General features: G+C 38.3%; 16 protein-coding genes and 1 non-coding gene across 24 annotated transcripts in view; 7 read left to right on the forward strand and 10 right to left on the reverse strand.

Moving 5' to 3' along the window:
* Nucleotides 1-8,029: 8,029 nt before the first annotated feature.
* LOC125197294 (glycerophosphodiester phosphodiesterase GDPDL4-like) lies at nucleotides 8,030-12,712 on the reverse strand. The gene is made up of 9 exons (XM_048096023.2): nucleotides 12,337-12,712; nucleotides 11,516-11,809; nucleotides 10,985-11,100; nucleotides 10,396-10,897; nucleotides 10,224-10,262; nucleotides 9,823-10,107; nucleotides 9,430-9,569; nucleotides 8,727-9,210; nucleotides 8,030-8,451 (listed from the first exon to the last, which is right to left on the reverse strand). The coding sequence occupies exons 1-9, from the start codon at nucleotides 12,431-12,433 to the stop codon at nucleotides 8,153-8,155; spliced, it is 2,256 nt and encodes a 751-aa protein (XP_047951980.2). The 5' UTR covers nucleotides 12,434-12,712; the 3' UTR covers nucleotides 8,030-8,152.
* A 9,036-nt stretch (nucleotides 12,713-21,748) lies between these two features.
* LOC125197253 (uncharacterized) lies at nucleotides 21,749-25,943 on the reverse strand. Its single transcript, XM_048095976.2, has 6 exons — nucleotides 25,347-25,943; nucleotides 23,726-23,837; nucleotides 23,481-23,652; nucleotides 23,203-23,384; nucleotides 22,564-22,704; nucleotides 21,749-22,049 (listed from the first exon to the last, which is right to left on the reverse strand). Exons 1-5 carry the CDS (start codon nucleotides 25,766-25,768, stop codon nucleotides 22,567-22,569), a joined length of 1,026 nt encoding a protein of 341 aa, XP_047951933.1. The 5' UTR covers nucleotides 25,769-25,943; the 3' UTR covers nucleotides 21,749-22,049; nucleotides 22,564-22,566.
* A 2,430-nt stretch (nucleotides 25,944-28,373) lies between these two features.
* On the forward strand, nucleotides 28,374-29,889 carry LOC125191670 (rho GDP-dissociation inhibitor 1-like). The gene is made up of 6 exons (XM_048089068.2): nucleotides 28,374-28,467; nucleotides 28,546-28,727; nucleotides 28,873-28,939; nucleotides 29,046-29,264; nucleotides 29,357-29,481; nucleotides 29,556-29,889. Exons 2-6 carry the CDS (start codon nucleotides 28,566-28,568, stop codon nucleotides 29,631-29,633), a joined length of 651 nt encoding a protein of 216 aa, XP_047945025.1. The 5' UTR covers nucleotides 28,374-28,467; nucleotides 28,546-28,565; the 3' UTR covers nucleotides 29,634-29,889.
* Nucleotides 29,890-30,826: 937 nt separating this feature from the next.
* On the forward strand, nucleotides 30,827-31,991 carry LOC125196716 (long-chain-alcohol O-fatty-acyltransferase-like). Its single transcript, XM_048095329.2, has one exon. The coding sequence runs from the start codon at nucleotides 30,887-30,889 to the stop codon at nucleotides 31,907-31,909; it is 1,023 nt and encodes a 340-aa protein (XP_047951286.2). The 5' UTR covers nucleotides 30,827-30,886; the 3' UTR covers nucleotides 31,910-31,991.
* A 7,104-nt stretch (nucleotides 31,992-39,095) lies between these two features.
* Nucleotides 39,096-43,435, reverse strand: LOC125193491 (protein NLP6-like). The gene is made up of 6 exons (XM_048091286.2): nucleotides 42,682-43,435; nucleotides 42,090-42,149; nucleotides 40,806-42,002; nucleotides 40,668-40,733; nucleotides 39,742-40,570; nucleotides 39,096-39,656 (listed from the first exon to the last, which is right to left on the reverse strand). Exons 1-6 carry the CDS (start codon nucleotides 43,345-43,347, stop codon nucleotides 39,241-39,243), a joined length of 3,234 nt encoding a protein of 1,077 aa, XP_047947243.2. The 5' UTR covers nucleotides 43,348-43,435; the 3' UTR covers nucleotides 39,096-39,240.
* Nucleotides 43,436-64,719: 21,284 nt separating this feature from the next.
* LOC125194105 (cell division protein FtsZ homolog 1, chloroplastic-like) lies at nucleotides 64,720-67,618 on the forward strand. The gene is made up of 6 exons (XM_048092146.2): nucleotides 64,720-65,108; nucleotides 65,365-65,464; nucleotides 65,591-65,820; nucleotides 66,306-66,473; nucleotides 66,840-67,073; nucleotides 67,185-67,618. The coding sequence occupies exons 1-6, from the start codon at nucleotides 64,833-64,835 to the stop codon at nucleotides 67,446-67,448; spliced, it is 1,272 nt and encodes a 423-aa protein (XP_047948103.1). The 5' UTR covers nucleotides 64,720-64,832; the 3' UTR covers nucleotides 67,449-67,618.
* Nucleotides 67,619-68,336: 718 nt separating this feature from the next.
* LOC125194106 (serine/threonine-protein phosphatase PP-X isozyme 2-like) lies at nucleotides 68,337-73,234 on the reverse strand. Its single transcript, XM_048092147.2, has 8 exons — nucleotides 72,936-73,234; nucleotides 70,279-70,431; nucleotides 70,055-70,117; nucleotides 69,895-69,980; nucleotides 69,690-69,765; nucleotides 69,336-69,604; nucleotides 69,179-69,257; nucleotides 68,337-68,759 (listed from the first exon to the last, which is right to left on the reverse strand). The coding sequence occupies exons 1-8, from the start codon at nucleotides 73,074-73,076 to the stop codon at nucleotides 68,709-68,711; spliced, it is 918 nt and encodes a 305-aa protein (XP_047948104.2). The 5' UTR covers nucleotides 73,077-73,234; the 3' UTR covers nucleotides 68,337-68,708.
* A 1,254-nt stretch (nucleotides 73,235-74,488) lies between these two features.
* LOC125191867 (syntaxin-51-like) lies at nucleotides 74,489-77,376 on the forward strand. The gene is made up of 6 exons (XM_048089294.2): nucleotides 74,489-74,810; nucleotides 75,335-75,555; nucleotides 76,047-76,252; nucleotides 76,329-76,429; nucleotides 76,510-76,554; nucleotides 77,090-77,376. Exons 2-6 carry the CDS (start codon nucleotides 75,338-75,340, stop codon nucleotides 77,219-77,221), a joined length of 702 nt encoding a protein of 233 aa, XP_047945251.1. The 5' UTR covers nucleotides 74,489-74,810; nucleotides 75,335-75,337; the 3' UTR covers nucleotides 77,222-77,376.
* A 439-nt stretch (nucleotides 77,377-77,815) lies between these two features.
* LOC125193210 (protein HOMOLOG OF MAMMALIAN LYST-INTERACTING PROTEIN 5-like) lies at nucleotides 77,816-81,408 on the reverse strand. The gene is made up of 6 exons (XM_048090970.2): nucleotides 81,238-81,408; nucleotides 81,056-81,156; nucleotides 80,528-80,637; nucleotides 79,144-79,219; nucleotides 78,889-79,011; nucleotides 77,816-78,621 (listed from the first exon to the last, which is right to left on the reverse strand). Exons 1-6 carry the CDS (start codon nucleotides 81,329-81,331, stop codon nucleotides 77,992-77,994), a joined length of 1,134 nt encoding a protein of 377 aa, XP_047946927.1. The 5' UTR covers nucleotides 81,332-81,408; the 3' UTR covers nucleotides 77,816-77,991.
* Nucleotides 81,409-84,852: 3,444 nt separating this feature from the next.
* On the reverse strand, nucleotides 84,853-88,008 carry LOC125197519 (uncharacterized). The gene is made up of 2 exons (XM_048096273.2): nucleotides 87,304-88,008; nucleotides 84,853-85,312 (listed from the first exon to the last, which is right to left on the reverse strand). The coding sequence occupies exon 1, from the start codon at nucleotides 87,964-87,966 to the stop codon at nucleotides 87,307-87,309; it is 660 nt and encodes a 219-aa protein (XP_047952230.2). The 5' UTR covers nucleotides 87,967-88,008; the 3' UTR covers nucleotides 84,853-85,312; nucleotides 87,304-87,306.
* LOC125195166 (uncharacterized) lies at nucleotides 85,057-86,551 on the forward strand. Its single transcript, XM_048093355.2, has 3 exons — nucleotides 85,057-85,117; nucleotides 85,177-85,931; nucleotides 86,012-86,551. The coding sequence occupies exons 1-3, from the start codon at nucleotides 85,057-85,059 to the stop codon at nucleotides 86,549-86,551; spliced, it is 1,356 nt and encodes a 451-aa protein (XP_047949312.2).
* Nucleotides 88,009-90,985: 2,977 nt separating the features above from the next.
* LOC125192139 (grpE protein homolog 2, mitochondrial-like) lies at nucleotides 90,986-94,356 on the reverse strand. Of its 2 annotated transcripts, none has more exons than XM_089069906.1 (7): nucleotides 94,138-94,356; nucleotides 92,939-93,143; nucleotides 92,666-92,853; nucleotides 92,403-92,570; nucleotides 91,788-91,916; nucleotides 91,452-91,571; nucleotides 90,986-91,330 (listed from the first exon to the last, which is right to left on the reverse strand). In XM_089069906.1, exons 1-6 carry the CDS (start codon nucleotides 94,291-94,293, stop codon nucleotides 91,488-91,490), a joined length of 930 nt encoding a protein of 309 aa, XP_088926032.1. In that variant the 5' UTR covers nucleotides 94,294-94,356; the 3' UTR covers nucleotides 90,986-91,330; nucleotides 91,452-91,487. The 2 variants fall into 2 exon arrangements, with proteins under 2 accessions (XP_088926032.1, XP_047945571.2); XM_048089614.2 differs by having other exon boundaries at nucleotides 94,165-94,355.
* A 4,210-nt stretch (nucleotides 94,357-98,566) lies between these two features.
* On the forward strand, nucleotides 98,567-98,637 carry TRNAG-GCC (transfer RNA glycine (anticodon GCC)). The gene has a single exon. It is a non-coding gene; the product is annotated as a tRNA-Gly (tRNA).
* Nucleotides 98,638-102,795: 4,158 nt separating this feature from the next.
* On the reverse strand, nucleotides 102,796-105,886 carry LOC125196404 (EH domain-containing protein 1-like). Of its 6 annotated transcripts, XM_048094900.2 has the most exons (16): nucleotides 105,568-105,881; nucleotides 105,415-105,494; nucleotides 105,283-105,351; nucleotides 105,119-105,179; nucleotides 105,001-105,056; nucleotides 104,876-104,924; nucleotides 104,749-104,801; nucleotides 104,565-104,678; nucleotides 104,381-104,483; nucleotides 104,247-104,296; nucleotides 104,057-104,185; nucleotides 103,731-103,982; nucleotides 103,578-103,657; nucleotides 103,367-103,493; nucleotides 103,158-103,301; nucleotides 102,796-103,092 (listed from the first exon to the last, which is right to left on the reverse strand). In XM_048094900.2, the coding sequence occupies exons 1-16, from the start codon at nucleotides 105,650-105,652 to the stop codon at nucleotides 102,907-102,909; spliced, it is 1,638 nt and encodes a 545-aa protein (XP_047950857.2). In that variant the 5' UTR covers nucleotides 105,653-105,881; the 3' UTR covers nucleotides 102,796-102,906. The 6 variants fall into 6 exon arrangements, with proteins under 6 accessions (XP_047950857.2, XP_047950855.2, XP_047950856.2 ...); XM_048094898.2 differs by having other exon boundaries at nucleotides 104,247-104,483; nucleotides 105,568-105,885; XM_048094899.2 differs by lacking the exon at nucleotides 105,119-105,179 and having other exon boundaries at nucleotides 104,247-104,483; nucleotides 104,749-104,787; nucleotides 105,568-105,886.
* A 1,318-nt stretch (nucleotides 105,887-107,204) lies between these two features.
* LOC125193042 (uncharacterized) lies at nucleotides 107,205-109,219 on the reverse strand. 2 transcript variants are annotated; one of them, XM_048090747.2, is made up of 4 exons: nucleotides 108,800-109,219; nucleotides 108,240-108,689; nucleotides 107,866-108,157; nucleotides 107,205-107,781 (listed from the first exon to the last, which is right to left on the reverse strand). In XM_048090747.2, the coding sequence occupies exons 1-4, from the start codon at nucleotides 109,217-109,219 to the stop codon at nucleotides 107,645-107,647; spliced, it is 1,299 nt and encodes a 432-aa protein (XP_047946704.1). In that variant the 3' UTR covers nucleotides 107,205-107,644. The 2 variants fall into 2 exon arrangements, with proteins under 2 accessions (XP_047946704.1, XP_047946703.1); XM_048090746.2 differs by having other exon boundaries at nucleotides 108,240-108,716.
* A 3,583-nt stretch (nucleotides 109,220-112,802) lies between these two features.
* Nucleotides 112,803-114,102, reverse strand: LOC125195867 (ethylene-responsive transcription factor 3-like). Its single transcript, XM_048094132.2, has one exon. It carries the CDS (start codon nucleotides 113,811-113,813, stop codon nucleotides 113,127-113,129), a length of 687 nt encoding a protein of 228 aa, XP_047950089.1. The 5' UTR covers nucleotides 113,814-114,102; the 3' UTR covers nucleotides 112,803-113,126.
* Nucleotides 114,103-140,404: 26,302 nt separating this feature from the next.
* LOC125196119 (small ubiquitin-related modifier 1-like) overlaps nucleotides 140,405-140,686 on the forward strand; it is a 924-nt gene continuing 642 nt past the window's right edge. Inside the window, exon 1 of the mRNA XM_048094499.2 lies at nucleotides 140,405-140,570. Within this exon, the coding sequence (XP_047950456.1) occupies nucleotides 140,499-140,570 (72 nt within the window). The 5' untranslated portion in view covers nucleotides 140,405-140,498. The remainder of the gene's footprint in view (nucleotides 140,571-140,686) is intronic.

Below are 140,686 nucleotides of genomic sequence, written 5' to 3' on the forward strand. Positions count from 1 at the left end.
TGCTTAGGCCAGCCATAGGCCAGCCATTCTCTCCCCTGCCACGTCAGCAACACTAAAAAAACCACATGCCACATCAGATTTAGGCCAGCCATAGGCCAGCCGCAGTAAAAACAATTCAAAATATACTACATTTACGGAATTAAAATTACGATTAAAATACAGAATTAAATTTACGACACATATACGGGAAAATTCATTAATTGCATTTAAAAAAGTTACATAGATAAAAAAAAATTACATGCATAATAAAGAAAAAAAAACTATCGCCGTGCAATCCTCCGTGCCCACAACTCTTCAATTATATCCTTTTGGAGTTGAATATGAGCATCCACTTGGCGCATGTTGGCAAATTCCTTGAGGCGGCCGGCTTCATCGAGAGGTACCCCCTGTCGTACACTAGGGGTGGCCGTTCCGTGGCTTGGACCGGCTTCATCGTCACTGACCCAACTAGTCGGTTGTATGCCTTCGTCTTCGACGATCATGTTGTGCAGGATAATGCAGGCGTACATTATCTCGGAAACGCATCCGACATCCCACAAACGCGTTGGGCCCTTAATTGCCGCCCATCGAGACTGGAGCACACCAAATGCGCGCTCCACGTCCTTGCGCGCCGACTCCTGTCGTTGCGCAAAGTAGGCCTTCTTTTCATCACTTGTTTGTCGGATCGTCTTCACAAAGACCGGCCACCGAGGGTATATCCCATCCGCCAAGTAGTAGCCCATATCATGCCGGTTGCCGTTGGCCACAAAAGAGACGGCTGGACCGACGCCCTGGCACTTCTCGTTAAAGAGGGGAGACGAGTTCAGGACGTTGAGGTCGTTGTTCGACCCGGCTACCCCAAAATACGCATGCCAGATCCACAGCCGGTAATCAGCTACGGCCTCGAGGATTATCGTGGGGTTCTTTGACTTGTAGCTGGTCGTGTAGGCCCCCTTCCAGGCAGTCGGACAGTTCTTCCACTCCCAATGCATACAGTCTATGCTGCCTAACATCCCGGGGAACCCATGCTTCTCCCCGTGCATCTGCATCAAATTCTGACAATCTTCGGGAGTAGGGCTTCGAAGGTACTGCTCACCGAAAATGCTGATCACGCCCCCACAGAACTCCTTCAGACATTTCAGGGCTGACGACTCACCGATGTGGAGGTACTCATCCCACATGTCTGTCGCGCCTCCGTAGGCCAACTGCCTGATTGCCGCCGTGCACTTTTGGATAGGGGTGTGGCCGGGTCTGCCAGCCGCATCGTGCCTGAAGCGGAAACACAGATATTGACGCTCCAATGCCCCAACGATGCGCATAAACAACTCCCTGCGCATTCTAAAACGCCGCCGGAACATGTTGGCGGGAAACCGCGGGTACTCTGCAAAGTAGTCCCCGTACAGCCGCTGATGTGCAGCTACGTGATCCCGATCAATCACTGCTCGGTGGTGGACAACTCGTGGAGAGCGAGGTATCGCCTGCTGTTCCACCATACGCATGTACCGCTCCATCCCGCGGTTCATGTAGGCCTCCATAGCCTCGTTCATCCTCCGTTCGTACTCCTCAGGATCCCCACCACTACCACTACCGCTACCACCCGCGTTACTCATCGCTCGATGATGCTCTTGTACAGAAAGTTAGAGAGAGAGAAAACTCGTTAAAACAAGTGGTGCAAATGAAAATGAAACGAAAATCGCGTTTATATATGATATTTAAAAAAAAAAAAAATCAAAAAGGCCGATCGGGCCGCCACAATGGCGGCTAGCGGACCGGCCAGCGCTTCGGCCAGCGACGAGCGATCGGCCAGCCCACGCCGATCCGCTCGCCGATTTCGTGTTTGCCGATTGCAATGGTTCGGCTAGCCGATCGGCTAGCGCGACGAATCGGCTAGCCGGTCGCTAGCAGACCATTGCGGATGCTCTAACGTAAATGATGGAATAAAAAAAGGAGTAATTAGATGTTTTGTCTTTTGATAAAAAAGGAAATGACTCAACTTTATTGGGACGGACTAAAAAGAAATACGACTCAACTTTTTTGGGACGGAGGGAGTATATAACTTTATGTATATAGATAACAAATTGAGATAACTCTCCATAAATGGAAATGCTCATATTTTTATGGAATAAACGAAAAAGGAGGAATACTAATTATAAAAATAAAAATTATAAATTTAATTGACAAAAATCATATTTCTTCTATCTTTCACTATTGTTTACGTTCTTTATTATTTTCATATTATTAAAGTTTAATATATACTCCGTATATAGTACTACCTCCGTCCCTCAAAATTTGCTATACACTTTGACCCGACACGAGTTTTAAGAAATGTAATGGAAAGTGAGTTGCAAAAGTTAGTGGGATGTGTGTCCTACTTTTAAAGTATTAGTTTTATAATAAAATGTGAGTAAGAATGAGTTAGTGGAATATGAGGTTCACTACCAAAAATGGTAAAAGCGAAGTGTATCAAATTTTCAGGGACGGACCGAAATAATAAACTGCATCAAATTTTCAGGGACGGAGGTAGTATATTTTATTTTTAACTATCTTATTTCGTTTTAAGTCATTTAAATAACTAAATTTGTAACTAATATATTCATATACATTAATAGGAGGCAAAAAAGAAGCTTCATCTATGGAATACGAGGGAAGCTTATCTAACTACTAACTCTTAAATGATTTAGTTCATGTTTATCTTTCGACTTTCAATAATATCATTGGCAAGATCATCAAGATCAGTATCCAATAAATAATCATAATAAAGTCACTTCGCATGCCAAAGCATAACATTAATAAGATATCGAAATTCAAATATAAGTTGAAATTAAATAACATGTGCATGCAATTGATAGCACACGTATGGTTTTAGCAAATCTTCATAATAAGTTAATAACAATCCCAATAATAATAATAGTTGATTGCTAAAGCATTCATGATTTTGACCCAATTTTGATAGAAGATTAAATAATCTCAACTGGTTTAGTTCTTTGGATTTAGGTTAGGGTAAATTTTTTAAAAGATCTTATTACAGAAATTAAAAATTAGTCTATTTATTTGAAAGTGTCCCCTTGAATAAGTACTATTAAGTTGAAAGGGTCTTAAATAAGATTAGAGACATTTGAAAGGGTCTTAAATAAAATTAAATACTACTGTAATTACCTAATCTAAATATTGAAATACATTAACCGGACATTGCCAATTGCACGATAGTAGGTAATTTCGTACAAACTACACTTAAAATAATTGTACTGCTGTAGTAAAATATTTATTAATGCTACTTAGATAGGTCAGCGGCTTGAGCTGATAGTGAGCCGCCAAAGCCGGCTCATATAGACGACATCTAGCTGGCAACCACAACATGGGTCAGCTCTCTCCAGGCAGTTTCCTACGTGGCGAGATATCATTGGACGCCGTATGTGACGCTGCAGCCCAACGCGCAAAAAGCCGATCAACGTTGGCCGCGGGTCCCGCAAAAGTAGGCGATGGACCCGACCCGGTTATTGCAGTTTGGATATTTCGGGTCTATTTTAATATCAAATGACGGTGTGACTTAATTCATTATTTAGTGCTTGTTTTTTTCCAAATGGGAGTGATCGACCACTTCTATTTGGCAAGATTTTATGACTAAGTCACACGACAAATCGCATTCATCTGTTAAACTAAGCATATGATGTAGGTATGATATTTGCAATTTATAATTTTTTTCATTTAGTTAATTATATCGATAATTAACATATTTGTTATATTTTGAAGTCTAACCAACTAGTATTTTGGTTATCGTGTATTGATGTTTGTTTATTTTCATGCACCAATAATCTCATTCACTTCACAAATATTTTTTTAATAAAAATTGGAGACTTAAATGCCATTTTTTAAGTCCCGGTAGAAATGGGAAACATACTCTTTTCGTCCCATAAAACATGTAACTTATGAAATTTAAGTAGTACACAATTAGTAAAATAAGAAAATATAGTGAAAATAGTGCTAGGGAAGAGTGATGTCCGTATTATTAATATTTCCAAAATTAGAGAGAGACAAACTAAAAGAAAAGATTCATACTTGTTTTCTTTAGAGGGACGGAGAGTAATATCAAACGCGTACGAAGAAAGAAAAATGAAAATAAATTGGAATAAAGAAATTCAAAAGAATAATTGTGCCTGATGTGATGTAGAGGCGCTCACATTATTATTAGGTAGCTTGACATAAATTTATTAAAATATATACATGTGAATGTATGTTGTATCCAGCACATTTAATCACTTTGACATTAGACTAATTAGAAATGATTTCAGCAATTAACAGTGGCGTCAATATTTTTCATTAGAAGATTATCAGCAGGCACCAATAATACTCCATTTATTTATAGATAGATAATACTACCATTTCACCGCAAAATGTTAATGAAAATAATAATAAATATTATTATTTTCTTTTTAGTTTATCTCATAATGAATATTTTTTTTTTGAAAAACTTATTTTTTTAAACGACACAAAATAATATCTCCTAAAATTTAGTACTAATATTAATTACTCCCTGTGTCATCAAAGGAAGCACTTATGTTATGTAGCAACTCGTCTCCCCTAGTAAAATAAATGGCATTACTTCCGGTTCAAAAGTATAAATCGAAAAACGGCATTGTTAAGTCCAAAAATATGATATACGGCATTGGTTCCCAATGAAGAGTATAAAGACAAAAACGGCAATGTGCCATGATTAGCGTGCGATTTTGAACACTTTACATATGCATGTTTGACATGTGTTCAGACTGCATACGAACTCTGACATGATACCCAATTGGTCAACCTTTTGCATGTTGTCAATAACCAAATCGGAACTCATGATAGTATATGATTAATGAGAGTGACCACAATCATGTCGCTGCGGCGGGGGAGAGAGCGCCGGGAATGCGGCCAGGACGGGACGGTGGCGGTGGTTTTCGGGGCGCCGCCGTAGTGGCCGCCGTCCAATTTTATTATTTTTATTTTCTTAATTATTTTTGTCTTATTAATTTTATTCAAATCCAATAAAAATATACCAATAATTGAAAAATAATGTGATTTGTGCCTGTGACAGGGTTTTTATTGGGCCGAACAAGTTTTTGTGGCTGTGTTGACTAGACGGATAAGTTTTTGTGGCTGTGGCATGACTGTTCTGCCTCTATTGTGGACACTCTAAGAGTAGTACTCTATCTGTCTCATAATAGATATCACATTTTTTTTAGTTTATACCACAAAAACTATCACAATTCAATATTTAGAAAAAGTTCTCTCTTATATTAATATGTCTAGAGCCTTTGTCCTAGCGGCAAGGAGCTTAGACATCAATATATGAGGTGCTGAGTTCGAGCCCTCTTGACAACAGTTGTACTTTCCTCCTAATAAAATCACGTGTTATTTCCTCAGTGTATCATCTACTTATGAAAGGTGCTAATATTTTCTATACAAAAATTACACTAGTTGTAGTAGTCCATATTACTATTTCTTAGTACATGAAAATCAACATTAATTATTTTTGTTTTTTGAATTTTGTTCATCCACGAACACCGCAACATTATCCACTTCAGTGTTGCCGTTTTGAAGTTGGAACATAGACTCAATCGAGTCGTAGTAGTTCAACATCAGACTCTCCGTTCACCCAAATAATCGTAGTTTAGCATCAGGTTCTCTGTTCACCCAAATGGCGCATCAGTGTGTTGCATGTCTATTGGACAATCCGGATATGTTGGATGTTGTTGATCCTTGAGTACCCGGTGCCAGATAATCTGGTGTCTCTAGCTCCAGCTTGAGTTGGATGGTGGTTGTTGGTCAGACATATTTGCACAATTATTAATGAAAATGTGGACAGAAAATTAGATAGAGAATGAAAATGTTGAGAGTTTGGTGCAATGTTTTTTTTATGAATGAGATATTTATAGATGATTTGAGGATGAATTGGATGATAAAAAAATTTAATGAAAGAAAAACAATGATAATGGTAACATTTGAGGTATGCCGGACCGCTAGATCGGAAGAAAAACAGGTCACGCCACGCGGCTCAGGTGTGCCAGACCGCTAGATCGGGCGTGGCCTTTGCAGCAGGCCGCCCTCTGGGATGAACCACATGCAACAATGACCCGTCCCACCTAGATGAGCTAGCCCTCCTGATCGGGCATTGTTGTGGATGCTTTTAGACCGTGTTTATCAGCAACTATTTGCCCAACCCAACCAACCACTTTTTTAATATTTAATTAATTTCTATCGCCTTTACAACATCTTCCACATCATCAATATTCATCCAACCCAACTATACCTTTTTAGATGGTTTATCAATGACTCCTCAACCAAACTATTATATATTTATTTTTATACAAAATACATTTTTTTATAATAATATTAAATATTTTATTATAGCATGATAAATTTATTAAAAAAATTATATCAAATAAGAAGGATTATTATATAAGGAGAAAAGAGAGACTTTTCTTGTGTGCAAATCTATAGTAATTGTGATCTCTATTAATAGAGGATGAAAAATTATGATTTTGCTATAATTTTAATAATTTTTGTAAATGACCCAATTTCATTGGTTAATAAAAGGAAAAGTGATGAAGACCAAGAGGTTATAGTCTTAGAGCATCTTCAAGAGAGAGGTAAATGGAGAGGTAAAGTCTTATAATTATCATATTTCTCTTTTTTTATATGAAAAATCATTCTCTAAGGAAAAAGTATTTGAGAAGATATTATACTTTTTTCTCATTTTAAAGAGGTATCTTTACTTCTCCATTAATGGAAAGCTAAAATCTTACAACTATTATATTTGTCTTTTTTTTATGAAAAAACATTTTTCAAGTGGAAGATATTAAGAAAAGGGAGTATTCTTTTTTTTTTTGAAGTTTGTTATTTTTGAAAGGATAATAGATGATATATTTTTCTATATACCTTATATCATTAGAGAGGCTCCTGGCATTTTAAATATAATTTTTTAAAATTTAGTAGTAGAAAAAATATCCCACTTATGATGATAGGATAAAATATTTATTTATAAATGTACTATCACGTAGACTTGATGTGAAGCGCACTAACACTTGCACTGTGTTCGAATATTGCACGGCACCAAGGTAGAGGTATTTGAGAATTTTTGTTTGGGAAGATGTATTTAATTATTTAATATAGTTAAGCATATTGATCAACTCCTCCAACTTTGTCATATTTTGTTTTGTTTAAAGTCAACGAAGATGGCTAGGTCAATGAATTAATTTCTTCTGCGTTATACGACCTTGTTCGTGTTTATTTTAAGTTACGTAACTTGTAGTCGATTCATAACATAATTTTATTATGTGGGTGGATGGGCCACTAGCTTAGCCCAGTTACATATTTTATTGACTTGCAATTATATTGCCAAATCAATCAACCCAAGACCAATCGTCACATAAGAACGTTGTCATACTACCTACGCCGCTGACCGATGCCCCACGTCGAGCTCGATGAAGCGATGATCGCCGCCTTACATCGAGGCCACAATCAGTGCTTTTCTCTCCTTCTTCCCATTTCCCGATTTTCGCCTCTCCTCTTTCGACCTGGCACTCCATTATCCATTGACAAGGTCGAATGACACTTCTTAATGAGTGAGCGATATGAAGACGATGACAAGTCGGGGGTGGGGCAAGGGTAGACCCCACAAGAATCAATTGTTACACCTTGGCATGCATCTACATCGATGTATCGGAAGACCCCATCCTCAGCAACAACAAAATGTTAAGGATGCTTTGGAATCGAGTTACTGAGAAGTACAACACGAGCAGGCTACGACATGCTACGGAAACACTGGTCCCGGGTATAGAAGGACGTGACCCACTTTTCTAACATCATGGTCAACACCCAAAAGGTGTGGCCTAAAGGCCATAGTATTTATAATGTCATGCATTTCTTATTAAAAATAAAAATTATTATTATTATTATTATTATTAATATTGTAAATGCATGAGGAGAGGTATATAGATTGTAAGAATTGTTGGTAGCCACAGGCAGGGGGAATGATCAAATTGAAACATCAAACAAGCATATCCCTCCATAATAACCACAAGAAAATAATCCCTCCATCTCAAAATATTAAAATCTAAACTCGTATTGTCAGAAGTGTTACATAAATAATATAAACATTAAGAAATGGTTGGAAAAATATTTATAACTATCTACATTAGCACAACACAGAAGCTGCAAGAAGAAGAGAAATGGCACAGAGCATGGTGCTTACCGCAAGCGTAGGCTGTCCCCCTTTTGGTGGAACCGGACCTGGCGCAGTCGAACCATTGCCAGCACTTGTGATCGGGAGCCTAGTAGGAGGTAGAGGAGGTTCGGCCACACTGTCAGCTGTCAGTACGGGGTTTGGAGCCTCTGCCGGAGGCAAACCTTGCTTTGCCATGATCGCAATAAGACTGCCGGGCATCACCGGAGACATGTACAATGGCATGTTTTTATACGCCAAACACCGATTTCCTGTAGACCAACATTTGAGTGGGAAAATTTACTCAAAATAACCCAAACTATTGGCCTACTTTCTAAAATTTTACTCCCTTGTCCAATTATTCATGACCTATTTCTTTGGGCACCAACTATTTTGGAAGAGTTGAAACTATGGTGTAATACTACTTCCTTCATCCCAAGTTACTTGAGTCAGTTTCTATTAGAGTGATTTTAAATAATGTTTCCTAGTTGAGAGAGTAAGCACAATAGAGACCTCCACATTTATAAGCATGTAGAAGATGACTCACTTTTGTATTTTGCAGCGGTGGCGGGGAAGTCCGTTATGACACCGTTGATTCCGTAATAAGAGACATGCGAGTTAATCTCCACATATGGATCGGAGAAGAAGTCCCATGGTTGAGACACGAACTCATTCCGGAAAAACTGCACGTAGACGGAGAAGTTGTAGGCTTGAAGCTTTGGAACGACAATTGTGTCATGAGTGACAAAGGCATCATCAGTGGGAAAGACAGATTTCTTGGAGACGACCACAGAGCTCGCAAACTTCTTTATCTCTAGAATGGTTGAGTTCAAGATATCACGCACATCCTCATCAACCAGGTAAACGAGTTCGTATTTACTGCGATTCTTAAACTTAGACAGCACGGCACTGTCACTGGATCTTATCATCACCTTCTTGCCTGTCTGATTATTAAAACCTGCCTTGCTTAGAGTATCCAAAACCACATCGGTCACACCTAAACCTTGTTTCTCAGCAAGATATGCAGCGTTCTGCAAGGCAAGAACAAGAAACATAAACCACCTTATGGAAACACATTACATACATGATGGCGGACTAGTTCATTACTTGCTAGTTGCAATTCACCACAATGCTTGGTTCAAAGTTAACAAAACAAGGAAAGATTTTATTTGAACCGCCCACTCTTTTTGCGTATATGAATATATGTCATGTATTTCACATAGTGTGACATGAATCATATGACAACACACCTCAATGCTGATTATGACGCCACTGACAGAGGATGTATTTGCAAATGCCAGAAAATCAGACAACTGCATTAATTTCCCATCATTTTTGGCTTTTGGATTTCGAAACATTGAGAACCTTGAATATGGATTGGAGATAGCAGCTGCAATGATTCAAAAATAACACGTTAAAGCGAATTTCCTACATCTTAAACAATCAAATAATCAATATGCAACGGAAACGCTGTTACTCAAGGAAGGAGATGATATGAAGGAAATAAAAGGCTTAATCAACTGTTAGGACTTAGGACGGAGATGTTGTGGTTAAGTGTTAGCTCCACCTTGCGAAAATGTTATGTTATATGAATTCTGTAAGCATTAACTTGAAAACTTAATGACAATGAGGAAGTGACTTACGTCGCAAGCTCTGAATTTCACTCCATGTCAGATTATAGGCGAAAATTCCCTTTTCTATGCTAAACTCTGGATTATCTGTTGCCCTGCCAATGAAATCAGATTGAGCTACAGTTGTTCTATCCCTAAGGTTGATGGATCCCAAGCAAAAAGGTATTCCATCATTTGTGATTTGAACGGGGCAATCGAGTATATCCACACCATCTGATACAGCTTTCTGATATGCCCTATCAGTACAACCAGGAAAGTCTCCACTCGCTCCCTCGTTTGAGATAACCATAACATTTGCTGCATTATGAGATAAAAATAGATTATTACACTCAAACTTTGAAACATCATAGTCGAAACAGGTGAAACTAAAAAGAAAATTTTCCAGCTATGTTTGCACATAAATTGTTGCTTACCTTTCACCTTGTCATTTTGGCTCATGTGGGCATAGCAATCTGCAAGCAAATAGAAGAGTCGTCAGCATGAATATATTTAGCCAGATGCCAGGTATGACATATTGAAATGGGCAAAATAGAATATAAAAGCTTAATGTACATTTTTGTAGGAGTAACTAAAGAGCCTACTTACCTACACTTGCTGATGCAGTAATCGGAAAGTCAGAGAGCACGCCGTCAACAGAAAATTTGGAATTGTCAATGAATGAGAGATACTCGGACACAGGATCGTAGCTGTAGTTATAAGGTAAAATAGCATCATTTGCAAAATTAGACGCAAAAACTTGTAGACCCACAGCATGAGCATCAAGAACAATTGTAGTGGAATCCTGTAAATACAAGCTGTTGTCTACTGGCAATATGTAGGATTTCGGAATAACAATTCCTGCAGCAAAGGTTTTAATAAATGTAAGATTTGTCAAAAGTGCGCCGTATGTTTGGTTCGTTGTAGGCTCCACTTCATCAGGACCCAGTAACTGGAACACAAGCTTAGTCGGCCCTCTTCTGAATCTCGATGCAACACTCTTCAAGAAGCCCACCTCTGGTGATGAAATATAACTAACAATGGTCCTTTTAGATACAGAAATAATGAAGCTGCGCATACTCTGATTATGCTGGCTAAAGAATGCATCATGCTGCAAAATGATAAGAACGACAAAATGGCTCATCAGGAATAACCAAATAATTATAACTTCGGAAATTCAACAAGAATGCATTCTTACCGGTACACTTAACCACAATCCAGGTGGTCGTATCTGTGTAACCATGTCTTCAATAGTAAGAATTTGATTTGGAGAACTATCAAAATTGGGAGCCCGGGAATATATCCGTTGTTTCACTGATTCAAGTAGAAAACGAGTCAGCAGCCACAGTTTTGAAGGCATAACCAAACTTTAGAATGATCGCACAATGGCACTGGGATATCATATTTTACCAATAAGTAATAAGTAATGCATATAAAGGGAATATGATGAGAATCAACCAACATCTTTGAAGTCAAAGATTAAGTGGACGCTTTGGTTGCCCCAAAACTTAGTCTCCAACTAAAATGTGTGGTTAAAATATTAAAGTTTCAACACTTTTTCGGGTTTATCCATAAAAAACTTCCTTTTTTTCTAAATGACATTGGCAAGTAAAGTATTCAGATGGCAACTAGAAGGGCAAGATGCAGCTCTAGATGCAAAATCCACATCAAGATCGAAAGAGATGGAAAATGTACAGCATTCGTTCAGATAAGAGATGATCTAACTCACTATTGACGCGTTCAAGATCCTTAAGGTTGAAATCAACAGAGAACCATCCTTGAGTGGAGAGACCGTTGAGAACATAGGTGTTACGTCTCTTTGGATACACAAGATCAATGTCGGAAGCATTTTCGAGCCTGACATCTGGAAAACAAATCCCAATTCCATCCTTTGTGAGCTGAACATCACACCACAGAACCAAATCTTGCAACCCAGTCTGCACTGCCACAAAATATGCATTCAAACTAGAATCCGGAAATATTCCGGAAAATCCACCTCTTGCTACAACCAAAGGCGCCTTTCCTGCAGTAGCAACTCATTTAACATTTCTGAATGAACATGTCGATATAATAATAGTACTAAAAACTCAACAACATTGTGGAAAACCAGAAATCAACTTAAAAATATAACTTCATAAAAAATCATAAGAATTAGCAAAAAGTTAAGATCCCTACAACTTCAGTTTCAAAATGCTCTTTTTCCGAAAGGGGGCAAAAAAGTCGGAAGCCCACATTTCCTATATTTTAACAATTCTCCTACGCCCAAAAGGGAAGCATAAAAGTGTGTATTGTAGACATTTCTAATCGACAAAAATAGCATTTCACAGTAATTAAATGACAAAACTCCATTTTCAGAAAACAGAAACATAGATAAGCCATATCAACATCTCCCAAAAAAAGCATTTTCAGAAGAATCAACTGACAGCAAACCAATACTAGGACATTTCTATTTGTATACAACATTTTAAAATAGTAAAAATCAGAAACTTTTTAGTTCAATTAAAAAAAGAGAGAGACAAGAAGCAAAAGTGAAAAAGAAAAGTTTTTTACCGCTAAGCGTCTGCCATTTAGTGGGGAGGTCGGCAGATCCAACTGAGCAGAAGAGGAGGAAACACAAATAGCAAAGCATCCACATTGTCGGCGGCATCTGTAGCTCAAATGAGCTGCCTTCTCTTTTTCAGGAGCTCCCTTTGAAAAAGTAGTATAACAATTTAGAGAGCAAATAATCTGTTTCACTTTGTACTGTCTTCGAGACTGAAGTGTAGAGTAGAGAGATACTCGTAGCAGTTTCTTGAAATTTGCTTATTTTAGCTTGCACGCTCTGCAGCCTTGTCTTTTTGCTTAGATTCGAGCTGTATTCTATTTACTTCATTCATTTCTGTGATTAGTTAATATAATCATATTGATAACCGGAAATTGAGATTTAACTAAATCATCTAAGTTTCAAAATTTCTATATAAAAAAAAAGAGAAATTGCGAAGGAGCATCTTTTAATCCTGCGCGTTACAGCATTTTCTCCATTATGATTCTAATAAAGAAAAAGTGGCAATCTCTACCTACCATTTGTAGTGGAGGATTTGCACAAATATTACCCCCATCCGTCAGGTCATTAAGATTCAATTTTAAGTAGGAGTATTATTTTAGAATATATGTATATCTTGTCTGATTTGGTTTTATATCAACAGCTACAGATTACACATTTTATTAACTGATTTTCATTATACAATTATTAAATTAGTAAAAATACATAATTCACTAATTATTTTGCCCACCTTTCTTCATCTTATTTAAAAATTCATGTTAGTTTTAAGATTTTAAGAGTGAACTATATAAATGGTATCTGATCTTTCACTTTCGCACATAAATGATACATGATCTTTATATTATATCGTTTTTGGTACCCAATGACAAAAATAACCCTAGGTACTAAATATGTAATTTTTTCATAGAGAATATTTTTGGAAATTTCAATTAAACAGTACCAAATATGATTATTTTTTCTTCCTTTCTTATTTCTCTTTTTCTTCTTCTTCTTTCTTTTTTCATCATTTTCTTCTTTCTTTTTAATATTTTATCTTCCTATCTTTTTTCATTTTTCTCCTTAGTTTATGTTTCTTCTTCCTTCCTTTTTCTTTTTTCTTCTTTTTAAAGTAATTAAATCAATTGAATATTTTTTATTAAATTATTTTATACTCATTTTAAGGTTGAAATACCTAATTAAAAATATTCAACTTTTTATATCATTATGAATACAATTCACATGAATACAATTCACAATGTTAAATTTTTATCAAGGCTATATTGATTAGTTACTAATTTAATGTAAAATAATAATAATAAAAATAACAATAATAATAATAATTGTTATTATTGCATAATATCAGGTGATTCATAATTTATATAATTATACTACAATTGTTTATTAATTACTATAAGTTTTTAGTATTATAACAATAATAAGTAAATATAATTATAACTATAATTATATTTAAATATATTTAGATGATATTAAAAATAAATTAATTATTAATTTATAACATCAAAATAAGAATATTAATATTGATTAATAATAATAGTATAAAGAATTAGGAGAATGAGAGAAGATTTTATAATATCACTTTTGGTACTAATTTTATGTATGCCCAGAATACCCTTTATGACATAAATGGGAAAATATATTTGTTTAAAGGGCATTTTGTGATTTTTAGGTACCAAAAACGATATAAAATAAAGATCAGATACCATTTACGTGCGAAAGTGAAAGATCAGGTACCATTTATGTAGTTCACTCTAGTTTTAAATGGGATACTCCTTAATTAAGAGCGTTTCCGGTGGCATCCCTCCCACTAGGACTTCCCACTATGACTTCCCACAAAACTCTCTGCCACGTCATCACTAGCCCTTCCCATTCCACTGCCACATCACTGGGACTTCCCACTAGGACTTCCCGCAATTATTCAATTTACGGACTTAAAATTTACGGAATTAAAATGTCGACACGGAATACGGGAAAATTTGAAAACTTCATTAAAAAAAATACATAATTAAAAAAAATTACATAATTTAAAGAAAATTACATAATTTTTAAAAAAAATTACATAATTTTTTTAAAAAAATTACATTATTTAAAAATAAAATTACATAATACCCTCGGCTCTCACTCCTCCCCGTCCTCGTCCCCGTCGCCCGTGCCGCTGCCGCCTCCGACGTGCCCGCCCCCAATCTCGACACCATAATCATCAATGGGTGGCATTCCTAAATCGCGCCGACATTGATCGACCACATCCTTGCACAACCTTTTGAACACAGGATCGTGGGTGTTAAACCACTTACTCGTGCTCTGCATCAGGGTCTTCGTTAGCTGCGCGCGGGCGAGACAGTCGTTCCCTGGGTCTTCTGGAGCCTCCGATTCGACCTCGCAGGACTCGCTGCCGCTGCCGCTTCCCCTCACCATCCGCTGCGCAGCCTTTTGCTCCATCGGGCGACGATGACGGCGAGAGTCTGTTCGTGGTAGCGGGGCCACTTCCTCGGCTTCGGGGAGCTCGTGCGAACCAGCACTGCTGCTGTACTCACCGGAAGAGTTGATCTTCGTCCGTTTCCAGCCCGAGTCAACACCCACAACAAACTTTTGCGATTCTGATAAGGCTAATTTCATGCATCGGTAATGTACGAAAAAGGTTATAAATTGCTGGGTCCAACACGTTTCCTAAGCCAGGTGTGTGAAGAAAATCGCTAGATCAAGGAAGTACTGAAGGAGATGGTCTAGCGAAAGAAGAAGCGAAGTGAGCAGGATTTACAAGGGGAATTGGCGTGACAAAGGAGTCAAAAGCTGAGGGCATTAAAGTCTTATCTATACCTCGTTGGGCCCCACTCAAACGCCTATAAATAGAAGAGCATGCAACGCAGGGGTTATCACGGATCACTTTTTTTCACTCTTCTTAGTTCACACACTTTACACACACTTGGGAATGGATCTGGGGTAGTCGGGAACAGAAGGTTACTTTCTTAGAAATTTCGTGGTTGGCAACACCGTCCGAGTGAGGGCGAAGATACAATTACTTTTAATTTCAGTTGTTTTGCTTGTTTTCACCGTCGAACTTCACTTTTGGGAGTCGACCTTGATGTTGATGATGCTTATTTGTCTTTCCGTTTGTTGATCTGTGTTTATCAGTTAAATTTCAAGTTAATTTGCATAGATCTCTCTGCTGTTAGTTTATTTCTTCAAATGTTATGTCGATCTCTGTTTATTTTGATGTTGTGGTGTTTGATATGGAATTTGGTGACAGATCTGTGGTTATTTGAGTATTCGGAGTTCCTTGTTTAAATCTGACGAGATGAGGTGTTTCTGTTGGTTGGAGTTCGCGTCGGACACTTGGATCCGGAGTGGATTTAGCGTCTGAGGTTGGATTCGACGTGTGGAAGGATAGTTGTTAGATGGATTTTATTTTCTCCTTGTTTTCTGTTTGCTTCGTCTAGAGTATGCAGATCCGTTAGGTTCTTTGTTGTTTATGCATTAATTTGATTTAAAGGTCAGTTGCTCTGTTTTAAATTTCGCTCATGTTGAATTTCTCGAGAAGTTTTACGCAATTTGGTTGTAGAAGACGATGTCGCTGTTAGTCAGTACGAGAGTTAGTTATTCTGCCAACTTTTCATTCGTACCTCGCTTTTTCAGACATGGTCCCCACAGTAGGTTTATTTCCTAGGTCTAGTAGTGCAGTGGTTTTCTTAGATCAAGTGTCGAACAGTTAATTTCCTTTACTACGCTCTTTCATGATTTTTTCCTAGGTCTAGCTGTTAGCTTAAGGATTTTAAAGGTTCCCAAGTCAAGTTAATTTTGATTTTTCCTCAATCCAAGAAAATGCGTGGCAGCAGCCAACACCAAAAACACACCCAAATCCTTGAACATGAGTATTACGCATCCTTCTCTGTGGGATCGATCCCTACTTCCCTATACTAGGTTTAGTAAAGTGGTTGAGGGTTTTTGAAAAAGGTACTTTGTGTGTCCGACGACCGGAATTCCTCGCGTTCAACGAGTTCCTAGACCACGTGATCTAGTGGATTTGCTGGATCTAGGGAACCTGTTATTCCCTATTTGAATACATACACGCACACACAACAAGAGGGCTTTTCAGATTCCCTGACCACGAGAAAGACCTCCCATTGGTCAAACTCTTTGAACTTCAATTCTTTGTCGGGGTACTGGGCCAAGGCTCGTCACTTCACATCATCCTCAGACATGCCGCTGGTTGCCATGCGCATGTTGTTTTGGTAGAGGGCGGCAAAACGACTGAGCTTAGGCCTCAACCGAAGCCACTATTTCCGGCATTGCTCGGAAGTGCGAGGCTTCGCCCCAGACGGTTTGCATATGCGGTAGGCCTCACTAATTCGAAGCCACAATCGGTCAACATACTGGTTCGGCCCGACTGATAAGGTTCGTTTCATGCATTGGTTTAGGGTTAAAATTCTGTGTATTTGGGGGCGCTAATGTGCGTTTATGAGTTCAGGTGCGTAGTAAATCTGCTGGACCTAGGAATTGCTGTTACTTGACCTGACAGATGCAAAAGAGATGGAATTGAAGTAAAAATCAGAAGTCATCGTTCGGACTTGGGAGAGTCAAAAGTTGGCGACAGGAGCAGAATGGAGCGAGAGCAGATTATTTTAAAGAGTCTTACTCAAGGGCAAGAGCGTCAAATCACCAGAGGGATACCCTAGGGATCAGAGCCTCACATATATAAGGAGCTCAACCTTGAAGAACAAGACAACACTTCTACACTTTCTTAGCTCTAGATTTCGTTCCATGCTTTAGTTCCACACTTCAAATTTCTCATTTCGTCTGCTGCGCACTTGGACATGGAGGATTCTGGCCACCGTGGTTCTCATCATCGTTGTTATTTTGCTGTGTAACACCGCCTTGTGAAGACGAAGAAATAATCTTTACTTGCTTTCGTTAGAACTTGTTGGTTTTAAGTTCGCAACTCTAGTTTCTGACTTTGATCTACTGGATTCAGACATATTTCTAGTTACTATGAAAGTTTATGTTTGCTTTTGTTGGATGTTGCTGAGTTGACCCCTATTTCTTGCTTTTGCTTTCGCTCTTTGTTTATTGTTGGATGTTTGGAGCTGAGATCTGTTGGTTTGTTGATGGAGGTTGGGGATTTGCGTATGGAGATGTCTGGATTTGTTGAAACGTGGTGTATTTGAGTTGGAGTTTCGCATATTTGGTGTTTGCTGTTTACGTTGTGCATGATTATGGCTATTTACTTTCTGTTTCTGCATCCTTTAGGTCCAGTAGTGTAGATCTGTTAGTTTAGGCTTTAATTTCTCGTTTTAAGTTTAGATCTGAAGCTTGCTCTGTTTTCATGGTGTTTAATGCTCTGTTTTACCTGATATTCTCGTTTTATTCCCAAAGAAGATGAAGTTGTTGGTAGTTAGAACCAAATCTCTGCTTTATGTCAGCACTTTTCAGCATGTACTTTACTTTTCTGTATTGTCCCCTAGACCCTGTCAGTACGATCTGCTTGTCTTTTTACTTTTCTGCATGCTTTTCCAGACCCTGATAGTTTAAGGAAATTTGTCTTTACTTTTCGCTTTATGCTTGTCTGTACAAATTAGGAAAGTCTGTCTAGTTAAGTTTACTCCAGCTGTTTTAGAACTTTAAAATATCTTAGTTTCTCTAAGTTATGTATGTTCCGTACGTTCCCAGTTCTTAGACCCAGTAGGTAGAGTACAGTTTTTCTTATCTCTCAGACCCAGTAGTTTTAAGTTCTCGACCCACAAAATTGCGTGGCAGCAGCCAACCCCTTTTCCCAAAACATCCACAAATGCAGTTTCGTAACACCTTCGTCCCTGTGCTAAGTTGTAGTATAGTGGGTTGAGGTTTTTTGAGGGAATAGAGTGTGCCCAATTAGAGGTGTCAAGTGGGTCGGGCCGGCCCAGCCCGGCCCGAGCCCGGCGATGCCCAGCGACTTTTCAGCCCAGCCCGGCCCAGACCCATGTTTGTGCCGGGCCGGGCCTGGGTTTTGTTTATAAATAATGGGCCCAGCCCAGGCCCGGGCCCAGTTGGTAAGTGGGCTGGGCTGGGCCGGGCTGGGCCAAGTTCAAAATTTTTATTGTGCTAGATAAATATTAATTTTTCTATATTGGAATAGTATATAGTGTATAATGATTTATAAATATATATTTCCACAAAATAAGGAATCAAGATTTTGCTACAATTTAATATATTCCCAAAAAATTTGTGTATTAATGTTATAGATTACACACGTAAATGTTACATTATCCCACAAAATTAGAATCATGACACACTATAATTATGGAACTATTTTTAATTGAGATATATGAAGTAAAAACTAATACTATCTATAATTATGCAAATCAATTAACCATTGAATTATGCAAATCAAATGTATTTATGGAAATCAAACTTGTTATAAGTTTTAGTTTAGGTTGAGTAATTAATTAATTGATTATTTTTTGCATAATATCATTAATAAAAAATTTATGAAAACATAAAAATATAAAATAATCATGCATCTAACAATATATTAATAGAAATGAATATGCATGAAATAATATCCAATCTTCATTGTTTATACTCATATAGTCATATGCATATATACTAATACTACTACCGTAAAACATACACATTAATGCATATTACAATTTGCATATAAATAGTAAAATAGATAAGTAGTCATCACTATTCACTATAATTAGGGAGCTATATATGATAGAGATAAATTATTAACAACTAATCTCTATAATTATGCATATCAAAATAATTATACCACAATCAATTTTAGGATCCTCTATTTTTTTAAAAAAATAGTCAATACTACTCTATAAATATGAAAATCAAATTTATTAGTATAAGTTTTGATTTAAGTTGAGTAATAATTGATTAATTGAATATTTTTGCATAATGTTATTAATAAATAGTAGATATGGACATGTTATTAGTATATTATTATGTTATCCACAATTAAAACAATTGAAAGAACAAACAAATATAGGAGTAGTAGTATAAAACCAAGCAAATAATTAGATTCTGCCGGGCCTGGGCCGGGCCTGGGCTGGGCCTGGGCCGGCCCTGGGCTCGGGCCGGTCCTGGGCCTGGGCCGGTCCTGGGTTTGTAAAAAGGCCCAATTGGAGCACAATTCATCTACTCGGCCCAGCCCAAGCCCGCTTCATTTCATTGGCGGGCCGGGCTGGGCTGGGTCGGCCCGGCCCATTTGACATCTCTACGCCCAACGACCCATTTCTGATAGTTTCATGATCTTCTAGCCTCTGAAGTCTAGTCAAATCCTCTGGACCTGTTAGATCGAGTGACACATCACACCGCACGCACTGCACTTCTAGTCCTGTCACCGACATAGGGATCCTCTACTACACCGACCCAGACCTTCGCAAGCGCGGCATTTTCCTACATGGTCCAGATCGTCCTCCTCTCCTCCGCCTCATCCTCACCCTCCTCCTCTGCCTCTGCCCCCGTGTTCGAGGAAGAGCTCGGGACTTTGCCCTTGCCCCTACCCCCGCCCCTACCTCCGCCCCTGGTCTTGCCCTTGCCTTTGCTCCTGCTCCTTGCAGTAGGCTCCGCCTCATCGGGAGTCTCACGGATCGGCGATAGCCCCAACTCCGCTCCCAGCTCCTCAAAAGAGAAAGTCTCGATGCCGGCGTACTGAGTCTCCGGAACAGTACTAGGGGAATCATCGGCCAACAAATCTATATATGGGCAGCGGGGATGGGCGGTGGGTAGGTCGATGCAGCACAGGAGCCCGAGGACGCCTAGGGAATCTGCTGCCCCGGTCATCATACCACCCATCTGACTCATCAAATGGAACATATTGTAGAACATCTGGGGAGTCATCCCGCCATCTGGGGATTCATCCCCATAAATTGGGGATTCACCGCAAAGTTTCCCTCTGTTCTGGTGGGAATCGGGGGTGTGTTTCCGCCGCTCGTGATGGGGGAATTCCTATTGTACTTCATTGTAGTAGAAATGAAATTTGTAGATTTAGAGAGAGAAACTTGTAACACAAGTGGTGTGAATGAAATGAAGTTCAACGAGCCCTATTTATAAAGTTTTTTTTTTTTTTAAAAATAAAAAAATATAAAAGTCGGACGTCCGAGCGCCACAATGGCGGACGCCCGCCCGCCCGTGGGGAGGACGGCGAGCCCATGCGACGGGCAAATGGGACGGGCGCGGGCACCCTTTCAGAGCCACTACGGCGGACGTCCGGTCGGACGTCGGCGACGTCCTACCGGGACGTCCGCCATTGGAGACACTCTAAGAGAGAGAAGAGAGTATATGTATACTACGTGCATTGCATTTGGCACCCGTTCCCGTAATGGAGAAAAATAGAAATGAGCAAAATAACCAAAAACTGAATATTTAATTCGAATCAAATCAAAATTTGAAATGACTATTGGAAGCAAACAAATACTTGTAGTATCGACACCTTGCAACTTCCCTTAAAATAAGTAGTAGCAGTAGTAGTGGTAGTATGTGGTACTCCCTCCACCCTAAGATAAGTGACCTACTTCTTTTGGGCACGGGATTTAAGGAATGGTATTTAAATAAGTTAAAGTGGAGTGAGTAAAGTATGAGAGGGGGAAAAGTAAAGGAGAGAAGAGAGAATAAAGTAGGTGGAAAATAAAGTAAGAGAGATGACTTTTTGCTAAAAATGGAAATAGGTCACTTATAGTGGGACACCCCAAAAAGGAATACAAGTCACTTATCTTGGGACGGAGGGAGTAATATCTAAGGCTGCGTTTGGTATATGAAATTGAAGGTGTGGACTTGGAATTGAAATCTTCAATTCCAAATCTAGTGTTTGACATCATAAAAATTTTTAGATTTGGAATTGAATTACAATTTCAAATCCTCCAATTTTACAATTTGAATTCAATATCAAAGGTAGTAGAATTCCAAATATTTATTAAATTACACACACAATGCTCACATTCACACACACACACACACATTTTTACACAACACTGCACACACACACACACATAGCACAAACACAACATACATAGTTCACAACACACACACACGCACATAGCACACACCACACACACATGCACACAATACACAACACACACATTCACACACACACAGGCACACGCACCCACAAACACAGCACACGCACACCCACACACGCTGCACACGCACACACAGCACACATTCAAATTTTTAAATCAATTCCATATCAATTATTTCATTTTACCAAACAAAGGATTTGTAATTGAATTCCAATTCAATTCCATAAAATTTCTAATCCAATTTCCAATTCCGTGTACAAAGGGACCCTAAATGCATTTTGTAAATTGTCATTTCGTTACGCGTTTCTTAAAAGCATGTTCTGAATCCCGTGAATTTAAGAGAATTATCATAACTAGGTACATTCCTTTCTGAGAAGCACATGTATCACCGTAGATTTGGAAGTTAGTAAAAGGAGGATGACGAAGAATGAAACCTATACACCTCTCTTTACGCTTAAAAGGTTCAGTGCTTGACCTACCATATCCATATCACAACATATGTTTATAAAATGTGCAAAGAAATGGAACTCCACCATATATGGTGACCAGATGAGTTGAAATTGTATTGTTTCATTATTTACCAACGTCGCTCCACAATCATAAGCCTAACCGAATCGAAAGACACAACCCATACAACCTTCTTTACAGGAAGAACTGCATTCGGAGTAGTAGCGCCAGAATACAGTAGTATGTTAGGATTAACATCATCTATCTGCAATCTACAAGAAGAAATAATGGGATCATCAGGCATCAACTTTAAAAGCTTGCAACATTCATAATAATTTTAGTAGTGCAACTACAACTTTGTTAATATGGGGGAGGGGGGAATAGCACAAAATATCTGGAAAACGAAAGTAGATGTGGCTGAAACCGGGAAGCAAAAAGAAACCATGGCAGTATTAAAAGCTCAAAGATAAAGTATTAACTCAGAATCCTTTTTTTTTTTGTAGTCAACTAGTTTAGATATGATGAATAAAGCTGGACTGGAAATGTGGTCTTACAATCTAAGTGCACAAGAAAAAGGAAATGAACAAATGAGATTTCAGAAGGGGGAAAAGGAAAGACATGCAGAAAATCCGTGCAAAACGTGAAATTTCATGTGACATTAAGGACACAGTAAAAGAGGCATTTGATTACAACTCCAAACAGAACGCAGAAAGTTCTGTTATGATATCTTTAATGAGATAAATATATCATTTTTATGGTAACAAAAGTAAGACTTGGTAGACATACCAGTCAGATCTCTTTGTCATGATTTCTTGAACAGTGCCGTTGTGCCAACATCTCTGGTACCTCCAATGCAGAGATGCTTTCACAGCCCAGAAGCTCATGTAATTTTTCATCACACAAGATTGCCGTTGAGTTCAAGGGATCCTAGAGTAGCAAAACAGAGGAAAGATACTTCAGATGGTAAAAAGAAGAACATTTTATGTGAACGGAATAACAAAAAGGAAAAATAAATGGGAAGAAGAGCTATAACAGACGCAGCAGGAGCAACTACGGATGCAAGGGACTTCAACTCAATAAAGTAAGATTCTCCAGTTAACTATCTGATTAAAAAAATCAGAGAAAAAAGAGAAAACCACCAGAGTACCAGAAGATTACTTCTTGATCCAGCTGACATATCACATTGGATTTATCCATCTAAAACTCATTTCAAACAGCATTCACTCTGAAAATTTGAAGTAAGGAAAATACCAAGACACTGATAAACATGAACAGAGTTAACGTTTAAGCTCCCTCCGAACATGCAAGCAAGAGCCAAAATCTACTCATGTTATATAATAGGCTCAGTTTCTTTACTTTCTTATGAGGGGTAAATGGCTCTTTGTAATCGAGGAGAGAAATATAACCATTAAGTCAGTGACATACCTCAAGCTGGTGAGCCTTTATATAGTCCCAGATTTGCCTCAAGACTTCAGCTTGTGACATTTCCCTCTCCTCGGTTCCAAAGAACCTGGCAAGTGCTTCAGATATTATCACAATTGGAACTGGATCATCAGTTCCTGATCCCACATCAGCCTTCTGTTTTTTAGCATCTTTGGCTATCTGTTCTGCGAGAATGAGATGCATTGTACAAATTTAATATAGCTGGAACATAAACTATCAGAAAGAACACGTGACGCATATTCACACTCAGATATCTATACCTGTAGGCTCGATCGCAGTTATATGTTTAGCTAGCAGTTTATTCATCTTGAACATGTCAGTAGAGTCAGTTTCAAATACCAAGCGGAGCTCATCATTGCAAATTATCTTCCTTTTATTGTTCGGGTCTTGAAGATTGTGCTTCCTGATGTAAACCCACAACTGTTTCACGATCTGCAAAGAATTCTTGTTTCAGGAGTAGTATATTTTTGGAAGATATTAGCAACAAGAACACAGGTTCCTATACCTCAGTTCTCGGCAAGGATGGCTGGCCTACAATGGCTTGAAGCAGGGGAGAAACATTGCAAAGTTTGTTCAGACCACCTGGGCCACCTCTTCTTTTTTTCCCTGTCGACGCACTGCATCAAAGTGGAAGAATATAGAGATCGTTAAGCCAAATGATGAGAGTTGTTAGCGGAACATTAGAATTTACCCTATAAGTTACAACCTCTACTCCAAGCTTAAGGATATGATTGAAAATACTAGCGGTATTCAATCAGATGATGAACATCTACTATATAATCATCCCCAAGTTTTTTAATTGATGATAGCATCGACAGATTCCTTTCATGGAAAATATTATATTTGCGGATATTTTTGTTCCTGTGCGTCGAAGCCCATGTTTTAGCATCAAATAGTCAAACACTACTCCCTCCGTCCGTCCACTAATATAAGGTCATGTTTGACTGGGCATGGGTTTTTAAAAATGTAGTGGAAAATGAATAGTAAGGGTTAGTAGAATGTAGGTCCTACTTTTATATATTGGTTTTATAATGAAATGCGAGTGAAATAAAGTTAGTGGGATATGAGGTCCATTACAAGTAGTAGAAAAGCAAATGGGACATTTATTGGTTGACGGACGAAAATGGCAAAATGGGACGTTTGTTGGTGGATGGAGGTAGTATAATAATTGTGATTTAGTAGCATTTACCCAGCATCAACAAAATAACGGCGAAATTCTTCTTTGCGCGACATATGGAAATTAGCTTCCCAAATTGGGAAGCTATTTATAAAAGTCTGGATATTGGGAAGCTATTTATAAAAGTCAGGATTTTTAAGAAACGAGTAAACCCTAACGCGTCTCATTAATTGGAGACACATAAGGGTTATGGTCTCTTAGGTGGATTTGCAGGCAAACTGTTTCCTTTCATTGCAGCAACGATCGATTTGCAGGCGAATTGTTTCCTCTTAGCGATGGATTTGCAGCAACACGTTGAGATTTTGACGGCCAAAATAGCTGCGAAATGCCGGAGGGAGCGTCGTCCTCAAGAGCCGGGTGAAGGATAATGATGATTGTGCAGAGAAATGCCGGTGCAAAGGACGAGGGTGCCGAACTGGCCATGCCGCCTATCTTCCACTCGTAGGTGGATGCATAACTCTTACTCATCTCCAATTAAGAATTTAAAAAATAAGCTTCTCAATTTGGGAAGCATATTTCCATGTTAACCCAAAAGAAGAATTTCGCCCAAAATATCAGACAGGAAAATGTATAGCCGCAACACAAACAGAGATTCAGAAAAAATGACCATGCCTTCAGTTCAGTCCAGTTCAGTAAACAGTGAACCCACTAAATGCTTGAGGTTGTCAGATTACAAAGAAAAATTGATTTTATGAGCTAAATTGATGCTGATTCTACATGCAAGAGAATATCCACACACAAAAAAAAAAATACTACTACTATAATTATAGATTCTAAAGCGTTCAGAAAAAGAGAGACGAAGCACACATACTCAAAGATAGAGACGAAATAAAAGGAGGAAAAAGATGATCTCTTTGGTTGGTGAGGAAATGAAGAAAACTTTTCCGAAAGGCAGCCCAAATTTCCACACCAACCAAACAACCATCTTGGCAGAATTTTGGAAACGCACCTCTCTTTAGCAGGGACATCTGCAGCGGCGGTGGTAGGGGCGTTTATCGCCGCCGAGGACGGAGATGGCAGCGGCAGAGGGGGGTGGAAGGCGTAACCCTGAGAGGGTTGATAAACGGCGAAATTCGGCGTTGAATGCGCGGCGGGAGCGGGAGCAGGAGGGAAATTAGGGTTTTGATGCTGGTGGTGATAGCGGGGCATGAAATTGAGAGGGTGAGACTGGAGCAGGTGGTGAATCTGAGTGCGAATGAAGTCGATTTTGTGAAACAAATTGACACCGAGTTGGGATTCAAGCTGCTCGACGACGCCGCTTAAGGTGTTGAAGGAGTTGGTGTCGCGGATGAGAGAGTCCAGCGCCTGTGCGATTTGATTATCCGTGACCGCCATTTCCGCCGGCGGCGCTGCTGCCCCTTTTTCAGTCATAAAATTGCCAATTTTGCTCGTCGCTGCTGCAGTAGCACAAGTCACTCTCTCTAGATATACTTGTGTGACCTCTCTCTCTCTTTTTCCCACTTCACGCAGGAAACACTTCTCCTTCCTCACCACTCTCTGCGACACAATTTATGTGATGCCTCCGATTCACTAATATTCTCTTTTGTAATAAAATTTGTTTCATTTGTGGAGAGACACGACTAACAAATTGGTAAAGTAAACCAAAGGAAAAGAGAAAAATAAGTAGAGCTAAGAATTTTTTTTTTATCTCATTTATAAACAGACATAAATTTTAGCTAGAAATTGGCAAAGTAAAAAATGAAAAAAAGAAGAAAGAAAAGGAGAAAACATAGATAATACTAGTATTATACAAATAAACTTTTTATTTTTAGAATTGAGATTATTTTCTATGCACATCCCGAAATGATAAAATGTTACTATTTAGGGCATGAAAATTAAGAATGGTGTATTAAGTAGTGGATGGTGAATAAAATAAGAGAAAATACAGACATACATGAAGAGATGTGAAGAGAATGAAATAAGAAATAGTGTCACTTTTTGCCAATAAAAATGACTCAATTATCTTAAAACTTTGCAAAATATTAGAACAACGACTCCATTAAAAAGGAATAGAGATAGTAGTACTATTTTTTCCGACCCAACCTCATGGATTATTCACACCTTCAAATAATAATATTTTAATTATTTTTTTCATAATCTTATTTGACCAATTTTATAATAAAAATTAAAATAAGTGTTATCAGTTATCAAAATTATTAATAATAAATATATTTATTCAATGAAAGTTTGTTACTCCTTATGCTCCATTTTAATATACCTCAAAATCTAGACATGGATTTTAATGCTACTATATTGATTGTGAATTTATTTAAAAGTAAAAATGAGTAAGATCCATATTTCTATGTTTTTAATAAAAAATTTAAATACTTTCAAAAGGACCTTAATAAAAAGATAATATATTTGAACTAACGTATTTCAATATATTATAAAAACTTTTACAGTTTAAACATTTTCAAAGGGATCTAAGTAAGATAAGATAATGAGTATATGAAATAAAATATAAGATGGAGTATTTTATTTAGGTCCCTTAAAAATTATTTTAAGGTCCCTTAAAAATTATTTTAAGTTGTGAAATTTTTAAAAGTTTATATTTTTAAAGGGCGAAGAAAGTACAATTATGCGATTTATTTCACTGACTTTCGGGGTTGCTTCAGGTACTAGCTCTTCATACAATGTGAGAAAAATTTGTTAATGCTTCTTTAGTATTTTATTATTGTAAAAATTCTCTTTAAATGAACTTTACCTCATTCGTAATATTGGTTGATTTGCAGAAATCTTTCAAATAACAGCTTGAGAGGAACTATTCCTGAATTTTAAGGGTTATCGTCGAACCTCCAAATATTGTGAGTTTCAAAAGGAAATTATGAAACAAATATAGTAGGACCGTTTATCATCATCTGCAAATTAAATGGCCTATTTGTTTTTCATGAATCTCGAAAATAATCATTTTAATGGTACCATTCCATCCTCAATTCCTCATTAACTAGGATAGCCACATTAACATTTTCGTATAAATGGATCTTAATATCGCTGACCTAATTTATTGTTAGGTTTTATTTTATTTTGTTTGTGAAAACTGAAAGCAAAAATTGTGTATAATAATTAAAAAAAAAATAAAATCAAATGTGTGTTTTATTAACAGAAAATTGAATAAATTAAAAAATATTGGAAATAAGAAGATACATTCAATCAAGCCCTTATATTCTTTAGCAACACTTAATATTATGTTGCAGTGCATATGCATTCTGCAGTTATATATTCTACAGTTGTAATGTTTACTTGAAGTTAATTATGGGCAATAAACTAGTGCATCATGGGTATAAACTAGTTACTTGAAAATGATTAAGCATTAGCAATATATAAGAATCTGATATGAGACACATCTTTAGTTTGAAATGAAATCTTGTATCTATTGACTTAACTGTAGTCAAAATGTTAGTACTCCATGAGGTTAAACATGTTGATAGTTTAAAATATTCTAAAGCACTAATGAAGAAGTGAGTGAGGAAACAAACCAAGCCTATATAGCAAATGAAAACAAGTTTTGACAATTAAACTTGGATATTTATGTAATTAAGTAAACTAAAGATTAAATGATTTAGAAGTAGGGAAACTTGAATGTGCCTCATGAACTTAAACTCGAAAAATATGATGAATACCAGTACTATAATTTAGAAAAAGCAAGGAAACTATCATATGCTAAAGGAAACATTAATTAACATATGCCTCAAATAGGTGAAAGTAAAAAATCAATAAACAATTAAAGTGATTTAGAAATTACTATATGTTCTTATTTTTAGAGCTTCAAAAACTAAGATATCATTAATTTTCACATTATAAAGGTGTAAACCTATAATAGTTTTGCACCACGATAACTAATATTCTAATAAAGGGAAGTAAACGATCGCATCTATTGTCCACCCAATTCGCAATATTTGATGAACCGAACTTGCTTAATTTTGGTGTATGAACATAAATCGGATCACCACCAGTTTACAACACCCTTTACCTATTCTCTTTACACTCATAATCATCAATTTAATTTCCATCTCCTTTCCTTTTTTTCTAGAATTTTGATGCCATACTCAGTTTATTAGGACTAGATTCTTGTACGGACGATCGTACTCTTTGTTTATTAGTTTGGTTTTCAAGGTTATTATTTTTACAGTTTGATTTATTTGGTGTAGGATTGTGGAGGTGGGAAAAAATGGGATCTGATTCAGATAGAGATCCCGACATAGAATCCGATTCGGAAGGGAAGGTGAGCCGGCATCACAGTCAATCTTCATGCCCTACCGAAGATGATGAAGACTTGAGCTTACATTTAGGCCCAAAAGTTAGCCTCAAGGAACATCTCGAGAAAGACAAGGTTGGTCATCTAATATTACATTCATTGATCTTATATTTTCAGTAGATTGCAATTTTTCATAAAAAAATAACATTGTTCGAAATTGAAAATGGTTCTCAGTTCTCATTCATACCATTTCGTACATATTGCATCGACTAATGAATAGGATGATGAGAGCTTAAGGAGGTGGAAGGAGCAATTGATTGGAAGTGTTGATGCTAATGTTGTTGAAGGTAATATTATCGAAATAAACACATAGGAGTTATTTACGTTTATTGAGGCAACTTAATTTTATGTTAGCATGACACGCAATTTACAATTATGATGATCTTTAAATAGAGAATCAAGAACCCGACGTAAAAATCTTGAGTCTGGCGATAGTGTCGCCGGGAAGGCCAGATATTTTACTTCCAATCCTGGAAGGCGAAAACCCTAAAGGGTTGTGGTTTACTCTAAAGGAAGGAAGTAATTACCATCTCAAATTCAATATCAAAGTCAGCAACGACATCGTTTGCGGCCTCAAGTATACCAACACTGTTTGGAAGACTGGAATCAAAGGTACATGTATTAATGATCACAACATATACTATTATTCCACAATCTAATTTGTTTCATCTAAGTTAATTTATATAATTAATAACGTGATACAGTTGATAGCTCCAAAGAAATGCTTGGAACGTTTAGCCCTCAAGCAGACCCTTATACACAAGAAATGCCCGAAGAGACTACTCCTGCTGGCATTTTTGCTAGAGGACAATACACTGCAAGATCTAAGGTATTCAATCCATTTTGCTAACGTAGAAAATTTATACTATGTGATATAATGTATTCTTGTTTTGGATTTTTCAGTTTGTTGATGATGACAATAAGTGCTACTTGGACATCAACTACACTTTTGACATCCAGAAAGATTGGTCCAAACATTGACCAACCCAACATATTATTACTCATCAAATTTGTCTTCAAACTATTTATTTATCTTAATTTGTTTACCTTTTACTATTAAGAATTGCACACAAGTGTGTATGTGTGTGAAAGTGTTCCTGGTTAGTTATACATACATGGTTGAACATTTACAAAAGACATGCTATATGCTTATATGATCTGAAGAATTTTTGTAGTTCGATATATCTAGTTTGAACTTAGAGTTGGAGTTATCTAAGTATCTTTGAACTTTGTTTTATATACGCTGTTTTTTTTTGTTTTGTTTTAAATACTAGAATGGACTGGCCGGTTCGACCGATCGATTGTGAATCACTACATTGTTCAGTCCGATTTAGGTATAAAAACCGTTATTATAGCGGGTCATTTCTAATAGGGAAAATCGACCAGTTCGACAACGAAGTGCCAACAATTGAATCATTTTACTCTCACGGGAACGAAGTGCAATCCGGCAGCGAAAGAGAAATGCCGCTGCACACAATAGAGTATGGTGGCAACTGGCATGCGAGCAAACCGGTTCAATCCGTCAGGGATTTGTTATCGAACCGGTCGATATTCCCGATTTGAAATGGCCAGCTATAGCAATTGTTTTAATACTTGAATCAAACTGGACAATTTACTAATCACGATCGATCAGTCCTATCTAGTTTTTAAAATAATAAAAAAATACTAGCACATACAAAACAATAAAAATCAAATCACGAGGATCAAATTGTCGGCCACATAGTGCGTTTTCTCTATTCTTAACTGATCCTAATATGCCCATCATTGACTTGAATAATCCACGAGGTCCGTTAATTTGTAGTATATAATTAGGAAAAATAATCTGGAATTATATTCACTAGATTATAAAGCGTTATTAAGAAACATATGCATAAATATGATTCGTTGCTACCTCTACGAAAATACCTGAAAACCTGATTGAATTAGCCCCGACCCCTGTACAACTAATTAATTCCAAAAGAATAAATTGTCATGCATTTGACTTTTTAATTAGTACTCCCTCCGTCCGCGAATAGGAGTCCCGGTTGAGTTGGGTGCGGATTTTAAGAAAAGTTTGAGTGTAATAATTAAAGTGTGTGAGAGTGGAATGTGAAACCCAATTATATTATTATTTGTTTTATTCTTTGGAATAATGAAATCTAATAAGTCCCATTTTAATTAGTTATCAATAAATCCAATAAGACGAGATCCCCTTATAATTTTTCAAAGAAACCACCACCATCCCATCGTTGACCATGGACCCCGAGATCCAAAACTTGATCGCCGTATGGCTCACCGCCGCCGCATCCCTAATCTACTGCCACCAAATCGCCGGCCGCCTCCCATCCGGCGCGGCCAGGCTCCTCTCCCTCCTCCCTATAATGTACCTCTTCACCACCCTCCCCCTCCGCCTCTCCTCCTTCCACCTCGCCGGCCCCACCATCTTCTACCTCGTTTGGCTCGGCAACTCCAAGCTCCTCCTCTTCGCCTTCGACCAACCCCCTCTCTCCGCCACGCCGCCGCTATCTCTCCCCAACTTCCTCTCCACCGCCCTCCTCCCCATCAAACACACCTCACCATCTCCCTCCATCGCCAAATCCGCATCCAAAAACAAAACCCCCAAATTCGCAATTTTCGCCATCAAATGCGGCCTTCTCGCATTGATCATCAGCCTATACAGTTACAGAGAGTTCATGAACCCGTACCTGATCTACGCGCTCTACTGCTGCCACGTGTACCTCGGCGTGGAGCTGATCCTGGCGTCCACCGCCGCGCCGGTGGCCGCGCTGGGGCTGCAGCTGGAGCCGCAGTTCGACGAGCCGTACCTCGCCACGTCGCTGCGGGACTTCTGGGGGCGGCGGTGGAACCTCGTCGCCGGAGGAATGCTGCGCGCCACCGTGTACGTCCCCGTGCGGCGCGCGCTCGGGGGCGGGAGGCGGGCGGCGGCGGCGGCGGTGGTGGCGACGTTCGCGGCGTCGGGGCTGATGCACGAGCTCATATATTACTACCTGTCACGTGATGAGCCCACGTGGGAGGTCACGTGGTTCTTTGTGTTGCACGGGCTTCTTGTGGCGGTGGAGGTGGGGCTGAAGTGGGCGCTCGGGGGGCGGTGGAGGCTGCCGACGGCGGTGGCCAGGCCGCTGACGGTGGGGATTGTGGCGGTGACGGGTGCGTGGCTGTTTTTCCCTCAGGTGATAAGGAGTGGATTGGATCTCAAGGCCATTGATGAATACTACGTTGTTCTGCGTTTTCTTCGTAAATCTTTCAATTCAATATGATCCATTAATGCCATGTAAGATTTCAGCAGTTGTATTTTCACACTGTACTTTCAGTTTTCATACAAATAATTTTATTTTTTTTCATTTTTAATTTGTTCTTCAAAATTAGCTTTATTTTTTGTTTATTAAATTTAACTTTTATCTTTTCATTTTATAAAATTTATATTAAAACTTCTATCATCAATTACTACTAAAACTAGTTTTTGGGGAGAAAATATTAATGCTAAACATACAAATGCGATTTTCTTTTTCCATAATTTTCTTATGAATGTGTTAGCATCGACTGCATTTAGCACGCTTGTTAATGATGCCTTTTTTTTTAATCTAAGACTTAACTATATAAATGGTATCTGATCTTTCACTTTCGCACGTAAATGATACCTAATCTTTATTTTATATCGTTTTTGGTACCTATAAATCACATTTTTGATGTCATAAAGGATATTTTGGGCATAAATAAAATTAGTACCAAAAGTGATATTATAATATCTTCTCTCATTCTCCTCACTCTTTATACTATTATTTTTAATCAATATTAATATTATTATTTTGATGTTATAGATTAATACTTAATTTATTTTTTATATCATTCAAATATACCTAATTCTAATTATAGATATAATTATAGGTTTGTGTTAAAATGACAACACCTCTTAAAGTAACACCATACCACCATTCCTAGCCAATCATTTGTACACATGGACGAATAATCAGCTGCCATGTGACAATCATAAAAAATGGGCAAGGATAAATTTTCGCGGGCTGCAATATCCAATATGCTAAACTGCAATTTTTCCCGCCTAATATCCAACACGCTGGACTGCAATCTATAGATTGCAGTCTAGTGTATTGGATATTGCAGTGTAGCGTTTATAATATTGCAGTGTAGCGTGGTGTCACAGTATCACTTTAAGAAGTGTTGCCATTTTAACGCACCCCATTAATTATATTTATTATAATACTAAAAACTGATAGTAGTTAATAAATAAGTGTAGTATAATTATACTCCCTTCGTCCACAAAAAATAGAGCAATTTGTGTATGACACAGGTTTTAATGTAGAATTGGTAAAGTAAGAGAGATGAGAAAAAAGTAAGAGAGAAGGAGAAAATGTAAGTGAAAAGTAGTGTTAGTGGAATGATGTGTAAGGTTATTATTTGTTGAAAACTTTCCATAAATGAATGTGCTCTATTTTTTATGGACGGCCAAAAATGGTAATTGTGCTCTATTTTTTGTGGACGGAGGGAGTATAAATTATGAATCACCAGAATATTATGTAATTGTAATAATAATAATAATAATAATAATAATAATAATAATAATAATAATAATAATAATAATAATTATTATTATTATTATTATTATTATTATTATTATTTTACATTAAATTAGTAACTTATTAATATAACCTTAATAAAAATTTAACATTGTGAATTATATTCATAATTATATAAAAAGTTGCATATTTTTAGTTAGGTGTTTCAACCTTAAAATGAGTATAAAAAATTTAATAAAAAATATTCAATTGATTTAATTACTTTAAATAATTAAATTAATTAGGCATTTTGTTCTTGATTTATATTATGAATGTATGCATAAAACACTAAAAAGAAAAAGAAGAGAAGAAAAAAGAAGGAAGAAGAAACATAAACTAAGGAGAAAAGGAAAAAAGAAAGGAAGATAAAATGCTTAAAAAAAGAGAAAAAGAAACTAAAGAAGAAAAAAATAAGAAAGGAAAAAAAATAATCACATATTTGGTACTCCTAATTGAAATTTCCAAAAATATCATTTGTAAAAAAATTCACATATGTGGTATTCATGGTTATTTTTTTCATGGGGTATCAAAAACGATATAAAATAAAGATCAGATACTATTTATGTGCGAAAGTGAAAGCTCAGGTACCATTTATGTAGTTCTAACTCTTTAATCAAAGAGACGACACCTTTTCAATTACTACAAGTTACAACATTAACATGTCAGAACTATGTTCTGTTTGGCATGAATATTGACGTATGAATAAAAAATACTCCTTATCAGAGTACTCACAGTGGACAGTGGTGGCCTATCTCCGAAGCCCATCTCAAAGCTTATCTCCATTTCTTTCTACCTCGTCAGCAAACTCATCCCAGAGCCTATCTCAGAGTCCATCTCAATTCCACATCATCAATATTTTTAATATTTCACTTTTAATTATTTGTGTAATTAAAAGACAACATAAATATATACGGTAAAAAAAATTCATTTAAAAACATAATAAAACATCCTACATTAAAGAAATAAAAAAAAAAGATAAAGATAGAAAACATAATAAAAAACAACGGAAGCATACCCCAACAGTTGCAGATATATTTCCCAGTACTTGAACCCTCTCGTATTGCCATCGTAGAACTCGTGAAATTTAGCACACTCATACACCAGGCGTTTCCAGTGCTTGCGTAGATCGTCAAGCTGGTGTGTCAGGGCTCATACGGGCTTTACTTGTTCGTATCTTCACGATACGCCCCCAGAATCTGCCCTCACACTTGTTGGCTAAAATCAGGTCCTTAGATATCTGTGTCCAACAATGAGCAACAACAATCGACTCCTCTATGGAGTAGGTACTCATCGCCCGCCCAACTTCAGACGCCTCCCCGACTGTCTCCTTCTTCTTCCCCTTAATGTCGCGCACCTTGTTGCTGAAGTTCATATCACCGTGGAGAGAGTAATAAAATTAAAATTGGGATTGGAAGAATTTACGTAGTTCACCAACGTTGTGTTGGCTACGTCCACGGACAAGAACGAAGAACAAATTGTATTATGACTGCGGTTTTCAGATTATGGCTACAGATTGGATCTGTCAGGTCACAGAATTACGTGCCCTACTCCTATATAAATAGGCACACATAAAATCCTATCCTAATTCGGTAACATAATCCTATTCCAATTAGGAAACACAATCCTATACAGATTCAAGACATATTAACACATCTTGTTGCTGAAGTTCATATCACTGTGGAGAGAGTAATAAAATTGAAATTGGGATTGGAAAGGAATGAATGTGAATTGATGGAGAATGGGGTATATACCCCCTCCGTGACATTCAAGATGACCACCTTTCCTTTTTTGTTTGTCCCAATCAAGATGACCACTTTCCAATTTTGGAAATAACCCTCTCTCCCATTTCTCCTCATTAAAATATTCAACTACATTTTTCCTTTCTACTTTATTCCACCTAACAACACTTTCTAAAATCACGTACCACTCAAGAATTTGGTCATCTTTTGAATGGGACGGAGGGAGTATAATGAATTAAAAATTGAATTAAATTTTAAAAAAATAAAAAAGGGGATATCGGCTCCATCATCTGCCCGAGCCTCCGCAATGGAGGCCCATCGCAGGCCGATGCGGAGCCGATTTTGCCATCAGCTGAGGCTTGCGATCGGCGCAGAGGTGGTGGGGGGTGGAGATGGCCTCCCTCCCCACAATAGTGACCTGTGAGAGACGATAGGCCCTTGCGATCAGCCCCCATTATGGATGCTCTTACATCTCATTTTAAGAGGAGAATTACGTATTCAGTAGGAGTACATAATTGTATTTCTTGCATCTCATTTTAAGAGCAGAATTATTACATGATTGTATTTAGTTTTATTTTATTAATTGAACAAAGCAAGAATAAAGTATTACTTCTATTTTTAAAAATATATCAATTAGAGTGGAGCATTCAAAAATAGAAATTGTATCACTTAAAATGGGACATGGGAGTAAAATTATTCCCTCCGTCCTACAAAAGTATTAATTTAGAAACACATATTTTTGTGAAACGAATTAAAAAGAAAATAATGCATACTTTTTAGAAAGAGGAATATATGAGTACAACTAATACTTTCTTTGTTCAAAAAAATAGTCTCACCTTTATATTTTCATTATATTCAATCCACTAAAATTAGTCTTAAACTAAAAGTTATTCAAAATTTAATACTCATTTATCTTTATTCTTTATCATTTTATCTCTCTTATTTTACAAAATTCGCGTAAACATGCATTGTCCGTCAATGTGAAATTTAATTTATAGAGGATGATGTATTATTATTTTATAAGAAAAATGTAAGTAGTTACTTATAAAAAAAATAAAAATAAGAAAATCAGTTTAAATTTTTTTATCGCGCCGGTCAGCTTCCGAAAAATTAGTTTAGATTAGTGGATGGAAGAATGTTGAGATATGAATTGAAGTCCGGTCCCCGTGATCATAATAAAATTAGTTTAGATTAGTAGGATGTGATTGTGTAGTTGTTATCGAATTCGTGGATTAGGCGCCGTTCACAACATCAAAAAGGTCCTACATTAACACGATCACCGAAGACCCTCAGACGCCATACATTTTTTTGTCACAACTCAACCCTTATGACTTATACACTTACTATAAATAAATTCAAAATTTAAAATAAACAATCCACATGTCAAGCAAATAAAACACACATTATATAATTTCGAATACCAACATTTATCAAGTACATATTTCAAAACATTTTAAACCGTAGTGGGACCCTCTCACCACTCTATATACTACACATTTATCTACATGCAAAAATGATGAGGAGGAGAAGGTTGCCAAAATGCGTCAGCCGCCGAACCTGATAATACGTGCAGTTCCTACGACCCACGTCAATCAAAAACTTCAGTGATATCTTATTCCTGAAAAATATTAGTGGTTTATATGAGCCACAACTCAGTGTATATAAATCTTCCCTTTAATTCCATATCCCAAAATATCACTCATATTCTCTACCAATATATATATAGCAATAACCAATGAATAATAAAACAAATTCATATGCATATGCAGATGCCACTTTGTTCAGCTTATTATCTGTGACAAATCAAGCCTGGTATCTGCCCGGGATTCCATTGTATATGACCCGAAGGTCCCATTGCCTTTGTACATATATATATGACCCGAAGGTCCATTGCCATTGTATAATATGACCCGGAGGTCCCATTGCCATTGTGTACATATATATGACCCGAAGGTCCATTGCCATTGTATATATATGACCCGTAGGTCCATTGCCATTGATATCAGACCCAGGGAATGACTGTCACAGATCCTTTTTTAATCCAATGATTCAAATAATTCCAAAACCATGTGGAAAACATATCAATTGCATCAATTACATATTTCTATCATATTCTACCATTGATATCAAATAACACATAATCATATCAGGATCACATCATATAGTCCAATTATTCACTTTATATAAATACCTAGCAAAGAAGCACATAAGACATGTAAAATTAAAAGTGTGATTTATACACACCTGATTAAGATAGATAATCCGGTTGAGCACTTGTTCCTGTTTCTCGATCTATAGCACTTGGTCCTATATAATACATGCACGTTTAAATTATTACAACTATTTATGTGTTATCTACTTTAATTAAAATTGTAAATAGTTTCCTATATTAATACACATAATTGTAGTTAAATATTTTCGTATGATCTTAAGAGATAATTTAATTATGTTGTTTCCTCATATACGTATAGATCTAATTATATTGTACTTAAATCTAATTATACATATTATATTACATACGTTTGTATATATATAATTAGTTAACTTACTTTCTCAAATCTATGCATATGTATATATATCTATGTGTTGCAAAAACCTATATATATTAACATATCTTAAATTTATTTATGAAAAATTTCTCATATCTCATTAATTTATATAAAAAATTATTTACATGCTACAAAATTTCTAATTGCTCCTATGCATACATATCCTATGAATATATTAGCATACCAATAAATATATTAGCATCCAAAACCAATTTAATAGGGTGTATATATTTAGGATTCAAGTAACCTCCAAAGTACTATTTTTAAATAACAAATCATGTACCTGAGCTAAGTAAAAATTAAAACTAAGTATTACCTTCAACAGACTATTTTTCTTACAAAGGAGTTCACCCCTTTGTTTTATATATATCTTTCTTTTTTTTTTCCCAACACTATAGCCGATTTAATGGATGAATGATTTAATATCCAAACTTTCTTTTAAATACACTAATCATCAAATGAAGTAAGTATGTGACACGTTTCATCTACATGTCACTACTAAAAATTTCCTTTTATTTTCCTTTTTCACATTTGCCATGTCATTAGTTTTTAATTTTATTTTTATGCATTATCTCTTTTTATACTTTTTCTAATATGACACCCTCACACAACATATATTTAAATATATTATAAATGCATGATATCATGAATGCATATATACCCGTAGGTTTTATTAGTCAAATATGTCCTATATATATATTAGGTTGCATTATACTATGTAATAATAAAAATATATATACCATATGCTATTAATTTAACTATTAAGAATGATATAACAATTAGTCCTAGAATGACAATGAAATTATGTAATTGTGCAAAATGATGCAGATGCAGGTTTCGGGTTAGGGATATCACATTTTTACTCATTTACTCTAACAGAACTCCACACCAATATCTCCAACACTACCTGATGTACATTCCCCCATAACACTTGTCATCTACAAATATGATACTGAATTGGAATTCAAACTTTGCCTTGAGCTTGATTAAGAGCATCTCCAATAAGCAAAGGTAAATGAAAGAGGTATATTATCCATTTACCTTCTCAAAAAGTGAAATATACCCTTTTAAAAAGTAACACATTCCAAAGGGAAAAAGGTATATAGAAAGGTAAATGATTTTTTAAAAATAAAATAATAATATAAAATGATATAAAGTGTAATACCTTTTCAAATACCTTCCCCCTTGAAGAATAGTTTTTCATGAGAAAGGCAAATATGGGGAGGTAAAGATACCTCTTCAAAATGAGAAATGTATAATACCTTCTCAAATACCTCTCCCCTTGGAGAATGATTTTTCATTGAAAAAGGTAAATATGGTAGTTATATAACTTTACCTCTCCATACACCTCTCCCCTTGGAGATGCTCTAAGTGACTGGTGGGATTTTGCTGAAATCACTGAAAACCAAATGAATTTAACTTCTCGATGCGTAGTTGGCGTGAAAAACTTCACTAATATCCCAACAAATCAAAGACAGAAAATGTCAAAGGTAAAAGTAAGTCTAATGGGATTTGAACCATAGACCTCATAGAGGTCATGTATGTAAGTGTCAAAGGTAAAAGTAAGTTAGTATTATAAAATTGCTAATAATAAGAACATCAACTTCGATTGGGATGACATTTGACAGTATCACTGAATCTAACCCATGAAAAAGAATTTCATAAAATAAGTTATAGGTAAACTAAGTCATAAAACTGAAGAAATCCTTGTCTTTATTGCACATGCATGTCATCGAACCAAAAGTCGGATGAGTGTCTCGCCTCTAATTGTTCGACTATTTGGACAGACTTGCAAATCAACATCTCTGGTTAATAAGATCTCATCACCATCTTCATCCTTGTATTTCAATTTGAAACTATCCATCCCCAAATTTAGTCTCATCGCCACTTCTGCACTAAGCTCTACCAATCCTAATGACATAGACCACTCAAATTTTATTAAATCTTTCTTATACTTCACCTTTACAATCACTTTGTCTGCGTTTGTTTCCGTCACATCATCCAATGGATGAAGGTTGCCGATTGCTGGGGGCACACTATGTTCTGAATTTCCAGCACTTTCTTCTTCGAAAAGGTGCTCTTTTCTATTTGGCCACCTTCGAATGCCAAGTTCCCTGCACGCACGCTTTATTGTTGATCTTCCAACTGTAAAAACAAGTTAATTACATCTATGTCAATAAATAATATACATTTACGTTTTGAGAAGATTGAACAATGAGTTTTTACTCACCACCGAGCTCTTCTGCAACATCTTTTAGCTTCTTCCCAAAATATGGTTGGAGAATCTCAACACTAAGATTAAGGGAGTTTTTTCGCTTCTCTTTGTCTCTTTTATTAGAACTTGAAGCAACAACGGAGCATTCTTCTGCGTGTTGTTCTTCTACGGTGTGATGGTACTCCTTTTGTTGTTCTTCTTTAGTATGATTGTACTGCACACTTTTAAATATGACTGGATATAGACATGCAGACTCTAATTCAGAGGAATCAAGTTTATTTGCATAAGAAAATTCAATAACTTCAACCACAAATGTCTCTTTTATTTCCTTCCCACAAGCCATCTTAAATGATCTTAAATAACGCTCCATCATTGGCAATAAAAGGGTCAAGAAGGACCCAATATATTTATACGTTGCAAAACCTGGGCAGAGGAAAAACTCCATAACATAAAGAAGGTTACCAGTATGTGAACTTTGCAAACAAATTGCAAAACAAACATCACGTCGATCACTCATGTCATAGTGTGACAGGGGCTGGTCGACTATGCTGAATTCACTTAAATTTGGACAAAAACATGATTTGTTTTCAGATGCCAATACCATCCCAATAATCCCTTTTCTGGCTTGGACATGAATCCAGTGAACTGAATCTGTAGGCATAAATTTCAAGTTATACTTAGTAGACAATGCCAGCTCCATGCAACTCATATTATTAATAGTAGAACTAAGACAATCTCCAGGAGGGACCCAAACATTTGCCATATGAAATTGGGGATGGATCTTATTGATTATGCTAAGGGTAGTTTGGATTTCTGTCAATGCTTTCTCCCTGCCACTGAAAATCTGATCCAAATAGAACATATTAAGTTAGAACATATTGAATTCGTTTAAAGACATGTTAGTGATAGAATTACAAAGATAAAATTATTTCAAAGCATACATTGGCAGATTTATTTGCTAAAAAACTTGGGTGGAAGTCCATGTGAGTGGAGCACAATTTTGTTTCCTGCGGGAACGGACATTGTTTTTACAACAAATTTATAAGTCAGAATATTGCAAGAGATCGAAGAGATGATACCTCAAGTAGTTTTCCTATGATTCGAAGGTCGGAATGGTAAAATCCTAGGAACTCTAGCACACCTACAACCTTGTGATTGCCTACGCCTTCATTGTCAAATATGGGAAAAGCCATGTATCCGCGATTACAACATAACATTGCAAAGTTTCTCATTGGAAATTCTTCTCCAGTGTAGTTGAAGAGGTCAGGGCTGATTTCAGGGTGTCCGAACCTAAAGACACGTCCGGGCGGCCCCAGTTCATTCTGTCTGGCTTGGTTGTCAACAAAATAGGGATACATCGTACATTGTTTCCTAAATAAAGCTATACCCTTTTCAAGATAACCAACAACATAAGGTTGATCTGAAGCTTCTAGATAGCACCTATTCTTCACCATTTTTGGCGCCCAAAATTGGACTATCCATTTATCGTGTTTCCAAGATTTGACTGCTATTTTCTTCATTAAATCTTCCATTTTCTCCTTGATCAATAACGAGTTACCTTTAACGTGATTTTTACACATGCTTTGCTTTGCCGGGAAGAGAAAAACCCATCCTTTGTCCATACCCGCAGAGGAAGGTTTGAGGCAACACAAGTCGACCGTCTTCAAGTACGTTGTCATGTTCAACACCGAAAAGTTTTGCTTGTAAGACTTCATCAAACTGAAACTATCAATCGACTCGCATTCAATTGCATCACGCCTTAGATATTCCTCTACAAGTTGTTTCCCACATAAAAGTGTTACACTCTTGAGATTGGTCTCCAAAATCCTTAAGAGCAAGTGTAGAGAATGATCACCGCAAGCATCTTGTTTATACTTTGGCCGAAGAAAAAATTGAACGACGTACAAGTCATCGGTATTGCTTTGATGAGAGACTGTAATGCAATGCGACATCCTAGCCTTTTGGGCATAATGGGCTAACGGATTCTCAGATATAGTGAAATCACATAAATTTGAATGACAATTGTGAAGATCTATCTGAAGCTTGTGAAATTGACAAGCTTGAAGATAGTCATGCATATAATCATCAATATCACCCCAGGAATTGAACATCTTACTTTGAGAGTCTATGAAAGACTTCATCTCCATGCAGCGTTTGTTGGTGGAGATGTTAACGCATAGCTTGTTACAAGGGACCCAAACTTGTGCCAAATATAATCGAGGGATTGTCGCCATTGCCAATTCAAGTACCTCTTTCATTTCACCTTCAGGTTGTTGCTGTTTATATTAAGGGGGGACGAAATGAGAAACTACAGTAATTGAATTAGTTCATTTCAAATATGAGTAGGAACTCCAATTTTTTACCATTTCTTTTGTTGGGCCGCTAATAGCAATTGGATTGTGATTGGACCTCAACCCTGCAATCTGTAATGATATATAACATCAATATTAATACACAATTGACAAAATAATGTAATCAAGGAGTAACATAATTTGATTTGCATGATTCGTGGTGATTGATGAATAAATACTAGGTGAAACTTTAATCAATGCAATTAGACTTCGTTCGGTTTGCAACAACATCATATGATAATGAGTCATTGCAACCGAACGACACTTAGAGTGATTAATATGATACGTAAAATTCTAAAAAAGTCATTCCAAAATTATGCAGGATTACGGAAAAGGATCCTATTTTTTTTTAAAAAAAACTAGTCATATTGAAGACGACAAATCAATTCGAACACAAAAGTGAAGATTTTTTTTTTATCAAAAACACCCATATTGGGGGGGGGGAGGGGGGGGGGGGGGGTTTCCGTGGATAAAAACAAAATATAACATTCCTCGATCCTAGCCCAAAAGTGACTAGAATCGAAAGCAAGAACATGAGGATAAAACAAACTGAAGTTCCCACAAGTCGGGATACTCCACACAAAAGTGAAGAATTTAAAAGAACCTGTAATGCTTGATCCAGCGGAGATAGAAAATCATCCCTCTCGGAATGAGAATGATGACTTTGAAAGAGCTCCAACACACCGTAGTATTCATAAGTATGGGAATCAAATATTGGCAGTGCCATGTAAGATCTTAACCCCCAGTAAGGAGCTTCATCCCGCAGCATAAATTCATGGGACGAGTAGAGCCTCAGATCAGGCGTGGATTCGGGTAGCTTGTTCAGGTACACCCGTCCAATGCTTCCCAACAGCTGCTCGTCATCTCCTCCTCCGTCGACGTCGACGGCAAAGGCATACGCGTGAGTGCGAAATTGCTTCCTGTAACAACATAAGCCCTCATTGAGGTCACTTACAAAAAAAGGGTGGCGTGAGGCAGTTAGGTAGTGACGGCTTCCCTCCACCATCACGGCTCCCCAAAATTGCATCAAAGAATGGTGGAGAAGCAAATTGGATGATGCAATGTGTTCGAGTAGAGCTATGATTTTGTGCTGGTCTAGTTCTTCATACAGAACCCATCCGCTTTCAAATTTCTCATGTACCAAAGCTTCTTCAGTGCCCAAATCCTGCTTGAAATCTGTTATTGAAGAATACGGGCGATTCCATCCTTCCCCATCTCCTCCTAATAAGAGTAAAATTGCACGTTTACTTTCCTCATACTTTGGATCCATCACAATTCACACACAACTATTGAGAATTTGAGAGAGACGGTGTTTTAGCCAAGGAAGGCGACTTTGGTGATTATTAGTCTTTTTGCAATATCAATAGTGCAGACTTAATAATTAGAGAATAGTTTGTTAAAATAATACACTACTACTAACTACTCCTAGTAAGGTATTTCAACTTGTTGAGTTGTTGTCTTATTTTTCCACTAATTCTTTTTAAAAATCCCATGCGTTATGCCAACCTATCACGCACTAATGACAATCAGTGTATGTACTATATTAAATCATCACCAGCCAATATTTATAAACAAATTCACTAATTGATTACATGAACACAAGTACATTTTCACTTTATATTTATAAACAAATTCATCAATTGAATTATTAACGCTGATTCCAATTATAGACGTAGAAGAGCCAATTCATGTTGGATTGAATTGATATGTTAGTTTATGTAAATTTTTATTGTTGACCGAATTTTGATGCATATTTGCGTCGATTTGGCTTCCGCTTTAAGTGTTCGATTTAATTGCCTAGATAATTAATGGTTTGGTTGAATGATGAATCATGTGTTCGATCACTTCGCCGTCTCCTTCAGTTGATGTGGGCTTCTTCATTTTTTAACGTGAAAGGGTTTTATTGATGGGCCACACTATCTGGGCTGAAATGATGTGATTTAGTTAATTAAAGGGGTAACTGCTTTTAAAGTCACCAACTTTCCATGAATTTCGGTTTTTCCTACGAACTTTAAAAAGTTCGTGTAATGTCACGAACTTTATTGTCGGTTGTCATTTTCCCATGTCAGGTTTTTCGGTCTGATTCAAATAGTTCGTTTCCTATTAAAACAATGTCCAAATTCTTTTATCTTACTATCGTTATCTTTGTCTTTGAAATAGCTTCGCGTGGGTACCTTGTACGCCTCAATCGGAACTCGGATGAAGAAGTTGTGGCCATTATGATAGTACAAGGTCGCACAAAGGTCGCAACCTTCATCAAATGGCCATAACTTCTTCATCCGAGTTCCGATTGAGGCGTACAAGGTACCCACGTGAAGCTATTTCAAAGAAGAAGATAACGATAGTAAGATAAAAGAATTTGGACATTGTCTTAATAGGAAACGAACAGTTTGAATCAGACTGGAAAACCTGACATGGGAAAATGGTAACCGACAATAAAGTTCGTGACATTACATTAACTTTTTAAAGTTCGTAGGAAAAACCAGAATTCATGGAAAGTTGATGACTTTAAAAGCAGTTACCCTTAATTAAATGAGCCAGTTTATTTCGGCTATTCAAGGACACCAAATTTTGGGCTTATTTTTGCTACAGTTCATTAGCTACCCAAAACTGAAACTATTTAATACAGTAACTTTTATTAGTGTGAACTAAGTATTTAGTCCTAGGATTATACGTTTCACACATAAATAATTTCTTAATTTTAAAAATATACTCATGGACCCCTAAATTTCATCTTAATCACGTTGGTGGTCCTTTTTCACAATTCATCGCGATTTTTGGGCGAAAATACTCCCAGAGCAATTTTGTAGCTGGAGAGCAATTTTGTCCATTCATAAAAATGAGATACACGAGTATGATATTTTTTCTATCTCTCTATTATTAGGTTTGATATATTCTTATAATTAGAATACTTAAAATAATATTTTTTCTTCATTTTTTCAATCACTTTATATCAAATACTCTTGTCTCTCTTTCTCTTTATAATAATTTTTTATTCTAAAAGTTAGAGCATCCACAATGGCAATAGGCCAGCCATAGGCCAGCCACTCTCTCTCTCTCTGCCACGTCAGCAACAATAAAAATCCACCTGCCACATTAGATTTAGGCCAACCATAGACCAGCCGCAATACAAATAATTCAAAAAATACTACATTTACGGAATTAAAATTACGATTAAATTACGGAATTAAATTTACGAGACAAATATGGGAAAATTCATTAATTGCATTAAAAAAAAGGTACATAGATAAAAAAAATTACATTAATAAAGAGCATCCACTTGGCGCATGTCGGTATATTCCTTGAGGCGGCCGACTTCATCGAGAGGTACCCCACGTCGTACGCTAGGGGTGGCCGTTCCGTGGCTTGGACCGGCTTCATCGTCATTGGCCCAACTAGTCAGTTGTACGCCTTCGTCTTCGACGATCATGTTGTGCATGATAATGCAGACGTACATTATTTGGGAAACGCATTTGGCATCCCACAAACGCGTTGGACCCTTAATTGCCGCCCATCGAGACTGGAGCTGTAACATCCCACTTTTTCGAACCCTAATTTTCGGGTTATAAAATTTTTGCATTAAATGCCTTTAATGCTATGGTATGTGGAATAATTGATGAGTGAATTAATGACATGGTTTCTTTGTGACCTAATTGCGTTTGGAGTTGAGATTTATTTGAATAGTCAAATATATGACGTGGCGTTGAAAAAGTCAAAGATGTAGAAAATATGACGTGGCCGTTGAAAGGTCAATGTGTTGAGAAAATGAAGTGGAAGTGGAAATGGTTGATTTTTGCGAAATGATTGTGAATATTTGATGTGGGGTGAAATATATTGTGGTGAATTATTATCCCAAGGGATGAGTGAGATTAAATAGGATTTTCATAAATATCCTACACTTTTATTTGGAAATTTCGACCCCTACAATTATTGGAGAGGGAATCCTATTTTTCTTGGATTTAATTATTTGCTTGGGATAATTATCCGAATTAAATCAAAGTCCAATTATTCTTTGATTCCACCATGGAATTTTTGAACCCCACCTTAATTCCTAGGGATTTTCGAAAATCCCCTTATTTAGGGAAGGAGGAATTATTTATTATATTATTTTATCCCTTATTTATTCTCTTCCATGAATAAATATAAATAATCTAGCATATCTTACCAGATCTAAGAAGATCTTGCCATATCCTATTTAAATTAGGATTTGAATTTTAAATCCTAGGCAAAAACCGCCACTTCCTATATTATTTGGGAGGAATTATTATTTTTAATGCTCCGTGATATTTTATTCTACTCCATAAAATATTCAAATAAAATCATAGGCTAATTAAATAGCCTATAATTCGAAAATCCCCTTATTTCTCCCAAATTACACGCCAACTTCCCCTATCAAATCCCTCCATATCTTCTCTAAATCTTTAATTTATTTAATTAAAGATATTATATCCTGCACTCTATAAATAAGAGAAATCCTAACCCTAAGAATCAAAAAAATCGCCCCCTCTCACTCTCAAAATCACGTTCCCCACTCCTCCACTCTCTCTTAATTTTTCTTCTACTTTTCTCCAAGATTTCTTCATCAATTGAGAAGAATTCAAGTTGAAATTCAAGAAATTGTTGAAGAATCAAGGCTATTACTTTGTTTCTACCGTTCGTTCTATTGAAAAAGGTATTTTCTATATTAATCTTTCTTCATCTACCGATTAATCGGTGTTCTTGAGTCCACATGCATTTAGATTGAGTGAAGGGGAGATCAATTGATGAATTTGGGATGAATAGGTGTGTGTGTGTGTGAAACCGTGTGTGTGTGAAACCGTGTGTGTGTGACCGTGTGTGTGTATGTGCATGCCTCGGTATATGTGTTGTGTGTGTGCGTGTGTTGTGTGAAAAACACTCATGCGTGACACGATTTGATGATAAATCAGGAGTTGTTGTGCGAATAAAAGTGATATGATAATCGTATATTGACTTTGAACGGTGATATTAAAACGAATTAATGGGAAAAAGGGAAACGTGGAAACATGCATGATTTTGAATCAATGTTCGAAACTGATTTGTGATACACCTAATTTAAAGGTGATAATTCACGCTCTCAGCGTGATAACAAGGAGAAGAGAATACTTGCGAGCTAAGCCGACGAGGTGGGCTTTTCTTTTAAAATAAGGACATCATCCTAAATCTTCATTGATGAGATTGAGATCTGTGTTATCATGCCTTGATTTGTTTTGTCGTGCCTATCCCTTGTGGCTATGCCACTATTGATTTAATCGAATTCGGATCCTCGTAGAGCCGCAAACTCTACTTGGGTTAGTGTACACCAATGTTAGACCGAGTGCTGGCGTACGGGTCGGCCGGTCTAGTGACCTAGATTGCGACCGCATTCCTTGTCATGTAGAATGAAGATATGGTAAACGTCGATGTGAAAATGGTTGCGCGACCGTGATATTTGATAAAGAATATATTTTGGTGCCTCGGGCCTTTCTAAAGATAAAACCCCGATGAACGCTTGAAAATGGCATGATAATTACTATTGTTGATAAAACTGCTTTCGGCATAAGTCCACTGAGTATGTTTATAGTACTCAGCCCTGCATGTGTTTTCCCTATGTGTAGGTTGAGCAGTGACGAGCGGTTGGCGGTGTTGAGCAGAATAATTGTATAAAATTATTGTTATGGTACTTCGAGTGTAGTTGTGTCTTCATACATAGCTTCACCTTCTTTTGGTTGCTTCCGCTGAAAACATGAAACTTACTATTGTTCGTTTGAGATTGAACTACTTCTTTTTGTTAGATTGTTGAGACATGATATTTTTGGATTATCTTAAGGGCCTTGTTGTTTTGAATATTAATTGTGATATCCCTTTTCTTCTTGAACCTCATTGCTAAGTTGTTATACTTATAAATCAGTTTGTTCATTTATTAATTTGGGAAAATTCCTTTAAACGAAACCCTAGCCTATGACCTTTGATGCATTTAAGTCCGCCTAGTTAACGATCGCACCATTTATTATACCCTAGATGGGCGGGTTGTTACAGGAGCACACCAAATGCGCGCTCCACGTCCTTGCGCGCCGACTCCTGTCGTTCCGCAAAGTAGGCTGATAAGGCTAATTCCGTGCATCGGTTATGTGGTAGAAAAACACTTTATTTTGCTGGGTCTATTGCAATTTTTAAGCCAGGTGTGAAAGAGACGCTAGATCCAGGGAAAGCTGGAGACAATGGACTAGCAGAGGAAATTGAAGGAAAGTGAGCAGAACTGAAGGGAAAAAAGAATGGCTAGAAGAAGGAAGTCAATAGCTGAGGGCAACAAAGACTATTTATACCTCACTGGGCCCACTTCAACGCCTATAAATAAAGGAGCATGCATCACATGCCATATACGATTTTTGCTCTTAGCTCACACACTCACACACACTTGAAAAATGAGAATTCTGGGGTAGTTTAGGGTTTCTAAGGTTTTCATCTTCAGAGAAAGTCGGTCGTAACACCGTCCTTGCGAAGGGCGAAGATACAATCTATTTACATTCTGGTTTTGCACCTTATTTCGTTCGAACTTCAACGTTTAGAAGTCGATTTGGTTGTTGCTATTACCGATTATCTGAGCATTTGGTTTATGTTATGTCGGCGTTTATCTTGTGTTGATTTACGTTGATTCTGTGTTTGTTCGAAGTTTTATTTCGACAGTTACATGTTAATCTCTGTTTTGGACAATTATGTGCTTGATCTGGGGAATACGGCTGTGGATCTGAATTGTTGTTGCTGATTGGTGGTTGTTGGTTGAATTTGAAGCTATGGATTTACTTTTGGTCGGAGTTTGTGTCGGATGCTTGGATCCGGAGTGGATTTAGCATCCGAGGTTGGATCTGAACAGGGGAATCAAGTTGTGCATGGATTTCGGACTCTTTTGCTCTCTTTGCAGTTTACTCCGTCTAGTAGCCGTAGATCTGTTTAGTTTTTAATTGTTCTTCATTAAATTGCTTAAATCCAGTCTGCTTTGTTTTCCGATTACGTTTCATCTCTGTTTCTACTGAGTTTTTATGCAATTTGATTTGAAGAAGATGATGTCGCTGTTAGTTAGTACTTTATTTAGTTGTTTTCCAGCTTTTCGTCCGTACTCTACTTTTTCAGCAAATGGTCCCCACCGTCAGTTTATTTCCCAAGTCTAGGTAGTTTAGAATAGTTTCTTAGATCTAGTGATTGTCTTGTTTTCCAGTTTACATGCATGATTTCTGTTCTGCCTAGATCTAGCTGTTAGCATAGAAGATTTCACTAAAGTTAGTTTAAATTCCTCAACCCAAAAATGTGTGGCAGCAGCCAACCCAAAAATAGTCCCAAATCCTTGAGCATGTCTAATTTCGCATCCATCTCTGTGGGATCGATCCCTACTTCCCTGTGCTAATTTTAGTATACGTGGTTGAGGGTTTTTGAAGAGGTATTATGTGTGTCCGACGACCGAGATCTTCCAACGATCCGTGAGTTCCTAGACCTTGTGATCTAGTGGATTCACTGGACCCAGGAGACTTGTTATTCCTTACTGTGCACACAGTCTAAACAATTCTGCATTTCGTAAAAGCTGAGCTTCATAGGCCTTCTTGTCATCCGCCGCGTGCCTGATCGTCTTCACAAAGACGGGCCACCTAGGGTATATCTCATCCGCCAAGTAGTAGCCCATATCATGCCTATCCCTTGTGGCTATGCCACTATTGATTTAATCGAATTCGGATCCTCGTAGAGCCGCAAACTCTACTTGGGTTAGTGTACACCAATGTTAGACCGAGTGCTGGCGTACGGGTCGGCCGGTCTAGTAACCTGGATTGCGGCCGCATTCCTTGTCATGTAGAATGAGGATATGGTAAACGTCGATGTGAAAATGGTTGCCCGACCGTGATATTTGATAAAGAATATATTTTGGTGCCTTGGGCCTTTCTAAAGATAAAACCCCGATGGACGCTTGAAAATGGCATGATAATTACGATTGTTGATAAAACTGCTTTCGGCATAAGTCCACTGAGTATGTTTATAGTACTCAGCCTTGCATGTGTTTTCCCTATGTGCAGGTTGAGCAGTGACGAGCGGTTGGCGGTGTTGAGCAGAATAATTGAATAAAATGATTGTTATGGTACTTCGAGTGTAGTTGTGTCTTCATACATAGCTTCACCTTCTCTTGGTTGCTTCCGCTGAAAACATGAAACTTACTATTGTTCGTTTGAGATTGCACTAGACGGTGAACCCGCCCATGCTATAGTCTCAAACCCGCGTCGGAGGTCTGTTGATATCAAGACAAATGTGCTCGGAGTTTTGCCCACATTCTCTGGACGAAGGAATGAATGTCCTTACAAATTCCTAAACGAGTTTAGTAAGCTGTGTAGCATTCAAAAGCGACCCAACGAGGCGACTGAGGAAGACTACCGTTTGCGTGCAGTTCCGTTTGCCCTCAAGGGGGAGGCTAATACTTGGCTGCTGAGGCTCCCACCAGACTCGATTAACACATGGAAGGACTTCAAGCTGGAGTTCTTGGATTATTTTTTCCGGTCCAACAAGACGAATGCCTTGAAGAAGGAGATCCAGGAGTGCAAGCAAGAATATGATGAGTCTCTGAGCTCTTATTGGTCCCAGTTTAAGGGATTGTTGGATGCTTGTCCGAACCATAGGATGATTGAAGCGGAGACTTACTATCTGTTTTACGAAGGTGCAAACCCTGAGTCAAAGGACTTGATGAATTCCTCAAGCGGGGGAAATTTTACCAAAAATAAAGCAAGTGAAGCTAGAGAAACTTTGGGAGATTGATTGAGGCGAAGAAGGCCTATGATAACCCACGGAGCATATTGAGGAGGGGGTCAGCCAATGCAGTAACGGAACAAGATGACAAGAAGGTGGAAGACATGATAGATAAATTGGAGAAAGCACTGCTGAATGCAATTGAGAAGTACAACCCTCATGCTCCAGCGGAAAATGAGAAACCCCCTGGTCTGGAGGAAAGGCAACTTCAGCCTTATTATGGTCAACCGTGTGAAGGGGAATGCCAAGCCCAGGCAAATTCAATGGGAAGCTGGAATCTGGATGGAAGTTGGAACCAAGGAAGACAAAGGGATGCCCCATGGAGGACTCACCCCAATTTTAGATGGACTGATAATGATCAAAGTCAGCCACCCCCACTGCAGCTCACGAATTATGCACACCCTCCAGAGAGGCAGTCCAACTGGTCAGGAAAAAATCAAGAGGGGCAATTGCAACTGGGGTACATAAATCAGGACCATACTAATTGGGGAAATAGGAATCAGAACAATCCAGGGAGCTCCTATGTACCACCTCACCAGAGGAATAACCCAGGGAACTATCAGAATTCCCAACCAAATCACCAAGGGAATCAAGGGTCTAGCAATCAGTACAATACCCACCAAGGAAATCAAGGGAACTATCGACAACCCCAAGGACAACACCAAGGTCAAGGATCAAATTTTAACCAATTCAACTCCAAGCCACAAAGGAGTCTGGATGACATGGTCCACGACCTAGTGAATTCACAGCAGTTCATGCAGAATAACATGCATTCCAATAACGACGTGGTGCACAAATTGCAAGACGCTCAGTCGGAACATAAAGCCTCCATGGACATGATGACAAAACAGCTGTCCCAGATCGCAGTTTCTTTGAATGAGATGCGGGGAAATGAAGGAAAACTTCCTGCCACGGTCAAGCCACCAGACCGAGCAAACATTAGTCACATCACCTTGAGGTTTGGGCGGGCTTTGAAGGACCAACGCTGGAGATTGATGAAGAGGTACTCACACAGGCGAGTAAGGGGAAGGAAAGTCAAGTATTTCAAGGAGATAGCCCTAGACCCAGAGAAATTCCTGTTCATGATGACCTCCAGAAAGAAGATTTAGGGGGATCTATACCTCGATCAACTGATCCATTTTTCCTAGATCCAGAGCCTGAGTTAGTAAGTAAGGAAGGAAGTAGGGAAGCTGGTGAAACCCAAGCAGGGAGTTCCACAAATGCAGTGAAGCGAGCAAAACCATTTCCATACCGAGGGGAAGCAAAGAAAAAGAAGGATGATATAGAGGATCTCATGGAGATATTTAGCAAGCTGGAAATCAACCTGCCCTTCTTGCAAGCCCTGAAGATGCCTGCCTTCAGCAAGTTTATCAAGGAATTCATAGCTGGGAAGACTAAACCCGACGGGAAGATTGTGATCGGGGAGAACGTGTCTGCTGTGATACAAAAGAGAAGGATGCCCTCGAAATGCACAGACCCAGGTATGTTCACATTACCCATTTCTCTAGGGGACATCAAAGTCGAGCATGCTATGTGTGATCTAGGGGCGTCTATAAATGTTTTACCGCTTTCGATCTACAAGAAGCTGACAGGGGTTAGGATGGTCGGCACCAAGGTGGTAATCTAGTTAGCAGATAGAACTTGCATTTGTCCTGAAGGTGTGTTGGAAAATGTCATAGTTAAGGTACATGATTTTCTGTATCCTGCTGATTTCTATGTTATCAAAATGAATGATAATGAGTCTGCTGAGTCGAGTGGTGTGTTATTAGGAAGACCATTTTTGCGCACGGCTAAGACCATTATCGATGTTTTTGATGGAACAATTTGCTTGGATTATAATGGAGAAAAATATACATTTAGCATAGATGAGGGAATGAAACGGCCATTGGATGTTGAGAATTTATATGCTATAGATGTTATTAACCCCTTGGTCCATGAATATCTTGAGACGGAATTGATACAGGAACAGATTGACAACTCGGAGTTGAGCCATTTAATCGACAGAGAAGTTGTGGGGTGGTGTGCAGCAATGAACACAACGGAGTTGACAGATGAGGAACTCACAGAGGCCATCATGGAGTTTTGCAGAAATCCCGAGTCAGCTAGATCTAGGGGATCAACTCACGTGGCTAGTCTGGAGAATTCTCCTGGGTCTGGGAATGAAACATCATCAGATATTGCGGGAAAAAATCCCTTGCCCCAGGAGACGAATGACGCGAAGAAGGAACTAAAGACACTTCCATCAGGCCTCAAATATGCTTATTTAGAGAAGAATGAGGCATTCCCAGTAATAGTCAACAGTAACTTGACTGAGGAGCAAGAGAAGGAGCTGTTGGAAGTGATCAGGCGGAACAAGAAAGCAATAGGGTGGACCCTCTCTGATTTAGTAGGAATCAGTCCTGATCTCTGCATGCACCACATCCGTTTAGAAGAAGGTGTGAAGGCTCACCGAGACGCACAACGGAAAATGAACCCAAACATGCGAGAGGAAGTTCTGAAAGATGTGTTGAAATTGCTCTCTCTAGGGATCATTTACTCTATTCCGGACAGTGAGTGAATCAGTCCTGTCCATATGGTGCCTAAAAAGTCTGGAATACAGGTTGTCAAGAATGATAAGAACGAATTGGTGCCCACTAGGCTGGTGATGGGGTGGAGGATGTGCATCAACTACAGGAAGCTGAATGAGGCCACAAAGAAGGATCACTTCCCCCTACCTTTCATTGATCAGATGTTAGAAAGATTGGCTGACAAACAGTATTTTTGTTTCCTTGATGGATACAGTGGCTATTTCTAGATCTACGTTAACCTAGAGGACCAAGGGAAAACCACCTTCACGTGCCCCTTTGGTACATATACATACAGAAGAATGTCGTTTGGATTGTGTAATGCACCAGGAACGTTCCAACGGTGTATGATGAGCATTTTTTCGGATCTGCTGGAAGTATGCATTGAGATCTTCATGGATGATTTTACCGTATATGGGAATTCGTTCGACACCTGTTTGGCCAGCCTTGACCTAGTATTGAAAAGATGCCAGGAGAAGCACTTAGTTTTGAATTTCGAAAAATGCCACTTCATGGTGACTGAAGGTATTGTCCTGGGTCACGTGGTTTCGGAAAGAGGAATACAGGTAGACAAGGCGAAGGTAGATGTGATATCAAAGTTACCATACCCCACGAACCAAAAAGAGGTTAGAGGCTTCCTGGGTCACGCGGGTTTTTATAGGAGGTTTATCAAGGATTTCGCGAAAATCGCACAACCGCTCACTCATTTGTTGCACAACGATGTGGAATTCGTCTTTGACGAAGGATGCAAGAAGGCTTTTCAGTTGCTAAAAGACAGACTTGTGTCAGCACCAACAAACAGGGCGCCAGACTGGAATCACCCTTTTGAGATAATGTGCGACGCGAGTGATTTCGTTGTGGGAGCTGTCCTAGGGCAGAAGATTGACGGAAAGAGTTATGTGATCTTCTATGCATCCAAGACTCTAAATCAAGCTCAGAAGAACTATGATACCACGGAGAAGGAAATGTTGGCAGTCGTTTACTCGTTCGAAAAATTTCGACCATATCTTCTTGGGTCGAGGGTTATAGTCTTCACAGATCACACAGCAATAAAGTACTTACTGGCTAAGAAAGAGTCTAAGCCGAGGTTAATCCGTTGGGTATTACTTTTGCAGGAGTTTGATTGGGAGGTGAGAGACAAAAGAGGAACAACACTTGAGCAAAAATTTATCAAGGGAAAACGGAAGAGGCCATACCCGATGCTTTTCCTGAAGAGCATTTGTATTATCTAGGGGATTCTCCTGGACGGATCAGTTGGGAAACCGTTTTGGCATTAACCGGTCTAGGAGAATCCGACAAGGGAAAGCGAACGCTGAACGCGGAACCATGGTTTGCTGACTTAGCAAACTACTTGGTCACGGGAGAGGTGCCAAGTTCAGACGAAGTTTCCCGGGCCCAGAGGATGAAAATTAAAAGCGAGGCCAAATATTACTTTTGGGACGACCCTTACTTATGGAAGATGTGTTCGAATCAAGTGATTAGACGCTGCATTCCCGAATGGGAACAAAGAGATGTGCTAATTCATTGCCACACTTTGGCATGTGGAGGTCACTTTGGACCGAGGAAGACAACAAGGAGAGTATTAGACAGCGGTTTTTACTGGCCGACACTCAATAAAGATGCCTTTGAGTTTTGTCAGTGTTGCGAGAGATGCCAACAGACAGGGGGAATTTCAAAGAGGGACGAGATGCCTCAGGTCCCGGTGATTGTTTGCGAAATTTTCGACGTATGGGGAATGGACTTCATGGGACCATTTCCATAATCCTGTGGGAACACTTATATATTGGTTGCAGTAGACTATGTGTCTAAATGGATAGAAGCTAAAGCCACCACGACATGTGAATCAAAGGAGGTGGCAAAATTTCTGAAGGTCAATATCTTCAACAGATACGGAGTTCCTCGAGCTATTGTCTCAGATCAAGGAACACATTTCTGTAATCGCACCATCGAGGCTCTGATGAAGAAATATGGTGTTCACCATAGGGTATCTACCCCATACCACCCTCAGTCTAACGGCCAAGCGGAAATTTCTAATCACAAGATCAAAGCAATATTGGAAAAAACAGTTAATCCGTCAAGGAAAGACTGGAGTAAGAGGCTCGGCGATGCATTATGGGCCTACAGAACTGCTTTTAAGACGCCTATCGGAATGTCGCCTTATAGGCTTGTATTTGGCAAAATGTGCCACTTGCCCGTGGGTATCAAGCATAAGGCGTACTGGGCAGTAAAGGAGATGAATATGAAGCCTTCGGCTTGTGAGGAAGAAAGAAAACTACAGTTACAAGAACTGGAGGAACTGAGGCTGGAGTCTTATGAGTCTGCCATATGGTATAAGGAAAGGACAAAATTATGGCATGACAAGAATCTCCGGGTCAAGGAACTCCATGTGGGACAGAAAGTGCTCCTTTTCCAATCCCGGCTCAAGCTGATGCCAGGAAAGTTGAAGTCTAAGTGGATCGGTCCATATACCATTGTCGGCCTCCGCGCAAATGGAGCAGTAGAGATCCAGGGAAGTACCTTTAACTCTGTTCCTTTTCTTGTTAATGGTCATAGAGTGAAAGTCTATGGGGATAATTTTGAGTTGTGTGTAGTGGAGGAAGTGCCACTGCGCGCACTTTCTATTATCACCTAGTCAAACAAGGAGGTATTCTCGATGAATTCCTGGGTCAGGTAAATTGATTGACATTTTTGAATATATACATGAACCAGAGAATCTCGGGAATACTCAAAAGAAGTTTGTAAATAGTTTAAGTGTTTTTTTTTTCAAACAAAGGAAAATCCAAAAAAATGTATATACGATTTTAATCTTCCGAAATATTTTCGAAGCACCAGACTCCAAAGGAAAACCGATGTTTCATTTTCTAACCTCGACCTAGGAGTCTGGCGTCTTCAAATTTTTTTTAAGTATAGGGTCATGATCAGGGAAGTCAGCTAGGGAAGGAGAGCCTGGAGGAAGAAGTCAAGGAGGGATGGAGATCATTTGAATTTCAAAATTTGGCCGATATTTATGGGAGGTGTACGGTTGCTTACATCACGCCTGCAACCGCACCATCTTTTCATCAGAAAAGGCAAACCGACACTTCTCTCTCCAATAATCCCAATCGACGAAAACTGCATTTCCTCTTCCTTCTCTCTACTTTCATTCTCTCTCTAGAAACACAAACCCTAACAAATTTCGACCGAGTAATGGATTTCCTCTTCCTTCTCTCTACTTTCATTCTTTGTTTTCAGATTTACAGTAATGGATCCAACTCAGGCCACTGGAAGTTCGCAGCCGATGGCGTATGACGCAGTTCTGTTGGCAGAATTGACGCAAAAATTAGGTATCGTCGAGAAAGCGAAGGAAGTCTACGCTCTGTTCTCCGCCAGCCTGATGACATCCACGGCGGCCATACCACCACTGACGATTCCAGTGGATTCGGCGGCACAACCCGCAGTTCCCCAAGAAGAAGGGCCTCAAGACTCAACCAGGGTGCCGGACTCTGGATCGCAACGAGCAGAAACTGCTTCACGGGAGGCGGATAAAGAAGAGGCAGCACATGAACTGCTGGCGGATGGTGGGCAGAAGATTGGTGAAGCAAAGGAGGAGACTGAACGACAAGGTAACGGAAACCCTAATTCTGAGGGTAAGAAAGATGCTGAGGGGGAAACCCCTGTTCGAGAGGAAAGTACTGTGGGGGAAACCCTGTTGTGGAGAGAATTGCTGAGGGGGAAAACCCCTGTTCACGAAAAAGTTGCTGAGGGGGAAACCCTTGTTTTGGTGGAAGTTGTTGAGGGGGAAACCCCTGTTCGAGAATTGATGGCTGAGGGGGAAACCCCTATGGAGGCTGGGGATGAAACCCCAAAGGATTTCAGGGGTGCGACCCCTGAACCCATGGAAGAGGGGGTGACCCCGAGTGATGTTAGGGGGGAAACCCCTGTGTATATTGAGGGGGCGACCCCGATGATGGATGATGCGGGGAAAACCCCGGGAGAACTTATGGAAGGGACAGATCTATACACTACTGGAGTACCGGAGCCCGCTGAGGTAGGGCTAAATCTGATTGTGGACCTGGTGGATGACTAGGAGGAAAGTGAACCCCAAGTGGTCAAGAGGGCAGAAAGGAGACTAGCTAGGAGGAGTCTGCTCGACGAGGTTGATGACTTGGTTTATGCTGAGAAGGAGGAGTTCCCTGCCCGAGGGACAGATGCTGAAGAGGCAGAGGAACGTCACCTGGTCAAGGAAAGGGCGAGAAAAGGAAAAGCAGCTGCGACCGGATCAACACGGTCAAGGAAAGCTCCCTCCGTCAAGGAGGTTGAGGAGACCCTTTCCCCAGTGACTGAAGCTCCCTCTACCGAGGAACAAGACAAGCCTACTCATGAGTACGACTCTGAACTTGGAGAATCTGAAGAGGAGTTTGTCCCAGGACGTCCGGAGATATGGCTGACTAAGGAACTGCTGGAGTCGATGAGGCAGTTCGACGATCAGAAACGGGCCACAGTGTACAAGGAGCGATGCAGTGCTGGGAAGATGGCCAAGTCAGACAAGCAGTACAGTCCTAAGGAGCTTCGGATGATTGCATGCGATGAAGACTTCCGCGCATGTATCTATTCAATCGGGTTCGAGTGATTGCTAACGCACATCTAGGACAAAGTTCTGGTGGACCTAGCACGGGAGTTTTTCTCAACATTCCGATTAAAGAACACCTCTGACCTCGACGCGGACTCCATAACATTCAGGCTTTTCAATGAAGAACATGAGATGAGCATCCGGGAATGGTCTTTGAAGATGGGGTTGTTTACCCAGGCTGAGGATGATGAAGGAATGTGGAACGAGAGGATGATCGGCATGCCGAAGAATACGTCAGGTTTCAAAGTACAAGCAACATGGGAACTAATCACTCACTCCAAGGCAGGGGCATTCAAGTCAAGCTACTCCAAGGCTTCTCACATCGAGGATAGAATCCTCCGTTTTGCTCAGACGTTTATCAGCTACAACTTAAAGGGAACTGCAAATTCAGCTCTGACGACTACCGACATTTATTTCACTTGGTGCATGGCAAAAGGCGTTAAGGTACATCTGGGTTATTAGCTGGCTCAAGCATGTCATCAAATGACCAGCAACCCTGCTCGACATATGTATACTTGCCATCTCCTAGGCGCCTACCTCCAGCGGAACGTTGAAATGAAGATAGCCAAAGCCGCACCCTTGGTCGTGATGTGCGAACCCCCGGAGACTTTCAGTGTTGAGTAATTTTTCAACAAGGGGTTACTTCAAGCTCACGGCAAACAAACTTTCTTCTACACGGTAGGTGACAAGGTGAAGGCGGAGGCTGAGGAGGCTGCGGAGGCAATGCCGAGTGAAGAGGTCGAGGAGCTGAGAAAGGATGTCCAGGATGTGAGAAAAGAAATGCAGGTGATGAGGAAAGAAATAGTGAAAGAACTTGGGGGGATAAGGAAAGAATTGAACGGGAGCCGAGAAGAGGTGAAGACCCTGCGGGGCAATATTGCAGACTTGGCGGTGAAGTCCGCCAAGCAAAACGAGCGGATGACGGAGGTTGTGGAGCTTATAATGAAGATGTTGAAATGGTTGGAGAAGACACTCCCCTTGACCCAGTCGAAGGTAACTCCTGGGTCCAGCAGCGAGGTCAAGCAACCAGGCAGAACAGTCCCTCTGTCCAGCGACCATCGCACCCGCTCAAGCAAATGGTCACCCCGCCCGTGTCTAAGCCAGTGTCAATCCCAACGAAATCAAAGTCCCTGACGATTAGGAAACCAGTGTCTGATCAACCAGAGACGGAGGAAGAGGAACCAGCGAGAAAGAAAGTGAAGATGACCCGACCCGGGATCCCACCCCAATCTGGCTCTCGAGGGAGCCAGACCCAGAAGTGAATCACCCCATGACCAAGTAACTTTTAATTTCTGCTTTCAGTTATTTTGTTTGTCTTTGTTGTTGTCTTTATTTTTGTTTATTATTTGCTATATGTGTTGTCTTCTCCCACTTAGCCCAATGCTTGGTCTAAGTGTGAGAAGTTTATGTTTTCTGTTTTGTTGTGTCTTCTCCCACTTAGCCCGATGCTCGAGGGAGCCAAACTAGTGTTGTTGTTTTTTTTTTGTATAAATTGTTTATTGTGTGTTGAACTGACTACCCTTCCCCCCCTTCACGACGATGGCTTGGGGACAAGCTTGAGTGAAGTGGGAGGGGGAGGGGAGTCAATGCGTGTAATTGTCAGCATGTTTTGAGTCATTAGGTCTAGGTTTTGCTTGTGTCGCATGAGCCAGTGAATACAATACGACATGATCTCCTTAGAGAGAGCAATTGAAGATAGGATGTATTTCAACTTAGAAGCCTTTTTCCTTTAATAAGCCAAGTCAATTTGGACGAAGTGAGAACGATAGAGGATGCCTTAGCTTACTTAGTTGTGAAGCCCCACTATAAGAGTGAGTTATAAGCCTTAAATAACTTTGAGCTAACACATGTAAAGGGGCCGCCACTGAATGCTTAGGGAGAAGAGTCATGAAGGAGAAAAATAGGGGAATTGGGTTATGAAGGTATAAGCTGGACGAAGTCCTATTTAATGGAGCTATAAGCTGGACGAAGTCCAGAGGAGAGAAGAGGAAAATGGAGGAACAAGCTGGACAAAGTCCAGAGAGTAAAAAAATGTTTAAAAAATAATAATAATAATAATAATAATAATAATAATAATAATAATAATAATAATAATAATAATAATAATAATAATATATAAAAGGAGGTATAAGCTGGACGAAGTCCAGAAGGAATAGATCTAAGGGCAGGAAGCAACAATAACCTGACCCAGGAAAAAGGGAAAAACTCTCATAACCCGACGCTTCAGTGGTTTGGCAGTAACTTAAGAGAGGTCCTAACATCCCTGGTGAGGAATGAGTGATCGAGTGAATCCAACAGTTGGGAAAGTAAAGGGCTATCTTGACGAACTGACAGATTGATTAGGTAGAGGAAGGGAAAGGGCCTATTTGGAGGAGTGCAGGCTGTTGGATTGACCTCAATCTTGTGGGGACGGTTGCCTAAAAGTTGAAACTAGTTCATGCATATGTGTCTATGTGTTTTCTTTTCAAGTGTTTGTTATATGTGCATTAGTTGTGTCTAGGTCTAGGAGTCTGTTAGAGTCTAAAGAGTCGGTCAGGGGATAACCATGCTTTGGAATTTGCCTTATTCTTTTCTTGTTTTTATACTTGAGGGCAAGTATGGTTTAAGTGTGAGCAGTTTGATAAGGCTAATTCTGTGCATCGGTTATGTGGTAGAAAAACACTTTATTTTGCTGGGTCTAACGCAATTTTTAAGCCAGGTGTGTGAAGGAGACGTTAGATCCAGGGAAAGCTGGAGACAATGGACTAGCAGAGGAAATTGAAGGAAAGTGAGCAGAACTGAAGGGAAAAAAGAATGGCTAGAAGAAGGAAGTCAATAGCTGAGGGTAACAAAGACTATTTATACCTCGCTGGGTCCACTTCAACGCCTATAAATAAAGGAGCATGCATCACACGCCATATACGATTTTTGCTCTTAGCTCACACACTCACACACACTTGAAAAATGGGAATTCTGGGGTAGTTTAGGGTTTCTAAGGGTTTCATCTTCAGAGAAAGTCGGTCGTAACACCGTCCTTGCGAAGGGCGAAGATACAATCTATTTACATTCTGGTTTTGCACCTTATTTCGTTCGAACTTCAACGTTTAGAAGTCGATTTGGTTGTTGCTATTACCGATTATCTGAGCATTTGGTTTATGTTATGTCGGCGTTTATCTTGTGTTGATTTACGTTGATTCTGTGTTTGTTCGAAGTTTTATTTCGACAGTTACATGTTAATCTCTGTTTTGGACAATTCTGTGCTTGATCTGGGGAATACGGCTGTGGATCTGAATTGTTGTTGCTGATTGGTGGTTGTTGGTTGAATTTGAAGCTATGGATTTACTTTTGGTCGGAGTTTGTGTCGGATGCTTGGATCCGGAGTGGATTTAGCATCCGAGGTTGGATCTGAACAGGGGAATCAAGTTGTGCATGGATTTCAGACTCTTTTGCTCTCTTTGCAGTTTACTCCGTCTAGTAGCCGTAGATCTGTTTAGTTTTTAATTGTTCTTCATTAAATTGCTTAAATCCAGTCTGCTTTGTTTTCCGATTACGTTTCATCTCTGTTTCTACTGAGTTTTTATGCAATTTGATTTGAAGAAGATGATGTCGCTGTTAGTTAGTACTTTATTTAGTTGTTTTCCAGCTTTTCGTCCGTACTCTACTTTTTCAGCAAATGGTCCCCACCGTCAGTTTATTTCCCAGGTCTAGGTAGTTTAGAATAGTTTCTTAGATCTAGTGATTGTCTTGTTTTCCAGTTTACATGCATGATTTCTGTTCTGCCTAGATCTAGCTGTTAGCATAGAAGATTTCACTAAAGTTAGTCTAAATTCCTCAACCCAAAAATGTGTGGCAGCAGCCAACCCAAAAATAGTCCCGAATCCTTGAGCATGTCTAATTTCGCATCTATCTCTGTGGGATCGATCCCTACTTCCCTGTGCTAATTTTAGTATACGTGGTTGAGGGTTTTTGAAGAGGTATTATGTGTGTCCGACGACCGAGATCTTCCAACGATCCGTGAGTTCCTAGACCTTGTGATCTAGTGGATTCACTGGACCCAGGAGACTTGTTATTCCTTACTGTGCACACAGTCTAAATAACTCTGCATTTCGTAAAAGCCGAGCTTCATAGGCCTTCTTGTCATTCGCCGCGTGCCTGATCGTCTTCACAAAGACGGGCCACCTAGGGTATATCCCATCCGCCAAGTAGTAGCCCATATCATGCCTATCCCTTGTGGCTATGCCACTATTGATTTAATCGAATTCGGATCCTCGTAGAGCCGCAAACTCTACTTGGGCTAGTGTACACCAATGTTAGACCGAGTGCTGGCGTACGGGTCGGCCGATCTAGTGACCTGGATTGCGGCCGCATTCCTTGTCATGTAGAATGAGGATATGGTAAACGTCGATGTGAAAAATGGTTGCGCGACCGTGATATTTGATAAAGAATATATTTTGGTGCCTTGGGCCTTTCTAAAGATAAAACCCCGATGGACGCTTGAAAATGGCATGATAATTACTATTGTTGATAAAACTGCTTTCGGCATAAGTCCACTGAGTATGTTTATAGTACTCAGCCTTGCATGTGTTTTCCCTATGTGCAGGTTGAGCAGTGACGAGCGGTTGGCGGTGTTGAGCAGAATAATTGAATAAAATGATTGTTATGGTACTTCGAGTGTAGTTGTGTCTTCATACATAGCTTCACCTTCTCTTGGTTGCTTCCGCTGAAAACATAAAACTTACTATTGTTCGTTTGAGATTGAACTACTTCTTTTTGTTAGATTGTTGAGACATGATATTTTTGGATTATCTTAAGGGCCTTGTTGGTTTGAATATTAATTGTGATAGCCCTTTTCTTCTTGAACCTCATTGCTAAGTTGTTATACCTATAAATCAGTTTGTTCATTTATTACTTTGGGAAAATTCCTTTAAATGAAACCCTAGCCTATGACCTTTGATGCATTTAAGTCCGCCTAGTTAACGATCGCACCATTTATTATACCCTAGATGGGCGGGTTGTTACAGGAGCACACCAAATGCGCGCTCCACGTCCTTGCGCGCCAACTCCTGTCGTTCCGCAAAGTAGGCCTTCTTGTCATCCGCCGCGTGCCTGATCGTCTTCACAAAGACGGGCCACCTAGGGTATATCCCATCCGCCAAGTAGTAGCCCATATCATGCCGGTTGTCATTGGCCACAAATGAGACGGTTGGACCGATGCCCTGACACTTCTCGTTGAAGAGGGGCGATGAGTTGAGGACATTAAGGTCGTTTTCGACCTGGCTACCCCAAAATACGCATGCCAAATCCACAGCCGGTAATCAGCTACGGCCTCGAGGATCATCGTGGGATTCTTTGACTTGTAGTCGGTCATGTAGGCCCCCTTCCACGCAGTCGGACAGTTCTTCCACTCCCAATGCATACAATCTATGCTGCCTAATATCCCGGGGAACCCATGCTGCTCCCCGTGCATCTGCATCAGATTCTGACAATCTTGGGGGGTAGGGCTTCGAAGGTACTCCTCACCGAAAATTTGAATCACGCCCTGATAGAAAAACTTCAGACATTGCAGAGAAGTCGTCTCACCGATGTGGAGGTACTCATCCCACATGTCTGTCGCGCCTCCGTAGGCCAACTGCCTGATTGCCGCCGTGCACTTTTGGATAGGGGTGTGGCCGGGTGTGCCAGCCGCATCGTGCCTGAAGCGGAAATAAAGATATTGACGCTCCAAAGCGTCAACGATACGCATAAACAACTCCCTGCGCATTCTAAAACGCCGCTTGAATATGGTTGCTGGAAACCGCGGGTCCGGAGCGAAGTAGTCGTCATATAGCCGCTGATGTGCAGCTACGTGATCCCGATCAATCACTGCTCGGCGGTGGACAACCGGTGGAGGGCGAGGTACCTCCTGTTGTTCCACCCTTCGCATGTACCGCTCCATCTCGCGGTTCATGTAGGCCTCCATAGCCTCGTTCATCTGCCGTTCGTACTCCTCAGCATCCCCACCACTACCACCACCGCTACCACTCGCGTTACTCATCGCTCGATGTTGCTCTTGTACAGAAATTTAGAGAGAGAGAAAACTCGTTAAAACAAGTGGTGCAAATGAAAATGAAACTAAAATCGCGTATATATAGGTTTTCAAAAAAAAATTTAAAAAAAAATGAAAATTAGCGCTGGCTGATCGGCCCGCCACAATGTCGGCCAGCGCCCTCTGACCGGCTAGCCCACGCCGATTCTCGGCTGGCCGGTTGCAATGGTTCGGCTAGCCGACCGGCTAGCGACGCGAATCGGCTAATTGGTCGGCTAGCCGCTATTGTGGATGCTCTAAGAGAGAGGAGCAAAAGATGATTTGATATAAAGTGATTAAAAAAATATAATGAAAAATACCATTTCAAGACACTCGCTCAAATTATAAGAAAATAGTATCAAACTCAATACTAGAGAGAGAGGGATAGAGAAAATCATACCCATTTATCTCATAGTAATGAATGGAAAAAATTGCCCTCTAGTAATAAAATTGCTTTAGGGATATTTTCGCCAAAAAAACGCGACGAACATTGAAAAAGAACCTCTAATGTGATTATAGCAAAATCCAGGAATCTAGGATGATATTTTTAAAATTCATGGAAAAATGATGAATAAACTCATAGTGTAGGGAACAAATATTTAGTTCTAAGGTATATAGTATTTAAAAAGGAAAGGAAGAATAGGATTTTTAAAATTAAAAAATAAAAATAAAGCGTTGCCCTTTTCTCTTAGCTGCTACAGAGTCCTTGGTAGTTTACTCGGCGGAGACGAAAAAGAGAGAATCACTCATTTTGAGCGTTAATGGCGACTCTCAGAATTTCCAATCCAGCCTCCGAATTATCACACTCTCATTCTCCCATGGCACACATTTCCGTCGGCTTTTCGCCGTTGCTAAGCAAAAATGCACCCTGCAACACCTCTTCAACGCATCGCTCCAGAAATTTCTGCACCTCCAAACGCCACCACACTGCGGTTTACTGCTCCTTCATACCTACAGACTCCGCCAAGATTAAGGTCGTCGGCGTCGGAGGCGGAGGTAACAATGCCGTCAATCGCATGATTGGTAGCGGCTTGCAGGTTTCCTCGCCTCAACCCTACTTTGTCAATTTCATTTCTGATAATTTGTGTGTTTTTGTTATAGAATTTTGATAACCTTTCATTATCCGTTAGCCTTAATCATTGGTAAAAATTTGTCTCTTTTGCTTTCATTTTTGTTCTTTTCTGTTCATTGATTATTTTGCTTTTCGAATTTTATTTATTGTAAATTTGAAGAAATGTAAGCTTTTCTATTTCAAGCCCTTTGTTGAAGATGTATGATTGTGTTTCTTGACAGGGAGTGGACTTCTACGCCATAAACACGGATGCTCAATCTCTTCTGCAATCTGCTGCGGAGAATCCTATTCAGATTGGGGAGCTTTTGACTCGTGGACTTGGTTAGCGTGTTCAGATTTTGAAACTGAATTGTTTTGCATGCTAAAGTTTGATTCTACTGCTGTTTTGTATACTGTTAACCTGTGAGCTTGCTTGATGGTGTTGCTAAAACGAATGTTGAAATGTAGGTACTGGTGGAAACCCACTTTTGGGTGAACAAGCTGCAGAGGAGTCGAAGGAAGCTATTGCGAATTCTCTTAAGGGGTCAGATATGGTGTTTATAACTGCTGGAATGGGGGGTGGTACAGGTTCTGGTGCAGCTCCGGTTGTTGCACAAATTGCTAAGGAAGCAGGGTACCTGACTGTTGGCGTTGTTACCTACCCGTTCAGCTTCGAGGGACGCAAGAGATCTACTCAGGCAGGCGACATTTTTGTTTTAGTGTGCAACAAGGATTCATTTTACTTTTCTTTTAGTTATTCAGTAAATGAGAATATTATGATCTTTGAAATGCTCTGACACATGTGGAGTATCTTGCTGAGTACATGTAACTCTTGAGAAGAAAATTTACTATACAATCCAAAGTATCTAATGATGATGATCCATGTTTGATAATCTCTGACTGCCATGACTAATGCCTGAACATAAATTACACAATCAAGAAGCTAACATGTTGAGTTTTTTCATTGTTTGCTTGTTGGATGGGCTGTGTATGCCCAGAGGTATTTATTGTATTTATTGTTATAATTGTCACTTTTTGTTATTCTTTTTGTTTGTATTTGACTATGTATTTGGAGGTTTAAATAGATATAATCCAGATTGCCTTCTAAAGTGATTCATGAGTGTAGGGTATATATTTCAAAAATATCTCTCTGCCACTTAAGTAACATCATGTTAATTTTCAGGCTCTTGAAGCAATTGAAAAGCTGCAGAAAAATGTGGATACACTTATCGTGATTCCAAATGATCGTCTTCTAGATATTGCTGATGAACATACCGCCCTTCAAGATGCTTTTCTCCTAGCTGATGATGTTCTCCGTCAAGGTGTCCAAGGGATATCTGATATAATCACAGTGAGTAATTGATATGAATTTGTAGCGTTTCGTCTACATATCATTCTCTTTAACAAATTAACTCACCCAGGGCAAATCCTTGATGGCCGAACTCATCTCTAGTTCAGTTTGTCTCGTGCTTCCTTCATTTAACTAAATATGGGATGATTCTTCGATATACCTATATATAGAGAGAGAGAGGGATAATTGATTCTCTGATTTTCCCTATCACAAAATTCATCTTGGAGTGAGGAGATTTCCGTGATCAATTATAGTTGTCTCAAAAGTGAAATAGGGACCTTCATTCCTAGATGGGGTTTTTGTAACAATATTGTTTTCAGTATTCTAACCTATTATATGAGAACTCAATCACTCTCCTTGTTGCAGATACCTGGTCTGGTAAATGTGGATTTTGCTGATGTTAAGGCAGTCATGAAAGATTCTGGTACTGCTATGCTTGGAGTGGGCGTTTCCTCTAGCAAGAACCGTGCTGAAGAAGCAGCCGAACAAGCCACACTGGCTCCATTGATTGGCTCTTCCATCCAATCTGCTACTGGAGTTGTTTACAATATTACTGGTGGAAAGGATATAACACTTCAAGAAGTAAATAGGGTATCTCAGGTACTGCATTAACTTCTCACTGCGAAAAGACAAGCTTAAATCATAATTTTCTATATCTTATATACTACATTTCTTTTTTCTCAAAATCTCTGTGTGGGCCTTGGCTTCCAGGTTGTTACGAGCCTAGCAGACCCTTCCGCGAATATTATATTTGGTGCAGTCGTGGATGAGCGATATAATGGAGAGATACATGTTACTATTATTGCAACTGGGTTCACTCAGTCATTTCAAAAGACACTTCTGACTGACCCAAGGGGAGCAAAGCTGTTGGAGAAGGCAGGCAGCCAAAACAGCAGCAAGTCCCCAGTGGCACTCAGCTCTTCTGCCTCTTCCGTCAATGCTAATCAGCCGCCTTCTCGAAGACTCTTCTTTTAGGTTCATATTTGGTTTACATTTCTTTCATTGTTTCTTTTCATGATTCATATGTTCATTCTGGTGCAATTAGGTAGGGTTAATATTGCAGGTTCGTACAACTATTATGATTTTTTTGTATATTGTATGTTGGATTGCACTTTTTTAATGTATGCCTCTTAGTTTGTGGTCTATGATTGAAACGTATTGTATAGTAGTCTACATACTGAAATTTATTCTAGGAATATAAGAGTCATCGCATGACCAGGGTGACTTTGTGTTTTTAATAAAAAATAAAATTTGAACGTAGAAATTACAATCATTTAATGTTTCAAAACTAACCTCTTTTCTCTCTCTGCTTTAAAGTATTAGGCTCTTCTTATCTTAACATTGCATGATCTTTCTTTTTTTTATTTCATTTTTTCTTTGATAAAAAGTGTCCAATGCACAAATAATGAAATCAATGAGCCATCAATTCTAGCCAGAAGCCAATCCAAGGCAACACCCGTCAAGACTCAAGATGCATCCGAAACTCAAAAAATCGTCCAAAGGCCACACAGATATGGGGAACAAAAACAACACGGGATACCAAGAGGCCAGAGAAGACACTCCCTGGATCAAGGCAAACAAGCCAACACAAAGAAAGCGAACAAATCACCCCTCACCAACACAGAGATGAAGCAAAGACATCCAAGCCTCAAGCCAACACAAAGAAAGCGAACAAATCACCCCTCACCAACACAGAGATGAAGCAAAGACATCCAAGCCTCCATACTTACCGCTCGTTGCAGCTCCATTACGGATGCCCTAATGGAGCTATTTTCTTCAATCCACCTTCATGAGTAAATATTTTCATACTAGGCAATTGCATTCCAATGTTCTGCTTAATTAGCGCCTCAGCACCATTCACTATATCAACAAAATACGTATACTATGCAAATAAGCTCATCAATGGAATTCAAATCAGTGGTCACAAACAAAAGTGGGATTATCCATCTCTGAAATATGTTACCACAACCGCGACCACCACTCAAAAACACCTTCCTTTTAATTCCTTTTTTAGGAGGAGAAAAATGGTGAGGTACCAAAAGTCAGAACAACACTATACTCAACAATTGATTTGGTGAAAAAATTACAAAAGAATTGAGCAGGCTCACCCACCACCAAAACGAATTAATTCCCCTTGTTCCGTGTTCACTAACATTCTGAGGAGCTCGAGCCAAAATTTTTGTTCTACCAACACCACAGAATTCACAATTACCAATCGTAAATGAATTCTCTTTCTTACAAAAAGTAATCAGGAGGAGGCTTCTTCACCGGTGCTCCTCTCGATTCCTGCATATCAATCATTAATAACATTACTGCAAACCAAGATAAGTTTCAACAGGTCAGATCAGACTTTCAAATAGCATCGTTAATGTAGTATCCAAAATATTATAGAATGACGAAATTTGAACCCCGTGAATAGACAAAGAGAAGGAAACCATGAAAACCCAGCCAGTAAGATTTGGGCAACACAAAGTAATACTCCCTCCGTCCCAATAAATATGAAACATTTGGTTTCCGGCACAGGATTTTATGCAAGTGTTGTTTTGTGAGTTAATGAAGAGAGAGTAAAGTAAGAGAGAGGGAAAAGTAGAGAGAGTGATGTTTCCATTTTAGGAAACGTTTCATTTTTAGTGGGACAACCTAAAAAGGAAAACGTTGCATTTCTAATGGGACAGAGGGAGTATATAATAGAAGAATGCACATACCAGCGGAGCTGCTTCAAATACACGAAACTTCTTTTCAAGGTTTTCATCTAGCTCAAGAATTGCAGCAATGTTTCCACATCTGCAGCATAACAGATTCATTACATATACTAAAGAAAAAAAAATTCAATGAAATAACTACAACTAGTAGCATCAGCACCTGTAGCAGTAATTTGGAGCTGACCAGACTGTAACTATCTGCTCATTAAACATCCATTTATAACCTTCCATTACCAGCTGATGGGCACGGCATATATAGTCAATGTTATTTGAGTGGTTAAATGTAGTGACAACACTTCCACCAAATAAAAAACCTGCACCACGTGGACTGAGACCCCATCCGTCAACAATGTCTTCTGGATCTGACCAGAGAAGATCACACATGGCACCTTCATGAGGTACTTCTTGCTTTCGATCTATTGTACGAATCTGGAACATGAACAATGTTACTATGTAGCAAATAAAGAAATGAGAAAATATAAGGAGACGGCAGTCGACAAATGCACTGTCAAACCTGGTCTAATGTGGATATCGCAGGAGACAAACCACCATGAACACAAAATATTTTATTATCAATGAGTGCTGACAAGCTGCATGAGATATAAACAATAAATGATTTTTACAGTGTTCTTAAGCTTCAACGTATGAAACTCAAACAAAATTAACAGTTCCATTTGAGAAAAGCATAATAAATAATTAAATATTTTGAAGATACCAACCTTAAGTAATCAAAAATTTCGGTGCAATATCTCCAAACATTGATAGAACCATATTTCCGTAGACACTCATCATAGAAACCATAGACCTGGAAGAAAATAACGTAGATGAGTACTTTACTGAATTAGATCTCAATGTCACACAAAAGAAATAAAAACAAACCTGAGTTATCTGTCGGCTCTCATGGTTCCCTCTGATAAGTGTTATCCTATCAGGATACCGTACCTGTCATTGCATTGTATGTTAGTGGAATTAGGCCGGTATGGTGGTATCCATGGTTTTCACTTTTCATTGACAACTTAAATGCTAACGAATGTCCACACTATCTTGGCAAATTTTTCATCAAAAATGCTTGTCCACTTATATTGAAGTTAATAAGCATTTACCTTCAGGGCAAGTAGAAGCAGGAATGTCTCAACCGAGTAAAATCCTCTATCAACAAAATCTCCAAGAAACAAGTAGTTCGTTTTTGGACAATCACCTCCAACTCTAAAAAGCTCTTTCATGTCATAGAACTGCCCATGTATGTCTCCGCAAATCTACATAACCATTGTTTTAAGGTATTAAAACCCTATCATGGGACCAATAGATTCAAAACAAGAATTATACAATACTGTAAAATCTGGAGAGGTAACAGCTAAAGTGAAAGGATTATAATGGAAATAGTCTACCTTAGCCTAGTTTCACCCATGCATTTTCTTTTCCATGGAGAAACAATCTACTGGCTAGAGTGGGACTGGGTTTGCAATCAGTTTAGGATACATTTTGGGTTGAAAATTATGAACTCGGATGGGGGTTTAAGATCATTGATGTAGAAACTTCTCTCCTTTTCTATATCAACCTGATGCAAAACCCTTTTTTGTGCTTAAGTGTGTCTGTAAAAGAGTTTTACATGGAGTACATTATATGGAAAGAGACTCGGGGCATTTGAAATCCTCAATTTCATGTTTCACCTTAGTTATTTATAACATATCATGGAGTATATGTTCAAGACTATTATTTTATCAATGTCATAGGTCACTAGTTACAAGATAAAAGAATATTGAAAAACTAGATCATTTAGGAACCTCAAAACAGCACTGCAAATGTGTTTATTTAAAACTTTAAGCATATGGAAATCTATTTGTAAGTAATTTTTATATTGGATGTTTGAATTAGTTGTCCATATAACTATTGTATATAAGTTCTACATCACAATTTCTACTATAGTAAACCATATAAATGACAAATCCAACCGTACCCAAGAGAGGCACCTTACCAACCAGACTCTAGAAGGTAAAAAGACCGAAATCTGGCTATACACCCCACCCCTAATTTCTTAACATGTTTTTGAAATTTTATTTATGTGTATTTTTTATCATATGTTATGATTTTATAAATGCATTATTTTTTTAACACTCAACTATACATTAAATACTTGACTACTAGTTTTTACACAAAAAAATTGCATAAAATACCATACCAAGGACAGAAAAATTTATGCATTTAAATTAACAGGTTACATATACATATGGAATACTCCATATATAGGGAAACCGACCTTGAGTCCTAACCTACTTATCCAACCTCCCTGCCTTGCCTTGCTTCTTCATGGTGCATGGATTAAGATACAAAAATCTGCTTTGACTCACTACATAATCAGTCCTAGCAGATCTCTAACCCTAAGAAGATTCAACCGACCATGAAAGTGGCTTACCATGAAAGACAAACTATAGAGGGATTGATTACTAACATTCCTTCCATCTAAGCAAGCATGGGAGAAGTCATACTAATTTACAGTAGGTTTTGGATGTCTAAATCTAATAAAAACAGCTTAAAATTAGATTTTCCACCTTTTCCTGAAGAAAATATCAACTACCCCAAATATGTGAAGCTGGTATGGTTTGCGAACATAAAATCACAAGGTCCACCTCTGTCATGGAATGCATCTGAAGTCAGTCTATATGGGTAGTGACTTTTCCCATCCTTCTAGGATTTGTAATTTACTACTCATTTAGTAGGTGGTTGCTTTAATGATTATAGTTGTATGCAGATCTAGATGGAAAAGGCTTTGGGCTATATGTTTCTTAAGATGCTTAATTAAGTCCGAAGAATACACAAATCATTCCCCTTTTTAAAAGTATAGAAGCATTAAGTCTAAATATATTCCGGATTTAAAAAGTCTCAAATTTTTCCTTAGGTGAGAACTCCAGCCAGCGTTTTAGGAATGCCCTAGACGAAAAGTGAGGTAAAATTATTGTTGGAATAACATTTATGCCATTTAACCAAGACAATTCTCTTTTGGCAATGGTGAGCTGATTGCAAAGGGGAAACAGATGCAACCACAGTGATAATGCCCAACTCTCCTAAAAGGCAAGGTGCATAAGTCTACTTTATTTATTATTTTAGTTACCTACACATGTCATCTACGGTACATGAAAATTAATTTTACCAGCCTTTCATCCCTTATTTAGAGTCTCCAAATGGTAATTTATTCGTACTTTTCGTTACTTTTTGAGTGGTCAAATGATATGTGGTTCAGCTGGTTCCTTACGATTTGAGTATGCTCAGCTTTCGCTTTCCGGCACTAAAAGTCACCCCGTAGTTGATCAAACACAACCACAACCATCAAATGAGAATGAAACAAATTGAACGTCTTCAGCCTATCCATTGCAGCCTCTCATCCCCTCACTCTTCTATCTGAATATAGACTTACTCAGTGAGACCTAGAAAATTCTACCTTTAGAAATCCCAAAGTACTCACGAATCGCCACTTATTTAACTTTTAGTACTCAACCCGATTATCGTATTGCTGACACAATATAAACATCTCCAACCCCTCAGCATCTAAAATAAGATATGCACACTACAAACATTCACAATTTAATCATTTCAAAAGATGCACAAATAAAACCTAATTTGACCAGACGGTCAATGATTCGAAAATATTCGCAAAAATGTACGGGACCAGAATTAGAGAGTTACTCATCAGTTTCCAAATACAGGTGTTACTCCATTCATATGAAAAATAAAACTGACAAAACACACATCGAATGGCACTTACAGTGACTGGGGCGTCGACGCGTTGAACATTGCTCTCTTCGACGAGGATTTCGATGGCTTTGAGGCAGAGATCCTTGACTTGGTATTCGGTGAGCGGCTCGCATCTCTTCAACTGTTCAATTTGGCGGTCTAGGTCGGACATCTCGAATTCTGATACTCCTAGGGCGTGAAGGTGTGGCCTTCGAGTTAACGAAGGATTTTGAGATTGAGCATCAGAGCATTACGGAATCCAGGTCGAATGGGAGAGCTTCACGGTCGATGGCTCTTGCGACTTGGAAGTGATGGAGTTTATTTTGGCCGTTTTAATTAGAAAATGAAGCAATGCATTTTTATATTTTATTTATTAAATTAATTTACAAATCATAGTATTTTTTAGTGAGTGCATACATTTCTCTTTGTATATTTATTTTAAATTACTTTTAATAACAATATTATTACATAAAATAATTATTATTGGACAATAAAATTTATAAATGATAAACTAAAAATTATAAAAACAAACAAACAAAATACACAAATTATAATAATTGAAATATGAAATTGAAAATAGATAAGTGAACAACAGGTGATACTAAAAAATAAATAATTATACCAAAAAAGAATTATATAAAGAGAAAAGATGAGATTTTTTTAAAAATAAAACTATAGTAAAAAAATAGTCTCTACTTGTAGATGATGAAATATTGTGAATTTTGGTATAATTTTTTAATATAATATATAAAAGATAGTATAAAAATTAAAATATATATTTATTAGCCGATGAGATTGGCATAATCTCATTGGTTCATAATAGAAAAATAAGAAGACCTCTTGGTTGGCGGTTGGGTAAAAATCAACCAGAGGTCGATGAGTGAAAAGACATCTAATGTGTACTTTCTTTTTGTAATCTAATAATGACATGGCGGCCGACCATGGCAACCGATAAACCAACGAACTGCGTTTGATGCCTAAAATCTTGCGTATCATCCACATCACAATATGCAGTGTTTTTAAGCACAGTAGGGGATCCACTCCTGTCATTAGCTATTTAAATTTGTCATTTTCGTCCATTCGCGAATAATTATCTCATTTACATTTTTACCAGTGTAAGTATTACTTTAGATAATGCACTTCACATTCCACTAACTTTACCTCACTAACATTTTATTAGTACATAAAAATAAGATACGCCATCCACTAATTTTTCCATTCATTTTTTATTATATTTTATTTTTAAAAATCCGAGCCAAAGTCAAGGTGATATTAGTGTATTTATATAGAGAGAGCCGAAGTATAATTTTTATCGAAGGCAATAGAGGTAGGTCATAGGTGTGGTTTAACATTTCCTAATATATTAGGAGCGAGGGTCATAAAAAGTTCACTAAAGTGTAGATTTGCAGGGGAGGGGCCGGGTGGAGTCCGGTTGAGATTTGTTAATTATTTAAAATTTTAAGAATTTTAATGAAATTTCTCAAAAAAAGAAAAACTAATGAAATCATTATATTACTTATAGTACTATTGTTAACTTGAATTTTATAAAGTTAGTTGGCAATCATGTATACATGGAAGGTGTGAAATTGTATGAATTATCACGATTATATAATGGAGTAATTACATTTAGACTTATTCTTTAAGTCGGAAGCTGAGAAAGTGGAGTATAGGAGAAAGAAGTTGAGGAATATAAAAGTGTAGATTTGTGGTGTTAATTCAATTGCAGAAGACGAAGGTTGACGTACGACTTTTTTGACCGATAGCCGGTGGCGCCGCCCGTCTCGCCCCCCTTCCCCTGAAAATTACTCCATTATTGAAAGAAAATCATAAATTTATTCTAGGTTTCGTGCAAAGAATCTCTCTCTTACGGGTTCGACCACAAAAAGAGTCAAATCCTAATCACAAGGTAAAACGATCAGCTATTTCATTTTCTTACGATATGCCTTTTGAACCTTGTGTGTTGCATCTGCAATTGAACATATCACCTGTGTTTCAGCTGCGCTGCCGATTAATTTTGGCTGAGGGGCGTTAATTTGAGATCTGTTTTATGTTTAATTTTGTGTCAGGATTTTGACTTCTGCATAAACTAGGTATTGGTTGCCTTCATCAGATGCTGATACTTTATTTCCGACTAAAGTTGGCCTATTTATCAAGAAATTGAGCTTAATTAAGATTAGGTTTAAGAATTTCTGGTGTTAGAACGGGTCAATAACTCTGATTAGTATCACGATTTGTTCTTTAATCCACCTTGATGCTCTCTCTGAAGCTGTGTGCTCGTAATTTGGTACTAGTATTTAGTTACGTCTGAGAATTCGAATTGCAAATTCTTGATATATCAATACCTTCATGAGTATGAACACTATCTTGAAGTATCAATACCTTTATGAGGTTAGGTCACTCAGTTGTGAATGGTTTGTTATCTTTTGTCAGACAATGGCCTCTTCAGGTGATGCATGGGTAAGGGAATATAATGAAGCAGTTAGACTTGCTGATGATATCACTAACATGATATCTGAAAGAAGTTCACTGCCACCTTCTGGGCCAGAAGCACAGCGGCATGCATCAACCATACGGAGGAAAATTACGATACTGGGAACCAGATTGGATAGCCTGCAATCTCTTCTGCAAAAGCTTCATGGAAAGCAATCTCTGTAAGTTGCTTAATTTCTCTCTCTTAAATATCTCTTATGGTAAGACTCAAATTAAGTTAGTAAATTTGGTATTGTCTTCATCTTTCTGCATTTGCATTCCCATTGGTTAAACACATTTTAGTTACCTTGCCTTATTTCAACTGTGGCTTAATCTCTTGTAATAGTTCACAATCCAAGCCCTAAATGGTTATCTACAGCTAATCTTTGTTATGCTACTGTTGCGTCTGAATCTGAACTGCCAAAATAGCAACTATAATTTCAATTCCGGTTCCTGGCTTGGTAGGATAGTGTGATATAGTTGGCTTAGCAAGCTTATGAGCTCCCAATTGTTTTTATCTTTCTTTTTTGTTTCTTTCTTCTTTTGTGAATTAGTGTTACTTGCTCTGACAGTATAACTTCCCGTGCTTGGGTTATAAGGACTCTTGGATTACTTGTAAATGTGTTCTCATCATGTGTACTGGACTACTGGTCCTGCTTTCTTCCTTATGCAGGACAGAGAAAGAAATGAATCGTCGCCGCGACATGGTGAATAATTTGAGATCAAAAGTAACTCAGATGGCTTCCACGTTGAACATGTCAAACTTTGCTAATAGAGACAGCTTACTTGGACCAGAGATAAAACCTGCTGATGCAATGAGCCGAATAAGTGGCCTTGACAATCAAGGGGTTGTTGGTCTGCAAAGACAAGTCATGAGAGGCTAGTATCTCTAGCTACTATCTGCTACTTCATTTGGTTCCCCTCTAATTTTGATTCATATTCTTATGACCTGCAGAGCAAGATGAGGGTCTTGAAAAATTGGAGGAGACAGTCTTAAGCACCAAACACATTGCACTTGCAGTGAATGAAGAACTTGATCTTCATACAAGACTAATTGTAAGATTTCTTTTGTTTGATTTCGTATATTATAGTCATAATGTTATGTGATAATGAATCTCATGTCTGTTGATTTGTAGGATGATCTTGATCAGCATGTTGAGGTTACGGACTCCAGACTACAGGTGAATATTCGTATATCTACATCTTTTGCTGTTAATTCTGTGGTCGTTGTGGATTTTCCTCTAATATTAAATCATTTGCATAACGTAGTACGTTGAAAATAATGCTTTCATCTCAGTTTAAATTATGAGAGCATATCATAAAAAAACAACTTAACAACGTAATATTGCGAATATTAGCTTTCTAAGGGATTCTAGATGATACTTTCCCAGATCTGGGGATGTGCTTAAGAAAACGAATCAGGGTGCATCAATATGGGCCACTGTCAGGATGTAAACTAATGTGATATGTGATAGATAAGGTTGAGTAGTTGAAGGATAGATGCTTAAACAAGTTCAACATTTAAAACTAAAGGGATGTTTGCTTGTGTGATATGATTGAGCAAGTTGAAGGATTAGATGATTAAATAAGTTTAAAAAAATCTATATGTAAATGCAGACCTATGTCTTCCTTCAACTTGTCTTCCTCCCCTGATATATTTTGCAAATAAAAAGGTTTAAAATCTTTTCATTGTTTTAATTTTTGTGAATCGAACAGCGAGTACAGAAGAGGCTTGCAATATTAAACAAGCGGACTAAGGGCGGCTGCTCCTGCATGTGTATGCTTCTATCAGTGATAGGGATTGTCGGTTTGGTTGCTGTTATATATGTACTAGTCAAATATTTGTAAATTCGAGAAGAGACAAATAATTTATTTCGCATGTTTCTGTTTTCAAAATGACTGATTTGTTGGTTCAAGTTATGTTGAGTGGAAAGCTTTGTATGTATGTATTGACTGAGACGAATACAGTTCTTGTATTTGTGATCAAGTATATGGTTCCATGATTTTGAGGCTTTGCACTGTAAATGTAAAAACCTGTATATGCAGCTTACGAACTTTTGGTTGATTTTAAGTATATTTTGCCTTACCTTAGAACGCAGTCATGTGTCATGTTCATTTTGGGAAATTTTTTGATGAAAACAAGTCTACTTTTATCTCATAAAAGATGAAGTCTATGGTTCAATTTATCCTTCAACCTTGTGTTACTGATTTGGGCAAATCTGATTTTTAACGTTGACTAGTATGTAAAAAAATATTACACGAATTTATTAGCTTTCTAGTAATTTACCACATTTTACAATTTACAGTAATATACATCAACCCTTACATTATAGTATCTCTTTTTGGTAAAACCACAAGTTGGAATATTATCATCTTAGTTTCTGCTTACCCAGATAGTATTTAGTTTCTGCCGTAGCCAAAATACCAAGTAACGTGTTATCATTAAGAGCGAGTCAATATGTTCAAATTTCATAAATCCTATTTGCATAAAAGCATCCATAATCCCATCATCAGCAATTTAGAGAGTTCTGTTCAAACATATGATCCCATTCTTCACTTCATGAGTTGAAAACAAAAAAATAATCACCACAACCAATCGCTCTGCTGGAAATCAAAGATCAGTGGCTAGCTGATGGCTTTGTCAACAATTCCAGAGATTTCTTAAGGAAATCTACTGCAACAAAAACGTCATCGAATGCCAGAGCACTAACAGCAAACCTAGCTGCTTTCTGTGCTTCAGCAATTTGCCCAGGCAGAGGTTCATAGTTGCTGTCATACTCATATTCTGGTCCGGCAGTTGGTGAAGGTTCTGAAACACTCACATTGTTTGAGGGTGGAAAATTGGAATAGGCATCACCATGGCTTTGATGATAAGAAGGGTAGTGGGGCGGAGCTGTACTCTCAGTAAAGCTAGGGTAAGAGTGGAAATTTGGGTACGAGTGAGGCAAATGCTGCTGAAAATCTGGCTGGAACGGTTGGTGATGATATGATTGAGGATGGATGGAACGCTCAGTGCCATTGGATGGAGATGGTTGATGAAAGTTGTCAGAAGGGTAGTCGTCATTAGGGTGATGATGCAGGGTTGAATAATTTGAGGAAGACGAACGAGTAATATTTGAAGGTTGTCGTGAGATATTAGAGTGCTGCAAATTAGCTTTATCATATTGGTGAGGTGATGAACTGGAATCTGGCGCAGTTGTTGAGGAATTAGGCTGAGTGGCATCAACAGAGCTGCTTGGTTCAAGATCCTGTGAAAATAAAGGTGAAAACTATTAGAATCCACAAAAGATGGGAAGTTATCAACTCAGAATCTATGACTGCTAAGATATTTATGGGAAGGAATACAACATTAAAGAAATAAAGGCAAATTCTGCCTATTTATTCCAATTAATCATATGAGAATAACGCACAACATAATTTATAGAAACAGCTCTAATTTGCACAAACTTTCACCAGCAGGCGACAGCACAGTTTAAGTATATAATTTAAAATTTGAGTAATAAAAAATATCATACATATTCACCGCTCGATGGTGCTGGTTCACCACCAGGAGGACCTGGTAGAGGCTTCCTCCCTTCACTCAGAGCTTTCCTTATATCAGCTGCTTTCCATGTTGCATACTTGTGTTTCTGCTCAAGCTGCAAAAAGTACAAATGAATTATGAATGAAATATAAGCTTTAAAGAAACAATTATGCTCAAGCAACCAGAAAATCCTACATATCAGTGATATCACCATCAATGTAATGTTTTAAATCTAGTGAGAACTTACATCAGGCTGAACTTCACCAAACTGCTTCAGGATATCAAAGAAAATGCTCGCAGCATAAAAAGTTTTTGCAGTATTCCTGTAACCAATTGGATATAATTTATAACTAGGAAATATAGACTAAAATAACGTAACCACCCATCACTTATGCATGGTTAAGATGTTCATGATATGAATCTCAGGGTAAAAATAGTTCAGAAAACATATACGCACAGAGCTGAACCCTACAATCTTCAGAAGATGACCCACCAGCAGAACAAGAACATGTCTGAAATTTTCACGAGCAAAACATAACCTAGGGAAGAACTAACATATCATAATAATGACGTACTGATACTAATCACATTGATCTCGAGTAGTCGAATGACATAACACCAGTTTTTTCCAGACAAGGTTGATGATTTCACAACATTCAATTATACCAATAAGATGCAGAAAAATAAAATGGAAGGGGGTGGACGAGAAAAGATTAATAACGAAAAAGGAAGAAGTGAAAAATATTTCCTTTGCAATGCAGAAGAATGGCGGATTTATGGTCAATAAGAATAATAGAGAGGGAGTATACATAGATGCAGTAGTTGATTGCTTGTAGTATGGTTAATTACTTAATTTGTTTTATTCCTGCAATGTGTGTTTAAAACTTCTAGTTGGTGCTGTAGTTGTAGTATTCTTTGGGTGGTAGTTAAAAGTTCCTGGGATAGTGTTTAATCTCTGGCATTGTTTGCTTGAAATGAGAGAACTACTCCTGGAACAACAGTTGTTGGTCTTTCCTTCAAAGTTTCACAATAAATAGTGTATATTTGTTCTGTTAAGAGTTAAGCCTATTCAATTTTAGCAGTACCCTTAGCTCCATCAAGAATGGATTGAAAATTTAAAAACCAGATGTGCATGATATCTTATCTGCAAATACATGTTGTTTTTAACAGCAGTTCTCCAATTTCCAAGAAACATGTCCTGAAATTACAGTTTTAGCTATGGCACAATAACTCCCAGTTAAGTTCCTTACCTTCCAAATAATACTATGTCGTCAACTAAAAGTTGAGCACACAATAAAGAACTAAAACTAATCAACAATGCAATGTCACCACAACTATATCATTGTGTGGCATTTGGATGCTCTCTTATCAGATTTCGTCCTGTGTTGATAAACCCACAGTGTATCACATTCTTATGCGAATCCTATCTATTCACTACACTCCCAAACACAAGATCCTCCTTCAAGTACTCACCATCAGAACTTTTAAAACTACTCAAGTATTGCAGGCATAAGAATTTTAGTAGATTGTTCCTTTATGAGAAAAAGAAATGAATTCTTGAAAACCATACTGGCATCAAATACATCACCAGATAAAAACTCTAATTAAAGAGATGTAGAGAAGTAACATACAGATCAGCTCGCCCAGCTCTATCCTGCTTGTCTGCCTTGGAAAATACATTCAAGGTAAATCCTTCCACATGTAGGTGGTCATCAGGTCCCAAACTAACTGACTTCTTGTCCTACGAGACAATATAAAAAAGGTAAGTCCGAAATAAGCATCGCATCCTCTCAATTGTTGTGATCTGGCTAAATCATATATGTATGCCATGATATCAAAATCAAAAGGCACCAAACAACTCGGTATAGCTATTTCAAATAGGCAAGGTAGATCACTTAAAATTTAAAAAATTATCGATAACAAATGAGCATATGCAGAAAAACAAATGTTCATCTGCATAATCCATCTACCCTCAGTGAATTCCACCTAGTGAAGTTTCTACTATCTACAAATACACAAGCTCACAAAAAATTTGTGTAAAGTCGTAATTTCCAAAAAACAAAATTCAAGAGCCTTTCTAGAAATTACTTAAATCTAAGTAAGAAAGCGGCTAATTGAAAAAATATAACAAAAATAAAGAGAAGCTGATCCGAAAAAACCTTTTCGAGCTGATTCATTAGCGAGACAAGGAGTGCGTTGGTAGCCTTGGTGCGGTCTTTCTGAGGAATGTTGAGCCCTCGGTCCATGGCATACAATCGACCTGGTGGATAATTGAGAGGTAAAGCAGAATGATGAATAGAAATGGAAATGGAGGATTAATTAGAAGGAGAAATGTATATACAATAGTAGGCGACGAGAGGCTCGTGTTTCTGCAACTCATCGGCTCGTTGAAGGTAAGGGAGAAGCAGCTTCGCCGGTTCAATCTCGCTCGTCATCGGAAATCGGAATGCGGCAGAGCAGACGGAATTTTTGAATTTCTTTTTCTCACTTTCCCTGACCCTTTGTAATCTCGAACTCTACACAACCAATTTTTCAAATTCGCATTTAAGAGCATCGGAAATGGTCGGCTAGCGACCGGCTAGCCGATTCGTCGCGCTGGCCGATCGGCTAGTCGAATCATTGGAGTCGGCCAGCGCGAAATCGGCGTGGGCTGGCCGATCGCTCGGCGCTGGCCGATGCGCTGGCCGCCATTGTGGCGGGCCGATCGGCCAGTGATCGGCCAGCGCCGAATTTTGTTTTTTTTTTAATTCTTTTTTTTTATTTTTTTTTATTTTTTTTTATTCTTTTTTAAAAAAAAATTTAATTCTTTTTTTTAATTTTTGAAAAACTATATAAACGCAATTTTCTCTATCTCTAAATTTCCGTACAAGAGCAACATCTAGCGATGGATAACAACAACTAGCCCCCGTTCGGCTAGCGGCAAACTATATCAGATTCAAGGCGGCTCGTGTGTGGAAGCCCGGATTTTTTTTTATTATGTTATTTTTATGATTTTTAGTTAATGTACTTTTTTTTATTTAAATAAAATTAATGAATTTTCCCGTATATGTCTCGTAAATTTAATTCCGTATTTTAATCGTAATTTTAATTCCGTAAATGTAGTATATTTTGAATTATTTTTATTGCGGCTGGCCTATGGCTAGCCTATGGCTGGCCTAAATCTGATGTGGCAGGTAGATTTTTTAGTGTTGCTGACGTGGCAGGGGAGAGAATGGCTGGCCTATTGCTGGCCTAAGCACCATTGCGGATGCTCTAAATTGTGATCGGTAAATATTTGGGTAATTGAATTATTCATATTTTATCTTAACTAGTATCACCCAAGTGTGATGCACGACCCATTCTCTTTTATTTAAATTTATTTTAGACTGTAAAATGATTTTCTAAATTCATAAAAATATCATTGTATGAAATCTGAAATCATAAATATATAAAATGAAAAACAATTATTAAAAAATATAAAATTAAACAAAGAAAAAAAAATAACACATACCGAGTGAGAAACAATATTATTATTTCAAGTTCTAAACTCATGTAACCAAATAAGTTTATAAACTAAAAATTGCACACAAATTTTAAATCACTTTTAGATCTATACTACAAAAGATCAATCACGAACACATGTCAATAAAAAATAATGTATAGATCAAAATCATCAACAAAAATACAGCAAAATAGCATGGAATATACAACCGATATGCCGGATAGATTTAATTTCATCACAATAAATTCATATTTTGAATTAATTAGTTAAAATCAGATATAACTATATTTTCTAAGGGTTAAAAATTATATAGTGTACTACAATTTAAATGTACGATCCAAAAAAAATAAATTAGACAACTTTAGAAATCAACCATCACGTACACATATTTCATATAATTGAATTTATAGTGTAAGAGCAGGTCTTGTGAAGAGCATTGATGTGGTGTTATGCTCTTGTGGAATAGCATGAAATTGAAAATCAATAAAAATGGATCTGAATATTTTTTAGAGAAAGAGGTTGGATATGGATATTATATTTTGACAAATAGAATATATAGATACTGCATACTACTATTAATATATGAGCAAACCTAAGCCTACTATTAAGAATAAAATGAAATTAATTTATTCAAATCACATTAGTAAATACTTCAAATACTAACGTGGAGTATAATTCAATGCATATATTAATTAGTAAATTAAAAATAATATTATAAAAAATTTAGTTTTACATAATTAATTAACAAAAATATTTATAATATTCTAAATAACTAATATCAAAACAATAAAAAACGTAAATGCAGAACCTATATAGATATATACACATGCTAAAAAGTATTAAAACTTAGTCAGTCAATAATAAATACACACCATCCACGAAGATGATTTTTTATTCTACAGATAGTAAAGATATGACAGTTTTTCTTCTACATAATACTGGTTTGAAGCAATTGTGTGGATGATACTCTTCTCAATAATGCCAAAAATATATTAGAAAGATATTTTACAGAAGAAAACTAACCTCTTATGGCAATAAATTGACCTGCAATATCTGCAAAAATAAAAACATTCATCATAAGCAATAAAAACACCGAAGATTTAGAGAGGAGAAAAGAAACTAACCACCCATTAACTCCTATTAATTTTAAATAACTTCCCACTAACTTCAAATAACAATTTAATAAAAAAAAAGTAGATTTTATTCAAATAATAATATATATTTTAAAAGGATATTTCTCTAAATACCCCCAAAATTCTACTTATTTCCCAAAATATCCCCAAAACTCCACTTTTATATATTTACTAGTATTAGCCCACGCGCTATGCGCGACACATAATATTTTTATTCTATTAATTAGACATTATAAATATACTAAATAAAATAAAAAATAGTGAATCATTACATAATTAAAAAATAAAAAATATAGTACTATATACGACGATATGTTAAATAATTATAGATAAAAAATTAAATAAATTACGACACTTTTAGGTCTATGTTTGTAAAAAAAAGGATTATTATAGCCTCGACGGAAAAATTAGAACAAAACTAACAAAAAAATAAAACAAACTAACATTAAGAAAAAACATAAATATGAACTAACATCACTGAAACAATATAATCTCAAATAAATGTACTACTATAGATAAAGAGTGATACCCATAGAAAAATTCTTTTTTTTGCAGATAATTCGCGACGCAATGGGATAAGACAATGAGGAATAAATTATAAGTTAGCAAATGATACATATTTATAGACAGAATGGTGAAAGTATTCTAAAAATTTCTTGAAACCGTGCTTTGAATCCTTGTTCCCGGCATGGAAAAATAAAAATGAACGATTTTAGTTTTAGATAAATTTCTAAAAAAATAGTAATAAGCTAAGAAATGACACACATACCATCTGATCGTTGAACACATATTTCAAGGAGGTTACGTTGATTTGTCCATGTTTAATGAATTCATAAACATGCAAGCACCGCACTCGAATTACTGATGAAGCATTATTAGGTTGTAGATCGTTAAGGAATGTGAATTCCCTTATGTGAACAAAATTTTATTTTTACCAAAAATTTGTGATAGAGAACGGAGACAATGAAGAAATGGAATGGAATCTAGCAAATGGTACATATTTATAAATATAAAGTATTGAAAAGGAATCATAAATGTGGCGGTTATATAATACTCCCTCCGTCCCCCATTAGCAGTCATGGTTTGACCGGACACGGATTTTAAGGAAGTGTTTGAATGTGTAATAAATGGAGGTAGGTAGTGGAATGTGGGATCTCTTTGACTTTATGTGTGTAATAAATACTCCAAAAAAACAACCATTCAATGTGCAAATAAATTGTGGTGTTGTGATTAAATAAATTTGAATACATTTGAGTAATTAAAATTGTTAGTAAAATCTACTCTTAAAAAAATCAGAACTACACTGCCAGCACAATTGAGAGAACAAAACTGCCATTCAAATTTCAAAAAATAAGGAGGGAAAGCCTCCAATTCCATGGAGGGAATTTGTTCATACAAGGAGGGAAAATTTACAATGAATTTCAAACTCCAACTACTCCTATAAGTATATTCATTTCTACTCCATTCACTTCCACCAACCAAAACAAAAAAAAAAAGGAAACCTATTTAAGTGAAATACCCTCAGAAAATCTTCATCACTGGGCATATGGAGCAGGAGGTGGTCCAAGAGTTGGACCATGAGCAGGAGCAGCAGGTGCAGGGGCAAGGTGGAAGGCAGCGGATGTCATTAGCATTGAACACCCAAGAAAAAAATCTCATTGCACAGTTTATTCTACAACAAAGTCAAGCTGGAGTGCTACCAAGAGGTTCATTTACAGAGGCAGCCAAAAGATTCAACATCCATACAAGGACAGCAATGAGAATTTGGGATATCAGCAAGCAGCAAATGGACAGAGGGGAACCTGTTATGATGAAGGCAAAGCAACAGGTTATCAACACAAAGATAAACTCATGCTGGATACAGAAAAGTATAGAAAACTGTCCATGCTTGAGAGATCAACAATAAGAAAGGTTGCTTCTAAGATGGAGGTAAGCAAGACAGCAATTGGTAGATTTGTTAAGAATAATGAGCTGAGACCTCATACAAATGCTATCAAGCCTACACTGACTGAAGCCAACAAAATTGCAAGGATGAAATGGTGTCTTGCTCATGTTCAGCCAACATTGGCTGAAGGTAAACTTCTTTACCATTCATTGCACAATATTGTTCATATTGATGAGAAATGGTGCTACATGACCAAGACATCAGACAGATACTACCTTTTGCCGGATGAGGATGAGCCTTATAGGTCCTGTAAGTCCAAGAGATTCATCACTAAAGTGATGTTCATGGCTGCTGTGTGTAGGCCACTTATTGGCAGTGATGGGGAAATCATATTTGATGGTAAAATAGGATTATTCCCATTCACAGAGCAAGTACCAGCTCAAAGAAGTTCAAAGAACAGGCCAAAAGGGACACTAGAGACAAAGCCAATTCAATCAGTGAATAAGGAAGTCATGACAGCATGTCTCATAAACCAGGTATGCCATTTTTTTATGTCATTAAAGCTATCAGACATTTTTTATGTCATCACTTAGTCATACACACACATCATTCACAGATTGTACCAACAATCAAGGCCAAATGGCCAGCCAATGCAAGCAAGAAGATTTACATCCAGCAAGATAATGCCAAACCTCACCTAAGAGCTGCTGACCAACAGTTTGAGGAGATTACTAGTACTGATGGGTTTGAATTCCATCTAATTAGTCAACCAGCCAACTCCCCAGACACAAATGTATTAGACCTTGGGTATTTTAGGGCAATACAATCACTTCAAGATGACAAAATAGCCACCAATGTAGATGACTTGATGAGAAATGTGTTTACCTCATTTGAAGAACTCTCACCACAAACTCTTAATAGAGTGTTCATCACATTACAGAGCTGCTTCACAGCAATATTGCAAGTGCATGGGAACAATAGCTACAAGATCCCTCACTTAAACAAGGACAGGTTGCACAGAACAGTGGGGCTGCCTCTTCAACTTCATGTTGAAGAGGGTTTGGTCAGAGAGAGTTTGGAGTACCTACAGCTGCCTGAGAACAATACTGGAGACACATATGACATAGGGCCTCTTAACAATGCTTTAGGGTACTAGACATCATATTAGGGGATAGAGTTTACAGTATAAGCACCAACATATGTTTGTGTTTAAGATGTAAACTCTTTTTTTTGTGCATATGATGCATTTTTTGTTATTGCCATCAGAAAAGCTTCATCACATGGCATCAGCCTCCAAACCCTTCATAGGGGGTGGCTTAGTAAGCTAACTAGGCTGCATTTTGTGTAAACATTATCACTGTACATCCTACTTTGTAATCAGTGAACAGTTTTTGTATTATCACATGAAATCAGCTTCCAAACCCTTCAAGGGGGTGACTTTTTTTTGCATTTCCCACAAAATAACTTCATCACATGGCATATGGACAACAACACAAGGCATAGGGACCACAGAATACACAGCCTCCAAACCATAAACAGGGGTGGCTGAGCTTTCCCTCAGAAAAGCTTCATCACAGGGCAACAACACAAGGCATAGGGGCAACACAGCAATTTTCAAAAATCAGAAGCCTTCAAACTCACATAAACATTCTCATCACATTCATCATCAATTGTCATTGCCTCAATATCACATAAACATCACAAATAGACTGCATTTTCCAAATATCAGAAGCCTCCAATCCCTAAAAAGGGGGTGGCTTTGAATAAGAAGTAGACTCACATAAACATTCAGCATCAATTGTCACTGCCTCAATATCACATAAACATCACAAATAGGCTGCATTTTTCAAAAATCAGAAGCCTCCAATCCCTAAAAAGGGGGTGGCTTTGAATAAGAAGTAGACTCACAAGTTAAATGAGATCCTTGAGGCAAGGAAACATGATGAGTAGCATTGCTTTTTCATTGTCGCTATACTCCCTTTTTGGCTCCACCTCCACCGCCGGTAGCACAGCAGGGCCAACGCCTTCATCGAGCTCATCCAAACCAATGGAAGGTGGTTCACTTTCCCACCAATTAACATCATGTGAAGGCGGCTTGGACTCCGACCAGTCAAACGGCGGCGACGGAGGCTGAGTTTCAGAATCGTCACACACCACAGCCGGAGCTTGAATTTCAGATCCGTCGAGTAACGGGGTCGGCGGTAGAGTTTCAGAACCGTCAATTAAGGGGGACGGAGGTAGAGTTTCAGAACCATAGAAGCCCTCAGACGGATCTTCAGTGTCAGAAACATAGAAGCCATCCGATGGATCTTCAGGCTCAGATCTGTCGAAACCCTTAGACGGAGAAACATTTTTAGATCGGTCGAGGGCCTTGGATGGAAAATCAGTTTCAGATCCGTTGAAACCCTTGGACGGAGCTTCAGGTTCAGATCCGTAAAAGAACCAGTCGGGGGGTGTCGGACCTTCAGCCCCGTCGTCGTCTATGAACGGTGGAACACCGTGAACCACGGACGGACGAGGTATTTCGTCGTCGTCTACCCAATCTGGTGTATCAGGGACGACAATGTCCATCGATTCAGAGGGAGGCGGTGAGGCGGAGGGGGGAGGCGGAGGGATGAGGCGGAGGAATCGAGAGTGAGTGTGGATGAGAGTGAATGAGAGTGTTTGAGAGAGAGAAATGAGAGTTGACCGATGCAATTCTAGCATCAATTTGTTTTTTTTTTTAATTGGAAATAATGGCAATTTGTGTAAATTCTGCCCACAATAAGGGTATTGTTGGTGTCCAAATATAGTAAGTAGGAAGTGTGATTCTTAATCGGGGACGGACGAAACGGAAAAAAGTGACTCCTAATGGGGGACGGAGGGAGTACCTTTTAATAAGGCATAATTAATAATTTTTTAATATAAAAAATGTTGTATATAAGATGAAACGGTAGTATATGATTTTAAAATTGTATTTACAATGAATCATTATTCTTAGCTCTAAAATTTTCAATTAAGCTCTTAAATGTAATATTATCAATCAATATTCCATGACATTTATTTACCTAAAATAGTCAACGTTCCATAGGACATTTATTTACCTTCAATAGGCAAAGTAACTGCCATTTAAATTATTCTCTCTCTTTGACACATAAACGGCTAAACGCCTAAACCCACTAATGTTATAGTCAATTCATATGGCCACACTACACATATAAATCACCCCAAATGCCTATATCAAAATCCCATGTTAATACAAATTATTTATTATTTTCAATGAATAAGTTATTGAATAAATATTCAAATTGATTACATAACTTATAGATACTCCAAAATGAGGACAAAATTTACAAATATTTCAAAAGAAGGCCAAAACTCGCCTTTTATATATGTATAGATTCGAATACAAAAAATGTATTCGCCTTTTATTTTACTATATTTTACTATTATTTTGTTAATTGTGGTAAAAATGTTAACATTTTAAAATTTTGAGAAATGTTTTAAGAAAGAGAAAATATTTAGTTATAAGTAACTAACAAAAATCAAATTCCAGTAATATCCCGAGTAACATTTTTTACACGCTGTATTGACTGATATAGAATGCACCCAATTGAAATTTTTTACATACCGAGCTTACATCGCATAAGATTTAATCTGGATCGCTGATTTCCAAATTTAACAGATTACAAAAATGACACTAGTATAATTATCATACGAGAGTTAATAGTGTATAATATCCCTCCTTTCTTTTTTTCATTTTGTTTCTGCCTCAAATCTTTATCACATTAGACAATTAGCATATTTCAAAACAAATCCTATTTTGAGTTTTTTAGTACTACAATTTGCTCATTTTTGGTTTACACTGAAATAAATCACTTTTAAATTATATGAGTAAAAAGACAATACTCCCTCCGTCCCATATATATATATATGCATTTTTTCATTTTTAGTCCGTCTCATAATCATATGCATTTTCTTATTTTTAAAATTCTTTTCTCTAATGAGATGAGACTCGGTCTCTACTAATAATACTTTAATTACTTTTTCCATCTACCTATCCCTTATTTTATTATTTTTATATTAAAATTCGTGTCGAACCCAAAGCGCATATTTTTCAGAAGCGGATGGAGTAATTTTATAAAGAGAATATTATTTTAAATTTGAGTTTAGTGTAAATAATTTAAGATTTTCCTTTATATCACAATGCTAATAGGGTTGGGTAGAGGACATGACCCTCACATCCCCATCATGGCGGAGGATTTAGCCAATTTTCCTTCCTCAAAACCCTCATTCCTTCTTTGTTTCTAATCCCATGGTACAAAGGCAGAGGCTAAAGCTAAAACAAAAAAGGAAAAATCCATGTCTATTTCAGAATGAGAACGATAGATAAGAGCATCTCCAATGGTCGGTGAGCGACCGGCTAGCCGATTCTCGGAGCTGGCCGGTCCACTCGCCGAACCATTGTGGGCGGCGAGCCTAATTTCGGCGAGAAATTCGGCGAGCGCTGGCCGATGCGCTTGCCGATCGGCTCGCCGCCATTGTAGGCTGACGATCGGCCAGCGATTTTTTTTTAATTTAATTTCTGAAACACTATATATACGCGATTTAAACATCATTTTCATTTGCACTGCTTATTTTAACGAGCTTTCACTCTCTCTGAATTTCTGTATAAGAGCAATAACGCGAAATGAGTAATGCAGGTGGTAGTGGTGGTAGTAGTGGGTTGAGGAGGAGTTCAAACGGCAAGTGTTGGAACAGTTAGAGGCCTATACGACCCGCGAGGCAGAGCGGCTGTTAGAAAGGGCCTTGCAGCCGCGGGTACCTTGAAGAGTTGTGGGCGCGGAGGACTACACGGCGATAGTTTTTTTTTTGTTTTATTATGTATTTTTAATTATGTAATTTTTTTTTGGACGCACTTTTTTTAATTTAAATAAAATTATTGCATTTTCCCGTATATGTATCGTAAATTTAATTCCGTATTTTGTGTTTAATTCCATAAATTTAGTTATTTTTTATTTTTGATTGTTGTGGCTAGCCTATTACTTGTCCAGTTGTTTGTCCTGATGATGTGGCAGGAGGAATTTTAGTGCTGATAATGTGATAGGAAGAGTTTGTGGCTAGCTTATACCTGGCTCATGGCTAGCTTATTGCTATTGGAGATGCTCTAAGAGGTCCCGTCCCTAGGGCGCCAGATTTCTATGTCAACAATAAAAGCAATAGCTCACCGGAGTGCAAGTTGAAGGCCGTGTATTCTCGTCGGGGTTAAACACTACGCCGAACAACATGAATTTTTTTATTCTCGTGCAATCTGTTCTCTGCAAGCTTAGCTCTACGGCCACTACCACTGGATGTCCAGCCGATTTCATCAATGTTCTCACTAAGTATGGCCATTTTACCCTCGTCATTTTAAGCACCAATATAGCATTAAGTTCATAAAATGTCTAATCGTCAAATGGATTTTGAAGAAGATATAGCAGAATACATAAATCCAAGTACGTACTTGGTTCGATGGAATGAAATAAGAGCGTAAATATGAACCGACTGAAAGAGGGAAATGAATGACAAATCTTAATTCATTAATTTGCTTAGTATGCCCAAGAAACACAGATGAAATAAAATTGACATTCCTTATTTTGGTATCTAGAAAAAAATAGGAATGAAATATAATTCATACACTGTTTAGTATTTTCTTGGACTACATGATTATGTAAAGATTCATGGAGTATTATTTTACGAATATTATGAAATTAAAGAAATTAAATGATCTCGAAAGATGCACAAAATCTTACATCAAAAGCATCTCTACCAACACATCCCTCAACTTATAAAACTTGCAGAACTAACACTGAATTGAGACGAACTCAAACGAGGGCGTTTATTTGTACAGGCAGTAGAACAAACCAAAATCAGTTCCTTCTACGCCTATCTCTTCACAACCAAAATTTCAGTAGCACTGAAAATACCGGCACAGAAGAACACAGTGTAAAGATTAAGGGGAAATTAGCCAATATTTCTATCTAAGTAGTTGGAAGAATGCATCCAAATGAGTAATAAGAGTAGATCTATTTTTCCACCTGAATGTTTTGGAGAGTTTCTCAAGCATCGGATCCTTATTCAACTTCCCCATTGTCCACCGCGACTGTGACACCAACTTCAGCAGGCCTTATAACTCGGTCGTGCAGCTCGTACCCAGCCTAAATAGGCAGCAAAGAGAATACATGAGGGAAAGACCAACAGGAAGAATAATAGATAAAGCATGCAGTAAGTCCTATACCTGATTCATCATCCCAACTCATTATATAACCATTTGAAACAAATAATAGCAACCCTTCCCATATTTCTATTCCAACTTTTCAATTATATCTTTTGAGAAACCAAGTGCTGTTACAGTTTCAAAGCTTTTAAGATACCTTTAGAACAACTGCAACACGACCTGCCGGCTTTGAAGCATCTGGTACTTGGAACACTGCATTATGCCTGTTTGGATCAAACTCCTCACCTGTTGGGTCATATTTCTCGAGTCCAAATTTTTTAAATACCTGTAAATGAAAAGTTGGTGCACTACTTTACAATCTTTACATGAAGAAAACACGTAATCACAGGATAACAGTGTCAGGCACATGCCATTAAACGGTTAACAAAAATCAACATCCTTGACTGTGAGTGTGAATCATTTATTCATGATCTATACCTCAAATATTCAAAAAAATTTAGATACACGAAATCTGGGAGTGGATAATATATTGCTAGAAAGGTAATTGAGTTGGCTTTACAATTGTAGCAAACATTCATAATTTTTTAGATACAAGATATCTGGGAGTGGATTAAATATTGTTGGAAAGGTAATTAAGTTGGCTTTACAATTATAGCAAACGTCATTCTGATTACTATTCCCTTCATGTCTAGTTGAATTTGTTCATAATAATCACCTCCTAGACAAACAATAAATTAGCATAAAGCACTTTACAAGCATAGCAGAGACACAAAATCTACTGAGAGAATGAAGGATCCAAAAACTTAAATACCTCTGCTAACTGCTTTTCAGTCATTTCAACACCTTCAAGCAGTGTTTTAAGTTGATTAACAGCTCCAGCTGCATCTTGAGAGGTATCAATTTTTGAAAAACTCTCTTTTGCAGCAGAAGAAGCTCTTCCTAGATTATCCGCCACATCCAAAAGGCTTTTAGCAAAATTCTGCGTAAAAGGTTAACAAATATTTAGGCCAGCCTCCTCTAGTTTCCAGGAAAAGGGGTCCCCATAGAGCGTGTCACCGGAACAAATACACATACCTGAATAGCAAACTTCTCTGCATTTTCTGATTCACGCTTTGTACGCGCTTTCACATTTTCCATCTCCGCGAAGGACCTTAGCACCTTATCCTTCATTTGATCAAATTCTTCCTGCTTTTTCACCAGAAGTTGTTCCTTTTCCACCACAAGTTTCACCAGCTCATCTCTAGAAAGCTCGCTCTCCAAATCTGAATCATAGTAAAAAAATCAACTTGTTTAGTATACATATTCTCCTTTCAATTATCAAATATATGGATGAGATACCAAATCAACCTGATTCACTTTTCTCATCAGAAACAGATTCTTCTGTTGCACTAGAAGCTTCATTAGCCTCCTTATTTTCCTTTCCATTTCCAGAATGAGCCATTGTCTCCTTCTCATTGGGCTCTGGCGATGCAGACGATGAGAATCCAAACCATTGAAAGCCTGTTGAACTAAGTGCAGAATGATGTAGTGAAGAAATCTGAGCAGGTACCACCTAAAATGGAAAGTGAGCACCTCTTAATTCCAACAACATTCACACAGTAAATTTCCATTATCAGAATCTAGAAAGTAGTGCAACACAAAGCTCACAATCAGAAGCCAGATATGATCTGTCAAATAAATAATCTAATTAAACAATGTTGTAGCCTGGTATCCCCCGAGATAGCAGCTGTTCTTTACTCCTTTTTGGGTTAACATGTTAATTTTTATTACTCCACAATTTACTGCCTAGACAAAGATAGATGCTGAACAGGAATTGAATCAACTTTAGACTTCAAACATTTAGAAGCTGGCGGTATCATATAAAATGAGCAATAGAATGAAAACAAATGAACATTCAACAATAATAAGCAAAGATAGACAGGGAATTGAATCTCAGAAGCTCACCCATCCAAAATAAATAATTATAAAATAACATTAAAATTCTGAAACATAATTTCGGTGAAAGCATAAACGAAGAAATTACAGAACTGAATCAAATATACTTCCTGAAAGTCAAGATTACAACTCCATACTGTAACAGTAATCTCAGTTGGTACTTATCATGGCTACATGGAAGACATAAACATGTATGCACGACCCTCTCTACCTGCTTAAACAATCTAACGAATATTGTCTACTCAAAAAGTTGGAGCAAGTTATAGAGAAAAAACAATTTTCCAAGTTTTAAAGTTCGTAATAAATGAATAAATCAGTTTAATGAGCTACGAATTAGAATTATTAACTTTTCCGGGAAGGGGGATAATCAAGGGCAAAAAAACATGAAAGTCTGCAGAAAAACAGGAATTAGAATAAAATTAATGAACAGGAAGGAGTTCCCAACCACCAAAAAAACTACTCGCAATCATGAGTATCATTATTGCTCTGATTAAAAGAAAGAGAGACACATACAAATTGCGAAAATTGACAGAAAAAATCAGAATAAACGTGCGCATAAATGCGGAAAATGAAATAGAATAGCTGCTGAAATAGAAATGTATCGATCATACCCCAATACGGAAAGAGAAGAATCGTACCATATCATTAGCTCTGCGTGATGAAATCAAGTAATTCGATGAAGTTTGGAAATGTTTGCTGAGCTTGGAGTTTCGGGACTGAGTCAAAACGATTCTTGAGAACCGGGTAGTTATTCTGCTGAGGGACATGGCCGTGGGGGATGGTGGCGGTGGAGCGAGGAAAGCAGAGAGGGTTTTAGAAGGATTTTGTGCTTCTTGTCAAAGAAAAGAAAGCAGTTAAAGCGGAGAAGGATCCATAGTCAATATTGACCTAGTTGCCCCTGAATGTATTCGGTGTAGTAGTACTTTGTGGTGCATCGATCGCAGGGGTGTTGGCGTCTTTTCATAATTGGAAAACCAGTTGCTGTGAGATTTAATTTTGGGCTGATTTGCTGTATTTAAATTTAAAGTAAGGATTAATTTGCCTATTTCACAATTTTGAGCTCAAACATATTCCAATTTCTGTTTCTAATGAGTAAATTATAACAGCAATCACAAATTGGTTAAATTGCGGTTCAACCAGTTTATTTTGATAATAAGTTTTAATTTGTTTGCAATTATCTCACTATGAAATATTTGATTGTCTGTGTTTAATATATTGTTGATGTTTTCAACTAATCGACGTTGATGTGTCTTTATGTATGAAAGCATGAATTGTTTAATTTACGGTAGTGACTTCCGTATATAATTTGACGGCTTTTGTATCGGATACAATTTTACCCAAAAATAATTCTTTGTACGATAATCGCAAACAAATTCAAATTTCATAGTATTTCTGTTTAATTTTTAAAGTTGCAAAACAAAATGAAATTTAACCAAATTTCATGATTTCTTCAAGCAATTTTCCGTTTACCAAATCCAATTTTTCAAGAAATTTTGTTTGTAACCGCTTAGCATATGCGTGCAATATAATGATGACTTAGCTCGTCGACGGTTTAGGTGAATATTTTTTAAACTTGCATTTTAAAAGCATCGTTTTTGTGTTGTTTTGCTAAAAAAATTGCCTCGCTTTTTGAAATTGCACATAGATTCCTAACATACAGTCATTTATTTTAACTTTCTAGTTTTCTAGCGATAATAGCGTCGATCCTTGTCATCGTTAGCAATTGTTGCACTATCGAACTCATGCGACTTACATGCGCGTCTTCATCACTCCTCTAAAAATCTCTGAATCTCTTTCATTTCGGTCTAGTCTATTCCCCCAAAAAATTCAAGTTTTATACCCTTCGATTTTAAAGCAAAATTCAACGTCATAATTCATGTTTGTTGACGCGATTCAACTCGAACCCACACGTGTGCTCTCTAACTTCTTCCTCAAGGTCCATTTCATCCTCCTTTCTCTCACTCTTGGGCCCCTAGCTAGACGAGCAACGTCAATAAAGCATCATCAATTAGAATTTAAATATTTCTGCAACTTATTAACCTTGGCATAATTGATTTTATCGTATAAATATTCAATAGTTTATGGAGTAATAATGAAAATTATACCATCAAAACATCAAACAAACGGTAATCACGCATCTTCAAAGTTATTAGAATAATAATGTTGGAATCGTGGTCCGGTCAATGCAATTTGACGGGTCGTTCAAGTGACAAAATATATAATTTGATAAAATTAAATAATTTATAATCGATCTACGCTCCGAGTAGATGATTGTGGTATATTCACTTTCTCTAAACCGATTCCCGGTGAATGAGAAATAATATATCAAAGAATATCACGATATATGGAGATATATAATTAATTAATTAAATAATTAATTAATTCTGGACATGTAGATAAAACAATGTGGCAATTGAGCATACAGAGAAAGCTTCGTAGAATGCATGCACATTGATCGGGTTGTCCAGATACATTTCTGGAATGAACAACTACGTGAGAGGTGTCTAGATACATCCATCTAGGTTCATGCTCCATAATTGACGTTTGTAACCGCCGACCGTTACAAATTAGCCTTAATGGCATGTTTGACTCCACATCCTCCCATGGCCTATAAATATGGTGCATACTCTTGCATTCTACACACCATTCACAAGCATTCTAGAAAGCATAAGCTATCTCCCTCTCTTGCATTGTTCTTCTGTCGAAGCTTTGCTCTCTCCTCCATCCAGTTCGCCGGAGCTCTGTTAATTGCGGTGCTGCTTCATGAGAGACGTAAGCCGTTTTATCTTTAGGGACGACACGCCAATCCGAGAGCACAACCGAAGCGTATCTCGTCTTGCGGAAAGAGGCCTCCTCGACTCGGCTATTTCCTTTTCTACGGTTTATAGTTTCGATTTTTCATTTGTAATTTTGTTTTAGTTATCATTTTTATATTCCTTCTTTTGGGTTGTATTACGCCCGGCTAGTCTTATCGTGTAATCACAGAATCCCCAACAAATAAGAATTAAGCAAAGGTGTAAATCCTATTAATAAGCATACAACATCCTATGATCACTTGCTGTTTCTCCTTCACATTTTTCGGTCATATCTCTCTATTTTTCTTTAAATATTACTATATATTAGTAATATATCAGAGAATCTGAGGTCAAGCTGAAAGAGTAGACACAAAGGTGTAAATCCTATTAATAAGCACACTTTAGTCCCCTGCTGTATATACTTCTAGATCTATATGGTTTGAATTTTAATAACCTAAAATGATGATATCTACAATATTTTGGACAAGTTCTTTGATTATGGAGTGTTCTTCACCGTACATTCTCAAAGATTATTCTACGGTTATCATCTATCTATCTATATATATTAAATGAGAATTTTGGATATATTTATGGAATTACCATTTAGGGTTTAGGGTTTAGGGTTTCTCATTTAAGCTTAAATATAATATTTAGATACTATAATCTAGACACTATAATAAACACTATAATATAGACGTTGCCTTCCTATGCTTTGAATCATTTTACACCTTCCATTAAATATTATTAATACTGGAAAATAAAGACTCTAAATCAAGATAAACTACTCCCTCCGCCCGTGAAAGTTGTTCAGTTTTGCCGTTTCGGGCCGTCCGCGAAATGTTGTCCGCTTTGCTTTTTTTTTTTTCTTCCCATTTTTGGTAAATTGACCCCCACTTTTCTTCATATTTCTTAAAACTCGTGTCAGGTCAAACATGGACAAGAATTTATATAAAACTGATATAAGCTTAAAATTAGAATCTAGACAAAGCATACCACATTTTATACCTTCCACTGAACTAAGCATACGCTATTGCCAAAATAAGCATAGTAAGGAGGTCAAATATTCAAAATAATAAAAAGTCAGGAAAATGGAATGTGTATAAGGTACAACCCTTCCATTCTTAAAACAAAAATAATACAAATCACAAAAGATTAGTCAAAAACATTCCACGGCTGATTGCACATTAATTACCACATAAATAACTTCTATCATTATTGTGTGTATTAAACGCACACGTCTTACCACAAAAATTACTTTCATACTACTTTCATACTAAAATACCACTACATATATCCTTATAAGCTTTTCACTTCATATTTAAACCAAAAGCTTGCTTGTCTATGTATTGCTGTTTGTTTGCCTAGATTGTCATTTTATATGATGTCAATATAGTATTTTGATTTCGTATCTCATATTGTTTGGAACCATATGCCGAATTGTTTGTCTATGTATCACATATTGCTTGCATATGTATTGCAGATTGTATGTTATTTGTTGTCACTTTAAAACTGGTATCACCCTAACGCACCCCACCTACTATATGTATATATAATGGTGACCAAAATTGAACTACATTTTATTGCATAATCAATACTACTCCCTCCGTCCCACAAAAGATGTCACACTTGTGGGCGGTACGAGATTTTAGGAGGTTTTGCTTTGTGTGTTAAATGGAGAGAGAAAATATAATTTTTATATTAATGTAAGAGATAATTTTTTTCAAAAAGGAAAATTTGACATTTTTTGTGGGACAAACTAAAAAGGAAAGTGTGTCATTTTTTATGCGAGGAAGGGAGTACCAAATGTATCAATCATAGGATTGCAATGTCTGAAGGTTAGGAATGACGCTGATGCTATATGACAACTAAATTTACTAAATGGAGTATAAAGTTTAAGATTATTTTTCTGAATAATATTAACACAACAATCAGTTATGTTAATACCATAATTTTCGCAAGTTTTGATCAAATTCACGTATTGTAATATATACAGAGACTCCCAAAAAGTTTGCAACATGTAGTAACCTAACTTCCTTCAATTGTGCACATAAGAACTTAATTATTTGTTTAATGTTTATACATATTACAATACAAATAGAGTAATATAAATTGGTTCCAGAAACGTTTGCTTATAAATAAAAACTGTCCCCATCCTTCCTTCAAACGTAACTCCAAAGTGAAAAATCACAACTTGATACCTATTCAAGTCAATTGAGTAGTAATTGTTAAGTGTAATCAACAGGAGGCACCAGTGGTCTAGTGGTAGAATAGTACCCTGCCACGGTACAGACCCGGGTTCGATTCCCGGCTGGTGCACATTGTTGTGACGATTCATGCGCTCCATTTGGATTATGGGTTAATTCGATTCTCCGATTTATTGACGAGATTTAATGCGCATCTGAGCAAACTTTTTTTTTATTTTTCCCCTTAATTTTTTATTATTCTCTATTAAAGTTTACTGTAATCAAATAATACAGTATATATTAATAATTAATCACATTTAACATTTATAAAACAATATTTATTCCCCTGGATTTCAATTATTTTTTGTTAGTTTTTCTACATCCAATTATTAATAATTACTAGTATCACTCTCGTGCTATGCTCACACGGTCCATTCTATTTATATAAAATTGTGAAATATTTAACTGAAATACGAAAAATATTACTCCCTTCCCCTATTAATCGGCAACGGCCGACTTAACACAAGTTTTATGAAATATAGTGAAAAATAGGTGAAAAAATTTAATTAAATGTGGATCATATTTAGTGATTCAGGGGGAGTGATCAATTGCTAACTCATCATTTAATTGCTAACTACAACTAATTTAAGGCCATAGGATTTTAGAAAACGTGTGGTCTACAATTTGACACGTGTAATTTTCGTTTTTATTAATAAAATAAAAAAAGATTAAAAAAACGCCAAATTAGGGTTTTAAATGAAAATGTCAATATAGTGTTTCGGAAATATCAACACAATGCTTTGAGAATGTCAACACGATGCTTTAGGAATGTTAACCCATTGCTTATATTGACATTCTACATGTATTATATTGACATATTTTATATAGTATGTTGACATTTCTTCTTTGCGAAAAAATTAAAAAAATTTCGAATTTTTTTTCAAATTTTGACGTCGGAACATATGCATATATAATATCGTTGGAATCCTTATAAAATTATCTTTAATTTGATATATGTTATATAAATTTAAAGTTTTGGGATTTCTTTTAAAAGTTAGTTATAACTAAACATGTAGTTAATTGACATTAATACCCCTATTGATATTTTATGGAATTAATCTTATGGCTTTATTGACTTTTTTTTTTATCGTATTGATATTTCTTGGTTGATGATTTAGGCCCTTAATTTGAATATCTAATGACTATTATTTAGTTGTAGTTACCAACTAGGTATTGAGTTAGCAATATAAGAGCATCCGCAATGGTGCTTAGGCCAGCAATAGGCAAGCCATTCTCTCCCCTGCCACGTCAGCAACACTAAAAAATCTACCTGTCACATCAGATTTAGGTCAGCCATAGGCCAGCCGCAATAAAAATAATTCAAAATATACTACATTTACGGAATTAAAATTACGATTAAAATACGGAATTAAATTTACGAGACATATACGGGAAAATTCATTAATTTTATTTAAATAAAAAAAAGTACATTAACTAAAAATCATAAAAATAACATAATAAAAAAAAATTCGGGCTTCCACACACGAGCCACCTTGAATCTGTTGCTCTTGTACAAAAATTTAGAGATAGAGAAAATTGCGTTTATATAGTTTTTCAAAAATTAAAAAAAAAGAATTAAATTTTTTTTAAAAAAAAAAAGAATTAAAAAAAATTAAAAAAAAAGAATTAAAAAAAAAAATTCGGCGCTGGCCGATCGGGCCGCCACAATGGCGGCCAGCGCCGAGCGATCGGCCAGCCCACGCCGATCGGCTCGCCGATTTCGCGCTGGCCGACTCCAATGGTTCGGCTAGCCGATCGGCCAGCGCGACGAATCGGCTAGCCGGTCGCTAGCCGACCATTGCGGATGCTCTAACACTCCCCTAGTGATTCATATATCAATTATAAATTAAATTAATAATAAATCTCCCGTAATTATTTGGACATTTCAAATAATTTTAGTTGATGAAATTTAAAGATTCATAAATAAAATATAGTAACGCCAACTTATATAAAAATTATGATAACTTTCACATCTGTATAACTGCCGTCAATTAAGTTGAATAGATATATTTAAATAAAATTTTAATTAAAGTATAATGTTTAATATAAATTTTTGTAAATATTCCCAAAACTCCACTTTAATTGCATAGATTCCCCCCCCTGATTTTCGATTATTCTTTGTAAATGTTTTACTCTATCCAAATATTATTAATTAAATATAATGAAAAGTGAGTTGAAAAAGTTGATGGAATGTGAGTGCTACTTTTAAAGTATTAGTTTTATAATAAAATGTGAGTAGAAATGAGTTAGTGAAATATGTATTAGTTTTATAATAAAATGTGAGTAGAAATGAGTTAGTGAAATATGAGGTCCACTGCCAAAAATAGTAAAAGTGAAGTGTGTCAAATTTTTAGGAACGGACCGCAATAATAAACTGTGTCAAAATTTGGGGGATGGAAGTAGTATTTTTGACTTTAGCCGAATATTAATACTACCAGTACACATAAATAAAAGAATACTAAGTACTACTACCAATGAAGAATACTAAACCCTAAGATATCTCAGTTGTGCATTCTCTCCTCTCTTGAAAGTTGAAACCCTAGCGGCGCTCTCTCCTTTTGAAAGTTGAAACCCCAGCGGCGCTCCCCTCTCTTGAAAGTTGAAACCCTAGCGGTGGATGCTATATTTTTATTAGTTTTACTGTATCCAAATATTAATAATTAAATTGTTATAACGTCTATAAAAGAAAAGTTATTGAAAGCTTCTCAGTGTGCGCTCTCCTCCTCCTATCGGGGGGCGGCGGGTAGCTCACACCGTCGCCCCCCAAGCCACAGCCGCCATCGGAAAGCAGCGCACCACTCCCCCTCAAGGGCGGAGTTCTGGGCGGAGTTCTATCTTCTCTCCAACTGTCGGTAATCCCTTTCCATCTCCTCCCAATGTCACCGGTGTGCTTCTGCGAGATCCGGCTGACGAGTTGGAGTATTTCCGCCCCTCATATCCCGGGGTTCTCGTCAGCCACTCGCCGCGCTACTCAGTCTCATCACACCATAAGTGGGGCCGACGCTGCCTCGCCGACCACCGGAGGATTTCGGATCCAGGGCCTACCCACGCTGATTGGGAGATGTCTAATCTCTCCCCGTGCTTAAACTGCAAGTCCTCTCGGACTTATCTTCTCCAAAGCCCAACGGCAGTCACGCAGTGGGTGGTGTGTACAACGACAAGCTGGAAGTCAACCAAGGGGGGACGTGTTGGACCGGACGGTAAGTCGTTTTTACACAACAACCACCGGAGCGGCGCTGCACCTGCCGCCCTATGGAGATGGTTCAGCTATGATGTTTGGGAGATGTCTCTTATTCTTTATCCTCTCCCCGTGTTTAAACTGCAACTTCTCCAGAGGACACCGACAACTATGCATTGGCAAGTAATGGGCAGTGTGTTGAGCGACAAGCTGGAAGTCAACCGCACTGAGGGCCGGGGAGTTGGACCAGACGGCACACTTAACCATCGGACCAACGCTGCCCTGCTGCCGCCTCATGGAGATGTTACCACCTATGATATTTGGGAGATGTTGTTAAGCTCCGGCTCTTAACCGAACATAGCTTCTTTTTGTCCAATTCGTGGCTCCTGTTGTTAACCTCTCTCGTTCCGTTGTAGTTCATTATGTCCCATTACTAATATTAATATTTTCATTTTTAGTTTTATTGTTGGAGTATTATATAACGAACCTTACAAATGATACTTTAAAAATTAAATAAAACATTAATCAGAGTATCTTCAACCATTTACACTAAATATTTATTTATTTTAGTCTAAATTTTTAAAAATATTCTCTAAATTAACTTTTTTTACTCAAAAAATTCGAAAAAGTTTTTGTTTTTGTTTTAGGGTAAACCTAAAAATAGATAATTGGATTAGTTTCGAGTAAGTCTACTCTATTTTACTAAATTTTAATGTACTATTGAAGATGCACTTATTAGCCTATATATGGAGTATAATTATTATTCCCTATCTTACTTTCTGCTCATACTTTTCAGGAATGTAGAGAACCAAATGTTTATATTTTTCAGGGTCGGAGGAGTTCTATTGATCTTGTGAAAAGAAACTGTACTAGCCCTGCATACCATTGGAACTCTTGCTGTTGGCATATACTGTAATTAAATTTATCTTAAATCATAGTAATAAGAAATTATGAAGATCAACACTACTCAATACGGATTGCCATTTTCCACTAAAATTATACTAATGGGACATGTGAATCGCATAAACTTTGCTAAACTATTACTCCACAATCTGTTTTGTGGCAAGCCATGTATTCCAATTGATATTTTGATCTATTTTGAAACAATGTATGCCATTACATGTCAATTTATACACATAACACACTGTGAAACATTTGGAAAGTCTAATCGTAAGGATTTCGGAAATCCTTAAGAAGCTGTGGGATATCATAAGCAAGCATTTCATCAACACACTGAATCATTTTTGGTTTTAACTTCTCAAACTTGTCTATGCTGTATCCGCTCAATCTCTCTCTAAATTGATCCACATTCGGGAAATCCCCCAGCGGTAGATGTTGCTCTCTCTGAACCTGAATGGTAATTTGAGGATATAGAATCATTTAACGTTTGAGACGAGAAAAAGAGAAGAGGGAACCTTTGCAAATTCATTGGCCAGATTATCGATGAGCCTTTGCTGAGTCTTAGCTTTGCCTATCATTGCAGGCATCTCATTCCTGAGATGACTAATGATCAAGGCATGTATCTTAGCAGCACGAGCACGTTTCACAAACTCATTTATCTGTGACATGAAACCATCGTTAATATTGTTACGATGATATAATGGGAAAACTAAGAGATACTTACTCGACGATCACAAGCCTTCTTAGGTATGTCTTTCAAGTCATTGAGAAGGTTGTCTTGTTCTTTCTGGAAGAGCTCTTCCCCGAGGGGACCGGCTGCAGCATTGTTTATAGGCTTGTCGTTGAAGGAGCTTGCAACAAATAGTGTAGTAAGTAATTAGTTGCCCAATATAAGAAATTTGATTGGAGAAGTAGTGTTGTAAGTAATTAGTTACCCAATATAAACACGCATAACTTCAGGAGTATTCAAGACTTTGCCTAGAGACCACATTAAGGCACCATATACCCGCATAAGCTGCGAAGAGAGGATATGATCAGTTAGGGTGCATCTGAGTACATATACTGTATAGATATAAAGAGATGCATACTTGTTGTGTATCAATTTGGTCGGCCTTGTTGAGGACGACGCGTATCTTATCATCATGACCACGGAGAGATTCAATGACGCGCTTGAATTCGTCGCTGATGTCAAGCTTGTGAGGGTCGAACAGGAGTAGGATGAGATCACACTTGATGGCGAACCAGGAAATGGCACCCGTGAAGTCGTAGCTTCTCTGCGTGCGTTGCTTCTCCCCAGAGAGGACTCCCGGGGTGTCCACAAAGGTGATGTGCTCCAGCAACTTAATTATTCATCAATGGTCAAGAATCAACTCATCATCTCATAATCAAGATGGAAGAGTATAGTGTAACTCACAGGATTGGGGAGCTGTGAGCACTCAAATTTGGATAAAAAAGCTGTTCCGAAGGATTGAAGGCCGCTGAAAGGCATGTCTGCTTGAACAGCAATGGTGTTGCCTGGAATGCTTCTGTCATCAGCTCCGTTCTGTTTTTCCATTACATTAAATCACCATTCCCACAAACTAACATGAAATGCACGTTCGTACCATAACCACTACGAATCTGTCTGTCGTGGGCTCTGGACCGATATGAGCTCCTGTAACCAGACTCAAAAGTTGAGTAGCTAGAAACAAACAAACCAATGGATGATGAAATGAAATGAATCTAGGAAATGAATTACCAGGATAAGTACATCCCATGAGATGCTTGATGAATGTGGTCTTGCCTGTGGAGTATTGGCCAAGTAGCATCACCATTGGCTTCGCCTCAAAATCGCTACTTGTCTTCCAACAATCATATCAACATCATCATTCATCGTTTGCAGCTTCTTTGCTAAAATACTAGGAGTATGGTTTACTACTTACCAGTAGAGGACAAACAAATTCATTGAACTTGTAGGTCACTTCCAGGGGCTTTAGCTTCTTGATGTACAGATTCTTCAGTCCATCCACAATTGAAGTCACCGGCTTCGACGACATCTAACAATGATCAATATTAATTTAATAAACTTGAATTTCAAGCCAACACTAAATGTAAGTGAAAAATTACCTTTCCGGTTTTAGAAAACCAACTTCCAGAAGATGAATGCTGCAGTTGATTGCCTAAAATCATCAAATCAAAAGCCAATGCTTAATTAGCTAAGAAAAAATTCCTCAGCACCATGGCATCATCTTACCACTGATCCGCTCAGGCGAAGGGTAGCGCGCGCTTTGACTCCGTTTCGTCTGCAGTTTACCATATTTCATCTATCAAAAAAAGAAACACAAGTACAAGAGAGATGAGAGGGGAAATCAAACTCACGACAAGAAGGGTTTGAAGACCTTCCATGGTGGGTGGTTGCAGGTTCTCATAATCAACTGCAACAGAGCAGATTATGAGATAATCAATTCAAGCAAATGAAACTCACTAACTAACTAACCTTGAGTATCATTCACAATATCATTGGTTATATTATGGCCAGCTTGTGCCAAAGACATGAGCTACACTCACCCAAAAGCTGAACGAATCAATCACCACAAATAGAATTTACAAGCAAAGGGTATATATATATATAAGTAATTACGAGGAGAAACAAGACCTGACCTGCATTGCTACAACGAATTCATCATATCCAAGATAACCTTGCCTCTTCGAATCAGCAATTGACCAAACCTATTATCATAATCAAAAATACATTTATTATATATTACAACTCAAAACTAAATAATTCGGAACCTGCTTGAGATCTTGACGACTCAAATTAGACATGGAGAGGAATTTCTGAGCATCGGTTCCCGTGATACGCCCATCACCATCTGCTCAACATATAAAAATTTGAATTAAAAAATTGCATGAAGAAATTGCTGAATATTGAAATTTGGTAGGTACCAGAATCAGCGCAAGAGAACCAAATTTGATACAACTTCTGATGCTCCTTGGAGCACCGCCCAATCGAAGATGAACCAATCTCCATTTTCTCAAAATTATTTCATTCAAATTTTGTTTTTCTTCATTTAATAGAGAGTCTTTACCACTTTCTTTGTTTCGAGAATGTCTCCACCAATTTCAAATATCGTGTATGGTAAAGGTAGTTAAAATCAACTGAAATTTGTCCGTACCCATTTTTCAATTGGGCTAAAATTTAATTAAATATTTGAGGCTTGTATAAATAATAATTTGGAAGTGATGCATGTGTAGTCGGTTAGGGCTCCCGCGTATGCTGTTTCACCACTACTAATATTTCGGACTGATATACTATTGTTACATATTATAAGACCAAGTCTCCGTGAATCAAATCTTTGCAGAAATAAAAAAAGAAAAATAGTCTCCTAGAGAAAAGAAAAAAGTTAAACAATTATTGGCAGAAATTAGGTAAAAAGAAAAATAGTCTCCTAGAGAAAAGAAAAAAGTTAAACAATTATTGGCAGAAATTAGGTAAAAAGAAAAATAGTCTCCTAGAGAAAAGAAAAAAGTTAAACAATTATTGGCAGAAATTAGGTAAAAGTAATAATGAAGATAGTGAAAACGTGATTGGGTATATTAATTATTGTAGTAGGGTATATTAATTATTGTAGTAGTATTTAGTTTGTTCACTAAATAAAATATGATATTTTTTATGGAATAAACTAAAAAAAATATGATATCTATACTGTGACAGATAGACTATTAATTTTAGTGTGTTTATAGTTGAAAATTGAAAAAAAAAAAATGAATTACCCCTTCCTAGATTCTGTCCAAATAACCAGCCATGCAGGGCACACCGAACCACTCCCCATTCAAGGTTAGGCACTACCCCCAAGGCCCAAACTGCTACCACCTCCCCCTCTCTGCGGTCGCCCAGTGGTCTGGAAAAATGTATACTCCTCCATACCAGATAATTTGGGACACTTTGACTGGGCACGGGTTTTAAGAAATCTAATAAAAAGTAAGTTGAAAAAGTTGGTGAGATGCGATCCTACTTTCAAAATATTAGTTTTATAATAAAATGCGAGTAGGAATGGGTTAGTGGAATATGAGGTCCACTACAAAAAATGGTAAAAGTGAAATGGATCAAATTATGTGAGACGGCCCGAAATGAAATAATGGGTCGAATTATCTGGGACGGAGAAAATAGTACAAAAGATATATTGAAACCACAATTAATTTTATTAAATCCAAATATAATTATAGACTTGTCACCATTTCTCTGTTGGTAATACTTTTGTAACGGTTTTTGGAAAGATGGGGTCCACAATTTATATTATTTATTTCTCTTTTATGTTTAATCTATTTTCAGTTAATTTTGCATATTCACTCCTAAAGATGGTTTTAAAGTTTTTTGTTTTTTTCGCTGCCAACCTGTCACCAAGCAAAGTAAATAATTTTCACAATTAACACAAAATTACAAGTCCAAAAAATAATAATATAATATTAACTAAAACAAAAAATTATAGTAGGAGTACTAAATTGAAGAGTAACATAGAAGAAAACATGATAATATAACAGCAGTACATAAAAAATAGACGCACAAAACGGGACAGAACATAGAATCGGAATTCAGAATTGATTTTTCAATAAATATTTAGGAAGATTATATGTACTCTCCCGTGTCTAACATAAAATAATACCGTTGTATTCTATAAATTCCATTGAGTTTCTTCTGTCCCTACACCCAATCTTTCATGAAGCAAAATAATCAGGTAAAGGCAGAGGGAATGAGTAAGACGGACCCAGGGTGGGCAAAAGCCCCCTTTATCATACCCATCTTATTGTATGTTTCTATACTTATGAATGAAAAAAATAAAATTCTGTACATATGTATGGAATTTAATGAATAGTCTCCCAAGGTAACTTTGTGCCTTTGCTCTGCATGAAAGGCGTACCATCCACTCTAGCCCGATTTGCTGTGCTCTGATCTCCTCTTCACTAGACAGTCGAGCAACTATCCGTGGTGTTGGACAGGTCACAAGCCCGATGCATCTTCGACTCAAGAAATTCCTACGGTCTTCCCGAGCAGCCATAACACCAGAGACAATTCTATACCGAATATTGTATGTAGTGAAGTTCTATCCAGCATGAAGCCATATATTGTGATCCCAGCTCTATTGTTCTCAAAGTATGTCACTGCAACCAATAAATCTCAAAAATTAAGTTCCCAAAAAATTAAATAGGCAAGTTTTGGTCCAAAAAGGAAAGCCTATATCTTACCCAGCGCCTGCCTTTTCTGAAACGAGATAGTGCTGTAAGCGTAAGAAGGGTCGAAATTGCAGTTGTCAAGCTCGTCTTCTTCATCTCCGCCATCATCTTCTGCATCAGATGCTGTATCTACAAACTGCTCATCACCTCTTATAGCCACTGGAGTCTCTGCATCAAAGGAGTCCACTGTGGCGCAGACGTGCCACTTTGCTGCCAGGCACGTCACGGCTTGTGCCTTGTGCGTGATCCTGGTCGCGCTACGCAGCAAGATCAAGAGTCCAGCGAGAAGACTAACACAGCAAACCTGCACAAAAGAAAAAAGAAAAAATTCCCAAATTTTATAGTGATCAATTAAGTTAAGATGATTTCATAATTGAATCACCTACCGCGAGCTCTCCTGTGTGGTATATATTGACATCCGCGTTGGGGCGTGTGGTCATGAGCAGAGACGAAAACTGGCTAGCCGTGATGAAGATCAAAGACCACAAAATGAATGATCTATATCTGTGGCTTATGATGCGCAAGTGTCTCCTGATTCTGAGGTGCTCTTTGAGGACGGATTCGACATCAGAATTGATTTGGAAGAGCTGTGCAAAGTCCTGGAGGCGGAGGATTTGGAGGCAGCAGATGAGGCGAAACAGAAGACAGACGAGGAAGAACACCACGGTTCTATAGAACCACGAGCACAGCTCCAATGTACAGGCGACTGTGTTGCTCACGATGGCATTGCCTAGGAAGGAGACGCGCGTCCCCCCTGATCCGTACCACCATATCTTGTACGCGCTCTCAGCAGCAAAGCAGGGCAACACGAAGATGAACAACAGCTTCAACGATCTCTGAATGCAATGCCAAAATTCCAAAGACTGAATGGTGAAATTAAACTGTGCATTCTACAATTTCTAATCAACGGGTAAATTCAACTAATAAATGGAAGCATACTGCATACATTAAATTGATTGGTGTAGCCCTTTCTGACGGTCTCGCTCTCATCGCAGAGCTTATCGAAGAACAAAAACCTCCGGAGTCCGTACTTACTGACAAAATGGGAGATGCAGAGGAAGGAGATGGCGGCGACGCCGGTGAGGGAGAGCTGCGCCACGGCGTCGTAGGGCCTGCTGTGGCGGGTGTCGCAGTCGGAGCAGGCGAGCACCAAGTGAGAGAGCGCGGGGATGGCGATGGACATGGCGACGAAGACGAACCACGAGAGGCAGGCGGTCCATGCGTTGGATTGATCGACGCACAGCCATTTGAGGCAGCGCCGGAACGCCTGCAGCTCGTCGTGGATGTCCGACGACATCCGAATCAGCGCCCGCCTCTTCTCGCTAGGGCTCATCAACGGCGCCACCGTTCCTGATTCGTCCCCCATCCGGATATGTTTTGTTTCAATTTGGATCTCAGCTATATATTCTGGTATGAGATTGGCAGAAATTTGGAAATGCAGTTTATATATAGGATTTGGAGTTGAGAGCTTCAGGAATTGGATTCCTTACGTAAACCAGATGAAATAAGAGATGAATTTTTAATTTCTTTTTCAGGAAATATGTGGAGGGAAGAATCAACGATTTTCAAATAATAACTAATGTTGGGGTGTCGAACCATAAATCTAGTATTGTGCACACGTAATTAATGTAATAATTAAGATCTCATTAATGTTTTATTGATGAAATTGTGATACTTGAAAATGTGGAATTATGTAACTAAAGATTCTTGGAATCTTGTATCGTCCCACTTATTGATCAAGTGTCGACTTAGAGTTAATTATAGTACAAACGACATGTGGTTTTATCATCCAATACATAGATAGATTGTTGAAGTGGAATAAATAGAATCATTATTGAAAACTCAATCAGTGATTACAATGAGTAGTAATGAGAAATGAAAGTTGTGTATGACGCAGGGCTTGTTTCTTTCATTAGCTACACAAAATCTCAACGGTATATCACGCAGGAGATGCGCATTTGCCACGTAATTTCTGGAACCACTAAAGTATGTAGGGAAACAGCTCTAACACGGAATAAATCGAAAAGTTTGATATGTCCATCCATTTACTGCCAACTGAAAGTAGAACAATTAATTACAACTACAACTACCAAAGCTATGAAATCTGGATCATACATTTGCCCATACTTTTATATTTGTGGGTTATTTTTAAATAATGTACTTATATAGTTCGAACATTGATTCTAAAATGATTTTTGGGTCTGGCCTTAAAAATAATACGTAGTACAGTACATTTTTTTCCGCCAACTTAAATTCATCTCTTAAACAAAGAAGCATCAAAATATATTAGTACCATCAAACAACCACAATTTTTTCAATGCTGAAAACCAACAAAGCACTATTAACTCAAGCCGGAAAAACAAAGAATTCACCATTACCGCGTTTTTTTTTAAAAAAATCAGTACTTGGACTCATTTGGTCATTACAATTTACAATTGTAAGTGGAGGACATGAATGTAATCTTCTCATATTTTTCATATGTTTCAAGACCCAACCGAACGTAATAAAGCCCACTTTTATGGGGCTATTATTTTCTACCGAACACTAAAATTGTGGAAAACATTCACACATAAAAACCTTGAAAAACCCTTTATCACATAAATCTTGTTAACAGCTTACTACAAGGCAACCAAACATAGCCTTAGTGGCATGATTTTTATACCTTGAACGAGAGTATGTATGACTTCCTCAGTTTACAAATTTAGCTCACAAGAGAGCACAAAAACCCCATGTTGTTCGATTATATTTATACATGCGAGTTGCCACTAGGCTTTGCTGCTACTTGGGTGGATAAACCAGCGAGTTCTCACTCTAATTTCAACAAGTTGGTTGTACTTTTCCATGAAGCATTATTCTTCTCACTTCTATGATTTGAACGTAATCCAGCTTTTTCATCTTGGAGAGTGACCAAAGAATTGGCAACGAGTAGGGTCGAAATTACATCCTATTGCGGATATACACTCTTATCTTAAACGGCACTCCATTAGTTTTATTGAAGGAATTTAGAATTCATTCATGTTCTTCACTTGTAAGACAACAATCACTGGTGATGAATCCAGACAATGCTCACATATGGCCCCAGCCTGCTCCGTTAGTGGTCTCAAGACGGGCAAAACCCCCCACCAGAAGATTGTCGGAGTCAGGACCAGCTGTGACACGCCCTATCCTGAACCCCACCGTGCTCCTTTCATAAAGCAATCTGCCAATGTATTTATATATAGTCATATGCTTCTCTCTCAATGTCATCATCACTAAGCATGAAATCTCTACATACCATAGTTTGCAACTCAAGAGTTCCAAGTGAAATTTTTAAGGACAAGCGAACAAGACTTCTCTAATGTTTTTTCGAATAAAAATGCATGATTTGAATCATTTTCCTACTACACTATCTTATCGCACACTCATTCAAATTTGTCCAAACCCAATTCCTTTCAAAACTTGATTGCTTCAAACTATGCTTGCAAATTGCAACTGCAGCTTCTGTTTTCATTTATGGGTGGGAAGTGGGAACCCATTCATTGATCTAATACAATTCCAAAATTGACCAATCATGATAGTCAAAATTTCTTTAAATCTGCTGAAAAGTCAGAAAAAGAATTGAACAAGTCGGACATTAATCAATTATGCAACTGCCCAAGCTTTAAAAAAGAGTGTACTAGCAAATGAGAGAAAAGCTACTTAGATGCACATAGATGATGGTAGGTATAAAGTAATGATGGATGTCAACTTAGATCAAAATTATTACCCTCAAAATTTCCAGATTCTCAACTATGCCTATAATCAACTTAGTTCTCATCATCTCAAACTCATCTGACTACTGTAGTTTAGCTCCTTTGAAACCCAATCCAGGCTGACCAACATCGAATATAGGTTTCTTCTCAAGCTGCATCTTCTGTCATACAAGTGAGGTATCGGAAATGAATTTATCACTAAGCATGCCAAACATAACGAGCATATAGATACCCTCAAGGCGCAAACTAGAGATGTTGTCGCTCTTCATCTCCTCAGCAAGAATTTCAATCATTATAACATAGCAATATCAAAATAGGAATGAAACAAACACTCTCCATATAGCTCTGCAGATATGTCACCTAATAATTAAGGAGTAACATCACCCTATATTCACAACACAAGGGATAACAGCCAACTCAAGTAATTGTGAATTGTAGAGGGATGGAGTCGCATGCAAAATGGCGGAGGATACTTCACTACCAGACTCATTTATTTGCCATTACACTGCAATATCCCTTATATTGTTGGCATTATGAACTGTGTATACATTCACAGATAGCACAAGTTCTAACAACGCACAGCATGATCAATAACAAAACCCATTTAGTACCAATAGAAATGAAATGGAAATAGTTTTAACGGAAGGGAAGAATGTATAGATTGATCAGGTCAAACAGAATGAAAAAGAATGGAACTGCAACCAGTATTCTAAGAGGTAGCAGCCAGCAAAATGAGGTCCTGCACCAGCTTCAGAAATCATGGTGTATATTTATCAGTAAATTTAAGCACGTCTTAATTCATTGACACTCCTACACGTTCCCATGGTGCGAACAAAAACATAGACAGGACAATGATCTACTTATTCAATCGTAGCCACATTTCACAAGCAAAAACAAGAAACTGCTGCTTCTAACAATCCATGTGATCTTGAAAATATTAACTACTACTACTTAGTTTCACGCAAATGATCCCCAATCAACATAAGAAGGCTGCAATTCAACTTTGACAAACACATTAACACTAGATTCAAAAAACAATTCTTGAAATGCTAAAAGACATAAAATTACCATATTTAACATGGACAAAGCTGTAGTGAATGATCTAATAAGACCTAAAACAACACGTCTGCGTGCAAAATAAGGACTGAAACAGCAGATATGGCATATGCATACATATATAGTAAGTAGAGAACATGAAAGAAATAGAACACACTCATATACCAATCATAATATCTTCTATTATGGATAACATTAGGGATTATAAATACAAAAAAAGTAAATTCTCTGCAAACAACATACACTCGTAGAATACGAGGCTCGGAGTTTGTAAGGCACCGTCAGTCTTCACCCACGTCTATGAGCATTCTTCTTCTCTCTCCTTGTTTTGTTTTTTGGGATTTTTGGGGTTTTTTTCCGCAAAATAAAAGCAAAACAAAAAAAGAAAAAAAACGAAAAAGAGAAGAATTTTTTTAAGTAATTTAACCAAATGGGTGAATCTCTTCCAAATGACAAGTACATCATTTATCACCGGAGGGAAACCGCTCAGAGCCGGAGAGCCGTGCAGGCTAAGTCGTCAACGTCGGCGACGGCGTCTCCCGGCGGCGGCATGTTAAGATCAAAAGGCATGGGCATTTTACAAGAGGAGGAGGCGATGTCACAGTCGGCGTCATCAACCACGGATGAGGACGAATCACAATCGCTGTGACAATCATCGGGCGCCACCGGCGGCGACCTCGGATGCCTTCTCTGCTGCTGCAAAATCGGCTGCGGCGGCAGCTGCCGCGGCCCGCTGAAGGATTCCACGGTGCTGCTCATGCCGCTGGACGTCGGCCGCTGCTGCGCGATTATGTGCTGGTCCTGGGGGTAATACCGGCAATCCATGAACGGATCGTTGGGGCTACTATTAATACGCGGCTGATTAGGGTTTTGAGGGTTGAAATCTGGGTAAACGGCGCCGTTTGGCGGCAAGGGGAAGTTGGTCTTGGCCTTGGGGCCGCGGAGAGAGAGCGCAGCGGCGTCGTAGGCGCGAGCGGCATCCTCCGCCGAGTCAAAGGTGCCGAGCCAGACACGCGTCTTCTTCCAAGGGTCTCTGATCTCGGCGGCGTACCTCCCCCACGGCCTCTTTCTGACGCCTCGAAATCTGATCTCCTTAGATCCTCCCGATCCGTTGATTTCCACGCCGGGAACCACCGCCGCCGCCTGCCTCGCCGCCGCTCTGCCTCTCCGCATGGCTCAAATTAAAAGATGAGCACCGAAAAATTTGGGGAAAAGAATCAAAACTATTTGAAATACAAAGTTTTCTCAAGCGATTAGAAATTACTATTAGAGAGAGAGAAAGGAGACGATGGAGATGGAGAAGGAGATAGGAGAGAAGAACACATATTTACAGAGGAAACAACGCCATAGAGAGAAGAGATGAGATTTGATTGTGATAATAATTTTTCCTTTTTTCTCTCTCTACTGTGTGTTGTGTGTGGGAAAGAGGGGTTGGGAGGCGAGCACAATTTTTTGTTTTTTTTCGGTTATTCTAATTTTTATTTTATTTTTTCCTTGTCAAAAATAAAAAGTGATTTTTCTATGGTATTTGAGGTAGGCTGGTAGGGGGTGGTGGAATTGCTTTATCGATTTCTCTTCCTTTTCACATCACACGCCCCCACAAACCAACCACCCCTTCCAATAAATTTCTATTCATCCATTTTGCAATTTTCTCTATTTTCCTTTCCTTAATTCATTTTTAGGATCAAAATACAATTTTATTTACCATAGAAGATATGAACATGTGTACACAAAATCTCATGGCATTAAATGGAATGTAAAAATAACTAAAGTAAAAGGGAGGGAGAGAGAGAGGATATTTGGAAGTGTTTTAATTCGTGCTAGAGTAATTTGTAGTGGAGCTCGAATAGTAGCTGGAGAGTGGAGGGTGGTCAATCGCGGTTCCACTGCAAATGAAAATTTCATATAGCCGTTGGATTTTTTACCCTGATCGTTGTTGAAAGTCTGATATGCTATCACAAAATATAATAGCAAATATTAAAAATTCATAAATTTAATATTTTGCTTTCAAATTTACCATTCATTAGAATTTGAGTAAAATTTTAGCACTATAATTTAAATTATTAGTATTATTATTATATCAAATAAAAATTTTAAAAATGAAAAATAGAGGGTTTGGCAAATGATCCTTATCCAGTTGTCTTAGGTGGTCTACGTGTGAAGACAGTGGTTATGTTTTTGTTTGAATATTAATTAATTAATTGATTAACTAAGAACTCTTCACGCGTAGAGCATAGTTTCTACTTTCAACATTCCAACCCCCAACCTACACCTATTTTATTTCATTAATTCGTTTACACCACAACAATATTAAATATTCATTTGTGCTTTTCATGTTCAAAAATACAACTAAAACAGCTCCTATTCATCAATAGTTTACCAATGTCATTTGATTTCTTGCACTTACAACATTCCAACTTTGCTGAAATTTGAGGATGTTACAATTAACAAAAAGTGACGTTTTAATTGCAATATTAAAATTTATGTTAAAAATATAAATTCAGGAAAATGTTATACTCATTTTTCAAAACTTTATTTGTAAGTTACTAGTATTTTTTAACTCTAGATTCTCCTTGTCGTAAATTTTTTATTCTTAGTGCTCCAGTAACCACTTATAAATGTTTAATTGTTCCCACCTTTGTTTCATATTTCCATTTCTTTTTCTCTTCTATTTTTATTAAATACTCTCCCTTAGGTCTTATTAAATACTCTACCTTAGGTCTTAATTTAAATAAGGAGTTTCATGCCCGCAAATCTTGCTGCAATTAAGTAAGGAGTTTCATTTAGCGTAAGAACTAAAAAATTAGTAAATTAAATAAGAGGAGAATAAAATAGACAAAAAGTTAAGAATTCAATTTTTAATTAATCTCGACAACCCAACCAAACCGAACAAGTTTTTAATAGCAGCGTTAATGGGCTTGTCGTGGGCTTTCTTAAAAATGGTTCATACTGTTTTAGTTATCTAAAATTTCGATATAGTTATACTCTCTCCGTTCCGCAGTAATAGATAGAAGTATTTCATTTTGCGCACTCATTTTCCATAATAATAGAAGTATTTCATTTTACGCACTCATTTTGAAAAAATAATTTTAAATAATTAAAGTGGAGAAAAAGTAAAGTAAGCGAGAGAATATTGTAGATAAGACTCTTCTCTATATTATTCTCTTTCTTACTTTACTCTTTCACTACTTTAACTATTTAATATCATTTTTTCAAAATGAGTGCAGAAAATGAAATGCCTCTATTACTGTGGAACGGAGTGAATAGTAAATAGTACTACTACTACTACTAACTAACGTGTTTATGTTAAGAAATTACACAAATTAATGATTAAAAGTGCATACGGTGCAACTTAGGACTGTGTTACACAATCTACCAGACCAACGACTGACTAAGTTGAAAAGTAATAGGAGTGCAATTTAAGTATCATAAAGTACTCCCTTTATTCATCATTTGAAGAACTATTTTGTTATTTTAACACGATTTAGAAATTTATTTACTTTATTCCAATTTTAGGATATGGACCATACAATCTACCAAATTTTTACACTCACAATTTAATACTCCCTTTGTCCCACATAATTTGATCCAGTATTCCATTTTGGGCCGTCCCACATAATTTGACACACTTCACTTTTACCATTTTTGGTAGTGGACCTCATATTCCACTAACTCATTCATACTCACATTTTATTATAAAACTAATACTTTAAAAGTAGGACTCACATCCCACCAAATTTTTCAACTCACTTTTCATTATATTTCTTAAAACCCGTGCTGGGTCAAAGTGTCCCAAATTATGTGGGACGGAGGGAGTATAAAACTAATACAACTTTAAATGGGTCTCACATTCCACTCACATTCTCTCTTTATTTTTCTTTACAGAGTCAAACAATTGTTTAAAATCCGTGCTGAGTCAAAAGGGTTTTTCAAATGGTGGACAAAGGAGTAATTTACAAAACTCAATCATTGATGAGGCTCGTTTCATGCATGCGTTCCATAGTAAAACTGCACTCAAATCCATTAACTAATGACCATTTTTGAGCCAGGTGTGTGTGAAATTTGCCAAATTCAGAAGATACCACAAATCAGATGGGCGAAAGCAAGAATCAAGAAAAGAAGGTGAAAATTGTGGCAGTAAGCTGATCAGGTCAATCATTTAACTGAACCAGCTGGAGTTCTGCATTGGAAGAGAAAGCGAGAGACCCCACTTACAAAGTGTAAAGGGCAGCAATGACATTTCAGAGAGGTGGTACCTAGATATCAGAGCCCTATGCTACTCTATATAAAGGAAGTCCAACACATGAAGAAGGGAGTCCACAGATAGTTTCATCCAATAGTTTAGGGGGTCTCCAAGCTTTCTTTAGAGTAGATTAGGGTCTCAGCTCTCTTCTAGGGCTGAAATCGGAGCTCATTTCACTTTCCTATTCTTGATTTCTCACACACACACACACTTGGTCTTAGCTGATTAGTTCAGTTTCAATCGGTGTTTGGTGGTAGTTTCTGCACTTTTTTAAGTTTCTGTTCTTGCTATTACACCTCGAGAAGGGGTGATGTATTCGACATTCTGATGTTTTGTTTTAGTTAAATCTGAAGTTATATTTTTGTTTTCCAGCTTTGTGTCATGTTTTGTGCATGATATTTCAGATCTACTTCCATTTTCCTGTTTATGTTTTGTGTCTTAGCTAGGGCTGGGTAAAAATACCGAAATATCGCCCTTATTGTACCGAAAATATCAAATTTTTGGTATACCGCAATTTTCGGTAAGGTATGATACTTTACCGTTTTATTTCGGTACGGTATGAATTTTCATATACCGAGGTATACCGGGGTATACCGAATATATGGTATATACCGTAATTTCAGGTATATACCGTAATTTTCGGTATATACCGATATCAATATATATGCAAAATTATATCAAGTAAATCACATTTTTACCAAACAAATAATTATTTACATGTAGAAATCAAATCTTGTCCCATTAGAGTTGATGGCTAATCAAGTAAATATAAAATCAAATAAACTCAATTAGAAAAACTTGATATCTTTGAATCAATTAGTTTCAAACAAATATAAGATTTTAATTAAATAAGTATTACGTAGTACATTACTTGAATATGTTTAGAGTTTTATTAAATAGGATGTTTACTAAGTATTTTGAAATATTATTTTCATTGTTTTTGTATTTAGAATTATTTGTAAAATAATGAGATTTTAGTATGTCATATCCGATATACCATAAAACTCTAGTATAACGCAAAAGTACGGTATACCGAATTTAGGTATGACATACCGAAAATAGGGTATGGTATCGATATTGAAATTCGTCATACCGAAAATAAGGTATACCGAAGTTCGGTATACCGAAAATTTTGGTAAGGTAAAGGTATGATTTTTTCTTATACCGAATTTTTGGTAAGGTATGCGGTATGATGGTTTTGGTAAGGTATACCGTACCTACCCACCCCTAGTCTTAGCTTAGAAATGTTTTGTTCTATTTTGATTTGCTCAGGTATGTTGTTTTATGGTTGAAAATCCTTAATATGTTCAAATCTAGTAATTTCTGTTTCGTTTCATGCATGAGTATGGCTTAGTTTTCTGTTTTACGTAGTCGTGGCTTAGATCTTAGGAGTAGACTACGTTTTATGTGTTTTCTGATGTTTCGTCTTCTTTAGCTTTCCAAATCTGTTCTTTGTTATGTATTCTATGTTGATTTGTTAAAGAAGATGGAGTTGTTAGAAAGTTTTTACTTTACAGTGTTTTTTGCAGGGGACTGACAGTCCCCGTTTTATTCTGTTTGTCTATTTATAGAAAGTTTATTTAAGTTGATCATGTAGTTTAGTTCCTTCATGCAAGTTGATCAGTTCAGTTAAGTTTTATAATTTTCCAAAGTCTAGTAGTTAACTTAACCCACCCCTACAAGGGTGGCAGTAGTCAAGCCCCCAAGTCGTGTCATGCAAACAAATGTTCAACGCCTCATCTCTATTGGATCGATCCTTACTTCCCTATACTAGTTAAATAGTATTAGTGGGTTAAGGTTTTTGAGAACACGTCCTTTTTAGCTCCTCGTTTCATCTCACTCGAGTCGGAGTAAACCGAGTTGATCAGCCTGAGCTTTTACCGGATCCACTCACTTGCAGTTTTGTAGGTAGCAGGTAGAAATAGGCTGGCTTGATCAGGTCGACAATCCAACTTGAGCAGTCCACAACGATAAATACAAACAAAGAGAAGAATGAAGGAAGAGACGAAATAATCGCGGTTTTTTTCAATCATCAAAGATACAACTAACAAAATCCAATATCATTAAATTCCGTATAAAATAAAATATCCAAACATTAAATAGAACCACCACGGAAATTCTTTTTTTATGAGCTTCGATCCAATCATGCCACGTCTATCATACCAATGATATAATATGCCAAAAGAGCGTATTAATGATCCATCGAGGATGTAATGCTGACGAAAGATGAAGGAATATCGATAGTTATCTTCCAAGCCAACTAATTTGTGTAGAAAATGCTATACAATTTAAGTATCATAAAGTAATTAACAAAACTCAATTATCAAATATACAACCAACAAAATCCAATATCATTAATTAAATTCTATATAAAATAAAATATCCAAACATTAAATAGAACCAAAACGGAAAATCTTTCTTTATAAGCTTCGATCTAAACATGCCACGTCTGTAAGACCAATTATATGCTCCCTCCGTCTGTCATTAGGAGTCCCATTTATGAGCGGCACGGGTTTTAAGAAATGTTAAGAAAAGTGGGTGAAAAAAAGTTGGTGGAATAGGGGTCCCACTTGTATATATTAGTTTTAAATAAAATGTGAGTGGAATGAGTTAGTGGAAGGTGAGACCCTATTATCATTTATGGTAAAAGTGATCCGGGACTCTTATTCGCGGACGGAGGGAGTATATGCCAAAAGAGCGTATTAATGATCCATCGAGAATATAGTGCTGACAAAAAATAAAATAATATTGATAGTTATCTTTCAAGCCAACTAATTTGTACCACACCAACACTAACCATAATCCTCCAACAGATAATAAAGATATTAATTTAAATTCATTTTTTCTTTCATTAAGTTTTTGCATTATCTACCAATGACTATATTTATTATATCTTTTATGTTATTTATTTATTAGTATTTGATAGCCAACAGGTAATATATTCCATGTATATAGCATATGTCCAAAACCAAAAAAATATATTTATAACCATAGAATATCTCATCAAATCAACAAATTCACTACTAAACTTTATAAAATTCACAATCATAAAAAATCTCATAATCATCAACTGTTCATATCAGCATCACCCAATCAAGATACTAGCTCCATAATCGAGACCAACGTTACCCCTCATGTACATAAGATAATTTACATTTACATCAGCATCAACCAATCGTACAAAATCAAATCTAACGTCGACCAACACATGGTCACATGCGTGTCATATAAATAAGTCATAAACACATGCTTGGCAACAACACATGTACATTGACAATGATATGCCCCTTCGTGAGGGCCGATTGAAACCGTATAATATATCCACAGCATGGGACCGATCAAATTAGCTGAAACATAATGCACATACATATATATATACATGTACCACATTGTCGTGTGTGTCGTGCGAATCACCCATTTGGTCTAGTCTCGCTTCCTTCCCTTGTCCTTGGTCCCTAATCAACAGTGGCGGTGTTAGAGTTTGTATACTAGAAATCACCTTTCGAGTGATTGAATATTGTTAAAACTCTTATTTTATTTTCCAAGGAATAAAACAGATTATTTTTGTCATAATGTTGTTATGTTTACATTTAATGGATGTTTATTATATGTATAAATGTATAAGTAACTTAACAAAGTCTAAGTCTTTGTTTTAGCAGACCGGTTGTGGGCGACGTTCACTTTAAGGTAACACGGTCAGTTCTGAATAAAGAAAAAGAAGAATTTCACAACCTAGATAGGTGATAAGGCTAATTTCATGCATTGGTTATAGGGATAAATTCTGTGATTTCCCGGGTCTAACAAACCTTTTTGAGCCAGGTGTGTAGAGAAAATCGTCAACCCCAGGAAGAAGACAAAGATCGCTTGGTGGAGGAAGCCGGCAGGAAAAATAAGCTGAACAAGGAAGAGCGCTAGACAAAAGAGCATCGAATCGAAGGGAAAAATGGGCATTACAAGAAAAGTCTAGAAGCTCTATCGATTATAAAAAGGAGCACGCAATCAACATGAATCATCATCAACTTTTAGCTCCTAGCTTAGTTTTCCAATTTTTCTCCACACACTCACGCACTTGGGGGAAATCTGAGGGGGTGGTTCTCATTTCATCGGAAGTTTGTGGTGCAACACCGTCTCTAAGAAGGCGAAGAAACAATTGTCTTTATTTTTCTGTCTACTTTTGGTACTCGCCGAGTCCTCGCTGTTCGAGGCTCGGCCTTGTGTTGTTACTATCGTTGGATACTTCGTATTTTGCAATGGATATCACTGCTTTTGTTTCGTTTATCTTATCGTGTTGTTTGGGTTTGATTTGCTGATTATTGTTGGTTGATCTGAGTTTGAAGTTGTTTTGTAAGAAATCTGTTGTTGATCGGTTGAATCTACGTAGACTTGTGAGGATCGGAGATGGAAATGATGTTTGGTTGTTGTGGATGGCTTGTATCCGGAGTGGATTAAGCGTCCCGTGGTTGGATCTGCTTGTTCTCGTTTCATTTAGTTGTTTAAGTTCTGCATTCTCGTTTTGCCTCGTCTAGTAGTCGTAGATCCGCTTTAATTTTAACTGTTCTTTATTTCTATCGGTTTAATTTTATTTACTTTGCTTCGATCTACGTTCTTGCTCTGTTTTAACTGGTTGTTTCGTGATAAATATTGGAGAAGATGATGTCGCTGTTAGTTAGTCCTTTAGTTAGTTATTTTGCAGCTTTTCAATCGTACTCTACCTTTTCAGAAAATGGTCCCCACGTCTAGTTTCTTTCCCAAGTCTAGGTTAATCTAGAAAACTGTTCGTTCGATCTAGCAATTGTCTCGCTCTATTTCGGTTAATATGCATGCTTTTATGTCTCTGCCTAGATCTAGCTGTTAGAGTAGAATATTTTAATTACCAAGTCTAGGAATTAAAGCTCAACCCCGAAAATTGCGTGGCAGCAGCCAAAAAAATCAGTTTCCGAGTCTTTGAACATGTTTACATGCGCATTCATCTCTGTGGATTCGATCCCTACTTCCATCTACTAGTTTTCTTAGCTAAAGCGGGTTGAGGGTTTTGAAGGGGGAGTTAAGGTAGCGATTGTGTGCCCAACGACAGGTAGCTCAAGGTTCTCTGAGTTCCTAGACAAGTGTCTAGCGGATTTTCTGGACCGAGGGTTTTCTTCATTAATTTTAGAACACTCTTTCGCTAACCATTATTAGCTTCTAAACCACTCTTCAAATGGCGCCGTTGTCGGGGATGGATGGCGTAGTTTGTTTACGTGTTTGAGGATTTGGTGCATATAGTTTTAATTTATGTTATTTGTTTTTCTTGGCAGATGAGCAAGGGCTCGCAATTTGGGAACTGGAATAACCCATCTGGGTCAAAGGACGCTCAAGTCAGGTGGCAGGGTAAGGAATCGACATCCACCATCACCACCAGATCAGGGTTTACGACAGTAGATCCATTTCCATTCGAATCAGAAAAGTGAGAAGGAGTGGAACTCGTCAGGAGGAGAGGACCCGAAGTCATCTACAGGAACAGAGCACTCTGAAACCGAGGAGGAGGAAGACGTAGATATGGCACACTTGGAGGATCCCGATCCGGAGATAGGTTCACTCACCGCGCATGTGGACGGTGAGCCTGCCCATGCCATAGTCTCGAACCAGCGCCAGAGGTCTATTGACATCAAGACAAATGTGCTGGTTGTTTTACCTACATTCTCTGGACGAAGGAATGAATGTCCTTACGAATTCCTAAACGAGTTTAGTAAGCTGTGCAGTTTCCAAAAGCGACCCAACGAGGCTAGTGAAGAGGACTACCGTTTGCGTGCAGTCCCGTTTGCCCTTAAAGGGGAGGCTAATACTTGGCTGCTGGGGCTCCCACTAGACTCTATCAACACATGGAAGGATTTCAAGCTGGAATTCCTGGATTATTTCTTCCCGTCCAACAAAACAAATGCCCTGAAGAAGGAGATTCAGGAATGCAAGCAGGATTACGATGAGTCCTTGAGTCAATACTGGTCTCGATTTAAGGGGCTGCTCGACGCTTGTCCCAACCATAGGATGATGGAGGATGGGACTTTTTACTTGTTCTATGAAGGAGCTAATCCTGAGTCGAAGGACTTAATGAATTCCTCGAGCAGGGGGAATTTTACAAAGAACAAGGCAAGTGAAGCACGACAGATTTTGGGAAGGCTGATCGACGCAAAAAAGGCATATGATCACCCGCGTATCATGAGGAGAGGTTCAGCAAACGCAATCAAGGAACAAGAAGGAGAAGGAGTTGGGGACAGGATAGATCGGTTGGAGAAGGCACTTCTTAGTGCGATTGAGAAAAAGAATTCTCCGACCTCGCAAGAGAAAGAGAAGCCGCCAGGTCCAGAGGAAAATCAACTCCAACTCTATTATGGTCCACCACCCGATGGAGAGTTCCAAGCCCTGGTAAATGCAGTGGGGAATTGGAATCAAAGTAATCAGAATACAAGCTGGAATCAGTGGATGATCAAAGAGGCACCATGGAGAGACAACCCTTGTTTTAGATGGGCAGACGGAAACCAACAGCTCCAGCTACAGTACCCAGGTCCAGCAGAGAACCAGCAGAACTGGCCTAACCGTGGTCAGGACGGACCCCAGCATAATTCAAACTGGTCAGGGAAAAACCAGGAAGGACCGAATAACTGGAGTTATCGCAATCAAGGGGACCAGTCCAATTGGAACAACAGGAACCAGAGTAATCAAGGGAGCACTTATGTGCCACTACATCAGAGGAACGCTACCGGAAACAATCAGAATTTCCAGCATGCACACCAAGGAAATCAAGGATCAGGGAACCAGTTCAGCAACAATCAAGGAGGTCAGGGTAATTATCACCCAAATCAGGGGAGCGGACCGAGCCACAATCAGGGGTCAAGTTCAAATCAATCGAACTACAAGCCTCCGAGGAATCTGGATGAGATAGTACATGACCTAGTCAGCTCTCAACAACACATGCAGAACAATATGCAGACAAACAATGATGTGGTACACAAAATCCAAGATGCTCAACAAGAGCATAAGTCTGCTATGGATATGTTGGCCAAGCAAATGTCACAATTGGCCACTTCGTTGAATGAGATGAGGGGACACGAAGGAAGGATACCAGCTTCAGTGAAACCACCTGACCGGGCAAATATTAGTCAGATAACTTTGAGGTCAGGATGGGGCTATGAAGGTCCAGTGATGAGAAAAGATGAGAATACACCTCTATTGACGATCAAGGAAGGCAAGACCCCTGACCTAGAGGATACTGAGGTAAGCAATATCAGAGTAGAAGACAGTCTTCAAAGAGGGGATCTGGAGAAACCACTACCCCAGATGGCCGATCCATTCTCCTTAGACCCGGAGCCTGAAGTGGAGATTGAGGAAGGAAGGAAAGAAGTCGGTGAGTCATCCGTCCCAGGTCTGGCAGGGATGTTGAAGCGTACAAAGCCATTCCCTCATCGGGGGGAAGCCAAAAAGAAGAAGGACGACACCGAAGACTTCATGGAGATTTTCGGCAAGCTGGAGATCAACCTGCCCTTCCTACAAGCTTTGAAGCTACCTACATTCAGTAAATTCATCAAGGAGTTCATAGCAGGAAAAACCAAGCCCGACGGAAAAATAGTAATTGGAGAAAATGTGTCGGCTGTGATACAGAAGAGGCGGATGCCATCAAAATGCACAGACCCAGGTATGTTCACTTTGCCTATTTCTCTGGGTGACATAAAAATTGAGCATGCTATGTGTGATCTAGGAGCTTCGATAAATGTGTTACCACTTTCGATATATAAGAAGTTGATAGGAGTGAGTCTGGTGGATACGAAAGTGGTAATTCAGTTAGCCGATAGAACATGCATTTCACCCGAAGGTGTATTGGAGAACGTGATAGTAAAAGTGCATGATTTCCTGTACTCAGCTGATTTTCATGTGATAAAAATGAGTGATAATGAATCAGCTGAGTCTAGCGGAGTGCTATTAGGAAGGCCATTCTTACGCACCGCTAAGACTATAATAGATGTGTTTGATGGAACAATATGCCTGGATTATCATGGGGAAAAATACACATTTAACATCGATGAAGCCATGAAAAAGCCATTGGATGTTGAGAATTTGCATTCTGTCGATGTCATTAACCCCCTGGTCCAGGAATATCTTGAGACTGAATTAATGCAGGTACAGTTTAACAATTCGGAGCTGAGCCAGTCTGTTGATAAGGAGGTGGCAGGATGGTTGGAAACCCTATTAACTCGGAACCTAACAGATGAACAGATCAATGAAGCGATCATGGCATTCTGCCACCAACCACTGTCATTTGAGTCTACGGGGTCTGTTCAAGTGAAAGGTCCAGACGAGGGAACAAACTTGGATGAGATAGCAACAAAAAGTCTGGAGAAAAACCCCCTGCCCCAGGAAGCCATCACACCAAAGAAGGAGTTGAAGAAACTACCCGAGACCCTGAAGTATGCCTACCTTGGGGAAGATGAAACATTTCCAGTGATAATCAACAGCCACTTCTGCGGAACAGGAGAATGATCCATTGGAAGTAATCCGGAGGAACAAGAAGGCCATAGGGTGGACGCTCTCCGACCTGGTGGGAATCAGCCCTGATCTTTGCATGCACCACATCCGACTGGTAGAGGGGGCGAAGGCGCGTAGAGACCCACAGCGCAAGCTAAACCCAAACATGAGGGAAGAAGTTCTGAAGGAAGTGTTGAAGTTGCTATCCTTGGGGATTATTTACTCCATTCCACACAACGAATGGGTCAGCCCAGTTCACATGGTACCAAAGAAGTCGGGAATACAAGTTGTGGAAAATGATAAGAATGAATTGGTGCCTACTAGATTGGTGACATGGATAGAGAATGTGCATTGATTACAGGAAGCTTAATGAAGCCACTAAAAAGGATCATTTTCCTTTGCCCTTCATTGACCAGATGTTGGAAAGGTTGGCTGGAAAACAATATTTTTGCTTCCTAGACGGATACAGTGGATACTTCCAGATATATGTGGATCCGGAAGATCAGGAGAAGACAACCTTTACCTGCCCGTTTGGTACTTATGCGTATAGAAGAATGCCGTTTGGATTATGCAATGCACCGGGTACATTCCAGCGTCGTATGATGAGCATCTTCTCGGACTTGTTGGAAGTGTGCATTGAAATTTTTATGGATGATTTCACGGTGTATGGGAATTCCTTCGATGCATGCTTAACTAATTTGGATCTGGTATTGAGAAGGTGTCAGGAGAAGAATTTTGTAACAGCCCGACATTTCTAGGGTATAATAAATACGGCGACTGTTAACTAGGTGAACTTAAAGCGACAAAAATGTAGACTAGGGTTTCATTTAAAGAGATTTGACCAAGTGTTTAATGAAGATCAAGGCAATAAGTCAACGGCTTTAAATACGAAAAACAAGATTTAATAGCTAACATAGGCTAAGCTCAAAAGTCAAAGGTTTATTGTAGCTCCAACAAAACGCAATATTTTCCAAAATTCCAAATCAAAGAAATAAGTTCAAACCAATCAAAGATAATAAGTTTCAAAATATTCAGCGGAAGCATTCCAAGAGAAGCGAAGCCATGTATGGGGACACGACTACACTCAAAATCCCAACCATCCATATTAATCGATTCAACTGTCTCAACACCACCGACCGCCCATCGCTGCTCAACCTGCACATAGGGAAAACACATGCAGGGCTGAGTATTTTAAGCATACTCAGTGGACTCATGCCAAAATATTTTATAGTTATGCCACCCTTACCATAGTGAACTCGAGGTTTAGCATTTAATTTAAAAGATAGCATCGAGTATCACAAAAATATTTCATGAACTGGCCAGTCAAACAATACCTCCCATTTTCTCATCAATCAACAATTCATATGGTGCGACGAAGTGTGGCCACACTTTCGCCCACGAGACCGGCCGACTAGCAAGGACGGCTCCCGATCTCCAGTGTACACTAGCCTGATAGGGTTTGCGGCCCTACTCAGACCCGAATTCGTTTTTATAGCCCTTTAGCCTAATGGAGCGCACTCACAATCTAGGCATCAAGCACACACAATATCCAAAATAATTATAGGCATGACATAACAGTTCAATCCACCCTTATTGCTCCACTTTCATAAATTTGCAACATAATAGATAGTTTAAGAATAAAGCCCACCTCGATTTCCTTCGATTTCAAGTATGTACTTCTTCTTGTTTTCACACCGAGAACGCGAGCTATCACCTATAGTTCATGTATTTCAAATAAGTCTCAATCATGGATCAAAATCATGCATGTTCTCACGTTTCCCTTTCCCATCGATTATTTTCAATATTCCCATTCAAAAATCAAAGTACGATTATCATATCGTTTTTATTCACACAACCACTCTAGATTTAACATCAAATCGTGTCACGCATGAGTGTTTTCCACACACAACACACGCACACACACACCACACATGTGCACGCATACCGAGGCATGCACACACACACACACACGCACACGGTCACAACACATACACAAACGGTCACACACCCACACATGCATCCAATTTCATCGATTAATTCCCCTTCACTCGATCTAAATGCATGTGGACTCAAGAACACCGATTTGATCGGTAGAAGAAGAGAAGATCAAAAATAAAAATACCTTTTCAATAGAACAATCAGTAGGAAACAAGTAGGATCTTGATTCTTCAACAAATTCTCGAATTGCAGTTTCTATCCTTCTCCAAAAGATGAAGAATTAATGGAGAAAGTAGAAGAAAATTTTGAGAGAGTGGGAGAGAGTGGGAGGACGAAATATTGGGAGTGGGGGCGTGATTTGTGATGTGCTAGGGTTAGGTCTTCTCTTTTATTTATAGAGTGCAAGATGTAATCCAATAATTAAATAAATCAAGATTTGGAGAAGATATGGTGGTTAAGTGGCGTGAATTAGGTTGAGAGAAAAGGGGATTTCGAATTTCTAGGCTATTTAATTAGACTATTATTTAATTTGAATATTTCACGGAGTAGAATAAAATATCACGGAGCAAGAAAATAATAAAAATCTCCCCAATAATAGTGAAAAGTGGCGTGTAGTTTGACTCTCTCAAAAGGGATTTAATTAAAATCCTATTTAAATTAGGATATGGTAAGATCTTCTTAGATTTGGCAAGATATGCTAGGATATTTGAATTTATTTATGGAAGAGAATAAACAAGGGATCAAATAATATAATAAAAATAATCCCTTCTCCCATAATTAGGAGATTTCGAAAATCTCCATGAAATAAGAGGGGTTTCGAATTCTTCATAGAATAAATAGGAATATTTGGACTTTGGATTTAATTTGGATAATTATCCCAAGCAATAATTAAATCCAAGAAAATAGGATTTCTTTCCAATAAATAGGAGGGGTCGAAAATTCCACATACTTAAATAATGCTCCTATTTAATTCTCACTCATCACTTAGGGAAAATAATTCACCACAATTATTATTTCTCCCCACATTAAATATCCACATATTCGAATTTCACCTCCACTTCACATTTTCCAACGACTTTGACCATTCCACGGCCACGTCATATTTTTCACAATATTGACTATTCAATAGCCACGTCACATATTCAACAAGTTTGACTATTCAACTCAAACTCAACTCCATATCGCAATTAGGTCACAAGAACATTGCAATAAATCACTCGTCATTTAATTCCACATATCATAGCATTAAAAGCATTTAATGCAAAAATTTCCACGTCACAAAAATTAGGGTTCGAAAAAGCGGGGCGTTACAAATTTAGTCCTAAACTTCGAGAAATGCCATTTCATGGTACCTGAAGGAATAGTCCTCGGCCATGTAGTCTCCGAGAGAGGGATTCAAGTGGATAAAGCCAAGGTGGATGTAATCTCGAAACTGCCTTACCCCACAAATCAGAAGGAAGTTAGAGGATTCCTGGGTCACGCAGGCTTTTATAGGAGGTTTATCAAGGATTTTGCAAAAATTGCCCAACCGCTAACGCATCTCTTGCACAATGATGTGGAGTTTGATTTCGATGAAGGATGCAAGAAAGCATTCCAAATGCTGAAGGATGGACTTGTCTCCGCCCCGATAATCCACGCACCAGACTGGAATTACCCCTTCGAAGTGATGTGTGATGCGAGTGATTTTGCAGTGGGAGCGGTCCTAGGTCAGAGGATTGACGGGAAAAGCTATGTCATTTTTTATGCCTCGAAGACCCTCAATCAGGCTCAGAAGAACTATGATACCACAGAAAAAGAGATGTTGGCAGTGGTGTACTCATTCGAGAAATTTCGACCGTATCTGCTAGGGTCGAAAGTAATAGTCTACACTGATCATGCTGCGATTAAGTATCTCCTGGCCAAGAGGGAGTCTAAGCCAAGGTTTATTAGATGGGTGATGTTGCTGCAAGAATTTGATTGGGAGGTAAAAGATAAGAAAGGGAAGGAGATGTTGCTGCAAGAATTTGATTGGGAGGTAAAAGATAAGAAAGGGACGGAGAACAAAGTTGCAGATCATTTGAGCCGAATATTCCAAGGGGATACGAATGAAGCTATACCTGATGCCTTCCCCGAGGAACATCTTTATTATATATGGAAGTCCGCTAGGTCTATTGACTGGGAAGCAGTGTTCACAGTAACAGGTCTAGGAACATCAGACAGGGGGAAGCGCCCGATGAATGCAGAGCCATGGTTCGCTGACCTGGCTAATTACTTAGTCACTGGAGAACTACCAGGGTCCCACGAAATTTCCCGGTCCCAGAGAATGAAGCTGAAGAGTGAAGCTAAATACTACTTCTGGGATGATCCCTACCTCTGGAAGATGTGCTCAGATCAGGTTATCCGACGATGCATCCCGGAGTGGGAACAGAAAGATGTCTTGAACCACTGCCATGTCTTAGCCTGTGGGGGGCATTTTGGGCCTAGGAAAACTGCCAGGAAAGTTTTGGACAGTGGATTTTATTGGCCGACTCTGAACAAGGACTCTTTTGAGTTTTGTCAAGTCTGTGAAAGATGTCAACTGACCGGGGGAAATTCTAGAAGAGATGAGATGCCACAGAATCCGATAATAGTTTGTGAGATTTTCGATGTTTGGGGCATGGACTTTATGGGCCCTTTCCCATCTTCATATGGGAATACATACATTTTGGTTGCGGTGGATTATGTATTTAAATGGATAGAAGCTAAGGCTACACCCACCTGCGAGTCAAAGGAGGTAGCTAAATTTCTGCGGGCCAATATTTTCAATAGGTATGGGGTGCCCAAAGCCATCATCTCGAACCAAGGTACGCATTTTTGTAACCGCACAATAGAAGCTTTAATGAGAAAATATGGTGTACATAATCGGTTATCTACACCCTATCATCCCCAGTCGAATGGTCAGGCGGAAATCTCAAATAGAGAAATCAAGAGCATATTGGAAAAGACGGTGAACACCACAAGGAAAGATTGGAGTAAGCACCTCGACGATGCTCTCTGGGCGTATAAGACTGCTTACAAAACACCAATCGAGATGTCACCATACAGATTGGTGTTTGGGAAAATGTGTCATTTACCCGTGGAAGTGGAGCATAGGGCTTACTGGGCTGTGAAAGAGATGAATATGAAGGCACAAGCCTGTGAAGAGGAACGGAAACTGCAGCTAAAGGAATTAGAGGAACTAAGACTGGAGGCATTCGACTCGGCCATGTGGTATAAAGAAAGAACCAAGCTCTGGCATGATAAGAATCTCCGAGTCAAGGAACTTCGAGTAGGGCAGAAAGTACTCCTTTTTCAATCCCGACTGAAACTAATGCCTGGTAAGTTGAAATCCAAGTGGATAGGGCCATACACGATCATTGACCTTTGAGCAAATGGAGCTGTAGAGATTCAAGGAAGCGCATCAAACTCACTTCCTTTCCTGGTAAATGGGCACAGAGTGAAGGTATACTGAGATAATACAGATATGCATGTGGTGGAAGAGACGCCACTACATGCATCTGCTATTATTTCTTAGGATGGTCAGACAAGTGGATATCCTCAATGAATTCCTAGGTCAGGTAAAGTGGGAAACAAAAATTTATTTTTGCACTAACCTAGAAAATCTTGAGGATACTCATTTGCTATGTAAATAGTTCAGTTGTTTTCTAAAAACAAGAAAATCCAAACAAATTAAAATTTTAATCTTCCAAAAATATTTATTTTGAAGCACCAAACTCCTTGGGGAAATTGCTTTGTCACTCATGATCTCCGACCCAGGAATTTAGTGTTTCATTTCTTTTGTTTTAAATTGCTAGGGGGAGGAAGAGCCTTGCAGATTGGAGGGAAGGCGGTTGCCTTTTGAATTTCGAATTCCGATTTTCGAGGAATGTACAGTTGCTTACATCATATTGCAACCGTTCGCCTGCCACTCTGAAAAGACCGAACATATTTGATTTTCAATCAGAATCAATCGTTCACTTCTCTCTCTACTCTCATAATTCTCTCTCTAAATAATTTTCCCCAAAATCGTTTCAAACCCTGACTAAATCTACCCCAGAAACTTGTGAGTTTGCAGGTAACCATGAAGAAAACACAGGAAACCACCGTGAAGAAGGGAGACCCAGCGGCCAAACAACCGCCGGCTCGGCCGACTTTCTCGGCGCTCGATATACGCTCAGAATGGAACCCGACTTCTGTGCCAGATTCCTCTACCGTCAAAAGTCCCGATGAGGAAGCATTCTTGAAGGAACTGAAGGAGAAGTTCGGAAGTAAAGAGGAGGCCGAGAGACTTTTCTCCCGATTCTCGATGTTTCGTCAGCAACCTCAGGCAATCCCTGAGGAATCAAAGGCGCAACCACCGAGTTCAAACCTAGGGGATTCCAAAACCCTAGATCAGACGCATGCAGAAACTGGGTCGAGCCCAGACAGTGTAGAACAGGGAAAAGGCGGCAGCGGATTTGCAGACGAAATTGACAGGATGGCGATGGATCACTCTTTAGATGGAGTCGCAAGGGAAGGTAACGCATCTGATTTACAATAGGTGGAGGGGGAAACCCCTGTGGTTGAAATTGGGGGGGGGGGAACCCCTATTTCTAAGAATGTGGAGGGGGAAATCACAAGTTTGTATGTGGTGGGGGGAACCCCGTTTGATTCTGAGGGGGCAACCCCGACTTTGCTTGTTGAGGGGGAAACCCCAGTTATGTCCGAGGGAGAAATCCCTAACAAACCTGAGGAGGAGACTCCGAATAAATCTACGGGGGAAACCCCAATTGTGTGTGTTGAGGGAGAAATCCCTAGGAATTCTGGAGGGGACGAGGTCCCCGTTGATGTTACAGAAGAGGACGGGCCGTTGGAGGTAGTGGACCTAGAGGAGGTACCAGAGGACTCACCCGCTTGATCTGCGGGCGTCAAGGAGGATGGCACGGCGAAGCTTACTGGACGAAGTCGATGAGGATGACCAGACGAAGGGATCAGGATTCCTGGCCCCGGGGGCGACTAGCATGCAGGGAGGAGAGACTCTTGACTCTGAGGATGAGGTGGACGCCGCGGAAGAGCGTCGAGTGGCCAGGGAGCGCATAAGGAAGGGAAAGACAACTGTCGTCCCTCGGCCCAGGAAATCTCAGAGACTCATCTCGGTCAAAGAATTTCCCCGCCCGTTCCCCAAGGCCTCTGGACCTGGTGATGAGAGTAGCGAGACCGAGGAAGAGCTCGAGGAAGAAGAGGAGGCCCCAAACTTTGATCGAGAGGAAGTCTGGATCACGAAGAAGCTCTTGGGAGCTATGTCTAAGTTCAACGACTCAAAGAGGACACAAATGTACAAGGATCGAAGCGCAGTTGGGAAACTAGCCAAATCAGGAAAGAGATACGATAGGGACTCGCTGAGGGAGATAGAGTCCGAGGAAGAATTCCTTGGCCACATCAAGGGAATAGTCTTTGAGTGGCTCCTGAACCATAGTGAACAGGAGGTACCAGTGGAAGCGGCCCGGGAATTTTTCTCCACCTTCAGATTCAAGGCAACTACCGATCCAGATGTGAACTCCATCTCTTTCCATCTTTTCACCATCGAGCATACAATGAGTGTAAGGGAGTGTTCTCTGAGGATGGGCCTATTTACAAATGCAGAGGATGACGAAGGAATCTGGGATGATAGAGTATACGGCCCACCGAGAGACACCCCTGGATTCTCATCACAAGCTGCCTGGGAATATTTGACACACGCTAGGAGTGGGATTTTCAAAACAAGCATATCAAAAGGGATCCACATCACCGACCATCTTCTCCGTTTCGCCCAAGAATTCATCGGATACAATCTGATGGGCACGGCCAGCTCCAGCATCACCACCACCGAGCTCTACTTTGCATGGTGCATGTCTAAACGCATCAAGGTTCACCTTGGGTATTGGTTAGCCAAGGCCTGCCGTCAGATGACTGCCAACCCTTCCCGCCACATGTACACCTGCCACCTTCTAGGTGCCTACAAAGAGCGCAACTTCGTCTTGAAGTATGGGAAGACAAAGCCGAGTGTTACAATGTGTGAGCCCCTGGAGCTATTCAGCATGGAGTACTTTTTCAACAAAGGGCTCTTACACATGGAAGGGAAGGAGTTGTACTTCTACAACATAGGGGCCAACATGGACAAGGTAAAGCATGAACCAGAGCTGGTGGAAGACGTGGTGAATGTGGATGTGACCGAGCTACGGAAGGAGGTGGCTGAGGTGAGAGGAGATATTGGGGAAGTCAAGAAGGTGCTACAGGAGATCAAGGGGAGTTTGGATACCCTGGCCGGACGATCATCTGCCCAGAATGAGAGGATGACCGAGGCAGTCAAGCTTATGCAGAAAATGGCAGTATGGTTGGGAGAGATGTTTCCCTACATCAAGGAGAAGCGGTAGCTCGGTCCGGGAAGTTCCTCCCAGCAGCAGCTTCCACCCCCCTCCAAGCCTTCGGTAGCCCCGCTTGTGTCTCCATCCTTGGCGTCTGTCTGTGTGAAGAAACCCCTGTCGAGACCCCCTGTTATTACTGAAGAGGAAGCGCCGGCGTCACCGGCAAAGAAGAAAGTGAAAGTGAACCGCCCCAGCGTACCATCCAAGTCTGGCTCCCAAGGGAGCCGGACCCAGAATTGAATCCCCCCGTTAATCAAGTAAATTTTATGTTTCAGTCATTTCATTTTATTTTAATTTTGTATATGTATCCATGTTGTTTGTGCTGAGCATGTTTAACTGTTTTCTTGTGTGTTCTCCCACTTAGCTCAATCTTTGGTCTAAGTCTGAGAAGTTTATATGTTTCTTCAGCATGCTTTTCTTGTGATTAGGTGTTCATCTCCCACTTAGCCCAATTCTTGGTCTAAGTGTGAGAAGTTTTTGTATATATTCAGTATGCTTTTTCCTGTTTTATGTCTTTTTTTTTCTCCCACTTAGCCCGTTGTTCGGTCTAAGTGTGAGAAGTTTTATGTGTTTTATTTTGATTGTGTGCACCAACTCCCTCATTTTCCCCACTTCACTAGGATAGCTTGGGAAAAAGCTGGAGTGAAGTGGGAGGGGGTGGAAGAGTTAGTGCAGTATGTGCTCAGCATGTGGAGGAGTTCTTAGGTCTAGGAGTTCTAGTATTTTTTTAGGTTATGTGTTTAAGCATGAATTAACAAGGATAATAAGGCAAGATTCCCTTAGGGAGAGTAATTGAAAATAGGATGCACTACAACTTTGAGGCCTTTTTCCTTAATAAGCTAAAATCGATTTGGAGAAGGCAAGAACGATAGAAGGTGCCTTAGCTGACCTAATTGTGAAGCCCCACTATTAATGTGAGTTAGAAGCCTTAGCATTGAGTGCTAACATAATAAAAGGGGCTGCTACCTGATGCTTAGGGAGAAGAATTTAGAGAGGAGATATTAAGAAAATAAAAAAAGAGAAGGAACTTCAAACCTGGAGGTATAAGCTGGACAAAGTCCAGAGGAGGAAAATAAAAAAAAAAATCTGTAGGAATAAGCTGGACGAAGTCCAGGAAAAGAGGAGGTATAAGCTGGACGAAGTCCAGAGGAAAAGAGAGAAATTCTCATAACCCGAAGCATCAGTAGCAGGAACTAACTATGAGCGATCGATCCTAACATCCCTAGTGAGGAATGAGTGATCGAGCGAATCTAACAATTAGCAAGCTAATGGCTATCTGGACGAGCTGACAAACCGACTAGATGGAAGAAGGGAAGGGGAGGATTTGGAGAGTGGAGACTATTGGATTGACCTTAAACTTATGGGGACAGCTGCCCAAAATCTGAACTAATTCATGCCTATGTGTTTTATTTTCTTTTAGTGTTATTGTTTTTTTCTTCTTTTTCGCATGTTAGTGTCTAGGTCTAGGAGTTCTCTTTGGTCAGGGAATAACCATGCATTGAAATTCGCCTTATTTCTCTTTTCTTGTCTTTATACTTGAGGACAAGTATGTTTTAAGTGTGAGCAGTTTGATAAGGCTAATTTCATGCATTGGTTATAGGGATAAATTCTGTGATTTCCCGGGTCTAACAAACCTTTTTGAGCCAGGTGTGTAGAGAAAATCGCCAACCCCAGGAAGAAGACGGAGATCGCCTGGTGGAGGAAGCCGACAGGAAAAATAAGCTGAACAAGGAAGAGCGCTAGACAAAAGAGCATCGAATCGAAGGGCAAAATGGGCATTACAAGAACAGTCTAAAATCTCTATCCATTATAAAAAGGAGCACGCAATCAAAATGAATCATCACCAACTTTCAGCTCCTAACTTAGTTTTCCAATTTTTCTCTACACACTCACGCACTTGGGGGAAATCTGAGGGAGTGGTTCTCATTTCATCGGAAGTTTGTGGTGCAACACTGTCTCTAAGGAGGCGAAGAAACAATTGTCTTTATTTTTCTGTCTACTTTTGGTACTCGCCGAGTCCTCGCTGTTCGAGGCTCGGCCTTGTGTTGTTACTATCGTTGGATACTTCGTATTTTGCAATGGATATCACTGCTTTTGTTTCGTTTATCTTATCGTGTTGTTTGGGTTTGATTTGCTGATTATTGTTGGTTGATCTGAGTTTGAAGTTGTTTTGTAAGAAATCTGTTGTTGATCGGTTGAATCTACGTAGACTTGTGAGGATCGGAGATGGAAATGATGTTTGGTTGTTGTGGATGGCTTGGATCCGGAGTGGATTAAGCGTCCCGTGGTTGGATCTGCTTGTTCTCGTTTCATTTAGTTGTTTAAGTTCTGCATTCTCGTTTTGCCTCGTCTAGTAGTCGTAGATCTGCTTTAATTTTAACTGTTCTTTATTTCTATCGGTTTAATTTCATTTACTTTGCTTCGATCTACGTTCTTGCTCTGTTTTAACTGGTTGTTTCATGATAAATATTGGAGAAGATGATGTCGCTGTTAGTTAGTCCTTCAGTTAGTTATTTTGCAACTTTTCAATCGTACTCTACATTTTCAGAAAATGGTCCCCACGTCTAGTTTCTTTCCCAAGTCTAGGTTAATTTAGGAAACTGTTCGTTCGATCCAGCAATTGTCTCGCTCTATTTCGGTTAATATGCATGTTTTTATGTCTCTGCCTAGATCTAGCTGTTAGAGTAGAATATGTTAATTACCAAGTCTAGGAATTAAAGCTCAACCCCAAAAATTGTGTGGCAGCAGCAAAAAAAAAATAGTTCCCGAGTCTTTGAACATGTTTACTTGCGCATTCATCTCTGTGGATTCGATCCCTACTTCCATGTACTAATTTTCTTAGCTAAAGCGGGTTGAGGGTTTTGAAGGGGGAGTTAAGGTAGTGATTGTGTGCCCAACGACAGGTAGCTCAAGGTTCTCTGAGTTCCTAGACCAGTGTCTAGCGGATTTCCTGGACCGGTGGTTTTCTTCATTAATTTTAGAACACTCTTTCGCTAACTATTATTAGCTTCTAAACCACTCTTCAATAGGCTTAGACTACCTATCGTGAAAGGTTGCAATTTCAGTTCGATTATTTTTAAGTCTTACTGAAATAAGATAATGTTGTTGTGGTATAGCACTAAATTGGATCTAACAGCGAGACATGTCTTTATGCTATCTACTGAAAGACGAGGTCTTTTAAATTATTGTTTCTTAATCAATGTACCTTAGCATTGAGCATACGGTATTGATTATGCACTACTTTGACTTACCAAATGGTGCGGATTTTTCGCAACCCAATAAGCCTGGTATATTGGGTAGTGGTGATTAATATCTAGCGGTGCTAGGATTGCTATTATGTTGAATCGTGCGCGGGGTGAGTCTCGTTTGATAACATCCTCAAGAGGAGCTTGAAATAAAGTTTTATTATTCAGAACCTAGTGATAAGGCTAATTTCATGCATTGGTTATAGGGTTAAATTCTGCGATCTCCCAGGTCTAACAAACCTTTTTGAGCCAGGTGTGTAGAGAAAATGCCAGCCCCAGGAGGAAGACAGAGATCGCCTGGTGAAGGAAGCTGGCAAGGAAAATTGAGCAGAAGGATGAAGAGCCACTAGACTGAGGAGCATCGATTGGAGGGCAAAATAGGAATCACAAGAACAGTCTAGAAGCTCTATCCACTATAAAAAGGAGCACGCAATCAACATGAAGGCAGTCTTGATCATCACCTTTTAGCTCCTAGCTTAGTTTTCCACTTTTTCTCTACACACTCACACACTGAGGGGGAAAATATTCAGGGGGGTTCTAGTTTCATCGAAGGTTTGGGTGCAACACCATCTCTACGGAGGCGAAGAAAGAATTGTCTTTAATTTTCTGTCTACTTTTGGTACTCGCCGAGTCCTCGCTGTTCGAGGCTCGGCTTTGGTGTTGTTTCTATCGTTGGATATTTTGTATTTTGCAATGGATATGTTTGTTTATGTTCCGTTTATCTTATCGTGTTGTTTTGGATTTGATTTGCTGATTATTTTTGATTGATCTGAGTTTGGAGTTGGTTTGTAAGAAATCTGTTGTCGATCGGTTGAATCTACGTAGACTAGTGAGGATCGGAGATGGAAATGGTGTTTGGTTGTTGTGGATGGCTTGGATCTGGAGTGCATTAAGCGTCCCGTGGTTGGGTCTGCTTGTATGTGTTTCATTTAGTTGTTTAAATTCTGCATTCTCATTTTGCCTCGTCTAGTAGTTATAGATCTGCTTCAGTTTTATCTGTTCTTAATTTCTGTCGGTTTAATTTGGTTTACGTTGTTTCGATTCTCGCTTTGCTCTGTTTTAGCTGGTTGTTTCGTGCAATATAATGGAGAAGGTGATATCGCTGTTAGTTAATCCTTTAGTTAGTTATTTTGCAACTTTTTAGTCGTACTCTACCTTTTCAGAAAATGGTCCCCACGTTTAGCTTCTTTCCCGAGTCTAGGTTAATTTAGGAAATTGTTCATTAGATCTGGTAATTGTCTTGCTCTATTTCGATTTAATATGCATGTTTTTAAGTCTATGCCTAGATCTAGCTGTTAGAGTAGAATATCTCAATTACCAAGTCTAGGAATTAAAGCTCAACCCCAAACTTGCGTGGCAGCAGCCAACAAAAAAAGTTCCCGAGTCTTCAAACATGTTTACTTGCGCATTCATCTCTGTGGATTCGATCTCTACTTCCATGTACTAGTTTTTCTTAACTAAAGCGGGTTGAGGGTTTTTTAAAGATGGAGTTAAGGTAGCGATTGTGTGCCCAACGACAGGTAGCTTAAGGTTCTCTGAATTCCTAGATCCAGTGTCTAGCGGATCCCCTGGACCGAGGGTTTTCTTTATAAATTTCAGAACACTCTTTCGCTAACCATCATTAGCTTCTAACAACAAAACCAACACTCGTTACCTAACTAGTTGGAGTTTGATTACTCTATGAATAATAAATAAGAATTTCTTACTGAGTCCACTCTTGGAATTAATAAGATATTAATTAATTAAGTTCATAGCAGACAATGATTAATTAATGGATGTTTCTATCTTAAGCGCGGGAAATAAATATCAAGCAATGGAAACCCGGATTACTTATAATTTCGGATTTGGATAGGGAGTGCAATATTACTTCTGTAGTGGCTGCTCGTAATATTCCAATTAAAAGCTTATATTAAATTGGGGTTCAATTTAATTGTAAAAAGCTAATTGGAGGAGCCCATATCCAAAACCTTCCATAGATCTTTGTCTGGGCCCAATATGTGACTTAATATAAATAGAAGAATAAATGAGACATAAAATACACTTAATTTTCTTCAAAATTTTCGTCCCCCTCTCTACATAGGAAAGGGATGATTTTTCTCCTCCGTGGGAAAGGTTTTTCGTCTTCTTTATTTAAGTCCTAGTATACTGGTGAGAACAGCCCACCCTGATATCAGTTTACAGTCCGGGAACCAGACAGAAGATCTGTGGTTTAGTACTGAAGATCTTCACGTGGAGAAGACACTAGCTATCTTCGATTCTTTGGATAATCATCAAGGTAAAATAGCTAAACCGTAGAAAAGCATGTTTTAGGTTTTAATTAATTTAAAGCATGATTTATTTGAGTTGTGAGCATGATACATGTGATAATTGCGCGAATAGAATTTGTCTAAATAATCTACTAAATAGATCAGGATTATTATGTAATCGATTTATGTATGCTTCCGCTGCCAACCCCTTCAGGCGGATCTAGGGGGTAGGAGGGGGCGGTCGCCCCCTCCGTGCGACTATTTCCCCCTTATCGGGACATAAATTTACCATGTCCGCCCCCTCCATTTGCCTCTGGCGCCGCCCCGAACAACGAAAAAAATATTCATATCCGCACTAAATCAAGCTAATACTATATATTCCACCCCTTCGATAATCGTGGCACTCGATGTCGAACGTTCGTGTTCGTATCAAGAAGAAATTATCAATTAATCTAAAAATTAACCTGCCTTTTAAAATTTTCATTATTTTTGCTTTAATATATCACTATCAAAATAATGATGACATATGATCAATTAGTTAATTACTACTTGAACTAATCTTAACATTACTAATATAATCATTAATTTAGTACGTACTACTAAAAAAAGTTATTTTATATAACTATTTACTTGCAAAATAATTAATACTCCCTCCGTCCCCCGTTAGGAGTAGCACTTTGACCGGACATGAGTTTTAAGAAATGTAAAGAAAAGTTGGTTGAAAAAGTTAGTGGAATGTGAGACCCAATTTTTTATATTGGTTTTATAATAAAATATGAGTGAAATGAGTTAGTGGAATGTGGGACCTACCTACCATTTATGGTAAAAGTGAAGTGCTACTTTTAATTGGGAACGGACCAAAATGGAAATCAGTAACTCTTATTCGGAGATGGAGGGAGTAAAAAAAACACTTTATGCAACCAAGTGTAAACAGTGATATGAAGAATCTTCAACTTTTGTGTTTTGGTTAAAATTTTTGAAGCTTTTTCAACTCTTGTTTGTTTGTGATGCTTCAGAAGATTGAACAATATCGTGAACAATTAGCAAGCATGAGAATAGCAATTAATAATAGCGCGTCGAAAATGATTCCCTCTCATTTCTAGAAAACAATTGGTTAGCTTACTTCCTACGCAGCGTGCATTACATTACTGCCCAATTCCAATCGTCGATCACACACCTAATAATCTCAGCCATTCATCCATTCCCGCTTTATTGAAAATCTCAAATTCGTACAGAAAACCAAGATATTTCGAAATATAAACCCATTACCCACCCACACAAGTTGTGTGTTGCAGCAAATCGGAGCGGAAACAATGTCTACCGTTGAAGACGACAAGAAGCCCGCTGATTCTACCATTCACATCAATCTCAAAGTTAAAGGCCAGGTACCACTCTTTCTTCGCCCACGCCTTCTGTTCCTTTTTGTGATTTCAAGTTAGCATGCGTTACGATTAAAGCTTTTCACGGCGATCGCTTAAATTCTAGGGTTCTCCCCTTTTTA

This window comes from Salvia hispanica, chromosome 4, assembly GCF_029641045.1.
Source record: "Salvia hispanica isolate PSC_SH4W2 chromosome 4, Shi_PSC_v1, whole genome shotgun sequence".
Classification (NCBI taxonomy): domain Eukaryota; kingdom Viridiplantae; phylum Streptophyta; class Magnoliopsida; order Lamiales; family Lamiaceae; genus Salvia; species Salvia hispanica.

Bases quoted from the DNA above. Each gene is read 5' to 3' on its own strand.
- LOC125197294 (XM_048096023.2), bottom strand. From the start codon at position 12,433: ATGCCGCCGACAATGTGGATGCTTTGCTATTTGTGTTTCCTCCTCTTC. The intron at 10,108-10,223 runs GTAAGCAACAAT...CTCATAATGCAG, and splicing joins CCAAAATGACAAGGTGAAAG to CAAATGTTATGGTTATCTCA. The intron at 9,211-9,429 runs GTGTGTTGTCAT...CTTGCCTTGCAG, and splicing joins GCGTCATAATCAGCATTGAG to AACGCTGCATATCTTGCTGA.
- LOC125197253 (XM_048095976.2), bottom strand. From the start codon at position 25,768: ATGACTGAAAAAGGGGCAGCAGCGCCGCCGGCGGAAATGGCGGTCACG. The intron at 23,838-25,346 runs GTGCGTTTCCAA...ACTTTGATGCAG, and splicing joins GATGTCCCTGCTAAAGAGAG to TGCGTCGACAGGGAAAAAAA. The intron at 22,705-23,202 runs GTATGTCACTGA...TTGCTACTCTAG, and splicing joins TAAAGGCTCACCAGCTTGAG to GATCCCTTGAACTCAACGGC.
- LOC125191670 (XM_048089068.2), top strand. From the start codon at position 28,566: ATGGGATCTGATTCAGATAGAGATCCCGACATAGAATCCGATTCGGAA. The intron at 29,265-29,356 runs GTACATGTATTA...AACGTGATACAG, and splicing joins TTGGAAGACTGGAATCAAAG to TTGATAGCTCCAAAGAAATG. The intron at 29,482-29,555 runs GTATTCAATCCA...TGGATTTTTCAG, and splicing joins AATACACTGCAAGATCTAAG to TTTGTTGATGATGACAATAA.
- LOC125196716 (XM_048095329.2), top strand. From the start codon at position 30,887: ATGGACCCCGAGATCCAAAACTTGATCGCCGTATGGCTCACCGCCGCC.
- LOC125193491 (XM_048091286.2), bottom strand. From the start codon at position 43,347: ATGGATCCAAAGTATGAGGAAAGTAAACGTGCAATTTTACTCTTATTA. The intron at 42,150-42,681 runs GTTCTTTTAAAT...ATATCATTACAG, and splicing joins CGCTGGATCAAGCATTACAG to ATTGCAGGGTTGAGGTCCAA. The intron at 42,003-42,089 runs GTAAAAAATTGG...TAATATAAACAG, and splicing joins GCGGCCCAACAAAAGAAATG to CAACAACCTGAAGGTGAAAT.
- LOC125194105 (XM_048092146.2), top strand. From the start codon at position 64,833: ATGGCGACTCTCAGAATTTCCAATCCAGCCTCCGAATTATCACACTCT. The intron at 66,474-66,839 runs GTGAGTAATTGA...TCCTTGTTGCAG, and splicing joins GGATATCTGATATAATCACA to ATACCTGGTCTGGTAAATGT. The intron at 67,074-67,184 runs GTACTGCATTAA...CTTGGCTTCCAG, and splicing joins AAGTAAATAGGGTATCTCAG to GTTGTTACGAGCCTAGCAGA.
- LOC125194106 (XM_048092147.2), bottom strand. From the start codon at position 73,076: ATGTCCGACCTAGACCGCCAAATTGAACAGTTGAAGAGATGCGAGCCG. The intron at 70,432-72,935 runs GTAAGTGCCATT...ATGGTTATGTAG, and splicing joins GCGTCGACGCCCCAGTCACT to ATTTGCGGAGACATACATGG. The intron at 69,981-70,054 runs GTTTGTTTTTAT...ATTTTCTTCCAG, and splicing joins AGAGCCGACAGATAACTCAG to GTCTATGGTTTCTATGATGA.
- LOC125191867 (XM_048089294.2), top strand. From the start codon at position 75,338: ATGGCCTCTTCAGGTGATGCATGGGTAAGGGAATATAATGAAGCAGTT. The intron at 76,253-76,328 runs GCTAGTATCTCT...TATGACCTGCAG, and splicing joins GCAAAGACAAGTCATGAGAG to AGCAAGATGAGGGTCTTGAA. The intron at 76,430-76,509 runs GTAAGATTTCTT...GTTGATTTGTAG, and splicing joins ATCTTCATACAAGACTAATT to GATGATCTTGATCAGCATGT.
- LOC125193210 (XM_048090970.2), bottom strand. From the start codon at position 81,331: ATGACGAGCGAGATTGAACCGGCGAAGCTGCTTCTCCCTTACCTTCAA. The intron at 81,157-81,237 runs GTATATACATTT...ATTATCCACCAG, and splicing joins GCCTCTCGTCGCCTACTATT to GTCGATTGTATGCCATGGAC. The intron at 80,638-81,055 runs GTTTTTTCGGAT...ATTGTCTCGTAG, and splicing joins TAATGAATCAGCTCGAAAAG to GACAAGAAGTCAGTTAGTTT.
- LOC125195166 (XM_048093355.2), top strand. From the start codon at position 85,057: ATGGAGCAGGAGGTGGTCCAAGAGTTGGACCATGAGCAGGAGCAGCAG. The intron at 85,118-85,176 runs GTGGAAGGCAGC...CTCATTGCACAG, and splicing joins GCAGCAGGTGCAGGGGCAAG to TTTATTCTACAACAAAGTCA. The intron at 85,932-86,011 runs GTATGCCATTTT...CATCATTCACAG, and splicing joins CAGCATGTCTCATAAACCAG to ATTGTACCAACAATCAAGGC.
- LOC125197519 (XM_048096273.2), bottom strand. From the start codon at position 87,966: ATGGACATTGTCGTCCCTGATACACCAGATTGGGTAGACGACGACGAA.
- LOC125192139 (XM_089069906.1), bottom strand. From the start codon at position 94,293: ATGTCCCTCAGCAGAATAACTACCCGGTTCTCAAGAATCGTTTTGACT. The intron at 92,571-92,665 runs GTATGTGTATTT...CCTTTTACGCAG, and splicing joins CAGAGAAGTTTGCTATTCAG to AATTTTGCTAAAAGCCTTTT. The intron at 91,572-91,787 runs GTATCTTAAAAG...CTGCCTATTTAG, and splicing joins GTGTTGCAGTTGTTCTAAAG to GCTGGGTACGAGCTGCACGA.
- LOC125196404 (XM_048094898.2), bottom strand. From the start codon at position 105,652: ATGGAGATTGGTTCATCTTCGATTGGGCGGTGCTCCAAGGAGCATCAG. The intron at 104,679-104,748 runs GTAATTTTTCAC...GATCATTGTTAG, and splicing joins GGTTTTCTAAAACCGGAAAG to ATGTCGTCGAAGCCGGTGAC. The intron at 103,302-103,366 runs GTAAGTATCTCT...TTCATGTCACAG, and splicing joins AGAAGGCTTGTGATCGTCGA to ATAAATGAGTTTGTGAAACG.
- LOC125193042 (XM_048090746.2), bottom strand. From the start codon at position 109,219: ATGGGGGACGAATCAGGAACGGTGGCGCCGTTGATGAGCCCTAGCGAG. The intron at 108,158-108,239 runs GTAGGTGATTCA...TCTTTTGTGCAG, and splicing joins ACCACACAGGAGAGCTCGCG to GTTTGCTGTGTTAGTCTTCT. The intron at 107,782-107,865 runs GTAAGATATAGG...TATTGGTTGCAG, and splicing joins TCAGAAAAGGCAGGCGCTGG to TGACATACTTTGAGAACAAT.
- LOC125195867 (XM_048094132.2), bottom strand. From the start codon at position 113,813: ATGCGGAGAGGCAGAGCGGCGGCGAGGCAGGCGGCGGCGGTGGTTCCC.